General features: G+C 38.8%; 1 protein-coding gene across 6 annotated transcripts; it reads left to right on the top strand.

Moving 5' to 3' along the window:
• Positions 1 to 445: 445 nt before the first annotated feature.
• Positions 446 to 84,256, top strand: LOC139473088 (serine/threonine-protein kinase N2-like). 6 transcript variants are annotated; one of them, XM_071255604.1, is made up of 22 exons: positions 676 to 693; positions 45,286 to 45,359; positions 56,761 to 57,070; positions 57,908 to 58,005; positions 64,468 to 64,630; positions 65,398 to 65,546; positions 68,815 to 69,044; positions 69,204 to 69,349; positions 70,121 to 70,230; positions 70,571 to 70,714; positions 71,762 to 71,837; positions 72,498 to 72,626; positions 73,100 to 73,236; positions 73,974 to 74,191; positions 74,880 to 74,952; positions 75,827 to 76,006; positions 77,181 to 77,332; positions 77,669 to 77,888; positions 79,619 to 79,726; positions 81,086 to 81,166; positions 82,101 to 82,160; positions 82,724 to 84,256. In XM_071255604.1, exons 2-22 carry the CDS (start codon positions 45,315 to 45,317, stop codon positions 82,865 to 82,867), a joined length of 2,973 nt encoding a protein of 990 aa, XP_071111705.1. In that variant the 5' UTR covers positions 676 to 693; positions 45,286 to 45,314; the 3' UTR covers positions 82,868 to 84,256. The 6 variants fall into 6 exon arrangements, with proteins under 6 accessions (XP_071111707.1, XP_071111705.1, XP_071111708.1 ...); XM_071255602.1 differs by lacking the exon at positions 676 to 693 and adding an exon at positions 43,363 to 44,999; XM_071255606.1 differs by lacking the exon at positions 45,286 to 45,359 and having other exon boundaries at positions 446 to 693.
• Positions 84,257 to 121,896: the final 37,640 nt, after the last annotated feature.

The following is a 121,896-nucleotide window of genomic DNA, read 5'->3' as shown; positions in this document are numbered from 1 at the left end:
ATTCCTCATATATTTATATACTTTTAATTCTGATGATATTAGCACATCTTACATGCTCTGCCAGATAACATTAGTTTACCTATATTGATATCATTAGACTTAGTGTTAAATACATATAAACACATTTTTATGCTGGAATATTTCTGAGTGCGGCGTTAAACAACAAATAAACAATACCACAATTTTACTTGCACGAGCACGTCCGCCAATTGCCATTAAGAAGATGACACAAATAACCATTCGTAAAAAAATACTGGAATCTTTTAATGATATTTTTACTTTTCTGTGTGTTTTTTTTGTCTTTCGACGGTATGCATCACTTTTTGTATGTTTCAACTGATGAAGTCTTCGATAGCCAATCAATGATCTGGTAATGCGCTTCAAGCACTTGTGAGAGGCATATGTTACGCTCAGTCTGATTGGATAATATCAAGCACATGACCGTGTTAATGTCAGCTTACTTGAGAAGAAACTGTCGCTTGAAAAGGTGACAAAAAGTTGTCATATCAAGGAAATTTAATCTTAATCGGTAAAAGTAGAATCCCAAGAAGTACCAATATCGGATGTACTAAGTGTCTGTCCTTTGGAATTGGACTGAAATTCAGAATAAATACCTTTTATCCGGCTTTTTGAGAGCGAAGTGCGGCTCTCATATCCAACATGGCGGCTGACAGTGGCACCTCCTACTACATGGTAAATGTCTTTAATATTGTTGTTATTTGTTAATTTTGAAATATTTGTCATAAATATTTTCACTGTGAGACGACAGTGTTTTGCAGAAGTAAAGGGGCCATTGACATGGTTCGATCTCTTCATGGTAGGTACCTATAGCTTTCTAAAGCCGAATGTTTATGAACTTGAAATGTTGACACACGACATATTTAAAATCTCAAATTTAAAAATGTTCAACACTTATATATTTTTTTGTTGTTGAAATGACAAACACACATTCCATTAGTCATGAATGGGTTAAAACCAACTTCATGCTGTGTACAGGGAGACAATGAATATCACCAATTAGTCTAAACATTGTCTCTAGTTAGGCCATAAACCTCTCTTGACACTGCACAGAATAACGTATGTTTTTCTCTGTTGACGTCAGAGAACACTGTGTGTTGTTTATCTTGTCTTTTAAGTCGATGGAACTTTGTTGTATTTTCAATATCAGATCGCATTTTCTGTGCATTAAAAAGAGAATGTCAAGAGCAAACCTGTGTTTCAGGTTGGTTCATTTTCTACGACAAAGTTTATAGATTGTTGTCCAAATGTCCTAATGTTTTTTTTTCAAATTTAGTAAAGATGTAGACGAATGTCCTATCCAAAAATCATGAAATTATCCTCATGTCATTTTTCCCTACAGGATTCACTGCCAAGATGAGGCATAAGTGTCTACCATACATGCACCCTTCAAATATTTTTGGCGCAATATAATATTGTTGTACATGTTTCAAGAAGTAAACATCTAGTTTAGATTAGGTATTTCATATGAATGGGTTCGTTCACAGAATTTATTCTGTAGACAACCCATCAATGCATCATTAGTTGCAAATCAACATTTGAACAGCTCTCATGACTATCTCAATAGCATAATTATGACTTTTATAGTTATACTTACCAGATCTAGATAATTTTCCCTTTCAGCTTTGAGAATTGATATCTATGGCCTTTAACCATGTTAACCCAAAGAGCCAGACACAGAAAAGTCAGGCAACAAATGCTTCTGTGAGATTATGTGACCATTTTCATTAAGTGGACGATTTTTCTAAACACGCTAAATATGAAATGGACACTCTTTTTGTGAAATTATTATATCATATAGGAAAAAGAGAAGTTGTCAGTTGACATTGTTTGCAATCACTTTGTGTTTGTTGTCACAGACAAGAGTGGTGTCTGGCTGCATTGTGAATCTGATACTGTTATTGGTTAATACTGTGCAACACTCAATTTGAGGGTGACATTTTTTATCATAATGATATCAGTAATTGAAACTTTGTTGAGTGGGTTGTCAATCTGAATTTATGGAATCACTAACAACAGCCTTTAAACAAAATATGGTGCTCTTTACTTACTAAGCAAGCCTTGCAAAGATTTCGTTCAACAATGCATGTCACTGTTATGATGTCATATCACTCATTGTGATACAAAAAATATGAAGTCACAGTCGTATATGGAAAAGCACCAAATAGCAAGGTAACTGTTGTCCTCAAAACTTGAAGTACATTCTCTTTGTAGATTCCTATTCTGCATGAAATGTATCGCCACATAGCCTTGATGATTGATGAAATCCGCAACCTTGCATTTTGTACTAGCCTATAATTGTACATATATTCTTAAATATGCCTACCCACAACGATTGTAAAAGAAGTACTATTCTAAAAATATCAGCTTCTGCCAAGTCTGCAGTGATGTTGCCGTCAATTTGGCTGTTTCAATAAGAGGGGGTTTATTGTGATTTGACACTTCTTATTGACAATCAAAATCAAGTATTTTCCAAATTCATGGTAGAATTCTACGATTCTTCCATTTTCTCACCATGCCTGGGTTGTGGGTTTCACCATTTATGTCATGTTACCTGCATCACTAAAAGTGAGCTGACTTCCAGAAATGCTTTTCAGAGCAGCATTAAACTATCTCGCTCTGAAAACCCTTTGCAATCGGTGCTAAAAACCTCTGAGTTTGACATAATTTTCAGTTGACTTAAAAATCAATGTCAAGGCTCCAGGTAAAGGCTGTATCAGTGTATGTACGAACGAAAATATGCACGATACGGGGGTGGGGGTTTAGAAAACGTATCAGATACGCATCACAGCATATACATGTACAGTCTAACATTCGTTTACAGACATGTTTCCCAAAATATATATTCTGATTTCAAGCAGCGTATTTTCTTGAGTATAGTGTGCACTTTTTCCCCAAAACACAGTTGTGATGTTTTTGTCCCCAACGCAAAGAATTACTGTGAGCATGTAACACCAAAAATACCATGTCAACAAATCCATCCTGAAGTACGCAAATTAATCATGTAATAACACAGTCTGGTTGCAAAAAGAGATCACTGTATAACTGGACATATGTTTGTAACCTATTTTAATGTTTTTCTTAGAAATTGCATTCAATACTGTTTACATTTATTGATGTGATAAAACATGTGTACAGCTGATAGCTGCTTCGGGCTCACTTTACGAGAAAATACACATGGTAATCGTAATCTCATCAATATAAAACAATGCCTAGTGGAACTGGAAATACAATTTAAACAGTAGATCATCGTGTTTAGTGATACCCTAGAAGGGGTGCACATTATACAATAGTCTTACATGTACAACGAAAAAAGTATTATTCATTCCTGAACTGTTTGCACGAGAGGAGCAGTGGATATCTAAAATGAAATACAAGATTAATCCATTAAATTCCATTCAGTACTCGGAGTGTACTTTTAACTTTTGCCAGTACTACTATATTGGAATAATACAGTACTGATGCTGAAAAATTATCTGCAGCCCTGAATGTGGACATTTTGGCTGACTGAAGAAGACCAAGCAAACTTTTACGAGATACTAGGGTTTCAAGTTTATTATGAGGCATTGTGACTGCTAGATTTGAGCATTGGAACTCAACAGACTGCCTTTGTCTTTCTAATGTTGTAAGAGGTGACTAATGGGATCGGGTGGTCAGGTTCAGGAATTTGGTTGATGTATGCCATTGTATCCCAATTGCTTAGATTGATGCTCATGATGTCAATCCCTGATTGTTTGGTCCTGACTCGATTATTTACAGACCGCTGCCATTCAGGTGGAATTTTGCGAAGTGCTGCGTAAAACAACAAACAAAATTCTAATGGCAGGCTGTTCTGCATGCAAATGCATACTCAAGTAGTATTTGTTTGACAGATATAGATGGCCACTGGATCATCATAGTGACTATCATGTTGTTGACATGTTTCTTTTTTCACTCTGAGCAGAGCAGGAAAGAGTTTTGCAACTTCCTGTTAAGCTTCACAAAATATATGATTTGTGTCATAGGAAAGTAAAGGAGTAAAACTAGCATTCACGTTTTGGGCACTGAAAATATATCTGATAGCATTATGAAAAATCTAACTGTTGTTTGAGAATGTCTAGGTATTCTATTTTCAGTCTTCATTGGGGAAAAGTTTATATCGTAAAGACCCTTGATTTTGCTAAATTGGTCTAAATTGGAAATATTTGTGGAAATGGTTCCCTGCACTCAAAGCTAGACCCAAGTGCCAACTCTAATGACAATCTGGTGCTACATAAGGTGTGCCACTATTTAACACCAGATTGTCATCATAGTTGGCTCCTGGGTCTAACATAGATGACAATCTGGTGTTACATGGTGTGTGGACCCGTGACAGTGTGGGTTACAATTGATCTTCAGCAACCCATGCTTGTCGTAAGAGGCAACTAACCATGCTAACAGGATCGTCTGGTCATCCTCACTGACTTGGTTGATGCCTGTCATCGTATCCCAATTGTGTAGATCAATGCAGTTCATTATGTCAATCACAGGATTGTCTGGTCCAGACTCGATTATTTACAGACCCCCATCATATTGCTGGAATAATGGTGAGTGTGGTGTTAAACAACAAACAAACATAGCGTGTGACAGGGCAGATAATGCGTCTTCTTGACATAGATTGTTGATTGTGGTATCAGACATTATTTTACAGCCACCATGATATGCAGCTGGAATATGTACTGACTCAGACTACGGCAATGTATGTTGTGAAACAACCTGTACGAGGTTGTCGCTGAACATGCTTGGGGATATTCACTCACCATGGTTACATGTGCCCATGCTCACACATTAAGCATATCAGTTATGATATCAATTATAAGTTACTATTATTGCATGGATAGAAATTAGCAAAACTCATCGTCATGGCCATCACTATCTTCTCAAGGCAAGGTTAACTGCCTATTAAAGTCCAGTTTCCACCCTTGCTGAACTAGGCTGGAATTTCAGTGTTATTTTTTGGCTGAATTAATGACTCTATGCATAGTCAAATAAAAATCTCGTAACGATGTCAACATCCGGTTCGTAAACACCATGTTGACTGGCTTGCAGATTTCAGTCGATCGCAGGATTTGCAAAGCATGTGTACCATCAACTAGGTGGCAACATATTTTGCAAATCTTTTCATGTTTTGAATCAAAGTGCTCAAGTGAATTGACACACTTCGAACAAGGGTACAGTCAGGTGTCCCCAACGCCCATTGCTGGTCATGAGAGGTGTCTAATGGATCAGGTGGTCAGGCTCAATGGTTGATTGGGTGTCACGGCATGGATTATTACTCACTAGATAAAATTGTCTTGATTATTTACAGGCCTTCATACCTGAGTTTCAATCAGTTATCAATAATAATTGGTGAAGTGACTGAGCAATTACGCAAAAAATCCAAACGAAATGAACATATTTGAGTGAGTGGTAAACGTTTATTAATGGATTACTTTGTGAACATTTGAGTTTCCATCTTTAGGTATTGACATGATTGACAATAAGAACTCCATTTCGGTAAATGTATACTTTATTTCATCCCAATAGTTTATGTGAGATATCGATGGCACAATTTTCATATCGATAATCAACCATAATTCTGACTATCAATCTTTTTATCTTAATATCTACGTCTGTTTTTGTGTAGTCTCGATGGCCTAAGCGAGCACTCATCGGTTATTATCTATCATTAAAACATCACTATTTACAAATATACTTGCATCAGTGTAATTCGCTCTAATATTCAAACTATTATTACGCATCATTCATCAACTATTAACACACACGAGAGACAACCTCTTCACAAATATTCAAACAGAAATGTAATTCGCTCTAATCCTCAAACAATTTTCATATTGCTCACTTCACACGCAGAGGCAGAAAAAGTTCCTCCTAAATCTTTGTACATGAACATGATGTAAGTGAAGGTACGGAGCCTGCTTACCAGTTGGTCTTGAGCACTTGCCATGTAGATAAGTTCTCTTTCATCTGATGCAGGGAGTATAAATACATGAGAAGAAAATGATGATTGATTGCAGGGAACTGTGAAGATACAGCGATGTCTGGCGTATTCAGTGTCAGTTTCACTTAAGGCTGGAGAAAAATTTTCCTGGTACATTTGGGCAGTGTGACCTATAGGGGTTGAATTGTGTCTTGATGTGCAGGTTATGCACTATTTGTTGTCCAATATCCTGAATAGGGACAATTAAGAAACATGCATGTCTTTCCATTCTTTTTTAACTGTTCAAGATTACATCTTCCTGAGCCAAGGGAGTTAACTGACCATTAAAGCTTAGTTTCCACCCAATCTTCACGAGGCATAGGTGTTAACTGTCTATAAAAAGTCCAGTAACCACCCTTGCTGATCTAGGCTGGAATTCCGGAGTTATTTTTTGGCTGAATTAGTGACTCTATGCATAGTCAAATCAAAATCGTGAAATGAACTAGATGTCCGGTTCGTAAACAACATAGATTTCTAATGTGCAGATTTCGATTGACTGCAGGTTTTGCAAAGCATGTGAACTGTCTACTGGGCGTTGACAGATAATTTAAAAATCTTTTCATGTTTTTAATCAAGGTGCTGAAGTGATTTGATGCACTTCGCGGGGTAAGACCCATTTTATTACAATATAGATCTTGATTTTCGATCAGATCGTTTTGACAGGGCACCGCCATTTTGTTTGAAGCAAATGCAAGTGATATGATAGATGGTATCTGATTTTGTCAATAGGAAGGACATAGAAGGGACATAACTCGTAATAGCTGCTACAATCAACATGATCAAGCCTGGAAATTCAAGCCTAATTCGGCAATCGTGGAAACTGGACTTTTATGGACAGTTAATGCCTTTGACTTGGGGAATATGCTTCTATTCATGCTAAACTGGGCTGGAAATCCCAGTCCAGTCCAGTTCCCACCCTTTCCGAGCTTGACTGGGATTTCCAGTCTAGTTTAGCAAGGGTGGAAACTGGACCTTTATATTCAGAGTTAACTCCGTTGCCTTTGGCAGATGTAAGACTGTTGATGAGGCGGTACAGAAGCCTTCTGTGACTTTAACTACTATTCTGAAGTCTGTGTCTAGTAAACTTCCGTTAGGTCTAGTAAGCTTAGTTAAGCTATTAAAAGAAAGCTAATAAGAGCCTGGATGAAAACTCTAAAATATACCATGATGCACTATAAATGCTGCGTGCCAAGTTCAGGCGAGTAGACTCAAACATCATTGGTTCAGACTGCAGTTGTAGCACAAGGTTTCTAAGCATGCAAAGAATGTAACCTGGTAAAGTGTAAACATCAGTTAATGAAACAAGTATTCTCTACTTTAATTGTATGAACGTCACAAAGAATATCACAAATAGTATTTCATCAGCCGCTGTGAACAGCAATAGCAATATATATGGCTATATCTGAGCCCACACACCCCACCTACTCAAAATATATTTCCTATTTCCTCCCATTACCAAATAAGGTAGGTTAGTTGTTTTTGTGTGTTTTTGTTCACGTTTGTGTTTCTTCTTTACGCATAGCTCCAGATAGTATTTTTTGCCATTAAATATATACTCACAAGTTACCATTCACATTGGGTATTGATAGATTTCATTGGGTATTCAGTGTGTCTATATTTACTTAAGTCCAGTCTATTTGGTATTTTTACACCATGAATACAGACATATGAACAAGATAAAAATTAATTAATTTTTTTTCTATATTTGTTTGCCGCCCAAAGTGTGGAACATGTCACATAAACTCTACACCAATATACCCGTCTAATTTCCAATAAGCATGATAAGTAAGACGCAATGTCTTTTTCATGCGTTAGTGGGGGCGGTCAGGTAGCCTAGTGGTTAAAGCGTTTGCTTGTTGTGCTGAAGACCCGGGTTCGATTCCCGACATGGGTACAATGTGTGAAGCCCATTTGTGGTGTCCCCCGCCGAGATATTGCTGGAATATTGCTAAAAGCGGCGTAAAACCATACTCACTCACTCTCTCATGCGTTATTGTCTGAGTTCGTGGATGTGTAATGCCTGCCAATAAGGATCTATAAAGAAATACAGGTATCCAAGCTGAAAAGGATACATATAGGTAATAAACAGTGTTGTTATACAAGGGTTTTGAAATAGCTCTTGTCCATCTGTAATAAGGGCTGGGATGATACACCATCTTGCAATCCAATACGGATCACGATACCTTGCTCACAATCCGATACATATCACAATACTTGTAAGGGAGGATAAGAATTTATGGATGAACAACTTCTTTATTACAATAAAGAAATACCGCGATCCACCGATGCATCGGTGTATCGCCCCACCACTACTTGTAATGTTGATTTTATTTGGCACATTTTACACAAATATGCCATACAGCTGGAATATTGCTGAGTGCGGCGTTAAACAACAAACAAACAAACAAATATGAAGCTTTTCTAGACCTCTGTTTAATAAGTACCCAATAGACTGGACCCCGGGGATAAAATAGTACCCCCAAAATATCAATACCCAATGTGTGTGTTAATGTTAGTACATATAGAATACTAGACAAGCTCCCTTGTAATGCCAATTTTATGAAACAAGTGAATAGTTCTGATATCTGAAGAACTGAAGTGAGTCAGATACCAGAACTATTCACAAGATCCATAAACATGGTATCACACGGATCTCGTTTAGTATGTTATTTATTACTTGCTGTTTATAAAATAAGTTAAAAAGTTTTACCATGTTTACTGTCGTGTGTGTATTTGCAGACATCTAGGCAATCCACAGCTTACTGAAGTTGAGTTTAACAAATTAATACTTCAAACTTGTCCAAAGTTGATACTTATTAATTTGATACCATACAACGGCCCACCTTAGAATTAAGGCATCTTTTCCACAAAGCTATCATAGCACTAAAGTCATCGTAAGTCCCATTCTTCAACATAGACTTATGACTGTCATTGCCCTACGATCGCTTTGTGGAACGGGACCCTGCACCCCAAAGTTTACAATCACATCACAATTCCCTGACATAATTTGTGGAATTTGTTTTGCATGAGCCACTGACAAAACAATGCCATATGACGTCAGCCGAGTGTGCATAAACTCCTCATTGATCTATCATTATACATGCAATGCCATTGGAAAAGCCCAGGGATGTTGGGAGTTTTCAATATTTGTTAGTAGAACTTGTTCCTGCAGTACATAATCATACACAATGGTATTACACAATGTGAAATACGGCTGTATGTTATTGAACGGGTGATCTTTTCAAGGGCTAGTAATAATGTACCAGTAAATACTCAACATGCTCAATGCTAGATAAAAATTGTTGAGCACTGATGTATTTTTGACCAGGAAGAAATACTTAGACAGATGCTTATATCATGTATATGGGACTATATCCCCTATTTGCATTATCCTATCAGTCATGTCAGGTGATAAGCTTGTGTATGCTGTGGACATGGTGGAGCGTATTTGTATTCATGCTGATCTGCTTGATAAGGCAATGTTTACTAAGGCAAGTTATGTCAACAAACTCGAAGTCCGTGGGTGTGTTTATACAGTATACGCAACCACTGGACATTGTTTCATAGTGTTTGTTGTTTACTATGTATAAATCCTTTATTCAGAATTTTCCTATACTAATTTAGCCTCTTGTACAGACTCAAGACCATATATTTAATACAACAATCGCCCTATTCCATTCTTATTCTGTTCTCAGGGATAGCAGAGAACATTTTTATTTAATCTAATACAAATTATGGTGTAATACTTTAACAAGAATTGATACAGAGTATTTTTCAGCAGTAATCTGACAGTTCATGTGGTATGATTCAGAGACCTTATATGAAAATGTTATGGCAAGAACTCGTTGACCCCTAGACTTCCCCAATCAGTGTTTGAAATTAAAGAATGAAAGTCAGTTTGAAAAGTTTGCATGTTTTAAGTGTCCGTGGGTTGGTTATTATTTATGTTTATTTTCTAAATATTCATCATGTCAGTTGAGAGAATAATTTTTTGGGCTGTGTTCAGATTGGTGGATAAAATTGCAGACTGCATTTTAACAAATTATTCCAAATAATTGTCATCTTATGATCCTGTTTGTAAGAAAATTAAAGTCTTTATTGTCTCTCCTGAAGTGTTAATACAAATATAGTGGTTGTTAATTATAATGAAAGAATGATTTGTTCAGCTTTTGAGGTTGAAATAGAAAGTTATTTATGTAAAACTTCCATGTTTTTTAACAATCAAAGCTGTAGAGAAAAATCTCAATCCATTTGATGTGTTTAAAACTGAAACAAGGTAATTGACATGATGGATTGTCTTAGTGTCAAAACGTCTCAATTTATGTACATGTACACAGCATTAATTTAACATGTTTAACAAGATCCTCATGATAATTTTCTCTCTATCTGAAACATAGCTAAGACAATTGAAAGGGACCTCCTGATACAGGGAAAGTTTCCTCTGAAAACATGTAGAGTGGATTGCGTTCAGAGGCTTGCTAATAGTGAATATGTCAATAACACAATGTGTCTATGACAATAGCCACTTCCGTTACCTGTTGAACATTGCTGTCACAGCAAGCATAGAATGTCAATTTCATCCTGTGTGACTGTGATGCCTTTTGTGTGGCTGTAACCATGCTCTATGTTGGATTAATGAGCTATAGGCAACACCTGGAAGTGAGTACGTGTCACACACACAGGTCATCGTCTGTAATAGCAATATACATGGGTGATGTGGGTCTACATGTCTTGATCATTCATGGTACATCAGGTTTTTGTCAGAGCCAATGAGAGAAGTTTCCATTGCCTATACAGGCTAAGTGGCACTCTTGTAAATCATAATGTTAAATAAATATAATGGTTTGTGGTAGGGCACGGACAATACACCAACTGTGCCATCCGATATGTATCACGATACCTTACTCACGATCCGATATGTATCAAGATACTTGCATGTGCTCTTAGCATGCTTGTCAGTGGTGCGTAAGCCATCTTTTTCATCGAGAGGATGGCCAAATACCTGGGACACTGATGATTTACAGTTGGCAGGGTGAAGTATGGCACAACAAATGAAAATATGTATGTTTTCCATATAAACTTTCACTACTGATTAGTATTTAGTGGAACAATTATTAAATCAAACATTTAAGGTCAGAATCAATATTTTTTACTGAGCGTGCAACTGTGATTGATACTTGTATCGAGAAGTAAAAAATCGTGATCCACAGATGCATTGGTGTATCGCCCCACCACTAGTTTGTGGTCATGATGATGATGATGATGTTTATTTGTGATGGTTATTGGCTAGTGGTGGGACAATACACTGAGCATCGATGGATTGCCATTTGTTACTTCGATACAAAATTACAAGTATCAATCACAATCACACACAAAGTAAAAAGTATCGATACTTACCTTAAACATGTTAAACATATTCTTAAATAAATATTACACCAAACACTAATTACAAGTGAAAATGAGCAGTGAAAACATAAATATTTTCATCCATTGTGCCATGCTTGACACTGCCAACTGTAGATCGCTAGTGTGCAAGGTATTTGACCTTTCTGTCAATGAAAAAGGTGGCTTATGCACAGATAAATATCATGATGCGTATCGGATCGTGAGCAAGGTATCATGATATGTATCGGATCACACAGTCGGTGCATGATCCCAGCCCTAGTATTGGCTATCAACAGTGATCAACATTGTTGCAATGTACGTGAGTGGTGAGGTTCATTTCTTGACATCAATTCTTGACCTTTTTGGGCACAAGTTTGTACTTATTAAAGGAGGTTGTCAATTTAATGACTGTTCACAGGTCATCGTTTACTGTAATGTCTATGAGTGATGAGGCTTTTCATTTCTTGAGCTGAGTGCTTGACTTTTAAAGCACATATGTTATGTTTATTAAAGGAGGCTTTCAATTTAAGAGACTGTTAATGCTTGTTGTAAATCAACTCTGAAGTGAAACATTTGTATTTATTATGTAACCGTGAGGACTTGGCCTATTTAAAACTTACGCTGTTATTAAACTATTTTATAACATCACATGCAGATGGAACTAGACACACATCTGCTCATTCGACTGGGAAACTGCAATGTATTCCTAAAGGGATAATCTATTCACACTAGACCCTTCTCGTTTTCATAAAAGACCAGAGGTGCATAGACCCACTATGTTTCTCACTGGAATATGTCAAGTCCGTGAGTTTTTGCATTTCCTGTGATCTATGGCAAGCCCTGCACACAAATGTTTGAAATAGAGGATATGGATGCACACTTATGTCCGATGGTAGTGCAAGCATAGTGGAAGTATAAGGTGCTGAGCATCACTAAAAAACAAAATGTTCCTGGCCACAGCTACTTTGACCAAGTGGACAGTAATTATGTCGCCCCGACGTCAAGCGATGCAATCTTGTGTTCATGAATCGTGCTCCAAAGTTGGAATAGATAATGTAGCTTAACAGTAAGTACAGCCACTCTGCTGACTTCTATGAAATCACATTGCCAACATGATATGAGCGGATTGTCTTTATTCACCTATACTGAACTGAGCTTGAAGCTAGCTGTACCAGTGAAACTAGAATGCCAATAATTTGAGCTTGGTGATGTTTGTGTGTACATGTGTCTAATAATGAACCTGAATTTATGGAGTCAGCATCTTATTGTTTCATATTATCCATCTCCAAGAAAGCTACATGCTGAACAGCATTTGAAATTGTGACTATTCCTATAGTCCTTGCCAAACTACCCAACAGTTAAGGTATCATAGGGACTAGAAATTTGGCATTATTAAGGGTTTTGCTATATATATATTATCATTATAAAGACTAGTAGACTAAACTGTTTGTTTCTATTGCTGCTTTATTGCTAGGTTGCTGACCTGTGAGGATCCAGGTTAGAATCTGCCTTCAGCAACCCTTGCTGTTGTAAAAGGCGACTATGCTTGTGGTAAGAGGTGACTGACAAACAGGGTGGTCAGGCTCGCTGACTTGATTGATGCATGTCTTTGTATCCCAATTGGGGTAGGACATTTGTCAATAATAATTGAGCCAAGGCCAGTAAGCCAGTGGACGACAGTATGAGCAAGCATCAGTTACAAGGACTTATTCTACCTCGGAATCCGCATGGATCCTCAAGAATGGCTTACATTTCCAATATAATATGTACAAATGTCACACAGATCTTATCACAGTGGGAGTGAAGTAATTATGTTTTGTTATGTTAGTGTTTCAACTGCACTACTCAAAACGAGTGCTCTGAAATATTTATTGTTAAGAAGTTTCTATATCATGTATATGTTTTGATGTAAATGTGCATATCGTAATATGTATCGTATCCTATTTTACCTCTGTAATACAGGACTCCTGGGCGTGGGACAGCTAAGGCTTGTAGAAGGTTTTGGCATAACCTGATAACCTGGTATGGTCAAACATTTGGTTTCTGTTGTTACTTAATCTATGACTGACTATAAGTGCCTCTCTTTGAGTCACACATGAAACTGGAGCAGTAGGTCTCTGTATATTTATGCATTAGCTTCACACTATTTGACACCTGTAAAGTTACAGTTTCCTCAATAGATTTTGACAGCGCGAAATCTAATGTCACTGTAGCAGGGTCAGTGCACAGCCATGTTAAAATGACAACCTCAGTTATGATGGCTGTTGGAAATATTGTGTGTGTGTGTGTGTGTGTGTGCGTGCGTGTGCGTGCGTGTGTGCGTGCGTGCGTGCGTGTGTCTGTGTCTGTGTCTGTGTGTCTGTGTCTGTGTCTGTGTTTATATGCTACTTAAGCCATGTGATAATTGCTTAGTGATGTTTATAATTGACATGTGGATTAGTCACAGACTGAAATACTGTTGCAATTAGTTCTGAACCTGGAAAAGAAGAGGCTGTTTAGATTTGAAAAGCCATAAACATGATAAAGAAACAGATTGGCAGCAATTTTGTTCAGTTGCTTTACAAAGAGTATTTAATCTTCTTTTCTGACTCGTTGCATGAGAATTTTGTCACGGTGCCATATCGGATGAAGTTTTCATCATCATGTTCATCTCAGCTTGTTATGGTAATTGTTACAAATTGCTTATCTGCTAACTATGTATGGCACGGAAACAGAAAAGGTCCACGCTCCCCTCAAATCCCTCCAGTGGAAGATATCAAGAAGAAAAATGTGTCTGTGTAATCCAAGGTTTCTACTACCATGCCAAAAGCTCTTGCGTCTTGAAATGGTCTCTTTTTCATCATTGTCCATTGATTTTAGTGTTAGTAATCATGAGGGTAATGGGACTTTCTTAGCTGAATATCCTTGACCATGTTGACCAAACAATATTTTCCAGACTCAGGCTGCAAATTGAATATTTTCTTCCAGTTACAGAACTAATTTCTTTGTTAATCATGACAACTATGAACTATTGTTCTTGCTGATGCTTTGGTGCACCTCTCGACATCGACCAGGCACCATATTTCAGTGATGCTCAAATGTGCATACACCAGTAATGAGTAGTGTTGGAAAATAAATTTGTCAAAGCAATAGATCATGAGCTCTCAGTTGGGCAGTGTTCCAAATTCAGATGCTTCCCTGACCAGATAAGACATATGATAGAGTAACTGTTGTTTTATTTGTTTGTTTTCATGTGATGATCAATTGACGTATCATTTTGACTGTTGTTTGGTGGGTTTGGCAAGGATGTCTTTGTGTTCATGCTCCAGATGGGACATTGTCTATGTTGTGTTGCCTGAAAATATGAACAAACATCACATTCTTCCAACAAACTTGCTTAGCTTATATTCTTTCCACATTTTTATGTTTTGTTGCAAATAAGCAGAATGCACTCTAGAAAAGTATCAAGTTTCTTTCAGTTTTTTTACATGTCTTTTAAAAAAAAAGAATCATTTTCAAAAATCAAAGGCCTTGAAAATAAGACTTTTAGTTTTACTGTACCACCAAAACATGGCAAATTGAAATATTTTTTTTTATCATTTTTCATTCATGAATTGTTATCATGGTTATATCTTTCATAAAATGACTATTTTGAAAGGAAAACTTTGACTGTGTGTGATTATCGACACTTTGCAGCTGTCTAAGTTATCTTGCCATTGTATGTGTATTGTTTCCTGCACAATTTGCAGATGGCCTCATTATGAATTTTAGTTTCGACTATGGTCTTTGATGGAACTTCAGTTTCAGTTTCTGACTCTGTAATGCTTGCCCACCATTATCAGAATTTCAAGCAACATTTGCTTTCAGGACCCCCTTAAAAAATGTGTTTCTGGTTTCCACGACAGACCTAACCTGAAGCACTGACCCTTAACTTTTTAAAAAAGAATTTTTTTTAAGTTGCACCCTAACTATACTTGAAACCTGAAATATTCTGTATTTTATGTCACTTACGTAAACTTGTTCCAGTTCGGTAATAAACAAGTCTTTTTCCTCATTTTAAAGCAGACTTTTACTGACATATTAAAATTATCTTTAAAAAATGATAATTAAAAATGCATTTTGGGGAAAAAACTGAAATTGAAAACACATACTTTTTGTTGTTGGCCTTCATTGCAAGTTTTTGTAAAACACGGCTTTTGTCTGTAGCTGATGTCAATGGCCTGTCATTCTGGTCAGGGCAAATGATAAATGGAAGGGAAATATACTTGATACATGTCAAGAGCCAGCTCTTGAAATCAACGAGAGTCGAGAGTCGTACATGACATAGTCATATATCATTGAGTGCAATAGACATGGCATTTCATGATCTGGTCGTTATGACACATGTCAGGTTCACTAATAAAGGATTAAGTTTGACCTTTGTTATATTGGAAATGTGTATGTCTAGATTCTTAGTCATATACAACTTGTTGACATTTGTTTTGTGAGTTCTTGGACTTATCATAGTGTATCATGGTGTATTGCAAGTTGAAATTGTTTTGCAATATTTTTGAAACAGTTGTATCAGTATTAATTTGTGGTGGAAAAATTATGACAGGTTGTGAAGGGGAGGCAACTCTAGTTCTTTTGAAGCACTGATGATCAAAATGTTTGATCAATATACAAGATGTTTAGTGCCATATTTAATGTAGTGGATGTCATGTTTTTATTGACTGTTTCAGGATATTATTGCTATTTTGTTTTTATTACAGTTAATGATAATATAATCAACATAAGAAGGCTGGATATTTCATGCACCGGACTCAAGGACTTGTGACCACTCATAATTAGCTGGTCCTTAAGACAATTCCCTTGCCCCGGAAACTTCAAGATTTTATATGTTTTCATGTGCAAGATTTTCAATTGGATGGTCAAGTGGGGTCATGTGGGTCAACTACAAAATCATTTTCAAAAGAAATCATGCTGATAGCAACATTGGAATGTAGGGTACAATCTTGAGCATCTTATATTGCAGCAAATGTCAATGTATTTTACATTCACCTGCAAACAGTTTCTAATAGTCTCAATGACGAGTAGGGTGCTGCTGATATGGAAAGTGTCTGTTTTCAGTTAGCCCATGACTTCCGTTTGTTGTTAGTTGTTTAACACCACACTCAGCAACATTCCAGCTGTACGACCGCGGACTGTCAATAATCAAGACTGGACCAGACAAAACAGTGATTGACATCATGAACATCGATGTACGCAATTGGGATACGATGTCAATTACTGGATTGTCTGGTCCAGTCTTGATTATTGACAGGCTGCCGTCATATACATATATCTGTAATATTGCCGAGTGTGGTGTTAAGGAAAAATAATTAATAAAATCATGACATTCCAGAGCTGGCATTCTTTGTTTCTGCTTTATAACATCTGGGCACTCCATGTCTCCATGATCTCTCCATGTCTCCATGATCTCTCCATGATCTCTCCATGTCTCCATGATCTCTCCATGATCTCTCCATGATCTCTCCATGTCTCCATGATCTCTCCATGATCTCTCCATGTCTCCATGATCTCTCCATGTCTCCATGTCTCCATGTCTCCATGATCTCTCCATGTCTCCATGATCTCTCCATGTCTCCATGATCTCTCCATGTCTCCATGTCTCCATGATCTCTCCATGTCTCCATGATCTCTCCATGATCTCTCCATGTCTCCATGATCTCTCCATGTCTCCATGTCTCCATGATCTCTCCATGTCTCCATGATCTCTCCATGTCTCCATGATCTCTCCATGTCTCCATGTCTCCATGATCTCTCCATGTCTCCATGATCTCTCCATGATCTCTCCATGTCTCCATGATCTCTCCATGATCTCTCCATGTCTCCATGTCTCCATGATCTCTCCATGTCTCCATGATCTCTCCATGTCTCCATGTCTCCATGATCTCTCCATGTCTCCATGATCTCTCCATGATCTCTCCATGTCTCCATGATCTCTCCATCTCTCCATGATCTCTCCATGATCTCTCCATGTCTCCATGTCTCCATGATCTCTCCATGTCTCCATGATCTCTCCATGTCTACATCTCTCCATGATCTCTCCATGTCTCCATGTCTTGAGTTGATGTTTTTCCAAATTGGCTCATGAGGCAGTTTGTGCAGGAAAATGATCTGTAGTCTAAGTGTGTTTATGTCCCATTTGGATAACCGTTTGATATTCCTGAAGTTTGATCCATGAAATGACTTAATCGTTGATCCGGTGGTCACAATGGCTGCTGATTATGAATAGTGTTATTTGTCACTGGTTAGTCTGGTGCTACAAGCTACAGTGAACAGGCTGTAATATTCCTGACATATACATGACTTTGTGTGATAAGCCAGCCATTTGTAAGAGTTGTCCCCCTTTGTATGGTTAGAAAGAACCATGGGAGTTTACCATGTGAACATTAAATGAAATTATACACGTATATATTTGTTAGAGATTAATGGCGTTATGACGTTTTTGTGATTTTACCAACTTTTGACAGAACATCCTTCTGTATCTCTACTAAATTGGAAAATTATGATCACGACACTTGGACAATTAGTCTGTGACTTTAGCCACTTTTACAAAGCCTGAGTCTAGTAAAATTCTGTTAGGACTAGTAACATCAGATAATAAATTTCTTTCTCTTTAACAGTAAAATCTACTGAGCATGATGCTAAGAGCCATGTTGGGGCTTGTGGACTCGAAAGGTTTTGGCACAGTGTGAGAGACTGTAACTGGACTATGTCCTAGAAAATGAACTAACCCGAAACCGGAATATTTACTTCCCGACCCTCCACCCTATCCTGTGAACATATCTAATGTCCACATGGACATCTGACTCGATGGTAGTTCTGTAACCGATATCAAGTACTAACAGAATCAGATATCTCACAAGTCAGAATCCTCTTTTATCCCAGTTTTGGCTTTGTGTCAAGTTAACTATGGCCAGGCCAAACAATTAAGAGTCACGATCACCTGTAACGAGATAGTCTTATTCACCACAGGTAAAGCTTGGTCATGGCTGGGTGATTGCCAGGTCACTGGAGTACATCGAAGTCACACGATGTGGGCTCTCACTATCAACGGGGGTGGGGTGTGTGGGAAGGGGCGTTGACACTGGTGGTACGAGACTATTTTTGTCAACATGAGCAATTGACAAGACATGAAAAGTACGCAGATGATCAAGCCGAACTAGGACACACAGGAAGTGATTTTTACATGCCTAACACTCACAAAGTTATGGAATAAGCTTTGTTTATGTTGTTGTACAGTGTGTTGGAATATCATTTTCTGACATTTTGTGAGTATTGATTAAGTTTTTCTTTTTGAGTTTGAATTTTGTTCAAGGTGATTGTAATTCTATTCATGAAGGCTGATTTAGCATTTGTACTTGTGTAGGCAATGAACTGCTCTTTGTTTTTGAGTCTATCGGATATTACCATGTTTATTACGATATATTCATGGTCATATACATAATGTGAATGATGTGACACATGCTTAATTTGTATCAGAGACGTTGGGTTTTGTTGTTTTTCATGCATATGTTTTTTTCACAATGTATACAGGGTTTTACCTTGACTTACAAAAGTGGGAGTATTGTATACAGGGTTTTACCTTGACTTCCAAAAGTTGGAGTATTGTATACAGGGTTTTACCTTGACTTCCAAAAGTTGGAGTATTGTATACAGGGTTTTACCTTGACATACAAAAGTTGGAGTATTGTATACAGGGTTTAACCTTGACTTCCAAAAGTTGGAGTATTGTATACAGGGTTTTACCTTGACTTACAAAAGTTGGAGTATTGTATACAGGGTTTTACCTTGACTTACAAAAGTTGGAGTATTGTATACAGGGTTTTACCTTGACTTACAAAAGTGGGAGTATTGTATACAGGGTTTTACCTTGACTTCCAAAAGTTGGAGTATTGTATACAGGGTTTTACCTTGACTTACAAAAGTTGGAGTATTGTATACAGGGTTTTACCTTGACTTACAAAAGTTGGAGTATTGTATACAGGGTTTTACCTTGACTTACAAAAGTGGGAGTATTGTATACAGGGTTTTACCTTGACTTCCAAAAGTTGGAGTATTGTATACAGGGTTTTACCTTGACTTACAAAAGTTGGAGTATTGTATACAGGGTTTTACCTTGACTTCCAAAAGTTGGAGTATTGTATACAGGGTTTTACCTTGACTTACAAAAGTGGGAGTATTGTATACAGGGTTTTACCTTGACTTCCAAAAGTTGGAGTATTGTATACAGGGTTTTACCTTGACATACAAAAGTTGGAGTATTGTATACAGGGTTTTACCTTGACATACAAAAGTTGGAGTATTGTATACAGGGTTTTACCTTGACTTCCAAAAGTTGGAGTATTGTATACAGGGTTTTACCTTGACTTCCAAAAGTTGGAGTATTGTATACAGGGTTTTACCTTGACTTACAAAAGTTGGAGTATTGTATACAGGGTTTTACCTTGACTTACAAAAGTTGGAGTATTGTATACAGGGTTTTACCTTGACTTACAAAAGTGGGAGTATTGTATACAGGGTTTTACCTTGACTTCCAAAAGTTGGAGTATTGTATACAGGGTTTTACCTTGACTTACAAAAGTTGGAGTATTGTATACAGGGTTTTACCTTGACTTACAAAAGTTGGAGTATTGTATACAGGGTTTTACCTTGACTTACAAAAGTGGGAGTATTGTATACAGGGTTTTACCTTGACTTCCAAAAGTTGGAGTATTGTATACAGGGTTTTACCTTGACATACAAAAGTTGGAGTATTGTATACAGGGTTTTACCTTGACATACAAAAGTTGGAGTATTGTATACAGGGTTTTACCTTGACTTCCAAAAGTTGGAGTATTGTATACAGGGTTTTACCTTGACTTCCAAAAGTTGGAGTATTGTATACAGGGTTTTACCTTGACTTACAAAAGTGGGAGTATTGTATACAGGGTTTTACCTTGACTTACAAAAGTTGGAGTATTGTATACAGGGTTTTACCTTGACTTACAAAAGTGGGAGTATTGTATACAGGGTTTTACCTTGACTTCCAAAAGTTGGAGTATTGTATACAGGGTTTTACCTTGACATACAAAAGTTGGAGTATTGTATACAGGGTTTTACCTTGACATACAAAAGTTGGAGTATTGTATACAGGGTTTTACCTTGACTTACAAAAGTGGGAGTATTGTATACAGGGTTTTACCTTGACTTACAAAAGTGGGAGTATTGTATACAGGGTTTTACCTTGACTTCCAAAAGTTGGAGTATTGTATACAGGGTTTTACCTTGACATACAAAAGTTGGAGTATTGTATACAGGGTTTTACCTTGACATACAAAAGTTGGAGTATTGTATACAGGGTTTTACCTTGACTTCCAAAAGTTGGAGTATTGTATACAGGGTTTTACCTTGACTTCCAAAAGTTGGAGTATTGTATACAGGGTTTTATCTTGACTTACAAAAGTGGGAGTATTGTATACAGGGTTTTACCTTGACTTACAAAAGTGGGAGTATTGTATACAGGGTTTTACCTTGACTTACAAAAGTGGGGCCCAGAGGACCCCCAATAATTAATTCTGAAGGGTCCTTGCTGGCAATATGAGGGTCCTGTAAAGTAATGAAATGGTGTAGTGTACTGTACAAGATAATTACTAGGGCTGTTACGATTCACTCGCGTATTTGGTGAATAGAACCGTATCCATTCATGAATTGAATTCGTTATTTGTGGTCACTAGAATCGAATATTCATGAATATGCAGTCATGTGCATTTAAAATATCCATAAGAACATATTATACATGTTATATGCATAGATTTCTTCAGTGACAGTATTTTAGTCACTGGTCATTGTCGCATTTGAGCAGACACTAGTACCTGGATAAGTGAAGTATGTAAATGTATAATAAATTAATAATTAACAAACCATGTCAAATAATTTATTTTGTTGTTGTTTCACTGAATATCATAAATGATACATCAACTGCTGACTTGTTATTATTTGTGAATAAATATTCTTATTCGTTACCCTATATTCATTATACGCATCATATTCGCCTTATAGTGTATTTGTTGCAGCCCAAATAAATACTTTAAAGCCTGGAATGAATCAATGTGGACAGTGGTCATGATTGATGGGTGAAATGACAGACACCCATAACTGCTCTTGATGCGCTGTAGGTACAATGAATATTATTATGCGCTGTATACATGGTATATGCTTTTCCTGCGTCCATTCTCTACATTAGTATGTTCTGTAAAAGCCGTGTATAGAATACTACAGACCAAAAACAGTATATACCGTATTCGACGTAAGAAGCACCCCGCTCTAATAAGTGCCCACGTCGATATTTGCTGATATATTGGCTAGTGAACAATCTCAATTAGCACCTCTTCCGATTGATCAATGTACACAAGACCTATTTATTCATGTATAATACACACTCGTGTGTTATATGCACCCACAATTGTGGGCAATTAAATTCTGGAAAAATATATCTGTCGTATATAAACATTTCAGGCTGTCAGCATAAACCACAAAATTTATCTTTCAACTCTGTTTTTTTTTTCACAAAAATAATATTCTTATAAGAGCCCTTTATTTCTAATTTTGAGAGCGCCCTGGACGCTTATTACGTTGAATATGGTAGTTGTATTTTTTCCCCAATTTTTTTTTCATGTTGATTTGAAAAAAATCCCCTATTTTGCAAGGGCCAGACTAGATTTTTGCAGACCGCCACAATATAGCTGGGGTATTGTTTTCTGTAGTGTTAAATAATATTCACTCGAACATGCCACTGGCCATGACAGCTGTGAAATTTGGTTAGGTTGTAAATTGTTTTAACCCATCACCCAAAATAATATCGATTTTACCAATCATGGCTGGGGTTGGGGAAAGATTTCGTCATATGTCGACATACCGAGATTCGATACAAAACGATGTTACATAGTATGTTGCCATATTCTGACAGTATCAATGCAGTATGACATTATCACCAATACTGCATATCAAATTTACTTGGTTGCTTCATGTTTATCAAATTTTGGAAACATAGAATCTAGAGAACAATACGTTTGTTTAAAGAAACTTTTGTCATCTTTTGCATGTTTTGTCTTTCTTTGTCATGATAATATGCTGGTCCTCTGTGTATGGCCCCAGTTGTAAGGACAGCGATATGAGACCCTGTTAGATCTAACATTTCCTGTCAGTTTATAGGCTGCACTGTATGCATAGGATGTGAAATCAGCTGAACCAGGAAGAGAAAGTATTTTTGAACCCAAAAAATTCTGTTTCATCATGTTAGCTGTATGTTTTTGTCAATCACGTCTCAGACATTAACTTTCACATTCGCATTCTTGGCACATACCTCTCCTTTCTGAACCCGCTTACCTTGAACCGAAAATGGATATTTTGAGACTCGTGGTAAAGGTAAGACTGATTTGAATATTAATTATCATAACTGTTTCATGTGTTCTCAGGGCATTAATTATCCCATTTGTGGCAAGTTTTAGTGTATAAACAGTCGAAAATGCAACTGTTTTATCTTCTGAAAACTGAGAAAGTTGTTTGAGCACCTGCAGGCCAAGATAATCACTTGCAATATTTTATTGGAACTACATGTTGCTTATTGCTGCCAATCAGAAACTTACAAGAGACAACCATTAGGCAGTTGCCATGGTTGCAAATGTAAACAAGATTGTGTAACATACTGAAAGAAATCCGCTGATATCCCTTTTTATGTAATAAATCTGTGGAAAGAATTCTAGCATTTTTGGGATTCTTGATTCTGAAGGGGAGGACTGTTGATGTTAAAAAAGTGCAAGAGTATTTCTAGGGCAAACATGTTCAACATGAAAAGATATTTGTTTGTTTGGATCTCCCAATATGGTATTTTTAAGGGAGAATGGTATTTTTTCATCCACTATGCAACATGTAAACGTGAACTATCCTTTAACTGAAAACATTGGAAATTCCTGTGCACGTGTTGAGTTTTGGATCTTTCATGTAATACAACACGTACATGAGAAGATGATAGGTTTTCTGTTCCAGCATGTAAAAAGTGAACGATTTTGGCAGGGCAGTTTATACATGTTAGCTATAAATGAATGAATTATTGACTATTTGTTAAAGGGGGTCAAGATTTATACGTTATGACACTCATCGTTAATGATTTTAATAGGGAAATGGGAATAGGAAGTGGCACTGGCCTGGTAGCCCAAGTCAGTTTGTGTCATATTAAATTGGTACTTTACTCAAACTAGTTTGATTCAGTACTTACTCATTCAAACACCAAACATTAATCTCATGTTATGCAGAGCTCGAGATTAGCTTCATATTTGCGTAAAATATGCATAAAATATACTGAAATACGCAGACAAGTCAAATATTCAACAAAAAACTATAAATATGCTATTGAAATAAATATATGAATATATTATCATGATTATAACTATTAGATAAAAAAATTGCATCTACTACAACTGTTAGATAAACTGTTAAAAAGTTGTATATCAGCTGTTCGTCAAATTCACTTACCAACAGTTACATTCGGAATAGCTTCTGCGATAAACATACTGATAGATGCCAATTGAAAAACACACCATATCAATATACATGTATCTTTATTAGCCGCTAATTGGTGATTAAAGAAATGAACAAATTATCGAAAAATGGCTTCCAGTTCCCGGATAGGGAGCTGCAAACAGATGCAGATGGGTGTACTACTATTCACATAGTTTTAAATGATTATCAGGGATCGATACAAAACAGGTTTTAAGTTAAATACCCAAATGTGAGGAAACAGCTGGGTAAAAGAAATTTGAAAACCCTCTAAAACTTGTGGATACCCAATCAAAATGAAACCCTTAGGTAAGATACAGTTATTTGGTTAATACCCAAATAACCAAAACTTTATAAGCTCTGTTATGTATAGCCATCTCAAGGTTAACGATTATACTAATTAACTAAAGACAATGTCTTAATTTCACGAATGGCACTTGTCTTGACCTATATCAGACATGGTCCAGCTAAGGATTCCTCAGAGATTCTAGGTATTAAGCCTCCATATAGATATATTACTGTTTGGTCTAGTAAACTTTCAAAGGTAATTTCTGCTGCTGGGTAACCTTCCAATTTTTTAAATTTTTAGTGTTTATTTTTTCTTGTGTTTTATGGACATCAAACTGTTCCAGTTCCAACTTAAACTACCAAAGATTTTATTTTTTACTCTACATGCAGTAAAAAAACAAACTAAACATGCTAAAGTAACACAATTAGAATATGGTATTCTTCATACAATAATTGTTTTAGGTTTAATTTCCTTCAATCCTCAAGATCATTGCATTTAATTCATTTGTGTCATTACAGCAAAAGAAACTAACTGTTTTAGTCCATGAGTCCTTATAATGATAACATATAACAAAACCCTTAAAAAGGGCAAATTTCTACTCGTCCTTGTGATACCTTAACTATTGGGTAGTTTGGCAAGTACTATAGGACCAGTGCCAATTTCTAATACTGAATTATGGTTGGTAATTCAGAGCTCCAGATAAGCTTTTGGTGTTGTGGGTATTTTACCCATGCATTTTAAAATCATTGGGTATCAGTAATTCTATCTGGGTATTCAAATTTCTGTTACCCACTAGTTTTTACACATGTGGGTATTTAAGTTAAATATTTAAAAACACCATTCATCTAGTCCCTGCATATTGGTGTCGTGTGGGTTCGAGAGCTTTATAGGACTCAAAAATACCACGATACTACCACAAGAAAGTGTGATGGCAAATGATCGTTATGTAACTGTCATCGTGGAGTTTGGCAAGGTTGACGGAATGCCCGTTTATTATTTCAAAATATGTTGCTGATTTGCTAATCGAATACACAGGGCTACTTCACAATATTTTGATGATACGCACAAGCTTTATTTTTGTAGCGTATCTGTAATGTTCGGATTTTATTTTACTGCATATTTCTGCATTTCTGATGCGTATTTTACTGAGATACGCAGCTTATCTGGAGCTCTGGTAATTTGTAACTGATTCACTGGTAGGTCATCTGTACAGCTTAGGTAGGTGGAGTTATTTGCTGTTTCCGGGTTGTCTTATAAGACAGTTGCACTCGTATTGATCTTGCATATAAACATATAATTACCATAGTAGGAAGTAAGGTAATTAAGTCAAATATTCTGTTATCACAAAATATAGATTTACATTCATCAGGTTTGTAATCTTTTGTTTGTTTTCCTGAGGCGATACAATGTAGTTTTTGCATGTTATATACAAGAAAGCAATATACCTTAAAACTTTTACCAAAGTATGGCGTGTGTTAGGGCTGAGTATCATTTGGTATCTTACGATATGATGTATCATGACACGGATGGACGATACTACTGGTATCACGTTATATCGCGTCAAATAGTAAGAAATGATGAAATCACTGAAATACAGCTCTAAAACCTCTTTCTTCATACATTTATTTATTGTTGTCTCAAACACTTAAACAATGAAAACCACAGGAAAATAATGAAAGGATGGACAAACCCAGAATTCCCATGAGACCCATGAAGATTCGGGTTTAAATAGTTCTTCAGGTACTAGGGCAGGGACGAGTCCAAATTTATTTCCCGGGTACCCCACCCACTGTAGGTCTCAAGAGTTGGGAACAAAATGTCGGATTGGGAATTGTTTTACCGCAGCCCTGACAAAAACTATCTAGTTATGTGTCAGATGATCTGATCATGTGTACACTGAAGTTGACTAAAGTTTTATCTTTTCTCAAACATATACAAGTTAAACGGAATGTGTGCATCGTTGGAAAGAAATGTGAACATTAGCGACTTGTAGTGAAACTGCTGAGCTAAAGTGAGTTTTTGGGATTAAACAATATATCACGTGACGGGTCCTATCCGGGTTGTGCTGACCCACCCGACCCAAGTACCCGAGTTACCCATCCCACCCCCATCAGCAACCCATGCTTGCCGTGAAAGGCGACTATGCTTGTCGTAAGAAGCAACTAACGGGATCGGGTGGTCAGGCTCGCTGACTTGGTTGATGCATGTCATCGCGTTTTGAAATAGGAAGGTAATTTGAACAAGTGAAGTTTTTCAAATATGAGAGTACGAAACAAGTCATAATGATGGTGTTGTTGACTTGGCAACTCACAGAATGTTGTTTTTCAATAGATGTTGTTTTTATTCTATCCCTGATGCAAATATTTTTATTGCAATTGTAAATAAGGGATAAATATATGGATGAATTGATAAAATTGACATAATTTGGTGCACCTGTCACACATATAGTGAATGAATTGTTGTTGCAAACCTAGGCCATGCTTATGTGTTGTGTAAGCGACTTGTCGCAGCTGTCTAGCATTTCAATGTGTGGTTGGAAAGTCTACCTTCCACCCAAACAGTTTCAAGGTTACTGTTAGCCATGGTTAGACTCTCTGTATTTTCTTGAGTGATTCTCATCTCCTACCAGTCCTAGCTTACCATTCTGCTTAAAAATATTTATTTTATATTTTACCCATCTATTTATTTGCCTGAAAATATAAGTGTTTATTCTTTTATTGGAAAGGTATTAAAGAAGGGAAGGATCTCTGCCTGTTTTATTTCTACAGATACAGCACCCATTGCATTGATCAATGTTGATAGAGCAAATATAAGACATCAGCGCCACGGAACAAGCAGTCTCAGATCCGTGAAGACACGGGGTAGAATAGGTCTTCGGCAACCCATGCTTGCTGTGTTTGTCGTAAGAGGCGACTAACGGGATCGGGGGGTCAGACTCACTGATTTGGTTGATGCATGTCATCCATCTCAATTGCGTGGATCAATGCTCATGATATTAATCACTGGATTGTCTGGTCCATTAATAACAGACCGCCGTCATATAGCTGGAATATTGCTGAGTGCAGCGTTAACAACAAATCAACCAACCAACAAGCAGTCTCTTTTATCCCCCAAAACAGTTTCCTTTCATCAGAAAGGTAAAACACTGTGAACATTATATGCAAGAGTCCGGGAAGATCAGTGATGACACCAGGTGTTCGTGAGAAAAATGTTCAAATTTAAAAACCATGATATCTCAAATTGTGAAAGAGTTTTGCAAATATCAAATACATCAGATAGCTTATATCATGAAAAATTATTACTATATTGAAAAATTATTTTATTATTTTATTTTCGCTGTATTCCTGCTTCCTGACATACCTGAAGCTGAGAATGGAGATGAAAAACTGGCAGTAATCTGGCTCCAGGCTTTAGTTGTTCATGTTTGTTTGGTCATCCTACGTAGTTTCTCTGCTTAATGTGAGTTGTTCAACCAGCTGGCCATGCTGCTTAATATACAGACATTTGGGTGCAGTTAACATCTCCGAAAATTATTTCATCTCAGTTCCTTTTTAGAGATTTTATGAGGATATTTCTTTGATAAATGGGCAATATTGCATATTCTGTGCAAGCTGAAGGAATCAAATCAAATGTAATGGTTTGCTGCGAAAAAGCCATTTGCCCCAATGCCTTAACCATTAGCGAAATTGGCAGGTTGGAAATTAACATTAATTTTTTTGTAGCCTTTTCTTCTTGATCTGATTTTGAAATCCATCACAACGTGGCAGGTCACTTTGCATGATCAATAACGGCAATACAGTCATCAGAGTGAAATTAACATTCAGAAGCTGACGCTCTCCGTGGTAATGCTGGTCCATTGACATTAATTGTCTCTTCCACGAACATCAAGGGTTAATGTTTAGCAGCAGTATTAAAACTGTCTGTTGCCACTGAGTGCTACCTAGTGTCAGAAGGAAGATAAGGATGCCGCGGCTTTAATTGATGTGTTAATCTCCCAGCTATCGCCACAAGAAAAACACAGATGATCTATTTCACCTTGTAATCGGCATGCAATCGGCACCACCGTCAGCTGGGTCCATCAGCAATGAGAGACCCCTCCCTCCCGCCCTCTCTAGCCATGGAGGATGATGACTCAGTCCACATCTTGTGGATTTCTGACCCAGATTCTGCCAGATATCTCCTGCAGATGTAGTCACAGGAGCTGTGGAATTGTACATTTCATTGTCCATTTCACATTTTATCGTCAATTTCGCTTCACGCTGAAAGTGATTGACAGTTTCTGCCATTTTGATGGTGTGGGTCTGTGTCATTGATTGTCCTCTTATGATCAGGAATTTGGACGAAGATGTGGATTACCTTAAATCAATACTAATTGGATAAATGCTATATCATACAGTCGTGTGTAGAAAGTATGTCTTTATCAAATGACATTTGGGAATTCAACGCGTTGAGTGCATGGATTCTTGAACCATAATGCATTCTTTCTTTCTGTTGACATTTAATATATATCTGAAGAAAATCTAAATCCACACTGTTGAATGAGTGTTAATCACATTTGAATACTATTTAACACTGATTGACTGATCAGTTGCATTCAATACCTTTTCAAAATTGGTCATCTATGGATGTAGATGGCAGATGGCAGTGATATAGACATCATCATTGCTGATATGACATTTCTCCGTGATTGATTGACAAGGAAGTACGTCTTCATATCAGAATGATGTTCGACTGTATGCAGGGCACCAGTCAGTTTGACTATGAGCTGTTTGACGAGGTAAGGTGATAGGGCTATTGTTTATTCATGAACTTAGGCTTTTTGTGAGTTCCTGAAATATTCTTTGTTTGTGGCAACTTAGTCCTTGGTTGCTACGGTTACGCAGGAACGAACAATCATGTTAAATCACATGCAGGAAAATGGGAGGGTTTTTTCAGTTTTAATGCCAAGAGCTAGCAGAGTGTGTTTCAGCAGCGAGTCAGGTTTAGCGACAACCAACACTGCAACCAGGGAGCATGTATATATGTAGGTGTAGAAATAACTACTCCCTTCACGTAAGTACCACTTTGTATCACCACAATTTGTATCTAGGATCACAAAAATATCTTGTCTCATCATGAAGTAAGGCATGTAACATCTCAAATGATGACTGCTTTCTTGAGCAATAATACTCAGTACAAATAAATAAAGAGACTAGTGAACAGCCTCTTGAGAGCTTTATTCATGGCAGTTGCAAATAATTATACCCCCGACCTTTTAGGTCGGGGGTATATAGTTATACCAAGGTTCTGTCTGTCCGTTCGAAAACTTTGTCCGCGTGATTTCTCTTAAACTTTTCAGTGGATTCATCTCAAACTTAGTACATATAATCTGTGTCATATGGAGGGGTGCAGTCAAAAGAAAAAAATTGTTTTTATGAATTTTCCATTTTTTTATGAATTTTTCAAACCCTAACCCTATCCTAGCTATTTAATTTGAAACTACTGACACACTAGGCGGGTCGGGGATATTAATGAGCCACGCTCACTTTTGCTCTTGTTTTGTTTTTATCGTAAGTGTATAGTTTCTGATGTGATGTTCTGAACTATTCGCTCCCACTTGAGGTTGTGTGACACTTAGACCTGTGTGATACTTTGCAGTGTGACACTTTAACCTGTATGGACCCGTGATGACCCGGGCTAGAATAGGTCTTCAACAGCCCATGCTTGCTGAACTGGCGACTATACTTGTTGTAAGTGGCGACTAACGGTATCGTGTGGTCAGGCTTTGTTGATACATGTCATCGTATCCCAATTGCGTAGATTGATGCTCATGATATCAATCCATGGATTGTCTGGTCCAGACTTGATTATTTACAGACCACCATCATATGGCTGTAATATTGCCGAGTGTGGCGTTAACATGGTTTTACAATAAGCAAACAAACTTTAACCTGTGTGATACTTTAACCAGTGGAAGATATAAATATTAATTGGGGATATTTTAGATATCTGGGTTTATCAAGTATTGAAGTTAGTTCAGCTAAGAACTGTCCATATGTTCAGACATAAATGTACTGACAGTGATGCTGGGAGATTGTTAGGTTGAGTGGGAGTTTCTGGCAGACTCCATAAGACATGTAAGAGTATGTTTTTGATTTGAGCCCTGGATTTGATTAGTGTAGCCATATGGCCAAGTCCAGACTCATATATTTACACATCACGCTGATATAACTGGGTTACTGCAGAAAACAACATTCAATCACCATGTTCACTGTTGAATACAAAGTATAAATGGGTAGGTATTTCACATGTCTACACAAGCATATGTTATCAAAGTGGTGCTTGAAATTATTACTAATTCCATGAGTTTGTTATGTGAATAGTACTATTATGATCAAATTTAGTGATGTTAATGACTGAAAAGCAAGGCTAGAAATATACATATGTCCACTAGCCCGAGACTAGTAGGAAGGGCTGGTATCATTTCCTTGTGGACTACGACATTTACTCTGTAGCGAATCATTTTGTGGATGAGGATAAATAAACATGATTTTCTAACCCTGTGAAAATACCAAGACATGCCCTGTGAATTCCCCAAACTTATCAGGCTAATTATTAAGTTGATCAAGTTTATTTATCATTATTTATGTAACTTTTGCGCTTTGTAGTTTTTTATTCATTCACCAAATTTGTTCTTTGATTAAAAGCAGCTCCTAATATCTGTATTTCCATCCACTTGCTGATTACCGTGTGAAAATCGACTTCTTTTTCCAAGCTAAGACTGGGATATAAAGAGCTGTTTGATTCAAGGTTAAGATACTATATCGGTGGTGTATGTTCGGAGATATCTAGGGCAGAGGGTCGTTGTTATCAAACAACATCACCTTGTTTCCTGGGTACTGGAAGGTAATGCTATTGCGGAAGTGAGGTCTTTCAGAGTGATAAAATCAATCTTGAACAACTGATGGCAACTGAACATGCTGAATGTGATCATTGTTTGTAGTAAGGTGGTCAATTTGTAAACAGTATGATGGAGCTGAGACACAAAGCTTCTCTTAAAACCCAGTTCTCAGATGAAGTATTCCAGTTATTTTCTAGCCAAGTGGTCAATTTCAGCACCATTACTGATGAAAGTGTGTTTGTGTGTGCATGCGTTGTATGCCATAACATTTATAAAAGATGCAATATATGATATTCATAGAATTAGTTTGTCGTTTAACGCCGCTCTCAGCAATATTCCAGCTACCGGGTACATGATGACGGTCTGTGACTTATCCAGTGATTGACATCAGGAGCATCGGTCCATACAATTGGGATAAGATGACATGCATCAACCAAGTCAGCAAGCCTGACCACTAGATCCCGTTAGTCACCTCTTACAACAAGCATAGTTGACTTTTACAGCAAGCATGGGTTGCTGAAGACCTTTTCTACCCCGGATCTTCATGGGTTGATATTCATAGAAATAAAATCAAACCGTGCCATGGTTATTAAATCATTTATTATTCAGGCTTGACCACAAGTTTTTTATCACAGTGTGTCATGATCAACATGATCAATATACTAATATGGCTTGAGGCAAAATAGAAAAGAATATGTATTAGTTAATTTGAGGTTAACTTCTGAAAATAACTATAATAGATAAGATTTTTAACAAAAAGATGTTAAAATGATATTTTCACTATTCAGTGCATTAGGGCTGTGTATTGGCCAAACATTTGATTGCAATAGGAGATACAGGTATCTGTTGAGCTATACGTATTGTGATATTATGGGAGTTGAAGTGCATGACTGCGATCAACACTGAATATACGTGCAGATCCAATTTTCTTCACACTAAAGGCAATATTACAATGTAAAAAAAAGTATATATGTGGTCAGAATGGTCAGTCGCCGCCATTTTGTAGTCATGGATACAGGGGAGATAACCATGTGAGAGAAAAGTCACTTACCATATTTGACGTAATAAGCGCCCACGGTGATATTTGCTAATATATTGGCTGGTGAACAATCGCAATTAGCACCCCTTCCAATTGATCGATGCACACAAGATTTATTTATTCGGGTATAATACGTACTTGTGTGTTATATGCACCCTTAATTATGGGCAATTAAATTCTGGAAAAAAATATCTGTCGTATATAACCATTTCAGGCTGTCAGCATAAACATTTATCTTTCAACCAAAATAATATTCTCATAAGAGCCCCCTATTTCTAATTTTGAGAGTGTCCTGAGCGCTTATTACATTGAATACGGTATGCTTTTTCTCCACTTTGTCAATCAATTTTGACAATTTTGATCTGGGGTAGAATAGGTCTTCAGCAACCCATGCTTTCTGTAATTGGCAACTATGCTTGTCGAAAGAGGCAACTAACGGTTCAGGTGGTCAATTTTATTTCATATTTGACAATTTTGTTTCGATTTTAGGTTAAACGATCAAAAGAAAAGAGACATTGTTGTATATTTTTAACCAATATACTGAAACACAGGAAAAGTATTGCGAAATGTATCATTTGAAAATCGTATTGCAGTAGACCAGTAATATGATGCAGTCCTTCCCTGGATTATGTTTTTTCTTTTTTATCTTAATAAATTCATATTTTTACATTTGTATGACAGAGCGTAGGCTTCTCTCCCAACAAACAGAAACCGTCAGTCTGAAATTAGTTTATTCATATTAAGTTTGCTCTTCTGTGAAACACAAGTAAATAGGTTTTTCATTGCTTGGTATGTGGCTGTGTAGGCGATCATGGTACACCTGCCTGGAGTGAGAACGGCCCAAGTATGTAGTTTGGTGTGCAGGGGGTAGCAGAGCTCGTACTCACATATGTTCAACACAACACCTGGTGGAGCTCTCTCTCCCTGCACTCTCCCTGCAACCACCCAAGCCCACATCTATTGTTGTGTTCACATAACCTTCACATTAATCAGGGACATTAGGTTATTTGCTGACTAGAATGTGTCTCAATTGGCTGGGCAGAACATGTGTTATTTACATGACCAGAACTTGTGTCATATTGCTGACCAAACTTTGTGTTATCTAGATGTGTTAATTAGCTGACCAGAATTTAGAATTTGTGTTAATTGGATGTCCAGAACTTCTGTTTTCTGGATGATCAGAACTTGAGTTACAGATTTTGTTTTTTAGATTACTTGGTCTGATATCATTTAGCTGAGCAGACTTGTTACACCATGTACACAGCTGAATTTATTTAGCTGACCTGAACTTTTCAATGAAAATGCAGTGTGTAGCTTTCCAGTGCGAACAAAATGCAGTGTCAAACAGTGACAGTAATTGTGAGAACACAGGGTATATCATTGATAATCAGGAAGTTTCAAGAATATCATTGATAGTCAGGTTAAGTTTCAACTATATCATTGATAATTATGCAGCTTCAAGTACATCATTGATAATCATGCAGTTTCAAGAATATCATTGAAAGTCAGGTTAAGTTTCAAGTATATCATTGATAATTATGCATCTTCAAGTATATCATTGATAATCATGCAGTTTCAAGTATATGATTTATATATCATGCAGTTTCAGGTATATCATTGACAGTCAGGTGGTTTCAAGTATATCACTGATAATTATGATGCTTCAAGTATATCATTAATAATTGTGCAGCTTCAAGTATATCATTGATAATCATGCAGTTTCAAGTATATCATTGATAATTATGCAGCTTCAAGTATATCATGGATAATCATGCAGTTTCAGGTATACCATTGACAGTCAGGTAGTTTCAAGTATATCATTGATAATTATGAAGCTTCAAGTATACATCATTGATAATCATGCAGTTTCAGGTATATCCGTCATACTTATGCATTTTCAAGTGAAGAAGTATATGTAGACACGGTAGTGTCAAGTTTATAAGTAATAGAAGTACATTTGAATGATTGTGATGCAGTGTCTAGTTCAGACATGTGTGGCTCCCAAGAAGTCTGTTGGTGACCTTCAACAATGGGGAGATAACTGGCAGACTGATGGCTCCATGGACTGCTCCGATGTCACGAAAGAGGTGCGGGTCTGTCCTCAATGGGACAAATAATTGAAAGTTCAGAATATATTTAAACAGTAGCTTTGTACTTTTTGTAACTTCAGGAAAGTTGCAGACACCATCAACTTTCATATTCCTCGAACTTAATAAAACAAGATTCCGGTTTTTATATGCTCCTCAATTTTTGGGGTTACCTCCATCAACATGTTGCAGAAAAACACATGGGAAGTGATTTGGTGAACATCTCTGGCCTGTTACATATATGAGTCGACTCGTGAAGATCCGGGGTAGAATCGGTCGACAGCAACCCATGCTTGCTGTAAAAAGCAACTAGCTTGTCGTAAGAGGCAACTAACAGGATTAGGTGGTCAGGCTTGCCTACTTGGTTTGATGCATGTCATCATTTCCCAAATGCTACTGATGTCGATCACTAAATTGTCTGGTCCAGACTCCATTATTTACAGACCGCCGTCATATAGCTGGAATATTTCTGAGTGAGGCGTTAAACAACAAAGTTTTTGGCCTCTATTTTTCGGCTAATATAAAGTCACAGACTGATATAGCATGTGTGTGTGTGTGTGTGTGTGTGTGTGGTGTGTGGTGTGTGGTGTGTGTAATTGTTCATGTTGCCTGGTCCAGACCTAATCACTTTAGGGAGCGTGTGATACAGAATATTGTTGACTGTCCCATAAAGCAATTTCCACCCACTTCTTCTTTATGCATTTTTTCTATGACCGAGTATTGGAATTCAATTACTTCATGCCGGTTAACATGGTCAAGCTGAACGGACATGATAATGATGATCAAATCGAAATGCCCTCTAAACATTTGAAAGATACACATATCAATATGTACCTGTCGGTGAAGCTGTTGTCCAAAATAAGGTACAAACAGTGTTTGTTATAAGTGCCTGCCTGTAGGCCCGTGGCGGGTAGATCTTGTGTGGGCCTGTAGTTTCAAATTTGTATGGGTCATTATGGCCTGCTGTAAATTTTTATGTTGATTTATTTGTCACAATGAGCTTCCATCTTTTAACTGAGGGCCTGAAGAATTTAGTTTGGCCTGCTTCTTCTAAAGTCTGTAGGTCCTGATGGCAGCATGGCAATTTATTTGATTTCAAACACTGTTTGCAGTGCCAAATTCTATTTTGAACCCCTTTTATGATGTGTAGATCTTTCCTTTAAATGGAATTACTGCAGTATGTTATTTCTTCAGGGTCTTAAGTCTAGGATTAACCCCCTAATAGCTGCAGCTTCACGGAATTATGCTGTGATAACTGCCCTGAAGAATGCTGTTGCTCCAGCACTCTACAAACACCTATGTGTCACCCCATGAAGTGTGTTCCTTCCAAGGTTCTTCTGGTTATCTAGTGCCTCATTTACGACTTAAAAGATCCCCACCGATAATACTTCAACTCAACTGTCGTAGGGACCTTACTTCATGTTCATAAAAAAGATTGAGAGAAACCTAATATAAAACACTAAGCACTTTAAAGACTGAAAAAAATAATTTTTGAACACAGTGAAGACCTCTATGTTTTTTGTGCCATACTAAATCATTAATCCTGGTAACTGTTATCATGGTTATGTGTCATTCTTTCATGGGCTTGACGTCATCACACTGCGGGTACATCAAGGTTATGTGCTTGTACTTTTACATTTTACAGCAAAATGTATGTAAAACCTTGACCCAGTCATCAGAGATCTGAGATGTATTTATGCAGTTTATGCTTCAATCCTTCATCTGTGATAAATTTATGGGACAAGAATGCAATTTATTTTGTCTGGTGCAACGAGGTTTTCATGTCAACATGCTCCTGGTGCATATTAAATGAAGTTCCTTAAATTGAGCACTGGTGTTGACTTAGCCCTGTGGTTAAAATGGTTGCTCACAATGCTGAAGACCTGGGTTCGATTCCCCACATGGGTAAGATGTGTGAAGCCTATATCTGGTGTCCAATGTAGTGATTTGCTAAAAATGGCATAAAACTTCACTCATCCACATACTCGCTTACTCATAGCTGTAGGGGCCAAGATTTGTTTCTATTTCCGTGTGCCACTCGTAATAGGTTCAAAATCCCAGATGCACTGCTATGATCTTTGGTCTGTCGGCACCATACCCCTGCTTATGAGTTTACGGAAATAGTTTTCAAAGCAGAAGATGCCCAAATCCCTCCCATGTTTTATCTTTGCTTTCCTTCTTCGCTATATATCTTATATATGACATGTTCAACAGTAAAATGGAAAATAATATACAGTTTTACTATGACTGTTTCCATTTGTATAGTGTTGGGATGTTAAATTATCTGTTCTGATTGATTTTCTTTAAGCCGTTTGTTTGTTTGTTGTTTAACATCACACTCAGCAATATTCCAGCTATATGACAGCAGCCTGTAAGTAATCGAGTCTGGCCAAGACAATCCAGTGAATGACATCATGAGCACTGATCTATGTTATTGGGATACGATGACATGCATTAGCGAGCCCGACCACCTGATCTTGTTATTCGCCTCCAACCCAGATCTTCATGGGTCCTTTAAGCAGTAATAAATCTGACAACATTCAACACTATGAAACCATTGACCTTTGATCTGCTGGGTCCATGATTGTGTTGGCCGTGTTGACAGATCAGTTATTCTGTGCAGTAGCTTGGCTAACCCTTGTAACCAGGCTGTGTATATAACCATGATTACCTCTGCAATTCATGGGACTTCTGAATGTGAAATTTAGCCTTCGTTAGGCTGCAATAGATACCTCGTATTATTAAATTTTCATGGCTGTTTTTTTAAGGTGTAAGGCAGGATTCTCTAGACATTTATCTCTTTATTAAAGAAACTGTTCAAGAGATCTGTGGACATTAATCATGTTAACCGTCGACGGATATGATGGTGGGTGGAGATGAAAATGTTATTAATTTTACAGCTTTCTTGCAGACTGTGTTAGAAAGTTGATAAACATCATAAACCGTGATAAAGTGTAATATAAATCTTTGTCATGATACTTTATTTATGATTTGTTGACATATTAAAACCACCGCCAACAAAGAAAGTCATCTACTGAGTGTTTTCATGATTTTGACATGATGAAGTTTGCTTTTGGCTCTATGTTTTTAAGGGAATGCAGCTAAAACTTAACAGCCCACTAGTCCTTATAATGATAACATATTGCAAAACCCATAAAAAGGGCCAATTTCTACTAGTCCTTAGGTTACCTTAAGTATTGGGCAGTTTGGCAAGGACAACAGGACTAGTGTCAGCTGTCCATGCAGCTCCCTGTCACCATCTGAGAGTCTTCAGGATTCACTGCAGCTTGTTTTGAAAGTAGCTCATCAGAGATCGGTCATGACTTTTTAATTGAAACCTACGAAATCTAAAACATTTCAGTTTTGTTTGATGCGATTGACAAACTTACATCAGTGATAAATCACAATGAATTGCACCTTGAGGACCTGGTACTTTCAAATCAGGGGACACGGATGGCCCAGTTGTCTAAGGCGCTGCGATTCGCTGTGCAGTGTTGTGTCCCTTGGGCAGGCCAGAAGCCTATGATTGTGGGTTGGAATCCCGGTTCGCCCCGAATATGTTTCTAGGGTTGTCAGCACCATATCCGTGCTCATGGGTTTTACCAAAGTGGTAAACGTCTAAGACCTGCTCCATTTCAAGCTTTCCTCCCACATAAGCTGACACGCCGCGATTTAACTGGAATACTGTTAAAAGCGGCGTTAAACCCAACTCACTCACTCATTTTATTAATAAACTTTCATTTTCGTTTTCATTTTTAAAGCTTGATTTGAACCTCTTTCTACTGACAGTAGGGTGCGATTTCATTTTTGTGTTCTCCACTGCATGCCTAGTGCAGGCTGCAGTTAATAACTGACTGCACAACAGTTTAAACTGGCTGCACCACATACTTTATGGGAGAATTACAGCAAAATGACACAATCTCAGAGAATGTTAGTTCACTCACTGTTTTCATGGATTATTTTACTTGCAAACGAAAAGATGGCATGGATCGTAGCTCATTATATTTATCACTGGATTACCTTGCCCAGAATAGATGCGTCAAAGATAACTTGTTCTCTTTATTAGATGTTTGCAGTGGCCGTAGAATGTTAAATCATTTTGTTATTTTTTGGAAACACCTTTTTGTTTTTTGACGCCATGAAGGATAGAGGCGGGCAAATAAAAATTAATTTAGACAAATGATATTTCATTTAGGGATTGTGCTTCTTCCTCTAGTCTGTTGAATCTTTAAGTCGATAAATTCTTTATTGAAAGTGACACTTAACTATGTAGTTACTTTATCACTGTATGAGTCAAGTGCCAAGCCTCTGTCGAGATAGAGTACCTTGGCCTACACCCAGTACTACACAAACTAGTAGGTAAACCGTATGTTTCTGTTTAATTAAGTAGGTGGCATGTTACCTTGACTTTTTAAACATTGAATGCTATGACACCTACCACACACGCTGCTGTAAACCGACCACGGCGGACTTATTGCGCCTCTTTCCATGTGTCAGTGTCAGACAAAGGTTTAGGAGTTTTTGCTGACTGCCTTCATATGTATACCTTCATGCCAGCATTCTCTATCCTGGAAGGGGCTTTGAGTGCTGGGTGCCTTCCAACCATATTCTCCTTCTTTTTGAGTGGGGATTTAGTAGCCGTGAGACTTCAAACAGTATTATCTTGCATTTTGAGAAGAGCTTTAGTAGCCTTGGGCCTTCATGCAGTATTCAAAGATGTTAAGCCATGGTACTTGTTGTTACCCTGCCTGGTGCTTGGCATTAAAGGGATAAAACAAGGACTGGTCGGCTCGGAGTCAGTATGCTGTGATTGAGTAGGATGGTCATGTTAAACAGCAGCATGGTATCTCAGTGGGCTAGCACTTTCACCTCACCTCACCTCACCTCACCTCACCTCACCTCACCTCACCTCACCTCACCTCACCTCACCTCACCTCACCTCACCTCACCTCACGCTCCCTATGAAGATCCAGGTTAGGTCTTGAGCAACCCATGCTTGCTGTAAGAGGAAACTATGCATGTTGTAAGAGGCGACTAACAAGATCGGGTGGTCAGGTTCATATCCAAATCGCATAGATCTATGCTCCTGATGTCAATCATGTTAAACAGCAGCATGGTATCTCAGTGGGCTAGCACTCTCACCTCACCTCACCTCACCTCACCTCACCTCACCTCACCTCACCTCACCTCACCTCACCTCACCTCACCTCACCTCACCTCACCTCACCTCACCTCACCCCACCCCACCCCACCCCACCCCACCCCACCCCACCCCACCCCACCTCACCTCACCTCACCTCACCTCACGCTCCCTATGAAGATCCAGGTTAGGTCTTGAGCAACCCATGCTTGCTGTAAGAGGAAACTATGCATGTTGTAAGAGGCGACTAACAAGATCGGGTGGTCAGGTTCATATCCAAATCGCGTAGATCTATGCTCCTGATGTCAATCACTGGATTGTCTGGTCCAGACTTGATTATTTACAGACAGCCATCCTGAATGTTTGAATTTTGGTATTGGTATTTGGCTCCACTTCTTCAGTCTGTGCCAAATTTTTTACTCTTCTAGCCGAACATGGCTCTTACGTGTTCAGTAGATTTTTAGATGTTATTGTTTGGACTATAGCTGAGCTTACTGGACTGAACAGAATTTCAAAGATCGCAGATTGTGACTTATCTTGTTGGATAAAGCAGGTTACTTGTTGACTGTGACAGACTGACAAGTGTTCCACATCCCCTACACCCATGCCCGGCACCCCATACCAGTCTCACTGGGCACTCAAGGAGTGCTGGACGATGTCAGGGTCTTGTCTCATTATCAGCACAAGTGAAAGTTTCATTGGTTCAGATTTGTTATGACAACGAAGGATGGCTACATGTTGACGAGTATCAGGCCGTGTGATTCTGATAAACACAATTATAAGTGTTTGCTTGGTATTCATGATTGAATACAAATAGAAGTTACTTTTGGGACCTAAATATTGATTTACGCTTGTCAATATTTGTTTGAAACTAATCAGTTTTGGGGGTGGGATGGGGGTGGGGGTGGGGGTTGCCCCGATTTTGTCTCGAGGCTTGTCAGCACCATACCTGTGCTCATTGGCTTCACCACATTGGTAAACGTCTGAGAACTTCATTTGCATCATCTTCATTTTTTTGACAGAAGTCTTCTTTACTGTCAACTATCCATGACCAGCATTAGAAACTAACAGTTTTAGCCTACTAGTCCTTATTATGAATATTCATACAGAACTAAGACAATGAATGCATACATAATCGAAGGAAACATACATGAGGTGTAAATTCCAGATGAAGATCATGACACCCTATTACTAGTATTAGCATGATTAGAGATATTGGTTTTCAGTGTTTCAAGATTGATTGCCGGGGGAAGTAATGTTTGTGTCAGGGCTGACAGTTCTTACACTTACACTTACTCTTACACTTCACTCGAGATGTCTGTGTTAATGATGCAGTAATCAAGTTTACCTAGGTCCTGTGCAAATGTGTCATAGTCCCAATATAGCCTGTCTTCCAGTCCCTAGAGAATTAATTAAGAAGGAGTCCAACTCAAGTCTAGATTGCCTCAGCTCTTGCCCTGAAATTAAGCATTGTTCTGGGCTCCATTTGAATTTTTTTTTCTGTTTTGTCGATATATATTTTTAAATAAGATAAATAAGATAACTTTATAACTGGGACTAAATGTCAGTCTAGTCCCAATAATGTGCAACCACATTCCTGGAAGGTTAAAGTCTGTAAATCAAAGTTAAACTTTTTAACTTGTGCACCAATCATTTATCGGAATAATTATCCCCACCAAAGTTTTCTATCCATCTGTCGCTTTCCGTTTCTGGAGCTCCTAAACCTTTCAATATTTTCATGACATATCAGGCATGCACTGAACTTGTTTTTAGCTTGAAAGGTATTTTGAAAAAGAAATTGTTTCCATGGTAATAAGTTGGATTTATGTTCAAATGAGGTTTGGGTTTGTTTCCAGAGCAAAACTTATAAACTGTTCAATATTTCTTCATGAAATTTTGTTTACTCATCAGGCAATTGCTGAACTGGTGCCTTTTTTTTCAATCAGGATTTTTTATTTTTTCTGTTTCCATGGCAACAAGTTGGACATGTTCAAATGAGTATAAGGATCGGTTAGGGATCATTCCTGGAAATCTTTATCTTCTTATCCTGCCCTTCCCTGGACATGAGAGTGGTGTATTAATAATATGGTTATAATTGTGATCTGAGAACTAAAAGATATGGTCTGAAAACACAGCTCTGTTGTACCCTACCCACCAAGTAATATAGAATCAGTTGTTGATGGGCTGAAGAAGGAAGCACACACATTTCTTTTTGGCCTATTAGTTACTATATGCAAGGTATGCATATTGAAGATGTAAAAGCAGTTCTCTGTCAGATCACATCACATGTCTGAATAAACCTGTGAAGATCTGGTTTAAAATAGGTCTTCATCAACCCATGCTTGTCATAAGAGGCGACTAACAGGATCAGGTGGTCAGGCTCACAGACTTGGTTGATGCATGTCATCGTATACCAATTGTGTGGATCGATGCTCATGGTATCGATCACTGGATTGTCTGGTCTAGACTTGATTATTTACAGACCGTTGTCATATAGCTGGAATATTGCTGAGTGATGTGTTAAACAACAAACAAAAAACACAAAACACTGCTGAATATTGTTGACCAAAAGCAGCAAGAGAGTCGGTGACCTTGATGATATGAATATTTAACGCCAGGGCCTCCATGTGGAACACCTTCATCAGGACAATGATTACTGATGCCCCATGGTACTGCATGACCCTTGACAATAAACAACCTCCTGACCATGTCAAGATGTACTGGGGACTCACAAGAATTAATGACTGTTTGTTCACTTTCAGGCCATGATCATGAACTGTGTCAAGTAAGTGGAGTGAGATAGGTATTTATATTTGTGAGGTTTAAACAATGCCTTGTGTGATTGTACACATCATAAAATTTGTAATAGATAATGCCCTATCTATGTTCTGGAGGAAAGTGCTGTACACACTGAGAACAGTAGGAGTGTAGGTAGGACTAAAATAGATCTCTGGTCCTTATATTGCCTGTTTATTTTGCTGGGAGCTGTAGCTGAAACTAATGTAGAAACTGGTATATTTTTGTGTGCCTCTGTTTACCAGCGTAGGAACTTCTGATTGGGCTGGTATCAATTAACCTAGATCAGTAATCATGTTGAACCATCAGGGCTGGACAGACTCGGGGCTAGTAGTGTTTGGAAAGAAGAATTTATGTCTATGATTTATTTCATTCTCATGTTGGTGTTTTGGTGACTTACAGTGATTGAAATTATATTAAGTATTCCTTGTCTCCTATATGTGTTTGGAAAGAAACTTTTAAGTCTACTTATTTGCGTGATATCTGGCTTTAGAGTCCAAAATAGATTTACAAGATTCAGGCTTTGGACCAGCAGATGTGTCAGAAATTTGATATTGGACACTTTTCTCAATGATGTCTTATTGAAACTTCGATCAAAATTGAATTTGTTTCAGTGGGATATTTATTTATTTTTTGAGAATATGAATTATGTCAATCTATACTTTCTTGAGAAGGAGAGAAATTCCATTAACTTGTAGATGAACTGATTTAACCAATGTTTGATGTTTAAGCGTAGGAGAATTTTCTGATTGTACCTATGACTAGGATGAATTCTTGCATCCTATTTATGGTTCCAGTTTGTTGGCATAGGTTCCACCAGACCATACAAGGCAGTATTAGGCGTCACCGTTTGTTGGCATCTTTTGGACTTTGAACTAGATCTTTTGCCATATGTGTATTATTTGCTGTATTATTTCCAAAATTTGTTTGTGTTCTCGTGATTATTACCATAAGCTATAAGCACCTTGGAGAGCTCTGCCTACATAGTTTTGAGAACCAGTGTTAAGATTTAACTCAAGTGGAATAAATATAGGTCACTGACCTGGTTGCCAACATTGGGTCTGAATCACGGGAAGTACGTAAATCTGTGCAGTTGGGAGCATATTGTGGGAGATTGATTTTGCAGATACGTGGTAGAAAACACTTTCAGGTAGCTGCCATGACACTTGTCCCGCGAGGTCTGCTTCCCAGAATGTGTTCATGTCCCTCAGAGACTGGTTGCTGTTACTGCAGGGTGCTGGCATAGATGTACAGTTTTCTCAATGTTGACTTCAACTTTCACATGGAGTGAAAAACCAAGTCCAGTGAACAGGCTTAAACACTGATTTGACTTCCCGTGGCAGATAAGCCGCTGTGCCTAGACTTTCATAATGGGAGCACTGTGGAGTGAAAGAGACGCCTTGATGTTTTCATGCTTAATACTGTGTTAATAGAGTTTTAGATATACGTTGCTATTTATGAGCCTGTATCGTGCCTGCTTGTATACAGAATAGGCTGACTGGACAAATGTGGTGCCCCGTGTTATGTACCGTTAGATAATGGCTAAGACTGTGTACTGTTATAACACTGCCTTTTGATGTGCATGTGTGAGAGCTACGTGTATGCTGGAGGATGCTTCCTTCAGCAGCCGTGAATGTGAGCAAATTTACACCTGTATTTGTACAGCTCGGCCTGACCCAACCTTTGTCAGTCAGTCAAGAGAGGAGGGGGCAGACGGTTACAAGCAGACGGCAGGGAAAAAAGCAGACGGCACCCGAAAAAACTGCTGCATTTTGACAACATTTGGATGTTTTGATTGTTGTGTTCTGTGACGATGTCTTGGAAGTGATTTGGGAACCATATAGATAACTCCCGGTGTGTTTTGGGTCTTTATTTACTTGGTTATTGGGATATCCGTGTGCATATTTGCCAAGAGAAGTGACACTTGGCTTACAGATACTGTGACCGTTTTCTTCAGTAGGATATATTTTTTCCCAATGAACATTCAACATATTGTGGAGACTTTTTTGTCGCTGAGTGTTTGGGGATTATATTTCAACGATGTTCAAGATTTTGACATGACTGACAATTTAGACATTGTTTACATGCTTATTCATGAGCTGTGTTTTACCAGATGAGCGTTTGTTCAAAAAGTCTGGTTCATGATGAGAAAAATACTTACAAACTGCAGTTCGTTGTGTTAGTTAATGTATTGACGTCTGCTGATATATGTGCGCCTATTGTGTCAGAGCCGATCTGTTGACAAAGTGAATCCGGGTATTCATCCATGTTTACCAAAGGGGATAGTGTCATCAGTTTCATTGAATGTTGTAGGGTGTCCAGACATTTTGTTTCCCTTTTTAGACCACGTGTAACAATCATATTTTATCTACACTGGTTGTAAAGATTACGGAACAAAGACACAAAAACTGTGGCCACTGTGGTATCAGCAGTCCTTTATCTGAAATGTGGCGTATTCGGCTGAATGTGAAAACTCTCCAAGATTCATGTGATTGCGAAATGAATATTATTCATTTTTGATGGATCTATACAGTACTCCCTGTGCTGGTGAATTTTCTGCATTCCCACATTGCTATGTTTTCATTGTTTGCCTTTGGTGGATTCCTAACTGATGAAATGGATGTTACTGCCCTTAATAATGGATATACGTCAGAGGTTGCTCACTGATGATGCGTGATGATTCGGTGATGCCTACACGGGTTTAACATGGATTTGAGTGGTACAACTATAGTCAGGAGAAAGTAGCAGGATAAATATATCATGATGGATAGCGATCCAATACCCGTTACCTTAATTAGCATGAAACGTGAGTATGATTAATATGAACACTCCTGTTCAGACATTCATCCTTCAAGTCAAGGAGGACAGAATGGGTTCTAGCTAAGCTTGTTGTAATTGTGCTTATGTGCTCTTAAAATCTTGTTATAATTTGTTGATGACTGTCTGAAATGTGAAATAGCGACGTGATTAACAGATTATTCTTAAACATTCGTAATTAAAAAATATGAAAATTTCATTCTTGATAATAAGCCAAATAGGTTGATTGTGCAATAGAAGTAAATCTTGTTATAAAAGCCATTGTTTTCCATCAGCTCTCAGCGACAAGCCTGTCGAGAAAGACATGACAAGAGAGAAAGAAATTGTCAATACAAACGTTACAAAGAAGGTAAGATATGGGAGATTTATGAAACTATTCAAGTCATATGTCAAAATGCTGTTGATACTCAAGGTTGATGAATTTATGTTTTTAGATTTGATATAAAGAATATTATCCAGTGCGAGGTAGATTTATACTTATTTGTCTTCTGTAATGGGTGATATATATATGGCACCAGATCAAACAAACGAGGATATTCTGTGTGAAAGTTTTCGGCCATGCAAAGAAAACTGAAAGAATATTTTGAATTATGAATTAATTTATTAAATTATTGATTTAGTTTTGTGCATACATTGAAGAAAATGTTGTTTTTACTCAGATGTTGCATAGATCCATTAATCATACTTGACAAAATGTAGAGAGTTCACGCTTCCTTTGGAGACTGATCTGTTTTGAATTGACTCTTGTTAAATGTTAACTTGTCAGGAAGTATTGACTTGGGGAATGTTTATACTCCGTTGCTGGAATGAATCAATGGTGAATCTTACTGGCTTTGTCTATGGTGTTGGGATTCCAAGGATTGCTGTCTGATGAGCAATGGCAGAAATAAGACACATGGTTGTCATTGTAGTAGGTACTAAGATGGTTTATGGCCAATTACTGGGGCCAGAGCTGGTCTACACTGGTTACTGAGTCATGTTTGGAAGAGCTGACTTACTTGCATCTTGTCATGGTGTCCTTGTAAGAATGGTGGTGTGTGAAACCCAAACACTCCCCGTCTCAGGACAGGGTTTCAGTGATTTCATTGTTAGAATGGTGGTATGTGAAACCCAAACACTCCCAGTCTCAGGACAGGGTTTCAGTGATTTCATTGTAAGAATACTGGTGTGTGAAACCTAAACACTCCCCGTCTCAGACAGGGTTTCAGTGATTTCATTGTTAGAATGGTGGTATGTGAAACCCGAACACTCCCTGTCTCAGGACAGGGTTTCAGTGATTTCATTGTTAGAATGCTGTGTGTGATAACATAACGGTAACACTCCTTGTCTCCGGACAGGGTTTCAGTGATTTCATTCTAAGAATGCTGTGTGTGATAACATAACGGTAACACTCCTTGTCTCCGGACAGGGTTTCAGTGATTTCATTCTAAGAATGCTGTGTGTGATAACATAACGGTAACACTCCTTGTCTCCGGACAGGGTTTGAGTGATTTCATTCTAAGAATGCTGTGTGTGATAACATAACGGTAACACTCCTTGTCTCCGGACAGGGTTTCAGTGATTACATTGTAAGAATGTGGGAAACCCATGTGCACCGTGTATCAGCGATTTCATTTGGATGATCCAGTGATCATATGAGCTATATTACCTCATGGGACCCTATCCCAGACTTGCTGCGGTGTGTGCCCCTTGGTGTGTCAGCAACACTGCCATCCTGTCTTTCTCCTTGTAAACAACCAGGACACGTGTCTGTGGCTCTCTCTCTCTCCCATCACAAGCTGTCAGACCACGATGAATCAAATACTGTAAAAAACAGTAAAACAACCAAACTCTCTGACTTGTGACTGCCTACAAGACAAAAATATATATTGGTACTACTAATAATATCTGCTGGAAAGAAAGCTCTCATTGGCCGGTATTTGAGAAGATTTATTTGGGTTGACTATGCCTAGCTTCAGAACAATCCCCATGTAAATGGCATTGTGCTTTCCTTGATGGTTATGAAAACACTGATGTTTATTCTGTGTGGTCGTCTGAATGTGGGACTGCATGCCCCTCATACCACCCCTCCAGCCCGACTGGTGGAGCCTCGGTACACAGGGTGGCCTTTACCTATGGCTAGTCCCAAGACTTGCAGAGCCAATCGTGACCAGCTAATCTTATCTTAACAGATAAACTAACCTAAAAAAAACCTTGGTAAACTAACCTGTGTGGCCGAGGTGTTTGGTTAATCTGGCCACAATGGCTGGCTTTATTGGTATTGTTGGTCAATGGGCAGGTTGAAAACGGCTTTTTTTCGATTCTTTCTTCTGTTTGTTGTTTCGGTCAGTCGCTTGGAGTGTTAACATTAGATAAATATCGCCCGTGATGTTGTTGTGTTCGGCATTATTATCTCTACAGTCTGTTGTAACGCTCATATTTTAGTGCAGAATTCCATTGTAAGTGATATGATATTGCAGGGCAGGAAAATGTGCAATTGTTTTATAATTAATTTGTATTCGGTTGAGGAAAGGTTTGCTTGCTCTTCAAATATTTGGAAGTCAAGTTACTGGAGTGTTATTAGCGCAATGCTGTAACTGTGTGCGCTTGGAAAACATTTAGATAGCACAGAATTAGTGTGACCTCCAAGCTGATAAAAGTGCACTGTTGGCACTTTTTTACAGCAGCTAATGATGATGGGTGATAACGTGTTGAAAAAACCAGGGATTTCCTCTGATGGCAACTTTTTCACTATGTATCAAAGATTTGGGAAAAATGGGAAAAACATTTAGGATGGATATATTACCTCGGTATGCTGCATGATATTTTATGGTTTATTATCTTGCAGTGAATGCTCACAAAAATAACAAATCCTTAAACACTGTTAGCAAATTAATCGTTTTCGTGAAGTTATGAAAGGACCAATGATGTGTTTGAATCCTGAGTTTGTTGAAATTTACACCTTTCCAAGTATCAGCACGATCAGAGTACATTTTCTCAATAACTTTGTTGTGCAGAGTTGTGTCCCTTAACCTATGTTCAGGGGTTCGAATCCTTCATTCACATTGAGTATGTTCCCAGCATCTTATTCTCCCAGGCCAGGTTTCACCAACATCTTAGACCTGCATCGCAGTAATTTGGACTTTCCTCCCACATCAGTGTGACAAGCCGTGATATAACTGAAATACTGTTCAAGGCAGTGTTAAACCAACCAAGCTCAATCACTCAATAAAATGTTCTTTGATACAAGCCTTGATATTTGTAAGGAAAACTAGGAGTATTTAAGTGACACTTCCACCTTTGAAACACTTTTCACCTTGTTTTTAATACTAGAAGCGTGAGTGAAGCTAAGCAATCCCATCCCAAGAACTCCAACCATGCTTGAATCCAACAAGTGTAGGCTCCTTGTAAGATAAGGGGCTGGTTGTATTAATACATAAAGGTTCTGTGTGTATCTGGGAGTATGGCGAGATGGGTGTGTCTATGTTTGGCTTCCCAGAATCCATAGGAGTCTTTATCTTGGAGACTTGGCTTACATTAGGAACACAGAGAATGAGAGTCATACAAAAATCTGCTTGTGTCGTTAGTTGGTCGGTAACTTGTCTATAACATGTCTGTAGCTACATTACTGACTTGTTTATGTTGAAAGCTGAGATAGATTAAAGTTCTTCCTTCCTGCGATAATATTTATTTCTGTCTCATAACAAGGATTTGATTGAAAGGTTATTAATGGGTTGGTAAAGACTGCTGTAGGTGAACTAACCTTATCGGTATTACTTGAGGTTAAGAATTTGCATTCATGTATATAATGGTCATGTTTTCTGAATGCAGAGCCAAGTAATTTGAATGTGGGGATTGTAAACTTAGCTAATGGCTGAAGTTGTTTTTTGGTGTAGATTTAAAAAATATATACCAAATTTGTAAGTTGGACTGAAAAACTCAGTTATTGATCAGTTGTTATCTGACCTTTCGAATACTTAGTTAACTTCAAGGGAGAAGAAATTAGAATAAACACATTATTGTGTCTTGGGACAAATGGCTTTTGCACATTTCCATAGTTGTATCAACTTTTCACAGGCCATCCCTCTGAATATACCACATTTGGACAAAACATTCAGGGCATTCAGATCAGTCAGTGTCCAAGAAAATGAACTGATTTGAACCCCTGAACATTTTGTCAGCTTATCTTGTTAGAACAGAAGAGATATGGACTGTGAAGTCCGAAAGACATTTTATCATGTGTCTATGCATACATGTTCAAAACATACGACGACATCCTTTCTGTTTATACATGTAAATATTAGGGCTGCTACGATTCACTCGCGTATTCGGTGAATCAAACCGTATCCATTCATGAATTATATTTGTTATTTGTGGCCACTAGAATCGAATATTTATGTACATGCAATCATGTGCATTTACATATAAATGTCCATAAGAACATATCATATGCACAGATTTCTTCAAAAGACACCACTGTTATACTTTTTAATTTGACAATATTGTGGTCACTGGTCATTGTTGCATTTGAGCAGATACTAGTACCTGGATAAGTGCAGTATAGAAATTTATAATATATTAATAATTAACAAACCATGTCAAATATTTTGTTATTGCTTCATTGAACATAACAAACAATACATCAACTGCTGACTTGTTATTGTATTCGTGAATTAATATTTGTATTCGTTTTCCAATATTCGTGATACGAATTGTATTCGCCTCATAGTGTATTCGTTGCCGCCCTAGTAAATATGTTGTTTGTTTATTTGTTGTTTAATGTCGCACTCAGCAATATTCCAGCTATATGATGGCACTCTGTAAATAATCAAGTCTGGTTCAGACAATCCACTGATTGACATCATGAACATCATCCACGCAATTGGGATACGATGACATGCATCAACCAAGCCAGTGAGTCTGACCACCCGATTCCGTACTAATAATCTGTGCTGGTTGTTAGTGGTCACTGAAGGGAACAGGTGGTCAGACTTGTGACCTTGTTGATTTAATGTCACCTTGCCCAACAGCGAGGGTTGTTGCTCTTCACTAGTTCATCTGGTCCAGTCTTGTTTGTTTACAGGCTGCAGTCACATAGGTTCATATTGCTGAGTGTGGTGTTCAAAAACAAACAAATTTGGTGTGAGAAACAAAGATTTGAATTGTAAGACCTGCTTGGAGGTGGTACTTTTGAATTGTAAGACTTGTTTTACAGTTGATTTGTATAAACAGCCTTTTTTTAATATGCATCTGATATTGATAATTGACTGGTGGAGTCACATTTTTTCCCTGGAAAATTCTGTCACGTGAATTGAACTTGCAACCTCACATCATGTGTAGTATTGTAACCCACTGAGCCACCGGAACAAGTGATGAAAGGGTGTTCAATCTTACATGTCATCACTTCAGTTGTCTGCATGCTACACATGGTCTATCTCTTGCCTGGTGTCATCAAATTTGTTTTTCACAACTACTACACTATTGTCTCACTACAAGGTATCCTGATTTTTTCTTATTCTCTCAGGTATTTCTTGCATTTAGAGGGTTCATAAGTTAGTTTTATAACGTTTCCTCGGTTTTGGTTGAAAATGTAAAACCATGAGGCTATGGGCTTTTCCCTTGCTCGATGTTTTAAGTGTCAAACCAGATCCGAGGAGGAGTGTTTTACGTGTAACTTCTTACATCAGGAAAACCCAGGTATCTGTGTACGTGGTGAAGCTTGCCAGTGTTGACCCAGCCCGATACTTTAAATATACATCTACTTCAGTAGTATCATTGAGTACTAGGGTGAGGCTAGTGAGTGAGATAGACGCTTGTGTTGTAGCACAGTATGTTGTGTCGTGGTTTGTTTGATGACAGTATGTTGTGTCATGTTCGTGATCTCAGCAGGCTGATTAAATGGTCAGGTGAACACGGTCGCGCTCACACCTGGTGATAAGTGTGACAGGTATGTGTGCCTTCTCTGTGTGGGCGGGCGGTTGGTGAGGAGAGGAGATCATATGACTGGCTTATTTGGAGGGATGAGGGACGAAAAGAGTATATTTTTACCATTTCACAGCCCATAATAGAGATGAAAGTCCAATGCTTGTCATATATCGGGGTTTAAAGAAGTGGAAAAAAATAAATGTGTAATGTTTTTGTTCGTTTGTTTGTATGAATGCAAAGTATGATGTTCCCCACTAAATAATTGCAGAATGATTGGTCAAAATCGATGAAATAAGTTTAACTTATATGGCTCACATAGCTACATGTTCATATAACATCTTGGGGACCTAACAATAATATCTGAATGCTTTTGTTTTATTTCTTTTTTTTGCTCACCTAACAACCTTGATCATGTTGATCGTCTTAAAAAATATCTGTAAACCATGAAACAAAAAAGATCTAGCATTGTTTGTGTAGCTCATGTAACAACAGTATGGTATTAGTTCTCTTTCTGAGATAAAAAATAATAGACAGAGAAAGACGCTGTTAAATAAACAGAGAAAGACGCAGATTTTTGCTCAACGCACAAATGTGTGTCCAGTACCACAAATATTGAGCTTGGACGCAGAAAAAGAATATACTGCATCCGAAGGAAGTACAGTTATATTCATTGATATACAGCGCATCAAGAGCAGTTATGGATGTCTGTCATTTCACCCATCAATCATGACCACTGTCCACATTGATTCATTCCAGGCTCTAAAGTATTTATCTAAACGTACAGTACACTACATTTCATTACTTTACAGGACCCTTATATTGCCAGCAAGGACCCTTCAGAATTAATTATTGGGGGTCCTCTGGGCACCACTTTTGTAAGTCAAGGTAAAACCCTGTATACAATACTCCAACTTTTGTAAGTCAAGGTAAAACCCTGTATACAATACTCCAACTTTTGTAAGTCAAGGTAAAACCCTGTATACAATACTCAAACTTTTGTAAGTCAAGGTAAAACCCTGTATACAATACTCCAACTTTTGTAAGTCAAGGTAAAACCCTGTATACAATACTCCAACTTTTGTAAGTCAAGGTAAAACCCTGTATACAATACTCAAACTTTTGTAAGTCAAGGTAAAACCCTGCAGCTGAGATGAAAGGGCAGTCATGTTTTACTGAATGTTATTATCAAAACATGTATAAGAAAAGAGGCTCAAGTAAAAAAACACTTATCTCCAGGCCATTTTTGAAATCACCAGCAATAACAAAATTTTCCCGCCTGTTTATATACAGACCCTGAAACAAATATTCCAATACAGAACATGCAAGTCTATAATAGTTGGCAAGTATTGATTTCTGCAGTTTCAGAAAGTGAAAAAGTCTCAAGCCTTCTTTTTATATATTTTCTTAAGAGAACTTAACAAGTGTTTTTTTTCTGCAAGATATTTTCATTTCAGAGACTAGATGTTAGTCTAGCTATTTTCTTAAGTTTCACTGTCTGTAAAAACCTCCATGTAAACATGGTTCTGAGATCATGCAGATTGCTAATGGAGTTGATCTGCCAATGGAGTAGGCTATGTTTTAACTTCAATGCATTTCTCCCAGGTTAGTTCATTTCCTTTTACATGTTTGATGTTTGTGAGAAGGATGTTTTTTTCAGAATCAAGACGAGCATCATGGTAAATTTTCTACCATGACCTTGACACAATTCTTTGTGTCATGTCTAAGGGCGTAATTACAGCCAAAAAACATTGGAACATGCTCGTGCAGTTAAATTCTGATAAAAAAGTGTCTCAAGAGGGCTATGTTCAAATGTGTTTTGCTTTCTGGTGGAAGAATTAGGAAGGTCTTGAAAAAGTTTCTTTGCCAAGGCTGCAACAAGTTGATTATTTGTTTTTCAGATATTATTTTTCAAATGTGAGATACAGTTTTGATTTTTGAAACAATAAGTTATTGTTTCTTCTTCTGTAAAACAATGTTAAAATATCTTTATTTTGGCACAAGTTTATAAGTTTGTAAATGAAAACTGATTGAAAACAGAAGATGAGATGTTATTGTGCAGAGTTGCGTCCCTTGGGCAGGCCAGAAACCTGATTGTGGGTTGGAATCCCGGTTTGCCCAGATGATGTTTCCAGGTTTGTCAGCACCAAAGTGGTAACTGTCTGAGACCTGCATCACTTCGGCCAATCCTCCTACATTAAGCTGACACGCCACGATATAACTGTAATACTATTAAAAGCGGCGTTAAACACTCACTCACTCACTCACTCACTCACTTCTGCTTTCAAGGACTGTGTTTGTTTGACACGGGGACTAGTTGGATGGAATTCTCTGTGTAGGAATTCTGTGATCATGGGTTCGAATCCCAGATTCGCCCTCATTATAAATGAATTTCTTGGTTTGTCTGTACACGGGTTTCATGCAAGTTGTAAATGTGTAAGGCCTTCATCACATCTGACTTGTACCACATGAAGCTGACTTGCCATGATGTAACTGAAGTACTGGTCATAGATACAGTAAACCTGCTTGTGTTTCACAGACCAGCTTTGACCAGTCACCGTCTCAAAGGTATCAGTGATAAACAATGCAAGGTATAGTGCCTTGGACAAGGAACATGTCTCTCTTCTTGTTCTTTCTCAACAAGCAGTAAGTTGTTATTTTACGCTAAAAAGTATGTCAGGTTTTTTATGTTGAGCTTTCATGATAAGATATTGACCAATTTTACATTTACAATAGTGTTTTATTGCACGAGTCGGTAAAACCCGTCAGGACCCTCATTAAAGCTTTCTTTCATGTGAGCCTTTGTGGAGATTTTATTATGGCCTGAAACTTGTTTTACCCACAAAACTCCGAATGCAGAGACTCATTGGGCTTCTCATGTTTACGTCGGAAGTGTTTTATGTATGCACATATTTGTAAAGAAACAATAAGGAGAGACGTTTGTGACATCTACATGTCTTCCTGGCTGTTTCCCTCCAGTGATTTTGATGAAGGTGTCAAGGTAATGTGGAAATTTGTTCATGGGCGTTATTTCAGCATTTCAAGTAAAATAGTTCCAGAAACACAGATAAATATTTGTTGTGCCTGAATCATCACTCTCTGATTTTGCAATTAGTGGGAACCTCATTTTTGAAGCCTCACTTGTGAGGTATACACAGGTTGTTATTGGGGCTCCATGGGGACGTTGGTTGCTAATTGCGTCAGTGTTTATCTGTTTCCCTCCGATGTGTCTAGCCAATGTCTGGCCTGCTTGTCCTGAGGTCATAGGGGTCGTGTGGCTAGCTGGACCGACAGCCATGGTGTAGATAATTGTACATGTGTTTGTGTGTTGGTGTGTTGGTGGGCGAGGGGTGTTATCACAGTACTGTTGACTCAATGAGTACTACAGCACTTGAAACCTCTATGTACTTTTTATTTCAATCTGACACCTTTGGAAAACTGGAGAGCAGAATGTTGGTGGTTCAATCATCTGGCTGCATCATACCAAAAGACTTTAAAGATGAAACTTGCTCAGTCTGTGCCAAGAACTTTTTGGTCTACAGCCCTCAACTTGGATTTGGGCATTTTTTTCAGTAGATTTTAAGTGAAGCATATAAACTAGCATAAAACACTTATTTCACTTAATCAGAAGACGTTTCAGATTAGTGGCTGAGGTTGCAGACTGCTTGTTACACTGCCTGGCGCTTGGCATAAAAGGTAGAAAACAAGGACTGGCTGGCTTGGAGTCAATATACTCTGAGTGGGGTATTCATGTTGAACTGCCACATGGTATCTCAGTGGGCTAGCACAATAAGACCGGCATAAGTCTGTACAAGCACACACACACACACGCACGCACGCACGCACGCACGCACACACACACACACACACACACACACACACACACACACACGGAATCATTATGAACATGACATTAAACCTCAACCCCAATTTCACATGTGGGGGCACTGGTGGCCCAGTCGTCTAAGGCGCCGCAATTTGCTGTGCAGTTGTGTCCCTTTGGCACGCCAGAAACCTATGATTATGGGTTCGAATTCCGGTTCGCCCCGATTATGTTTCTAGGTTTGTCAGCACCATACCTGTGTTTGTGGGTTTCACCGAAGTGGTAAACATCTGAGACCTGCATCACTTCAGGCTTTCCTCCCACATTAAGCTGACACGCCGTGATATGACTGGAATACTGTTAAAAGCGGCGTTAAACCCAACTCACTCACTCATCTCACTCATTTCACATGTTAGAATCTGTATGAATATGCAGTGTTCAAATTCAGGACATTCCTGGGGTACTAGAGGTTTACTGCTCTAGTATTTGAAGCTAGGGACCCTAAGTCTTCAGTTTTAACACCAGGGTTAAAATGACCCCTTGACTTTCATACCAAGGTAATTATGTTTTGCAGTGTAGTTCAATACAGCACTATACAGATATACCGCTGTCAGGGATGTTGAAATCAAAAACTATTTCACTGTGAAAGTCAGCCATCAAAACCTACTTGTGTGGCTTCTTGAACATTTGAGTTTGTGTATCGCAATTTATGCCAGTTTGTGTTAAATCTGGTTTGGAATGAAGTTACTATTTGCTTTGGTATCATAAAGTCAACAATTATACCCGCCCAAACGATGTTTTGCAAGGGATATATAAAGGGGCTCCACTTGTCTATCACTTTTTGTTTCGGGAAGCATTGGTAATAAACTGTTCCATGTTACATGTATTTTTCATGACACTTTGTACACATCAGGCAAGTGCAGAACTGGTGCCTTTTGTAAATCAGGAAGGCAGCGTTAGAAATTGTCACTAGTCCTGTAGTCCTTGTCAAACTGCACAATTGTTAAGGTATCATAATGACTAGTAGAAATTGGCCATTTTTAAGGATTTGGCTATAAGTCAGCATCTTAAGGACCAGTAGAGTAAAACTGTCAGTTTCCACCGCTGGAAGATGTGTTTTTTCGTTTTTTTGGTTGTTTGTATTTTTGGTGTGATTTAAACATATTTATATTCCATGAATCTGGATTGGTAGACAAGCAAAAAAAAAGGCTTATGTCAATACCTCTCCAGTACAAGTTATATTCATGAAGGCATAATACCAAACAATACCTGAAGATAAACTAAATATGTGGACAACAGTTTGGTGTAAAGAATGGAATAATTAATTCATACCCAGGATTTAGTCTCACGTTGGTTTAAACGGGAAGTTTTAGTTTTCAAGTTTTAGGGGCGAGCAGTATGAGCAGTAAAAGATCTGTGGATTCGGAAACTGAGAAGGCTATTTTGAATTTCAAGGAAAAGGGAGGGGGCAACTTTTGTGAATATTATCTAGGTCATGATGAAAGAACATTCACTGAGTTTGAAGACTGATCAAGTACATTTCTTTTGGGCATACTTGAGTTCCAAAGGGCACACTTATATATATATAATGTGAGAGTGCCTTGTGGCACGACTCTTGAAGTACATGTACTATTAAATTTGATGAACTTCCAGTCTGTTTGATTTCCGCTCGCATAGGCATCTGTACATCTTAGGCGGGCAGTGTTCAAAATTAACGTAGGGCTTGGGGCCTTTGAGGCTTGTTCCTATAGTTTTTGAATCTAGTGACCCCCCTAAATACACACTTTTAACATAAGGGTTTTGATCCTTGCTTAATTTCCACTAGAGAGGATGTTTGTTTCTACTTTGTGGTTCGTATGTCAGTGTAGGTTTAGTTCACTTATTTGTAGTGAGCCTTGGTGAATAGGTTGTGTGGTGACATTTCAAATACTATGGCGTTTTGAAAAGAACATCATTTAAGAAACATTTTGATGCAGTTTGTGACACAAGGAGAGCTTGTTCTTGATGTTGAATGTCTTGTCTACAGGGAGGTGCCATGCGTAACTCACAGGGCGACATTGGGATCCGGTACGGCCTGGAACCCGATGTCTCCAACACCGACATGAAGCAGAAGATGGAGGATGTCCGGGAGAACCTCAAGAAGGAGATCCGCAAGGAAATGAAGATAAAGGAAGGAGCGGAAAAGTTGAAGGAAGTGTCCACAGACAAGCGGAGTCTGTCCAACGTTAACAGTATTGTGAAGAAGGCCAACAGCAAGTTGCAGGTGCTGCAGAAGGAACTGCAAGATGTCAACGCTCATCTGATGATGATCAACACAGGATACGATACTCCTGCAGGTAAGATCTTGTAACTTGTAATTATCAAGAGCATCTGTTCTGTACATGCGCACCAGAGATGGGGGGCGGTCGGGTAGCCTGGTGGTTAAAGCGTTCGCTCATCATGCCGAAGGCCCTTGTTCGATTCCCGACATGGGTACAATCTGTGAAGCTCATTTCTGCTGTACCCCACTGTGATATTGCTGGAATATTGTTAAAAGCGGCGTAAAATCATACTCACTCACTCACTCACTCTCTCACTCTCTCACTCTCTCACTCACTCACTCAGGAGATGAGTATAAAACACAATTTTTTCATAATTTTTGGACACCAACATAAGGTGAATGTGTTATACACGAGAACCAAATGTTATCCTTTTTTCCCCAGCCAAGTGCATGGCCAAACAGTGGAATGGTATGACCGAAAATTACCATAATTAGATCCACTGATGTTTAAGCAAAAATCAAAACACTTACAGTATATGACCGTAAACAAACCCGATTTTGAAGATCGGGAAAAAAAGGTCTGTTGTATTTATGTCTAAGGGGACCCGTGAAGATCCGGGTAGAATAGGTCTTCAGCAACCCATGCTTGCCATAAGAGGTAACTATGCTTTTCGGAAGAGGCGACCAACGTGATCTGGTGGTCAGACTCGCTGACCTGGTTGATGCATGTTATTATATCCCAATTGCGTAGATTGATGCCTGTGATGTCAATCACTGGATTGTCTGGTCAAGACTCGAATTGTTAACAGTTCGCCATCAAATAGCTGGAATATTGCTGAGTACAGTGTTAAACAACAAACAAACAAATCTGCCCTTCTTGGTAATATTGAGTGTATGTATGCTGTGTTTGCAGACTGTATGTCACCAGAGAAGGTGGGGAACTCTGATGACGGAGACACGAAGAACCAGCGTCTCACCTACCTGCAGAAGCAGCTGAACATAGAACTGAAGGTAGGCACCCTACACAAGCATTAGCTGGAAGCCATACACTTGATTCAGTGATGACGTGGGGCAATAAGATATTACTTATTCAATATATAAATACAAGGGGTCCAACTCACTTTCACGACCTGGGCCCATTTGCTCAAAGCAATCTTAGCTCTAAGACTAAATTGTAAATCTATGTTGAAGTGTCTGAGCAAGGTGGACTTAGTGTAAGACTACTTTGTGTAAGTTGGTCAGGGTGCCGTTCCTGTTTAGTCTATGTTAAGGTATGGGAGTTACGATCAAGCTTTTAAGGTGTGTGAGTTACGATCAAGTTATTAACGTGTGGGAGTTACGATCAAGCATTTATGGTGTTGGAGGTACGATCAAGCTTTTAAGTTGTGGGAGTTACGATCAAGCATTTATGGTGTGGGAGTTATGATCAAGCTATTAACGTGTGGGAGTTCGATCAAGCTTTTAAAGTGTGGGAGGTACGATCAAGCTTTTAACGTGTGGGAGTTACCATCACGGCGTGTCAGCCTAACATGCTTAATGTGGGAGGAAAGCCCAAAGTGATGCAGGTTTCAGACGTTTACCACTTCGGTGAATCCCACGAGCATGGGTATGGTGCTGACATACCTAGAAACTTTATCGTGGCGAACCGGGATTCGAAACCCACAATCATAGGTTTCTGGCGTGCCCAAGGGACGCAACTCTGCACAACGAATCGCAGCGCTTTAGCCGACTGGGCCACCCATGCCCCCAGTTTTAAATGAAGAATTGATCATAAAATGTAATAGTTTAATAGCAAGCACATCCCCTATCACTACATCCTCATGTTCCGCCATGCCATGCTAACAAGTTGTGCTGTGCTTCTCCTGCCGTTCAGGTTCTGTATCTATTTATGGCATATCCTGATCTCACAAACTGACCATTCAAGTATCGTCTGTACCTTAGTATTGATGATATCATAGGTACTGGTGAATCATTACAGTCCTACCTCATTCTTATACTAGACAGGCAAGCATGGGGTAAAGTTACCCTACTGAAATCTAGGAAGTATTACTTTAAATATTCATTTATTTCTAAAATTCTGCGAATCTAAAATGGTGTTTTCATTCACAGTTTTAAGATTTGAGTTGGGGAGATATTTGATGACTGTTGAGAGACCAGCTTGTAATGCCAACACCACCATTGTCTGCCCTTTGACCCGGAATTTGACTCTTGGCATTTTTTGTGTGTAGATTTTATGTTATATGGACCATTATTAGCTGAGGTTACTATACGAACAAAGTTTTGCTTGACTCAGGCTTTGGACTCAGACTGTAGTTACAGACTGCATGCAACCACACCATTTCATGAGTGGGCTCAAACTCCTTGCCTGGTCTTTACGTGCCAGATGCCGCGAGGGAGGTCTGTCTGCGCGATCTTTCACATAATAGATACTGCATGTTCATCCAAATGATCCCACGCTCCTCAGCTTACTTGCCTGCAGTTGTATCCCACTTGTTCTGATATTCCAGTGTTTAATGACAGACACTTGATCCTTGGAATCAGTGGAAATAATCAGGCATTGTGAAATTGACGACAGTGATAGTGAAATTGACAACAGTGATAGTGAAATTGACGACAGAGATAGTGAAATTGACGACAGTAACATAAATGACACCTGTTATCCAGAAAATAATGAACTTTTTAGATTCAGAGTACAAGAGAACAATGGCATACCACTATATTTGATATGGATCCCATGGCCAAGATTGTAATGATTGTGTGTTGTATACAGGCAAGTGCTGTCGACTTTCTTCTTGCTGCTTGATAGACTAGAGTTTATTGTCTGGGTTTAATTGGCAGGATGATTTGGAGATGTTCTTCTTTAGCCAAGTGTTTGTTTCCATGGTTACGCGGTAACATAATAGGTAGCTGGTGGTTTACTTTCCAACCTCGGCTGCCTCACTGATTCATTGTTGCTTTCAATGGTAATGAAAATGTTGATGAACATTTTGAATACCTCGAATGCTGATATATTTTGGTTTAGGTGTATTGGAGATATGGTCAACATTCATTTCAGAAATTTGCCCTTCTACTCAGCCAAGTGAAAAAGGCTTAACAGTTAATTAATCAGTTAATGAGGACTAGTGACTGCTGTTGTCTCACAGAGTTCCTTGTTTAGGTGGGAACTTAGAGAGGAAGGGGTCCAACGTTAAGCGTTGTCATTTTTATGACTCATATGAAATGTGAAACTGATGTATGAAATTGGAAGTGACGTTTGTTATGTCATGTCCTACCACACACATGGAAATCTGGTAAGACGTTAACAAGAAGTTGTATTCAACACAGAACACAGAACACATAATCAGGACCGGCTCTTGAGTTTTGGGGGTCCATGATTCTTGTGAAAAACATTATTTCTTCCCAAAAGAAGAAAAGAAATTGTCTCATATCACCAAATTGTTTGTCTCCTTTCAGACAAAACAATGTTTGTCTTGATAAAATTACAGAAATAACAGTCTGCCTCTAAGATGTCTAAGACTATTCTTGTCAAGTCTTGCTTATGTGCAGGCTGCAGTAGATCTCTGTGTAAACTTCTAATGCCTGCATCGCTACAGGCTTTCTCCCACATCAAGCTGGCCTGCCAAGATGTAAACTAAATACATGTGGAGAAACAAGCTTCACTAATAGTGATCACATGGCAACATACTCTCATAACTTTGAAAGAAAGAAACCATTGATTTCAAATGTCTTTTTAAAAATGATATAGAAAAAGATTAATTTTCAAATGTTTTGAAGTTGAGTCTCCTCTCTCCTTCTCTCCCCCCCCCCCCCAATACACAGACACACAACACACACCTGTTGTGTCCAATAATCAAATCAACATTCTCAGAAAGAAGCACGTTTCAAAATTACCCCCATTAACTTTACAGTCACCTGAAGTATTTTCTATTCACAATCAAGTTGTTATCACTGCACTGTAATAAGTCATTGCTTACAAATGCCCCCAAACGTCTCAACAAACCAGCCCTAAAATTCCAACTGCATCTACCACAAGACCCTGCCAAGAAAGCATCATTATAAAACCTGCACATGTCATAAAAGAGAAATTGGGTTTGAGATACGTGGTAGAGCATGGTGCGTGCTTGTTGGCTGTGGCGGCTTGTGTTAGACAGGGGCTTAGTAATCAGGGTAATGGGAACACCTAATTGTATGGGAGAGGCATGTGTTGCTTAGTTTGATAGATAGTAAGCTACAAATCTGGTTGCAGTAATCAGAGGCAAGCGACACAAAAGTGGTTGTTGAGTTGTCTGTTGCAAATGAAGTTGTTGGTATAACCTGAAGATTATCCAAAAGGGGATAAGGGAGGCTCCACATGGGAGAGATCCCAGAATTTGAAATTTTGGTTTTGAATTTTTGAATATGTCTTATTGGTTTGTTTGTTGATCCTTGTAGGGTTGGGGGATTAGAATTTGAAAGGTGAAAGTGGTTGTCAGTGATCTTTTGATCCTTTTGGGCATTTGATGCTGATTGTAGTCAGGTTAATTTGGCAGTTGGTTCTCAGCATCCCATGTTGATCCCAGTCACATGATTGGGGAATCGGTTGTCAGCATCCTGTCTTGATCCCAGTCACATGATTGGGGAAATGGTTGTCAGCATCCTGTCTTGATCCCAGTCACAACGGAGAACTGGTTGTCAGCATCCTGTCTTGATCCCAGTCACATGATTGGGGAATTGGTTGTCAGCATCCTGTCTTGATCCCAGTCACAAGGGATAACTGGTTGTCAGCATCCTGTCTTGAACCCAGTCACATGATTGGGGAATTGGTTGTCAGCATCCTGTCTTGATCCCAGTCACAACAGATAACTGGTTGTCAGCATCCTGTCTTGATCCCAGTCACAACAGAGAACTGGTTGTCAGCATCCTGTCTTGATCCCAGTCACAACAGAGAACTGGTTGTCAGCATCCTGTCTTGATCCCAGTCACAACGGATAACTGGTTGTCAGAATCCTGTCTTGATCCCAGTCACAACAGAGAACTGGTTGTCAGCATCCTGTCTTGATCCCAGTCACAACAGAGAACTGGTTGTCAGCATCCTGTCTTGATCCCAGTCACAACAGAGAACTGGTTGTCAGCATTCTGTCTTGATCCCAGTCACAACAGAGAACTGGTTGTCAGCATCCTGTCTTGATCCCAGTCACAACGGAGAATCTGTTGTCAGCATCCTGTCTTGATCCCAGTCACAACGGAGAATCGGTTGTCAGCATCCTGTCTTGATCCCAGTCACAACGGAGAACTGGTTGTCAGCATCCTGTCCACAACGGAGAACTGGTTGTCAGCATCCTGTCTTGATCCCAGTCACAACAGAGAATCGGTTGTCAGCATCCTGTCTTGATCCCAGTCACAACGGAGAATCGGTTGTCAGCATCCTGTCTTGATCCCAGTCAGAACGGAGAACTGGTTGTCAGCATCCTGTCTTGATCCCAGTCAGAACGGAGAATTGGTTGTTTGCAGACTGTGGAGGCCCATGTGGACCCTCTCTTTCCCTTGATAGTAACCACCTGTTATCGGTACAGATACATGCCTTTTTTGAAACATACCTGCATGTTTGTAAACCCTACTTTTTGAGAAGTTTGAAGTATATAAGCTGGAATTAGAATTAAATGTTTACGTTTTACGAACAGGTTCTGTATGAGAGAGATGTTCTCTGTCATTACTTATGTCATCTGATCACACAGTGTTTATGGGAGAGACGGAGAACAACGCCAGGATAGTTGCCTCCATGTCTGTTGCTGCAGTCAATGTAAACACACCTGATTTCCAGTCAGTTTGGTTATCTTCCAGTGAGAAATACATTACACCCAGTGTTTTCCTGAAGGCTACAACCTTGTTTTTAATTTGAATTTCTAGTCTTGTGTGCTTCTTGTTATTTCCTGTGGAGATGAACTGTAGCTTTGTTGGAAGGAATGGTGTTGACTTGATGGTCCTTTCATCAAAGTTAAAGTTAAAACCATCTACTTGGTGTACTTCTGAACGCGAAGATTGTAAGCTGACAAGGTGTTTGGTAACAGAAATACTTGACTATAGGATGGAATAGCTCTCAGAACACACATGTGATACTTGTAACAAGAAACCTATCTGCAAACCCTACAAAAAAGTTGTGTGTTGATCTTATTGTTTAAGAACTGACTTCCACTTTGTGTGAGTTCATTTAAGAACTGACTTCCACTTTGTGTGAGTTCATTTAAGAACTGACTTTCACTTTGTGTGAGTTCATTTAAGAACTGACTTTCACTTTGTGTGAGTTCATTTAAGAACTGACTTCCACTTTGTGTGTGTTCATTTAAGAACTGACCCCCACTTTGTGTGAGTTCATTTAAAAACTGACTTTCACTTTGTGTGAGTTCATTTAAGAACTGACTTTCACTTTGTGTGAGTTCATTTAAGAACTGACTTCCACTTTGTGTGAGTTCATTTAAGAACTGACTTTCACTTTGTGTGAGTTCATTTAAGAACTGACTTTCACTTTGTGTGAGTTCATTTAAGAACTGACTTCCACTTTGTGTGTGTTCATTTAAGAACTGACCCCCACTTTGTGTGAGTTCATTTAAAAACTGACTTTCACTTTGTGTGAGTTCATTTAAGAACTGACTTTCACTTTGGGTGAGTTCATTTAAGAACTGACTTCCACTTTGTGTGAGTTCATTTAAGAACTGACTTTCACTTTGTGTGAGTTCATTTAAGAACTGACTTTCACTTTGTGTGAGTTCATTTAAGAACTGACTTTCACTTTGTGTGAGTTGATTGGAGTATGAACCTTCATAGAGTGAGGGCCAAACTGTATGAACATCGTAGTTTGCGACCTCAGAAAGTCAGTCGCAATGACAGCTCTTTGTAATACATGTACATCAAGTACAAGACGTCAAAATATCCGACACGATAAACGTGACGAGAGAGATTTTCTAAGCTGTTAATAAAGCTGTGTGGTTACATGTTACATCAATTGGCTGATCATTGAAAGGTGATGATCAAGATGAGTCAAATAGATACTATGATAAATTCATAAACTGCTATAGACTGTTACTGTCATTCTTGACACGGATTGTGTCAATACTACGATAGTTTGGATGTGCATTTCTTCGTTTTGTTCGCTAGGATGGTCATAGCAAGAATATTTGTAAACGATCATGCAGTCAAACTCAGCTTAAGTGCTGATTTCAAGATTAAAGGGCCTAGTTGATCAGAAACAATGCTTCTGTGTGTATTTGTGCCTGGGGAAGTCCCAGGGATTCCCTCAGGAATGTGGAAGTAGTTTGTCAGTGTTCGTCATTTCAAGAGTATAGTCTTGCGAATAACGTATGAATGTCAAATTGTGTCTTTCATACACTTAGGAACGTCAGTTTCTCGGTAATGTGACCGACCTTTCGTCCAATGGAAAAGCTGTACAATGTGTAAATTTCAAATTGTGTGTTGACCTGTGTATTGTTGTGTGTTCAGGTGAAGCAGGGAGCAGAGAACATGCTGACGATGTACAGCCAGGGGTCGCGGGACAAGAAGCTCCTGGCGGAGGCTCAGCAGATGCTGGAGGATGCCAAAGTGAAGACGGAGTTCATCAGGATGCAGATTCTTAAACTGTCACAAGACCAGGACCAGTCAGATGGTGAGTAGTACCCGATGGACGACACGCACTGGCAGCAGGCACTGTGTGTGGGTGGACAGACATGAACGACAGGTACTAGCAGCAGACACTGGCAGCAGGCACTGTGTGTGGGTGGACAGACATGAACGACAGGTACTAGCAGCAGACACTGGCAGCAGGCACTGTGTGTGGGTGGACAGACATGAACGACAGGCACTAGCAGCAGACACTGGCAGCAGGCACTGTGTGTGGGTGGACAGACATGAACGACAGGCACTAGCAGCAGGCACTGGCAGCAGGCACTGGCAGCAGGCACTGGCAGCAGGCACTGTGTGTGGGTGGACAGACATGAACGACAGGCACTAGCAGCAGACACTGGCAGCAGGCACTGTGTGTGGGTGGACAGACATGAACGACAGGCACTAGCAGCAGGCACTGGCAGCAGGCACTGCGGGTGGATGGACAGACAGACAGACAGACAAACACCCAGACAGGTGAACAGACAGGTACACAGACACCCAGACAGGTGGACAGACACAGACAGGAGGACAGACAGGCAGACAAACAGGCAGACAAACACCCATACACGAAACATGGAGCTGTCTTCAGATCTTGACGTATCAGACGTAGAGAGGTGTTGTATTTGAGTAAAAGATCTGAATTTATTGAGATTGCTGTTCAAGTCAACCTGGGCATGCAAGTCGCAGTGGGCCAAACTCATCAGGGAAACCAAGACAAGTACTCAGCCAGGGAAGGAATTTGGGCTAATGCTTCAGTAACTGTTTCAGGCCAGTGTCAGACGCTGTCTCCACTTGAAATGAGAATCGAAGAATTGCGGCATCATCTACGAATTGAGTCAGCTGTCACAGAAGGAGCCAAAAATGTGATGAGAATTTTACAGAACTCAAAGTCAGAGGACAAGAAAGCCTTGAAAGAAGTGAGTACTTCACAAACAAGTCATTTGACTGCTTAACCCTCATTGGAAAAGGAACACTTTTATTTAAGATGTCCACAGAAAAAGTTGCTTGAAAGCTGAATTTTTAATGCCATTTGTATATGTCAGTAGTCTACAGACGTTAAGCCCACATGTGGACCTGGGTTAGAATAGGTCCCCAGCACTCTATTGCTTGGCCACAGAAGACTAAGTGGGATCAATCAATCTTGGTGATAACATGTAATCATGCACTGATAGAGTGCTCATTATATCAACCACTGGTTTGTTTTGTCCAGACTTATTTCCCCGCGCTCGTGATATGGGTGGTATATTTCTGAGTGACGTTAACTCTTTCAACACCACAGGCATTTTCACCGTCCGAGTCGTAGACACGTCAAAATAGTATACGATTTTTTTAACCTACCTGTCATATCATTCGTTTATTAAATCTATCACTTTTCACAATGTCTGAAATACGTATTTCATTTCAAATTCAATTTATCATATTTTAGTGAATTCACTATTTCCCGCAATGTTATTAAAAAGGAATATTCTGGGACACAAGCTTCAACAACAGGTCTATATAAAAAATGTCAAGGAGCTAAATAAAGACCTTTCAAGCAAATATTTAAATACATTACATGGAGTAATAAATTAAATAAAAAAAAAAATATATCTAAAAATTGTCAAACTTACATTCAGGTTATTATATCTATCTTTTCATGTGATTGCGTTTAATGTATGTCAAACATCATCTCGCCTTTCGTCGCCTTGATTTCTAGGCTGTGACAAGATGAGAAATCTTGTAGCTCGTAAAGTAGCATGATACATCCACGAAGTTCCATATGTTTAATATAGGTTGTGATTTTTCTGTTCAAATTATCCAGAATAAGCCGATTTAACCAAAACCTTTCGTCTAAATCAGAAATTTATTGTTCAAGTATGGTATCCATTGCTGTAATTTGATTGGCTGCCTTAGATCACGTGCTTGAATTTGACCAATCATGATTCATGTTGCAAATTTTGGCAAGAAAGCATCATTTGAAACCAATTTCTATCTAATAAAATTGCATGCTACAGCTAACGAAATACACCAGGGGAGGTTACTGTCTTATTGAAGTCATACGCTTTCTTATGATACCCAAGATTGGACTATTTGTCGCACATGTTATTCAAACAAAGCCTCAAAAACAGAGATATTTCCCGGTATGTCCTCTTGTTACTGAGCGGAGGGTCATTGTTATCGGGAAATGGGTGATGCCAGATAATCTTTTAAAATTAAAAATAAATAATTTTCTGATTGCATAAACAATGAAAACAAAAAAGAAATAGGCAAGTGGATATTATGAAAATTAAGACTGCTGAAAATTATCAAATTTTCGCTTACTGGGTGCTTAATCAGGACTTTGTAAATGCGTCAGCTTACATTTTATGTTTAAAAAAAATTGATTAAACTGTTTATTATCTAATAATGTGGTAAACATTTACTGTCATATTTATAAACATTTGGATTAAACCTTTCAAATAGTGCATAACATGGAGAAGCAAAGATGTTTTACAAGCAGATAATTTTCTTGATAAATGTAGGCTTTGTCTATCACCCCAGAGTTTCTCTTAAAAGTAAAAGCTTCTGGTTGACTGGTGTTGAAAGTGTGAATCAACAGTCTCTCTCCTCAGGAGTTAGTTACAGAAGGAGTGTGTATTTTATGACTGCTTCTTTGAGTTCTTTGAGTTCTTGTGTTTGGACCAGGTATAAGAACTTATTGTCAAGTTTGTTTGTTGTTTAACACCGCTCTCAGCAATATTCCAGCTGTATGACACCAGTCTTTAAATAATCAAGTCTGGACCAGACAGTCCAGTGATTGATATTATGAGCATTGATGTACACAAATGGGATACCATGACATGCATCAACCAAGTCAGGAAGCCTGACCACCCGATGCCGTTAGTTACAGACTGCCATCATATGGCTGGAATATTGCAGAGTACAGTGTTAAACAACAAAATAAACAAAGTGTCTGTGGCAGGCAAACTGGGATAAGCTCATCAAATCCTTATTTTCTTGAATTCACAGACATTTCAAAATTGCATTCCATGCAATAATATATAACTACGGATGAAAGTCTTTTTCTCTTTATTGCTCCTGGAACTTGGAAAATTATATAATTTTAGTAGTTTTGATTATCATGATTATATTATGTTTTGCATAGAATATCTATATCTGAGCCTGAATATTGGTCAGTTAAATAAACTGTTAGATAATCCTTTGAAGGTCATCCTTGGTCTCTCTGAATTTTGTAAGATACTGTAAATCTTGAAATTAACGTGAGCATGAATTAAATGCGAAAAATGCGAGTGGTCGCATTATTGAACATCGCATTTATATCAACAATAAGACATTTTGGATAGCAGAAATATCAACTTAGACATACACTGAAAACAAACAACTATGTATTCCACACCACTGTTTATTGAGCAGCACTTGTAACAAGTATGTAAACAATGTCATTCAAACACTAATTACATCCTGTGAATTGTCACTGCTGGGGTCGGGGGCACGGGTGGCCCAGTCGTCTAAGGCGCCGCGATTCGCTGTGCAGAGTTGCGTCCCTTGGGCACGCCAGAAACCTACGATTGTGGGTTCGAATCTCGGTTCGCCCCGATTATGTTTCTAGATTTGTCAGCACCATACCCGTGCTCGTGGGTTTCACCGAAGTGGTAAACGTCTGAAACCTGCATCACTTCGGGCTTTCCTCCCACATTAAGCTGACACGCCGTGATATAACTGGAATACTGTTAAAAGCGGCGTTAAACCAAACTCACTCACTCACTCACTGCTGGGGTCAAGACAAGAATTCTACTCACTTATGTCATCACTGATCACACCAGACAGACGCCACCCACGCAACATGGTGTCTTTGTTCTTTGCGACTGCGTCAAAGGCCGACATGAGCCAGCATGCATATATTGTTTTGGAGGAAGTACTCTACTCAGCGCTAATAAGGGGTTCTATTTGGTGTGTGGTTGGATCAATGTAAGGTTGGATTAAGGTGAGGATTCCCCTGTAAACTTGACAGAGGAACATTACTACATATATAAATCCACTGATGCTTGAGAGGAGGGGGATGTCGCTTATATATTGAGTCGCATTTGTGGCTAGGGGCCAGTGGTTGCATTCTTTTGGAGACACATTAATTTCACGATTTACAGTATTAAAAATATGAGTTTAGGACATTCTCACTGATTCACTCACACTCTCATGGCTCTTTAGGCCCAGTCCAACCTAAATGAGTCAAGTCAGAAGATTGACTTGATGCGGATCTCCCTGGAGAAGCGCCTGTTGGAGATGGAGCCATCCCCGAAGGTGCAGATGTTGAGGGAGGAGATCGACCAGCTGCTGCATCCCACCTACCCCGGGGTGCGCACCTCCGTCAACAACAAGCAGCACAACTCCTCCTCCCTGGCCAAGGCTGCTGCCGTCACGGGCAAGCTGGAAGTCAGGTGGGTGGAACACTCTCATACAGACAGGGTTGCCAGGGGTGACTATTGGGTGCATTGCCAGTTAGTTTGGAGAAGGGCCAGTAAATTTTAAAAGGATCAAGCCCTGCTCGCTACAGTCCAATTTGGTGTTAAATCTCCCTCTGTGTTACTTGTGTGCAGGTTGGTGGGCGTCCAGCAGCTGTTGGAGGACATCCCCACAAGAAGGAAGGACAGCATCCAGCTGATGATGTCCAGTCCGGGGGAGAGCCGCAGCCTGCTCCGCCGTGGCAGCAGCAAGACCTACAACATCAAGGATGACCTCACAAGTGAGTCCACATGTAACTCAGCAACTGATATTGAACATAACACTGTAATATTATAAGCATTAACACAATCTTTTCTGGCAGCACACACCCCAATGCAGGCCTCAAAGATGTGACTAAAACAGTCGCCAATGCGACCTAAATTTCAGTTTGACTACTGTCTAAAATTCAGAGGTAGCCAAATGACTACCTTGAAAAATATCTTGTGGCGACTAAATTCGACACAAAAATAAATAACAGCTGATCTTGGAAAACATGTCTGCTAATAATTGTACTCGCAAATAATTCCTCTTAAAGTTGACAATGAACCGAAATACATAAATATGAATGTAATTAGTACGTTATTGTAGTGGACAGTGCTCATTGGATAAGCAAGGACATACCTATATAATCTAGTAGCATAAATTGTATCATTGTTCGAGTCACAAGTAACAAAAATCAGGTACAGTTTTCACTAATATACAATTCCAAGACTAGTGCTATATGTACATATTATAATAGATATTTGATAAAAAATATTTTCAAATGCTTTGGGCTACCTACAATACTGGCTTGACTTCTTGATTTTACCACTGGCTACCTGGAAAAAAAATACTTGTAGCCATATGGCTACTTGGTTAAAAATTTAAACTCTGAGGCCTGCTATGTTGTACAATTGTATCTGTTCTTATGGGAAATATAGGGAAAATACTATGAAGTATGAAAACATTGTGAAGCATGAAAATACTGTGAAATATAAACATCCTTTGACTATCAGTAACCGATTTGTTGTAGACGAGGTCATGGCGGTGTTGAAGCTAGACAACGTTTCTGTGGGGCAGACATCGTGGAAGACGTGCAGCCAGCAGTGCTGGGACAACAGATACACCATTGACCTTGACAGGGTATGCAGTACTGCTGGTGTTGAAGTACCTGTGTTAGGTTATTGAGTACTTGAGTCATTCTCCTCCGGACCAAGTACCCATTGCTTGTTCTACCTGGGAATGGGAAGACCACTTGGCTGATGGCTGTTAATAGATGACTGTTATTGGAATCATGGCCGTGTCATCACATGATGGGCATGTTCTGATGCTCACAATATTAACCACTGTTTGTTTATCACTTTACTGGCTACATGGACTAGAGAGTACAGTGTTATGGGATGTCCATCATGGTAGATAGTTTATAATCATCATCATCATCATCACTCAGCATCAGTATCATTTTGTGTTGTTGTTGTTTCAGTCCAGGGAGCTGGAAATTGCAATATTCTGGCGAGACTGGCGGCAGATGAGTGCATTAAAATTTTTGAGATTAGAAGACTTCTTAGACAACCAACGCCATGGTATTACAATACACCTGGAACCGCAGGGCATTCTCTTTGCTGAGGTAGGTCACTTGGCTTCAGTCTTGTCGCACATCTAATCCAGGTCAGAATAGGTCTTCAGCAACCCATGCTTGTAAGAGGAGCTGACTTGGTTGATGCATGTGATCATATCCCAATTGCGTAGATTGATGCTCATGTCAATCACTGGATTGTCTGGTCCAGGCTCGATTATTTACAGACTGCACTCATATAGCTGGAATATTGCCGAGTGCGGCTTAAACAACAAACAAACAAATCAGTCTCGACGTGTTCAAATTCTGTTCCAGTGATTAAGGTTTTATTTGCCAAAAAAGAATTCATTTTTTTAAGTCACAAAGCAACAAATATTTTGAAAGTAAAGAATACTTGGTCTAATTTGGAAACTATGTATGATCCGGCTGAATATTTACAGTGGGTCTGATGTAGGAAATGATTGCTTTAGACCATTTCAAGAGTATATTGAATCACTTGCAGAACTCACAAATGACTAGTGACATTTCTTTCTGACCCGTGAAGACCCGGGGTAGAATGGGTCTTCAGCAACCCATGCTTGCCATAAAAGGCGACTATGTGCTTGTCCTAAAAGGTGACTACGAGGAACGGGTGGTCAGGCTCGGTAACTTGGTTGATGCATGTCATCATTTCCCAATTGCTTGGATTGATACACATGATGTTAATCACTGGATTGTCTGGTCTAGACTCGATTATTTTTCAGACCACCATCATATAGCTGGAATATTGCTGAGTGTGGTGTTAAACAACAAACAAACAAAATATTTCTTTCTGGACTACTATTTTTACTGTTAGGTAGATAGCATCTATGAAGCTGATTATTTTGTGGACGAGAGAAAATATAATAAATGTCTGTCACTGTCATTGAAGTGTTGTACATTACAAAGAGTCCAATATCATTTCAGAGAGTAAACTACACCCTCTTTGCCGTCGTATCAGGGAATAAATAGGTGGTTAGTTTTGGCAGTCCAGATAGACCTCTCCTGCAAGTGATTCCAAATTGTCTCAACTTGAAGTTGGGGAATTTCTGTCATTATAAATGTCACTGTTTATTTCAGATTAAGTTTGTTAACCCCACATTATCGAGGAAACCCAAACTGCAGAGACAGAGGAGAATATTCCCCAAGCATAAAGGTCAGTTTCTCGTGATGGAGGGAAGGGTGGTGGGCTATAAACAGCAGTGGCTTGTCAGCACCTGGGTTATATTCCCCCACATGGTACACTATGTGATGTCCACCCTGTCGTGATGTGCTATTGCTGCAATATAACTAATACTGAGTGTAAAACCATACTCACTTAATGTAGGGGTACAGTCGAGATTGTTAGATGCAGAGGGTACACATCATTGAAGCCAGTGTCTGATGGACACAGTGTGTGAAGCCAGTGTCTGATGGACACAATGTGTGAAGCCAGTCTCTGATGGACACAATGTATGAAGCCAGTGTCTTTTGGACACAATGTGTGAAGCCAGTGTCTGATGGACACAATGTGTGAAGCCAGTATCTGATGGACACAATGTGTGAAGCCAGTCTCTGATGTGCCCCTGTTATGGCTGGACTATTACAAACACTACTTACACACCGACTGGAGGGGTATAGTACAGATTGTTAGATGTAGGGAGTACAAGCCATATTTGTTTCACTCTGATTCGACATGAAGTCAACTCTAGTTGTGGGAAAGATAGTCTTATGATGGAACTTTGGAGTATTAATGTTACTGTTTGACATTGGTTTGTGTGGACCAACTGTAGCTACGCTGTAGACATAACGTTGACCTGCTGAACGTGTATTCCAGGCAAGAACTTCCTTCGGCCTGGACAGATGAACATTAATGTTGCAACTTGGGGCCGACTAATGAAGAGGTCACTTCCATCAGGAGGGGAAGCCAACAGCCATGAAACACCTACACAGATCACATCACCAGGTGAGCTAAGACATTGTCACCAGGTGAGCTAAAACAGTCACCAGGTGAGTTAAAACATTGTCACCAGGTGAGTTAAAACATTGTCACCAGGTGAGCTAAGACATTGTCACCAGGTGAGTTAAAACATTGTCACCAGGTGAGTTAAAACATTGTCACCAGGTGAGCTAAGACATTGTCGCCAGGTGAGTTAAAACATCACCAGGTGAGCTAAAACATTGTCACCAGGTGAGCTCAAATTGTCACCAGGTGAGCTAAGATCTGGTGATCATGCAGGTAAGCTATGGTTTTTACACCTGTTAATTGTATAACAATTTATCAGACATTACTTCCATAAGATATCATCCAATGTGATTGTTTGAAGCTAACCTGTTGATATATAATGTATATATACTATATCCACACAGTGCAGTAACAACCCTATGTGTGTGTGCAGCTGTGTAACCAATCTCATCTTCCATATGTGTCTCCTACAGGTATCACATCAGCTGACCGGGGTCCACCTGTTCAACAGATGAACTTCTCACCCCCCATGCCGGAGAAGCAGCCAGTGGTCATAGAAGATTCTCATCCGAAGTCACCAAAAGATGTTCAAAAAGAGACAGATATCGAGGTGGGGATGTCAAAGCTTTTGATCATGTCACAGCAGACATAATTCTCAATGTTATTACAAATACATGGTCAGATTTGTTCATGTTTAATATCCCCAGCCATATCATACCAAAACATGTGAATAGATGGTACTTGTTGTTACCCTGCCTGACGCTCGGCTTGTTAAAGGGCTAAAACAAGGACTGGTTGGCTCGTAGTCAATATACAGTGTCTGACTGTATTTATGTTAATCTCATGGTATCTCAGTGAGCAAGCTCTATATAATCAGCATCAGTCCGGACTTGTACAAGCAGCCACACACACGTGCATGCACGTCACTATATAAGTGCAATAATCTTGAACTCGACCAATGTTAACCTCATTTCACCTCACTACCTTATGTTTAATAGTTGAAAAGACATTACCCTGCTCTGTGCAAATATACTGACGATTTAGAATACGAAATCATGTACTAGTATCAGGCGACTTTCATTCCAACCTAGCTTTGAAAAATATCTTGACAAAGTTCTCCTTTCAGAACTTAAAAACTAAACAAAAGAAAATTCTGGAATGTCTAATAGATAGTCGAATTTGTTCTCGTCTGTTTCAGATGTTTATCACTTTGAAGTGAGAGTTCGTAATGCCTCATTTTGACCTTTTTAGAGGTTGCATGATTGGAGAACACATTTGAATTTTCACTTTTCGCACCAAGATCTGATTTTAGGGAGATTGCATCACTCACTCACTCTGTGGTTCCAGAATGCGCTGTCCACCTTCAACTTCCTCCCGGAGGACCCACTCTCCCCCAACACTTCAGGCACAGTGGTGGACCTGGACAATGTACCTGAACGCCGGGCTTCACGGGGGTCAACGAAGAGTTACCGAGCACCCTCACCCCCCACCCAACCTCCCCCACTCCCTGCTCACACAGAAGAGAGGGTCAAACCACCTCCTCCACCTCGGAAGAAAGAGCCCGAGTGAGTGGATCCTGTTAGACAACAGTTTTTTGTATTTCTTCTTTTTTGTGTTTAAAATCCTAGTCGGTACCACCCTTGATCACTGTTGATTAGCCAGCATATTATATCTCCATTGTATAATGATTATTCCTTGGCATGTCTTCGTATCCTAATTGCGTAGAGTGATGCTCATGATGTCCATCACTGGATTGTCTTGTCCAGATTAGATTATTTACAGACAGTCATCATATGGCTGGACTATTGCTGAGTGCGATGTTAAACAGCAAACAAACATTCACTGCTGCAGCTTCATTTTGAGTCTGATACGAATAGTATGTGGCTAAAAGTGAGGGAGTGAGTTGGGTGTAACACTGCTTTTAACAGTATTCCAGTTATATCACGGCGTGTCAGCTTAATGTGGGAGGAAAGCCTGAAGTGATGCAGGGTTAAGACGTTTACCACTTCGGTGAAACCCATGGGCATGGTGCAGACAAACCTAGGAGCGTAATACGGGTGGACCCGGATTCGAACCCATAATCATGGGTTTCTGGAGTGCCCAAATACCCTCCTCTCACATCAAGCTGACACGCCGTGATATAACCAGAATGTAGTTCAAAGCGGCATTAACCCAACCCGCGCACTCACTATGAGAGAGGTTCTGTCAATAGTTCCATTAGAAGCGTTTTGTCAACTCTTTTTCTTGTTTCAGTTTTGCCAATCAAACATGTAGAATGTCCGAGTTCAGATGTATCAGTGTTTTGGGGAGAGGTCACTTTGGAAAGGTTTGTAGTTCAGATTTAGAAAAAGCATTTATTGATTTGTTTTGAAGGAATTACCAATATGTCTTCATAGATGAGCCGAAGATTTTAGCCCCTGGATCACCCTTCAATGTCCAGTAAGTTTTAGAAACTGGTACCTGAGAAGAAATTGTTTCCTTGCACAAGGTTTGTCAGGCTTGAAAAGGCCTTGAACGTTAAGGTCTCTCTTGAAGAGCCTTGATGTCAACCTTCAAAAGACTTAAAAATCACCAAGATAGCTTGAAAAGCTTGTTTATGAAAGTATTACTATTAAGATTAATAAGCCTTGAAAATGACAGTTGAAAAGCCTGGACTTTTGGTGTTCCATATCTGCATGATGCTTGTAGTTTAACCTAACCATTTATTGGCACCGTGAAGATCCGGGTAGAGAATGGGTCTTCAGCAACCCATTTCGCCATAAAAGGCTACTATGCTTGTCGGAAGAGACAACTAACGGGATCAGGTGGTCAGACTTGCTGACTTGGTTGATACATGTCATTGTATCCCAATTGCGTGGATCGATCCTCATGATGTCAATCACTTGATTGTCTGGCCCAGACTGAATTTCTTTACAGACCGCCGTCATATAGCTGGAATATTGCTTAGTGTGATGTTAAACAACAAACAAACAAAAAACTTTATTGGCAGTTATTATATACAGTAACTTAAAACTGTTTCAGGCCTAATTCCGTGCTAAACATTAAGTTAGGCCCAGGGAGCTTTAAGTGTTTATTGGTAGTAGCAACCCCCTAAGTCTTGAAGTTAGGGTTATGACAAGGATACCTTTTCTTCAAAGCTTTATTTCTATCTCTGTAAATGTAACCTCATTTGTTGTAACTTGTCACCATCTCCCTTTTAGGTGCTGTTAACAGAATACAAGAAAACTGGTGAATATTTTGCAATAAAAGCATTGAAGAAGGGTGATATTATAGCACGAGACGAGGTAGAGAGTTTAATGTCAGAGAAGCGGATCTTCGAAGTGATCAACGCCACACGGCATCCCTTCCTCGTCAACTTATTTGCATGTTTCCAAACAGAGGTGAGTAGTGTAGCTGATGTCTTGGACTGATGGTTGTCAGGGTTACGTTTCACATCATTGCTAATACTTCACGGGTTACCATGCTACATTCCTGTCGGCCTTGAATACATAGGGACAGTGCTATGTTTAGCCAGTCAGTTTTAGCAAAGGTCTGGTTCCGGCATGACGGAAACTAGTGGCCAGGTCAATGGCCACTGTAATTACAACCCACTATCGCTGTTGTTTCTCGCTTGTAATCTTGTGCCTTGGTCTTGCGGTACCGGTTCCACACATTGCTTCAATGTCTGGCAGTAGCTGGGTTCACACAGCCTACATCAAGATTTCTATATGAGCATGTGTGTGATACTGATTTTATGAAACAATTGTCAGAATTTTTGTATTTCCTGAGCGAGAGCGAGGATAATAATGAATTCATACATGAGTTTCGTAAAGTCAGTGGGACAAAAATGTTTGGGTAATAATTTTGTTATTGGCCATTATTGTTTTATCCTTTTGATCCCCCCTTTAGAAAAGTGCAATGAGCACGATCACCATATAAGAAGACCGAATGACGTCAACAATGCCTTCCAGAGGGCGAAAACCATACACTATTGCTCGTGAAGTGATATTTGCACTGGTGCATATACGATTTTTATGATTGGTTAGTTATGTCGTCACAGATGATGGAGGAACGTTGTGTATACGAACCTTGAAGTATTTACAATGATTTCACATTTGATTGGTTTTACTTCACTAAATATTATTTCTAAATTTTTCTAAGAATGACATCATTTTACATGAAAACAGTTGACAATTTACGGGCTGCCATGATAAAGCTGGATATTATTGACTGCGTTTTTATCCCCCCGACATATAATGACGGGGGGATATAGCCATCAGTATGTCCATCTGTCCATCCGTCTGTAATCATTGTCCAGATCATATTTCCTAAACCGTACAACCTAGCTTCACAAAACTTGGTACACTTACCAGTCAGGCTCAGTAGTAGTGCCTTTTGCTATTTAGAGATTTTTAGAATTTTATATTTTTGTCGTTTCCATGGAAATATTATGAACTTAAGACATTTGAGGGTAGTGCTCTTGTCCGGAGCATATTTCCTAAACCGTACAATCTAGCTTCCCCAAACTTATGGATAATGATGACAAGACCTGATTTGTGTGTGTACTGGTTGCAGGAGCATGTGTGTTTTGTGATGGAGTACGCATGTGGCGGGGACCTTATGATGCACATACACAACGATGTGTTCTCCGAGAACAGGACAGTGTTCTATGCAGGCTGTGTGGTGTTGGGCCTGCAATATCTTCATGAGCATAATATTGTATATAGGTAAGTCATATTTACATCAGCAGGGTTTGAAATTTTATTTCAATTTAAGATTTTAAAAGAAATAAAATATCTGTATGGGCCCTTATGGCCTGCAGTAAATTTATGTGTCAATTTATTTGTCACAATAAGCTGCAGTTTTTTTAAATAAGGGCCTGAAGAGTTTAGTCAGGGCCTGCAGCTTCTAGAGTCTGTGGTCCTGATGGCAGCCTCGTAGTTTATTTTATTTCAAACACTGTTCTCTTTATAACAAAATGGTTAATCATTACTTGGTGAAAGTGTGCATATTTTGACAATGAAGCAGTTCTACTTGATCTAATAATGTCTTGTCTGTTTCAGGGATTTAAAACTTGATAACTTACTGCTAGATACTGAAGGCTACTTAAAGATAGCTGACTTCGGCCTGTGTAAGGAGTCCATGGGTTTCGGTGACAGGACAAGCACCTTCTGTGGCACCCCGGAGTTCCTGGCCCCCGAGGTGCTGACGGACACCTCGTACACCCGGGCGGTGGACTGGTGGGGTCTGGGAGTGCTCATTTATGAAATGTTGGTCGGAGAGGTGGGTGGCCTGCATGGCAGAATTATGACTCATTTAGGAATGACAATGTCGTCTTGAGAAACTGAACCTGGAAATTATTTTGCTATATTGACTGGGAATTAGCAAATCATTCAGAACAGTTTCCCTGAATTCTATCAGTAATAGGATCATTTTATTGTCTGGTGACTGGATTTCTCCTGTAACACATTTGTTGGGGCAAGGGTCATTGTGGTCTGTTGTCTGCTGTTCACTGTGGAGAGTTGTGTCCCTTAAGTGTGTCAGGATTATATGATCATGTTTTTGCTCTCATAATAATTCTTGGTTTATCGGCACCATCTCCTGTGTGTGTTGATTTCACTAAAGTTGGGTAAATGTCTAAAACTATATCATTTGCTGTGATATACCTGAAGGGGCGGTCGGATAGCCTAGTGGTTAAAACGTTCGCTCGTCACGCCGAAGACCCGGGTTCGATTCCCGACATGGGTACAATGTGTGAAGCCCATTTCTGGTGTCCCCCGCCGTGATATTGCTGGAATATTGCTAAAAGCGGCGTAAAAACAAACTCACTCACTCACTGATATACCTGAAAAACTGTTCAAAGCTGCATTGAAACCAAACTCTTTCACATAGTGGTGGAAAAGTAAGAGAGGAGATTGGAAGCCCTTCCCATAAGATTTTTGTTTTGTATGAACCAATAATTAGGGAATAAACATAATGTAGAGCTAGGTTATCTGTAGATTTTAACCACGCTAAATTTAATACGGAACGATTGTGCAGCATGTTTATCTCCATTCTGCCATGACAAAATAAAACATGAACTCTTTGGTGTTAGCAAATATATTGAGTGAAGCGGCCTGGGTTGAGTCCAGTGTTTTGATTGGGTTGTTGATCTGAATTACGGAATCACCGATAACAGCCTGTAAACGAAATATGGCATTGTATGTGCTCAAGCAGTTTGTTTACACCATAATATGTCACTTGAACATGTGACAGGCATTGAAAACATGTAAGCACAGCAACTTTGTAGGCTAACATGAGGTGGGCACCCCTAAAGAAAACCTATGCAAACCTTGCAAAGCTTTCGCTCTACACCGAACATCACCTTTCTATATACAACTGTGACGTCATATCTTTTGCATCACAATAAGCGATATGACTTCACAGTTGTATAAACAAAAGTGCCAAATTCCAAGCTATCTGTTCTCCTCAAAACTTAAAATACATTCTCTTTGAAGAATTCGCATTTTCTGCATGAAACGTATTGCCACACATCCTTTGAATATTGTACTATTAAACCACCAACTTTGCATTTTCTAACCTATAATTGTAGATATTATTATTTATATATGCTTACCGACTATGACTGAAGAAAGTGCTATTCTATAAATATTTGTTTCCTCGGTGATGCGGCCATCAAACCAGCTGTTTCAATCAGAGGGGCGTTATTGTGATTTGACAACCTCCGATTGACCAATCAGAATTGATTAATTTCCAAAGTCATAGTAGGATAAAACTTGAATGGCAATGTCAGGCAATTCATCAAATAAACCTGTCAAAAGGGGCTAGACTTTTCTAAAGATTTTTAATAATAAGACCAATATGTATAGTGACAGTGAATAAAAATTATTTGAGAAAGCAACTTCTGGTAACTTCATTACCAGATTCATATATCAAACCTTATACAACGGCAGGTTTCAGTGTACTTGCTGACAGTGGACTGGCTGACAATGTAATGTATTCACATGTTGTAGTCTCCCTTCCCCGGTGATGATGAGGAGGAGGTATTCGACAGCATAGTCAACGAGGAGGTCCGCTACCCCCGCTTCCTCTCCACAGAAGCCATCGCTATCATGAGGAGGGTGAGTTACCATGGCAACTGTTTACTGTAACTATGCAAGGTGGCAGTCTTGTAAAGGCCTTGAATGTTTTGGTCTGTCTTGAAAAGGCCTTGAATTTAGATTCTGCTATAAAAGGGCTTCATCATGGATGATTAATTGCTTTATTAACTAAACTATCCAAAATGCTTATTTCTTTTCATACTGTTGAACTCAAATTGCATCTAATTAAAGTCAGTAACCATAGAGTTGTCTCCCTTATAATAATCACCTGTGTCTGTTGAGGTGGCTTAATTCACAGACCAAACTAAAGTTTGCCAAACTTTGTTTACAAACACAAGTTTTTTTGTGCGTGAACATTGCAAAAACAGTTTGCTAACAAGTTTGTGAAGTGTGATGATTGGTGAGACAAGGAATCAGTCTCCATTCTCAACAATATTTAACCCACAAACTCGAGTTTGATATGTGAATGTTTTTCAGGCATATGTTGGCGACTCACAACCAATTAGATCCTGCATATATATCACATTACTTTTACTTACGTCTTACAAAATGGCACTGGCTTTTGAGAAAAGTGCAGCAAAAAACTAAGTAATGACAACACATATTTCTCGAATTAAAACACAACTTAGTAACCTTTTGAGTGTTTGCCAATCTGTGATGAAAACTTATTTTGCCCATGTGAAGCCACCTTTAGTGTTGAAAATGGCCAACAGATTTGTAACAATTTGACCAGAAGGGCCAGAAGTAGACAATGTTATTGCTAGGGCTGTGTATTAGCAATATTTTGTACTGCAATAGAGTGAGATACTTCGGAAACGTGAAAGATTTCTGTGTAGATTTTAGGTTAAGAGATACAAATAGTAACAAAACTTGTTACATTTTTTTACTCAATATGCCGGAACACAGAAAAAAATATTGTAGTATGTATTGTTTGAAAAGCTTATTGCAGTATACCAGAAATACTGTACAATCCTTGTGATTATATACAAATAGTGGGATGATGTTTGTAGGGTCAAATGCATGACTTTGAAGGTATTTTGTGACTGAAATGAAAGGACACCTGCTTTGGAAGTCATATTTTGAATAAATATGTTCTTAGCTGAAGGTGCAACATGGGTACAATGTGTGAAGCCCATTTCTGGTGTCCTCCGCCGTGATATTGCTGGAATATTGCTAAAAGCGGCGTAAAATCAAACTTACTCACTTTCTCTTAGCGGAAGATATGTTAGGTCAGTGACAGAGATATTTTAGATTTTTTTGATGAAGGTCATTATCAAGGATTAAGGTCAAGCACAACTACATCAATGGCCGCTTTCCCTCTTGGCTTGTCTGCCATTGCTCTGACTATTTCTATCTCTCTATGTTCCCTTTCTTGTTCAGTTATTACGAAGGAATCCCGACCGTCGTCTTGGTTCCAGTGAACGAGATGCAGAAGACGTAAAGAAACAAGCTTTCTTCAGGGTAAGGTCTTCTGGACAACAAATCTAAAAAACCCTTCTATTGAATGTGTTAGTCAGAGTTTCAGGTGCTATGCCTCGTCCTCTTAAATAATGAAATATGACGTTAATTCAAGGATCCTGTTTGTTAAATAAATGAAATATTTTGTCATAAATGTAGCTGATAGGGAAACAAAATCAAAACTTAATTGATAAAGATTTTGTGATGTATTCATTTGATTTCAAAATGTGTTTGTTTTTCACATTTATGAAATGGAATTAGAACCTTTGCTGGTCACAGGCAAAATCTAAATGGATTTGGTAGTTAGGTAGGACTTGTGAAGATCCGGGTAAGAAATGGTCCTCGGCAACGCATGCTTGCTGTGGGAGGCGACTATGCTTGTCGTAAGTGGCGGCTAGCGGGATCGGGTGGTCAGGCTCGCTGACCTGGTTGATGCATGGTGATACAGGGTTAATTGTGGATAGCCAAACATAGTATCAGTTACAGGGTTGCCTGGTCCAGACTCAAATATTTAAAGGCTGTCTTGATACAATGAAGTATTGTTAACTGTGTCATTTTCATTCACTCACTCACTCACTAGATGACTGTATAGGTATTCAGCAACCCATACTTGCTGTAAGGGTGACTATGCTTGTCGTAAAAGCCGACTAACGGGATCGGGTGGTCAGGCTCGCTGACTTGGTTGATGCATGTCATCGATCCCAATTGCGTGGATCGATGCTCATGATGCCAATCACTGGATTGTCTGGTCCAGACTTGATTATTTTACAGACTGCCGTCATATAGCTGGAATATTGCTGAGTGCGACGTTAAACAACAAACAAACAAACAAACTCACTCATCCTTCCCCTTCCCCTTCCTCCCACCTCATCTCCTGTCAGCCTCACGGCCATTTAAAAACTGCTTGAACTGAAAATATTGTGTTTCTCTTCAACAGAACGTGGCCTGGAGTGACCTGTTGATGCGAAAAGTCAAGCCGCCATTCATCCCTACTGTGGTGAGTTACCTTCAGTGCAGGTGGATTGGATTAGGAGACCTATGTCGTGCCTTTTGTGAAACTGATACATTGTGTCATTAGGGTCATTATGTGTACCTTACTCATGCATTAGGTGGAAAAACCTCCTTCCTTCCTGTGTGTGTGGGGCGGTCCGGTAGCCTAGTGGTTAAAACGTTTGCTTGTCACGCCAAAGACCCGGGTTCGATTCCCAACAGGATGTGTGAAGCCCATTTCTGGTGTCCCCTATTGCTGAAATGTTGCTAAAAGTGGCGTCAATCCATACTCACTCACTCCTTCCTGTGTGTGTGGCAACAACAAAACAATTTATGAGCTGACATAGCACATAAGGTATAAGGTACGGGAAGCAAGATACTATTACTTGCACAACTGATTATGGATAGTTGACAGTGAAGAGGACTAATGTTGAAAATCTGAAGAACTTATGGTGTTATGACGGCAGAAATACAGGATTTGTTGCAATGGGGTAATAGAAGTGGTATTCTTTGAAATATTAACAATGATATCTTTTGTTTGATATCCTGAACCCTTGTTTTTGTTTACAGAAAGGAATGGAGGATGTCAGCAACTTCGACGAGGAATTCACGCAGGAACAAGCTGTGCTAACCCCAGCTAAGGAAAGACGCCCTTTGATCACGAACGAACAGGACCTTTTCCGCGATTTCACATATATAGCGGACTGGTGCTGAGTTACCTCCCCTGCTTATTGTTGCCGCTTACCGACACCATTATTAATAAAGTCATCATAATCGCCATGGTAACCGCATATCATCATCATTCTCATGGATACTAAATGTGCTTGTTTGGGAGTGGCCGACGTATTTGTTGACCCAGCTGAGTGTGTTGACAGCTGTGCCACCTTCGACCCTTCATCAGGAACGCTGTTCACGTGGAACGCATGCTTCAGACGGAGTTTGAAGCATTCTACATATAATGTGTGACAAACCCTATTGCAGTGTTCTTGTAATTTGTATAATATAGAAGACGAGATATTCTTTTGAAGTATATTGACAATTGGTGACAAACTGTGTTTGCAGTTCATTGAAGCCCAGTTGCATGGGTTTAAACTCAACATTGGCCTTGCTTTGCTCAAAGTGTAAAGTGTGTCAGTTGTACAAGAACTCTCTGGAAGGGATAAGTTAGATGTCTGTTCCGTTCTGCTTAAATTTGAAGTGTTCAAACCATCATCCAAGGACCTGTGAAGAAACAAGGCCCTTCATCTTTGGTTGAATATAGTCATTTGAAGCTTGTAGTTTTTGTAGCTTATTCTTTGTGATGCTCGTCTATCGGTTCGGTTTGAGAGTGTCAGGGTCACAAATATTGTGTGATACGTTTCCTAGGTAACTGTAACTGTGTTGATTGTGAGATGACATTAATGCCACATTCTGTACGGTGTTTGCTAGCAACAATCGGTTGATGAAGATGCACCAGATCATGCAGCCGATTATGCGAGACTGGCTTATTGGGGTGTCATGATTCACAATGTATTGATAACTGGCAAACTGAAATCTGACAATACGATACCACATACACCTACCAATCATTTGATTCATATTTCATTTCCGTATCAATTTACAAAACTAATTTTGTCTTAGTTTTGCAATAACCCGGCCTCTAAACAACTAAGACTACCGTTACATAACTGCCTGTTACAAAATGCTATATCAGATTGCATAATACCGTCAGAACACGCTTAACTTATCCTGTCATGTTTGTCAACAAAAAACGATTGATAGCAACAACCTCTTGTTAGCCAGACCACATGGAAAATTGAAAATCTTGCGAAACAGAAGTTCAAATTTATTTTGTTTGCTTCTTGTTTAACGCCACACTCAGCAATATTTCAGCTATATGACGGTGGTCTGTAAATATTCAAGTCTGGACCAGGAAATCCAGTGATTGACATCATGAGAATTGATATACGTAATTGGGATACGATGACAAGCATGAACCAAGTCAGAGAGCCCGACACCCAATCCCGTTAGTCGCCTCTAACGACATGCATGGGTTGCTGAAGACCAATTCTAACCCAAATCTTAATGTGTTGACACACTGAGGATCGAACTAAATATTGAGATAATGATTCTAGTATAACTGTGTGTATCGATACATGAGGTAGGGGTATTGTGGCTGAAGTATCTCAATATGTTTTAATGCCTGAGGTAGGCAAGTATGATATGCATCAATGTGAGGTAGGTGTTTTGTGCCCCTGTAATGACTGACCTGTACTTACTTCCATGACTTCCATGACATATGGTGAAGTGTTCTGGTAGATTCCTGGAGAACAATGGAAACCAAAGACAAAAAAGCAGCCAAAACTATACGAATGCAGCCACAGATGTTCTTTTTGGAAAAAATTGGTAACAAAAGTGTCTAGTCTGAAAGGAAATTACAGATTCACTTTTTCTAAGAAGCAAAAGTAAGGAATATGTCTTCATTGTACATCATCCAGAATGTTCTGTTTAGTTGAGCTATGCTCAGGAGTTAATCTCCACATTTGTTTATTTCTTGACCGATTAATTCGCTCCAACAACAATCATCTATTAGTCTGAATGATATCAATACATTGTTTACAGACTGTTTTTCCCAGTCCAAGGTTTGGTGGTCATTTAGTATAGAAAAAAACATGCTAAAAACAGACATTTGGAAGTGAGCTGTATAATGTGTTGATGGTAGGTGAAATAAGAAAAAAACTGGTGGTCCGAGGGTTAAGACCACCCCTTTTCCTCTTCCCGTTTAGACACCGTTTGGGGGAGGCCACAGTTACACTGATCTGAAACAGTTCAGTTCACGGTATAGAGTTGTGTCCCTTACCTGTACCAGGATCCTATGTTTGGAGTTCAAATCCCAGATATTTCCTGATCTATGGTTTGTGTGCACCATACACAAGGGTTTCAGCAAAATGGTAAATGTTGCTGAAATATTGCTGAAATACAGTTTATGGCTCCATTCAACCCAACGGACACTCATTAAGCAATGAGGAGGGCGGTCGGTCGGCATGTTGCCTAAAGGGTTTGTTCATCACGCCGAATACCCCGGTTCGATTCCCGACATGGATACAATGTGTGAAGCCCATTAATTGTGTCCCCCGCCGTGATATTGGTGGAATATTGCTAAAAGGGGCGTAAAACACTCTTGATGGGGGAACTTCATGTACTTAATTTGGAAATGATGTATGTATGATAACGCAAACTTCTCTTATTGTAAAGAATGTATTCAATTGAGAGCAATGTTAGTGTAACTATTAAAAAGAAATAGTAATTAAATTAATATTAAATAGATATGGTAATTTACTCATGCGGCAAGTGGTCAGTTCCAGTGTAGATTTCAACTGCAGGAGACACGTGCACTGACTGACCTCTCTCTCTCTCTCTCTGTCTGTTCCTGGGTCATTGGATTTACTAGATTGCTCAACACAGACAATATCTTTTCCATACATTACTCCAACACAACCACTTCATTATGGAAAAGTATTGAACATAGATACAGAAATGGGTTCCTACCTCAGTCTGAGGTATTTATTGAAACATTTGATACCTGTAAAGTGGCAGCACTCACATGAACTCGATTGCTGTGTTTGACCTGATTGATAACCTGTAAATAATTCAATGAGAATTAAATATGTTTACGTTTGAATTAAGAATCTATTTTCACAGATTTTTAAATATTAAGGTAGGAAAAGCAAATAGGTTAATGGTGAGGAATGGATTATTTTGATTTGGTTTGCTTATATGAAATTTGAAGACTTTGGATAAAGCATAATATTAAGGAAACATGTAATTACTATCAAGCTATTCTTTTGCCATGGGTCTACAGTGCACCATAAGAAAAATCTTAATTTTAAAATATTATTTAAAAAATAAGGATGTAAATGTAATTTTAAAATTGAAATATTACCTTGATATAAATAATTTATATTCATTGATAATGTTAAGGGTTATAGGTTAAAATGGGACAAGATGATGAAATTGGCATTTTGATTTAGGTCGTTGAAACTTTGTTCATAAGTCACAGTTTATGATGGATATCATTTTAACAGTTTACATGATTAATTAACTACATAAACAATTTCTCCATTTCACACAGGCACAAATTAAAACACCTAAACCTGGATTGTCAGGGCCAACAGACCCTATATACGCCGACAATGCCTATTATTGGCTTCTGGTTGCAATATATCACTGATGAGATCCCTGTACTGAACCGTGAATCGTCATATGCAAGTATTGTATGTATATTTGCCTTCCAGTCAATCTGGACTTATATTTTTATACGTAGCTTTTGGTTTTGGAAACATATTTTGTCCAAGTGCTATTAAGTTTAGTGCAACTCGGCAGTGAATTGTATTCATCTCATATGCTTCCTCTTCAGGGATATTTGATGCAAATAAACCAAGTGCTATTGTTTATATTACATGCTCGTGCTTGTGATCTTCTTTACATTGCATTCCGCACTTACTTTTATTTTTGCATCCTCGTGAAGGCATCACTTGTAACATATCTATGTCTTGAAATCTGAATGTCATGTTTGGGGAGATGCGTGTGATGAGCCATTTTGATAGGTACTTATGTCTTTCTTCTGTTGGCTTGCTTCAACAGTCATGGTCTGTGAGCATAACAAGCTAGCCTTATTTGTAAGGTTTACTTGAATAAGTAGGAAATATAAGTTCATTACAATATTTGCATCCATTCTGTATGATTATGGACCCAAGTTGGTCATAACATGCCCATCTAAAATCTGAACATGATATTCAGACAAATTAATTCAAGGGAGTTTTATTTTATTTAGTTGTACATTACAATTTTATGTTATTGTCCTATCATTTGAACATTGTATATAATCCATGCACACATAACACTCAAAGTATTATGTCATCCAAGTTTCACCCCTCATGGAGAATGCAATAATGGGAGGTAACTCTTTTAAGATGTTATTTTGAAGACCATTAAAAATGCCAAATTTATTATTTTTCTGCCCAGCAGATAATTTGAGGATGTGTTGTTTTCAGTTTAAGAATTATATGGGTAAATGTTTACTCAACAGTTAAATCGAATTCATCCAGTTAATTTTCTTTGAAATTTTGGTTTGAAAAACTTGTCAAAACATTGATAAATATTCATGAGATGCCTCTCCTTATTGAACAGGTGAAGATTATCATCTGTGATTCTATGTATGCATTTACTTGTAAATATGTATTTTGTATATTTGTCATTGGTATGATTTAGTGCTATGGAGTTTCAAATTTATTTTCATGGTGAGCTCTCAGTTTTTGCAGTTGTGCTTATGATTAATAATCCCAACCTTATCTTAAGCAAAACAATAATTAATTTGATTATTAACTTTACAAACTTCACTGTCCATCATTATGAATATTCTATTTGATGAAGTAGAAGAAAACATAAGATGAATTATTTAGGTGAATATTGTTTGTCATGACATACACTAGCTTATGTATTTTCTTTTCATTCAAAAATTGAAAGATTTGTGAATCACTTTCTTGTCCATCCATAAACATGTGTTCATGCAAGTCTCATGTTTTTTTTAAAAAAACCCTATGTGATCAATTGTGTTGAAGCTAAATTTTGTTGCTAAAATTCAGAAGCACAACTTAATTTTGCTTTTGACTGTAATCTTCTAATATCGTTCACTGTGCCACTTTAAACTGAAAAACAATTATGCAAGATCTAGTTCATATTTAATAAAGTATTACAACCGTATGCAATTCTAAGAATGGAAATTATTTTTCTAAATAAAAAAACAAGCATATTAATGCAACAGAAGGGCTTCGTATTTGTACAGCAACTTTAATTTATTGCATTCCCAGTAACAATTGTGCATGAACCTGCTCAATGATAGACACACTTGCACATGGTAACTATTACCACAAAAGGAATCTCTTGGGTTTCTACTGTTCATGGATTGATAATGTGAAACAGTAGGTCAGTTTTGTATTCTAAATCACCACAAAGATCTGAATGATTGCACGTTTCTAATCAGACATCAGCAAATATTTCAACTGTAGTCTTTTCTGATTGAATTTTAAGTCAGCACTAGCTTGTTGGTCAGCATTCATTCAAACAGTTGGCTGCTCTGAAGAGCCTAATTTTTCGGCAGTTAATTATTAAGGTGTTTCATCCTGGAGATGTACCTTTTTCTGAAGATCCTAAGCTAGAAACAGATGTGATATATCCATTTTCCTGCTGTTGAAGGTTCACAAGTGGAACCTTTCAGTCCTCTATGGGTTGTGACTTTGTGTTAGAGCAAGGGAAAATAATCGGGAAGCTAACCCCAGCATTTGTGAAGCTGAGTCAGAGAGTCAAGTTACTAACTTTTGTGATCTTCTGGTCACCTCCTGCCAGACCTAAGACAAGGTGTATCAATGCATGAAGAAAGCAGGATGTTCCAAGTGACCCTGTGTCAGCTAGCACACCATCAAGCAGAATTTGTTCTGAACTTTAGATTTTCAATTGTTACCAGGGCGTCGTTGTACAAAGCGATATTAGCACTAAAGTCATCATAACTCCCATGCATTAACATGGACAGTCTTAGGGCTTAGGTTGTTTTGTAAAACGGCAGCCAGGTGTCCCAACTGCCTGGGTGATTCTTAACCAGCAGTCTGAGCCTTATCCTAGTACTGTATTTGAATGTAGATGGTCATTGGATCAAGTCACCAAGGGTTCTGAATGACCTGTGCTCCTTTTCTCTGGTTAATGCTATGCAAGGAACTCATGTTGGATTCTCTGGCTTGCTGTTGGGGGCCTGGTCCAAGCAGGCTGGATTTCTTTATTGTGTAATATCCCAATTCGATCAGGTTGTGGAAGGTCCATAGGTACAGTGAGCCTTTGACGAGCTTGCTGATCAGCCTCAGCCTCAGCCCCATGGTATTCTTGGATTGGTATTGTATCAAGAGTTTAGCAATCACAACGTAGGCCCCATCTTAGACTATATAGGCTACAATGTACATAACAGCTTGATTTTATGATGAACATTTGCCAGAACCTGGCATGCTTGTTATTGTCAAAGGATGCTGATTTGAGTTGAGTGATGGCTGTGTCATGCAAATGTGGAAAATTCAATAAAATCATAAATCTTTTATGGTGTATCTTTGTATTTTCTTTGTTGAAGGTAGCACAGGTAGCCAGTCGTCTAAGGCACTGCAATTCTCTGAACAGAGTTGCTTCTCTTTGGCCTGATGGAAACCTATGATTATGGATTCAAATCCCAGTTCGCCCTAATTCTGTATATAGGTTTGTCAGCACCACAATATATTGCTTGTGGGTTTCACCAAGGTGGTAAACGTCCGACACCTGCATCACTTTGGGCTTTCCTCCCTCATCAAGTTGACATGTAGAACATACTATATGCATTTGTCTCTGCATTCGGATAACAAGGATTACCACACTATGGCTGTAAGAGTTCATCTCGGGGATTTCCATAGTGATATCTGATGAGTATCCAAGACCCTTAGGAGGTTCTGAGGGCCATAGGGTCTTGAAAGTGCTGAAAGGGACAGGACGTTGACTGTTCTGAAGTTTTGTTTGTAAACAATAGCAGACAACCCCTGAGCTTACTCTGCTCATGAATCACGCAACAGTCTTGCCCTAACTTGATCCCTGACAATTCCACAAACAATGCGATCTTTAATCAAAGATTCATTCAAATTGCCATATTCGCATATTTCTTTATTTCAATCTGTCAAAATATTTCTGTAATTCACTTCCTTCTCACGAAATGTTCCCCTTCTTTCTGACCTTGAAGGGATGATTCCATTTCACAAGAATAGGATCAGGTAATCCATGACTGCATGGATCCTGTGTCTATAGAATGCTAAAATATTCAAGCATGATTTAATTGGGACTTATATGAATTAAATAGAAAGATTTTGTGGAACGAAAACCATTGATAATGATTATATTTCTATGATTAAAGATATATTACTGCTGGAGCGGTTTCCAATATTACGCTCGAGTAATTTGCAATATTAATAGGTAGGCATATTGCGATTTTTGTGATTTTGAAACTAAAATCGAATTTAAAAATATGTAACAAAATAAATAATATCTGAGCTAGAGGAATACAATTTCCACCAGAGTGTACATCAATGTAATTAATGGTAGATTTCGTTCTGCACTAACAGAAATCATATCACTGTCATTTGTTTACAGTCTCGCGTGTCACATTTCAGCAATATGACCTGCTAACTCAATGCCCGATGTTGCCAAAATACATAATTGAAAAATGATTTTGTAGTTACAAGCTTTATCCTTCAAGTTGTTTATAACATGCGTAAAATCTCAACTTGCTACGTGTTAACATTTACTCGTATTGAATATGCATATGTGCAAAAGTGCGGAAATTCGTGCAAATTCTCAGCTTCGAGCAGGGCCTACCTTTGAAATACAGAGCTTAGATTTTCGAAACGATCGTAGCCCTAAAATTAGCGTTAAGTTATCGTAAGGAAATCGTAGGCTATCGTAGCCTATTTTGGAGACTGTCGTAGCCCCGAGACATCTTAAGTTTGTCGTAATATGAGATAGTCCCATACCTGTCCTAAAAGTTTATTTTATCTTCATCCACGATGGCGGCATACTTTGCCATGGATATGTTGCCCAACAATTAATCTGCTTTACGTTCAAACATTGACATTTCATTTTGTTAAACTGTATGATTCAAATTGACACTTCGAAAACACGAAGAACGCATAAATGATTTCATGTCAGAAATGTTCTTGATCGCGACAGCGATCCACATAACTATGGAGTCGATATCTTACAATATATTTCTATCCAAGTCCATTCTGAAGAAGTGTGAAACAACGAACCTTTTCGATAATTTGGGAAGGATAAAAATGGAAGGTGTCGGCAGGCTACAGTAATGACCCTGACCTTATTGATAACTCAGAGGCAGCTAATCTTAGTTCATTTCAGGATTTAAGTTGTATTTGTTGACGTTCATCAGCTGATGAAGACAGTGCCTCACGTGAGCAAATTCCATGATGCGCGAGCGAATTTGCCACCATCTTGTCAAAATGCCCTATTCCCAAATTTCACACAGATTTTACTGATCAATGATGACGTTTAACATATTATGTTTTCTCTGTTACCTTCAGATAATATTTGGCTTCATTTTGGACAAATTGTTCTGAATCATTGAAGACAGAGACGTACCTAGAGCTATGGTCGTCGAGTTTATGACATACAGTACTCGCACAGTGTAGCCTCCCCTGAGAGTCCTGAATCACTGAAGACAGAGACGTACCTAGAGCTATGGTCGTCGAGTTTATGACATACAGTACTCGCACAGTGTAGCCTCCCCCGAGAGTCCTGAATCACTGAAGACAGAGACATATCTAGAGCTATGGTCGTCGAGTTTATGACATACAGTACTCGCACAGTGTAGTCTGCCATCAAAGTCCTGAATCACTGAAGACAGAGACGTACCTAGAGCTATGGTCGTCGAGTTTATGACATACAGTACTCGCACAGTGTAGTCTGCCATCAAAGTCTTGAATCACTGAAGACAGAGACGTACCTAGAGCTATGGTCGTCGAGTTTATGACATACAGTACTCGCACAATGTAGTCTGCCATCAAAGTCCTGAATCACTGAAGACAGAGACATACCTAGAGCTATGGTCGTCGAGTTTATGACATACAGTACTCGCACAGTGTAGTCTGCCATCAAAGTCCTGAATCACTGAAGACAGAGACGTACCTAGAGCTATGGTCGTCGAGTTTATGACATACAGTACTCGCACAGTGTAGTCTGCCATCAAAGTCATGTATCATTGAAGACAGAGACGTACCTAGAGCTATGGTCGTCGAGTTTATGACATACAGTACTCGCACAGTGTAGTCTGCCATCAAAGTCCTGAATCACTGAAGACAGAGACGTACCTAGAGCTATGGTCGTCGAGTTTATGACATACAGTACTCGCACAATGTAGTCTGCCATCAAAGTCCTGAATCACTGAAGACAGAGACATACCTAGAGCTATGGTCGTCGAGTTTATGACATACAGTACTCGCACAGTGTAGTCTGCCATCAAAGTCCTGAATCACTGAAGACAGAGACGTACCTAGAGCTATGGTCGTCGAGTTTATGACATACAGTACTCGCACACTGTAGTCTCCCCTCAGAGTCAAACCTAATACATCGGTAGTGTCAACAATGGAATAACCATATGAACAGTTAGTGACACAAGTGAAAACAGATATATGACACTACCATACATACACTACATAATGGATTTTGTGGAACCAAGTTTCTTCAAAACATCTTATAAATGAATGGTCGCTTGAAATATATATAAGTTTAAACTCGGAGACATTATTCAACAAAAACTCTTTCCATAATCAGTAGTCGATTGCACGATTCCGACTGTATCATCAGCATGTGTTTATAAATCACTATCAAACCGTAATGATACCAGGTGTCGCGTGAGAAAGTAAATTACATCGAATTAGATAGGAAATTACATCGACATTAAGAACGTGATTGGTGCTTTGTCTTGCGCCTGTTGTGAAGACTAATAAGAGTGAGTGAGCAGTTTTTTACGCCGCTTTTAGCAATATTCCAGCAATATCACGGCAGGGGACACCAGAAATGGGCTTCACACATTGTACCCATGTCGGGAATAGAACCCGGTACTTCAGCGTGACGAGCGAACCCTTTAGGCTACCCGACCGACCGCCCTCCTCATTGCTTAATGAGTGTCCGTTGGGTTGAATGGAGCCATAAACTGTATTTCAGCAATATTTCAGCAATATTTCAGCACTAGGCTACCCGACCTCCCCGCCAATAATAAGTACAATGGTAAGTAAGTTCAATCTCCTCTTTTATACAGCTCTAGTAGTCTTTGTATAAAACAGACAGAAAGTGTAACATTCAGAACGTTTTATTCAGTGCTCGATAAAACGAGGCTTCAAGGCGCACAAATATTATTATGATTGTAGTATTTACATCCTTACATCACCGTCCAAATCTACAAAAGTACAAACAACCAAAAGTATTCTCAGATCAGGAATATTAATAGTATATCAGTACATCGGTATTATGGAAATGAATTAAGGTATATAGGCATAAATATTGTCATATTTTTACAGTTTTTTTACATATTTTTTTAAAAACAAAATCTAGCATGAATTTGGAAATTACTCGATACTGTTTGGTCAATCAGAGGCTATTAAATCACAATAAACCCCCTATGATTGAAACAGCTGGTTTGACGACTGCATCACCGCGGAAGCTAATATTCATAACATAGTACTTTTTTCAGTCATTGTCGGTAGGCATATTTAAATTATTATATATACAATTACAGGTCCCAAAATGCAAAGTTGTGGTTATTTCAATACTCAAAGGATATGTGGCAACACACTTCGTGCAGAAAACACGATATAAATCTACAAAGAGAATTTATTATATACTTCAGGTTTTCTGAAGTTGAGAAAAGTGATATTTTCTTTGCAGTGAACATGACACTTGATATTTTACAGCAGCGAACATAACACTGGCGGAACTGTTGTCATGCAAGAGCTATTTGACTCACTTTATCGTAAGGAGGGGAGGGGTGTGTGTGTGTGTGTGTGTGTGTGTATATATTCCAGCTATTTGACGACGGTCTGTAGATAATCGAGTCAGGATCAGACAATCCAGTGATTGACATCATGAACATCGATAACATGCAATTGGGATCGATGACATGCATCAACCAAGTCAGCGGGCCTGACCACCTGATCCCGTTAGTCGCCTTTTATGACAAGCATAGTCGCCTTTTACGGCAAACATGGGTTGCTGAAGGTCTATTCTACCCCGGATTTTCACGGGTCCCTAGTTCTGCAAGGGCAGAAACTGGACTTTTACAGTCAGTAAACTCCCTTGCCTCGGGAATATGCAGGTAACGTAGCTCTACATTGAAAACACAGTATGTTTATCTCAAAATTATACCATTTATAACAAATCATGTTAATTCTTTTTCAGCTACTCATAATTGCTTGCCGAAATGGTGGCCATGTCTTCAACTTCAGTAAATTTGTCCAAGGCAAATGGTATAGTTATGATGGACTAAGCGAACTGCACTAAAAAAGCCTGTGTCACGTCCCATGCAATCATAAAGTCAAAATGTTTTGGATGTAAGGAAAATATGAAAGTTCGAAAAAATACATTGTTGCAAGATACTATAGAAACATCAAATTGTCGGCCCATAAAGCTGGCATGTTCTGACTCTGATCGATATGACGCTCATTGAAATTGTCTTTGTATGTACAATTGTAGATTATCGTCATACCCGAGCTACTTGTCTAAATTCCCGTCTTTTGATTTCGCATATCCAATCCGAGCAGAAATTCCGATTCACATGCATTTAGAAATAGATCAGCCAGGAGGGGACCACACATGGTGCCTGTGGACACCCGGGGCGTGTATTCGTCATCATCCATACGGGCTACATTCCACATAGTAGTGTATGTTTAAAGCGCTACATCGTTAATTATCTGACTAGTTTGTCAGTGTGCTCTCTCGGGAGTATACAGCCCAAGTTGCGTATAAGGCGCTAGGTGAACAGTCACATGACCATCTCATCCTACCGGGTACCCATTCGCTGCTGGCTGAACAGAGGCGTGTTTCAAACCATGTCACTTGCCTGGGGAGACACCATGCGGAACATATGTTTCAGTGTGGTTAGGACCGAAGCCCTAAAAACTTTCAGGAGTCAAACTTGAACGCAGGTTCCAACAAAATCAATAATAGCCCTAAGTTTTCAATATGATTATATCCAAACATCATTTTGCGTAACATTGTTTGTTTTTTCTTTGACAAAGATACACAAAGTGAACAAGGGCACATTCTGGTGGATAAACAACTTGCTTGACAATAATGTCAGAGTCTACACCGAAATGTCGCCTCTGTTGTAATAAGGAATTCGTTTGTCCCTGAGAACCTTTCCTTGTTCTTCACAACTTTTAAATGCCGCTCAAAGAAACATCTAACAAAGGTTACAGTTACAGTTTTAAAACATTTTTTCACAACTTATCTTGTATTTTGACCCAGCAGAGCTTGAGTGTCCTTCCACCCTATTAACTGTATGGCCGTGGTCCTCCCAGGTAATGTGTGTGTTTGTTTCACAATATTCAAGCTATATGACCGAGGCCTGTAAATAATCGAATCTGGCCCAGACAATCCTGTGGTTGATATTATGAGCAACTACCCACGCCATCCGTTTCTCATACCCAAGAGGCTGTGCCATGTGTATCACCCCACGTTGTAATCACTCAACCGTAAAATGGTGATAGATAAATAGGACTGTTAAATTGTTTCAAAGTTCTGACATGCTTCTCACACATCTTTGAACTTTAAAACAAATGTTTGGTAGATATCTGTTATAATAATACATTTGTCAGTTTCCTGACGGTCAGAATAAATATGCATTGCTGAATGGATCAGGTCCATTAGTTTCTCCCTGGAGGACACTTAAGTGTGTACTCCAAGTGAGACAAGTTTGTTTGCAAGTCAGCCACACACATGTCATCTAAATGTGACTGAGTTCCGGGGGCAACGCTGCTGATGTCATTTTGTATATTGGCCCTCTGCGCTTCTTGTCTCTTGCAGCTCAGATTCCCAGTACTCAAGCTTACGTTTTGTGTCGGGTCATTTTGTCCTAGCCAAGTGTGACTGACTTTCGACACGCTTTCTGACCGCCATAGTCTCAATGGCACGTCCCACTTCTGTGTTTTCTGTTGATGAATCCTATTGAGATCATCATTTATTCTTTCAAGAGCCTGTCCACTAAATGGGCCAATATTCCCGTGCCTCGACATAAAAACGTGAACATGGTACGCTTAGCAGTGAGAGTCCACAAGCTTTTGGAGCTTATTCTTTCAATCCAATTAAAAATAACGTAAACATTATTTCAGTGCTTTCTTTGTCCCCTTTGTCACGAGGATAACAGTACAAATAATCTTGTCACAGAAATTAGAGACGGACAGATGTAACTCTAATGGACCAAGTCATGTTTTCATATCAATTAAGGATCACTTTAAGTACACATAATCGGGTATGGACAAATTCGAAGATTATCAACATTTCCTGGCTAAATAAACATTGTTTGTAATGTTAAAAACGACAGCAGTGGATATTAATCGTTATGATACTTTGTATGAAGGTCTTATAGACTGGTTTTAGAATGGCTCTGATGACCAATAGATACAGGTGCTGTACCTTTGTAAATATAATCTGTATTAACATTCCATGCAAGTTTGTGATCAGGCTTATTTCATTTAGCTCATAATCTTTCCTGTACATTCAATAGCAAGTAGGTTTCTTGACACCAGTTTGTAAATTATGTTCATCAATTCAGACATTCTCTAACAGTTTAGCGAGCGCTGCGACATCTGAACAGTTCACTGAGGCAATTATAGACATAACTACGACAGTAAGAGGAAGCCATTAATAGAACAATATTGTAGCTGATGATATCTAACCTCAGGAGCCTCACCACCCGATCCATTACGTCGACTCCTACTTCAAGCAGAGGCTGCTGGAGATTAAGTCTTATCCAGAATCCCCGCGGCCGGCTCTTTCTAGGACTCAATTGCTTGTAGCAAGACAGAGAACACAGAGAACAGTTTCGCAAAATGTCTGATTTTGAGGTAGTGTAAATCAGATAACTAAGCACGTGTGTTCTTCCTGGGATCTCAGAGCCATGTTAACTGAACTCCGTCTCTCCATATCCAAACATAAGTTGAAGACACAGGGACATCAGGGAACCAGCTGCATGTTAAAGTGCATCTTCTGTCTTGTAGTGGTAGCCCCTAGGAAGAAACACATAACTCAGTTCAATAAGATAGGTTCTGTGATGACGCCTCCCGGGTTCCCTATGTACTCTATGTTCCATCGGTAGACAATAGTGAATGTTCATTTTGTGAAATCGAAAATGAATCGCTAATACATGTATTTATGGAATGTCATCATGTTAGAGAATCATGGACAGAATAAGAACACAATCATGTAGAATATTTCACCACATACTATTCAATTTGATAATAACTTAATTCTGTTTTGCTAACTTAATTCAGTTTTGCTATACACTAAGATTCAATAAGGTAATAAGTCATATTACCATTGCCTGTAAATGCGACGTGAAACACATTTTGATAATAACTTAATTCTGTTTTGCTGTACACCAAGATTCAATAAGGTAATAAGTCATATTACCATTGCCTGTAAATGCGACGTGAAACACATTTTGATAATAACTTAATTCTGTTTTGCTGTACACCAAGATTCAATAAGGTAATGTCATATTACCATTCAAGTTGAAGGAGATATGTTCTTTGATGACGCCTCCCGGGTTGTATATGTACTCAATACTTCCCTCCGACGATTCCATCGGTAGAAGGAGTGGCAGAAGATAGAGGTCAGAGCTTCGCGAAAAGGCCGGTAGGAAACAGTGTAAATTAGCACATTCCATAAACTGTTGGAAAATAGAGCAACCACACCAAATTTCAGCCAGCAACTGATATCTTCTTCCTTCACGCCAATGATCAGCTGAATAATGCACACAAACACTGGCACATAAGATACGCAGAACACACAAGCAGGCAAAAGTGCCATCAGACAGGTTTTTGGTCCTGGTTGGATAAGGTATGTGCCACGAGGTATCGTTGGATGAACATATACTTTGCTAACGATCTTAAAGAAACAAAATACAATAACTACAAATGTGCTCAAAGGCAGCACCAAAACACCAGCCATTCGGCTCCCTATTCCAGATGTACTGTTGGTAAAAGCGGGAAGAGACATGGCCAAATGTGGATCGTATTCCGTGTCGATACCGGTCGATGTGATCAGTCCGATACGACACACGCCCAAGATGACCGTGAACACAACAGCTGCCATGAACCTTCTGGTTGTTACAATATTCATGTACTTCAACGGCCATCCAATTGCTATGTACCGATCTAACCCAACCAAGGCGATGTTAAATGTCGTCTGCCCCAACAGAAACATGTGTATGCAGAAGGACACATTCTTCATGTCATCGGAGTAGACGAAGCGGCGGGAAAACGCAGACGGCATGTAAAACACTAATATGAGACAACCCATGAAGAAGTCACAAACACCCATGAAGGCTATCACCCACAACGTCGGCATATGAAGTTTACGGGTCCTCACCACGACGAATACAACGACACTGTTTGCCGAGATCACCAGAATACCAACCACGAGGTACGTCCAACCCAAAACCGTTGTGTCTTCTGGACCTCCAATCACGTGGTTTGTAGATACACCCGGGTCTGCCATCGTCTTCCTCTTTTAATTGGATCGCCTCCTCCAAAAAGATATGAACCTCTCTTTGACAATAAACAATAACGATAAAATGTATTCTTTAAAATGGTCTCTGTGTCCTGCACATTACACACCGCTTTCCAGTGTTGCCCTTAGTTGTACAAGTGTATACCCAATGCTTCCGCTTTAAATGAGAGTTCTTCTCTGTCAGCTGGATCTTGACTCATTGCTACTGTCATGTGGATTCACATTAACGTTTTGATGAAAACTGCCAATACCAGCACCAAGGAAGACACTTGGAGACAGTAACAAGAGACGAAGACCAATGACACCGAATGTTGGTAATTATTTCTGTGTATTTCATTTGTAAGACCATCATGATACCAGGTGATACCATGATGTACTAATTATAAATAGGTGGTTTGCAATACAGGGCTAAACAGTATTCACAGCGATGCTATGACCAGCATTTTCTAAAGGAATAAACAAGCTATTGTTCACAGCAATGACGTGTCTCTATCAACGACTCTATATTATCCGAAGAAAATTACTTTCAGTGAATGCACATTGCCAGAGTCATTTGTCGTAATGCCAACCGGGCCTTCCTTAGCAGCGACGAATCATGATTGATTAATAACAATCAACATTTGAGGAAGCCCCGTACCCCTCGACATGTGACTTCAAGAACATTAATTTGGCGACTCTCGTCTCGGACTTATTTTACCTCTTTTTTAACAGTTGATTTGATCACAACGAATACTAATATTCATGGGAAAATAGTTCTTTCCCAATCATTGTCAGTAGCGGGTTAGGATAGGTTCCCAATAACCTTGGTTTGTCGTTCGCGCCGACGAGATGTGGTCAGGTTCCATAACTATGAACCGCTGTGAGTCTTGCAAAAAGTTTACATACTGTTTGTAATATCCGTTTTTACATCAGTTGGACGCAATTTATTTACATCAATCCGTGAAGGATGTATTAAATATATTTTTGACCAATCACAATATAATAGAACAAGAATACACTTAGATTTAGATGTTATGCATCACTTATGTTATTGTATGGCCTTGCCCTTGGCGTCGATTATAGAAGCAGTTACTTCGAGAGTACCCGTGGCTCACAACTGACATTGCTGTGATGGAAGTGAAAATTATTGTGACTTCCCGAAATAATAATTTCATATAGTACTTCGTTTGTTTGTTGTTTAACGCCAGCAATATTCCAGCTACATGACGGCGGTCGGTAAATAATCGAATCTCGAACAGACAATCAAGTGATTGACATCATGAGCATCGATCCACGCAAGTGGGATACGATGACATGCATCAACCAAGTCAGCGAGCTCATATAGTAGTAGTAGTAGTTTGTTATGTATCACTTATGTTATTGTATGGCCTTGCCCTTGGCATCGATTATAGAAGCAGTTACTGTTAGAGTAGTAGTAGTAGTAGCAGTAGTGGTAGTAGTAGTAGTAGTAGTAGTAGTGGTAGTAGTAGTAGTAGTAGTTGTACTAGTAGTAGTAGTAGTAGTGGTAGAAGTAGTAGTAGTAGCAGTAGTAGTAGTAGTGGTAGTAGTAGTAGTCGTAGTAGTAGTAGTAGTAGTAGTAGTAGTAGTAGTAGTAGTAGTAGTAGTAGTAGTAGTTTATTCAGTTCTGTAGTATGGCCAGATGACCTATAGTACAGTTTCACGTGACAATGTAAGTGGTCACGTGAGAGTTGGGAATTGTAAAACATGTTTTTGAAACAGAGCAACAAATTTAATGTACATTTCTCGTGTTTAGCAAATATATTTTTAGATGAAAGTTGGTAAAAGTATAACGGCGTCTTGTGCAATCCATACCTGTGACAATCGCAATAGAATAGAACATAGCGTATTTCTCATACCCAATTTGCCTTCCGATTTCATCAGCATGGTATAACATTGATGTGGACATCTCATCATTCATCCTTAATAAGATAATCACACATCTAACAATTGTCATCGGAGTAGACACATGCAGACAATGACTTCCTGTCTTGCCAATACCTTGGTGCTGGTATCGGCAGTTTTCGTCAAAACGTTAATGTGAATGCCCATTATAGCACTAACGAGTCACGATCTAGCTGACAGAAAAGAACTCTCATTTAAAGCGGGACCATTGGGTATACACTTCGTACAACTAAGACAACACTGGTAAGCGGTGTTTAATGTGCCAGACATTTTTAATGTGAGACCATTTTAAAGAGTACATTTTATCGTTATTGTTTATTGTCAAAGAGAGGTTCATATCTTTTTGGAGGAGGCGTTCCAACAAGCTCCTCACAGCGATAGTCCGTTCGCGGAACTCTCTACACTATCGCTGCCACCAGTCAAAACTCCCCACTGTGATACGAGTAGGTGGCCCCAACCAAGCTTGGAGTTGAACTCGCAACTCAATTACCGTTATGTTTAAAAACAAGTGACGACTATCGTGACGCCGAATACACTTACCGCTGATAAATACTTTCTTTGTTTGTCAATTTGAATTTCTATTTCATTAAAAGTATCATCTTTAATTGATATAGTAAGAATGTATAATCTGATTATTAAAGTAAATTCATCTGGAAAACATGGTCAGTCGTAAACCTTTTCAAAATGAAATATGATGGCATTCCCAAAGACATAAACAAAAGTATAAACGTTACTACATTTGGTGTTAGAGGGCAAATTTCAAGATTCTTGTAATGGCCGCACCCACACTGGTGGCAGCGATGTTACCAAGAGTGTAACGAAGGTGTCACGCGCTATGAAGGAGCTCCAACTAAAAGAGGGAGACGATGGCAGACCCGGTGTAAACTCTACAAACCACGTGATTGGAGGTCCAGAAGATACAACGGTTTTGATTGGACGTACCTCGTGGTTGGTATTCTGGTGATCTCGGCAAACAGTGTCGTTGTAGTCGTCGTGGTGAGGACCCGTGAACTTCATATGCCGACGCTGTGGGTGATAGCCTTCATGGGTGTTTGTGACTTCTTCATGGGTTGTCTCATATTAGTGTTTTACATGCCGTCTGCATTTTCCCGCCGCTTCGTCTATTCCGATGACATGAAGAATGTGTCCTTCTGCATACACATGTTTCTGTTGGGGCAGACGACATTTAACATCGCCTTGGTTGGGTTAGATCGGTACATAGCAATTGGATGGCCGTTGAAGTACATGAATATTGTAACAACCAGAAGGTTCATGGCAGCTGTTGTGTTCACGGTCATCTTGGGCGTGTGTCGTATCGGACTGATCACATCGACCGGTATCGACACGAAATACGATTCACATTTGGCCATGTCTCTTCCCGCTTTTACCAACAGTACATCTGGAATAGGGAGCCGAATGGCTGGTGATTTGGGGCTGCCTTTGAGCACATTTGGAGTTATTGTATTTTGTTTCTTTAAGATCGTTAGCAAAGTATATGTTCATCCAACGATACCTCGCGGCACATACCTTATCCAACCAGGACCAAAAACCTGTCTGATGGCACTTTTGCCTGCTTGTGTGTTCTGCGTATCTTATGTGCCAGTGTTTGTGTGCATTATTCAGCTGATCATTGGCGTGAAGGAAGAAGACATCAGTTGCTGGCTGAAATTTGGTGTGGTTGCCCTATTTTCCAACAGTTTATGGAATGTGCTAATTTACACTGTTTCCTACCGGCCTTTTCGCGAAGCTCTGACCTCTATCTTCTGCCACTCCTTCTACCGATGGAATCGTCGGAGGGACGTATTGAAAATATATACATCTAAGAGTGACGTCATCAGAGAACACTATGACGTCGTTTAGTGAACTGAAGTTATGCTTTTATTCCCACAGGTTATCATTTCAAGACGTACTTTAAAATCCAGCTGGTATCCTGATGTCTCTGTTTTGATATGAAGAGAAGGAGTTCAGCTTACGTGAGGCGAGGCGAGGCGAAATAAGTTTCACGTCTCGTTTAGAGGTAATGGTAATATGACTTATAACCTTATTGAATCTTGGTGTGGAGCAAAACATAATTAGTGAATGAGTTAAAGTTTAACGTCACATCGGCAATATTTCAGCCATATCGTGATGAAACAAAATTTGACATTAACAATATATTTTAAACTGTATAAAATTCTGCCGACGAAGGGCAGAATAATAACTAGAATATCACAGATTTACATAAAACTAGTTAGAGAGCATGTAAAAATATATTATCATTTTGCAACACAATATAAAAACGGGCTATAGATCGCCAACAACTGAAGGTAGATCACCACGCTAGGGTCCATAGGGACTTACAGTACTTTTGCTACCTGCATTGACCCCAGCAGGATTTACACCATCCCTTCAGTGGTTGGCAATTATTGTCAATTTAGCCGAATTAAAAGAACATATATTCTGCGATTTAAAACGTGGTGGTAATAAATATACTGTGAATGACGTGGACTTACGTACCATCTCCGGGGGACAATCCTTTTACACTTCAACCCCCTTCGAGGTACAGCCACTAACAATCTTAGTTATCCAAATTATTCTACCAATATTGAAAGTTCATTTATTAATTACAAAACACATTTACCAAAATTTATGAACAAGGTCTATATCTGTTACAAAACTAAAGATTAAATGAGAGCTTATATTGCTAAAAAGATCCTTTAACGATGAAACTTTGAAATATCAAAACATAATTAAGTTAATATCAAATTGAATAGTACGTGGTGAAATATTCTTTATGAAATGTTCTAATTCCGTCCACAATTCTCTAACATGATGACATTCCATAAATACATGTATTAGCGATTCATTTTCGATTTCACAGAATGAACATGTTTCTTCCTCCGGGCTACCACTTCAAGGTAGTAGATGCACTTTAACATGCAGCTGGTTCCCTGGTGTCCCTGCGTCTTCAACTTATGTTTGGATATGGAGAGACGGAGAGACGCATTGAGTACATAGGGAACCCGGGAGGCGTCATCACAGAGTCTATCATATTGAACTGAGTTATGTGTTTCTTCCTACGGGCTACCACTACAAGACACTTTAACATGCAGCTGGTTCCCTGATGTCCCTGTGTCTTCAACTTATGTTTGGATATGGAGAGACGGAGTTCAGTTAACATGGCTCTGAGATCCCAGGAAGAACACACGTGCTTAGTTATCTGATTTACACTACCTCAAAATCAGACATTTTGCGAAACTGTTCTCTGTGTTCTCTGTGTTGCTACAAGCAATTGAGTCCTAGAAAGAGCCGGCCGCGGGGATTCTGGATAAGACTTAATCTCCAGCAGCCTCTGCTTGAAGTAGGAGTCGACGTAATGGATCGGGTGGTGAGGCTCGTGAGGTTGATGACGTCAACAGAAACCGATGGCGTGGGTAGTTGCTCATATCAACCACAGGATTGTCTGGGCCAGATTCGATTATTTACAGGCCTCGGTCATATAGCTTGAATATTGTGAAACAAACACACACATTACCTGGGAGGAGCACGGTCGTACAGTTAATAGTGTGGAAAGACACTCAAGCTCTGTTGGGTCAAAATATAAGGTAAGTTGAGAAAAAATGTTTTATAACTGTATTTCCTTTGTTAGATTTTCTTAGCTTCTTTGAGCGGCATTTAAAAGTTGTGAAGAACAAGGAAATGTTCTTAGGGATAAACGAATTCCTTATTACAACTGAGGCGACGTTTGGTGATGAATACTAACTGACAGAACCACATCACTTCCCCGGTGGTGCACGATGACGTCACAGGAAACGACCGAATGAGATTGCCAGGTGTGGAGGGAAATCCCGCGCTATAGACACATCAACGGTTACACATTCAAACATGGACTAATAAGTATTAAAATCTGTAGAATAGTATGTATGAAATTCCTTTGAAATAGTGAGGAAGCAATGTTGTCAGTTATTTTATGTTTACATTAGTTGCATAGGAGAATTGTTTTGTTATTGTAAACAGTGATGAACTAGGTCACGTCGCCAGACGGTATACTATGAAGGCAGTCAGCTGTATCCACGGGTTAACATAAAAACACAAGTACGTTTGGCATTGAATGTAGCCCAGGGCCGGCTCTGTAGTTTTGATAGGCTATGTAGTGGATAAACATATAAGCTCTATTTACATCGTGTAGGCTTCATTTCACGTGTAACCATGCCTGCTGACGGATGGAAAGCATATTTGTCCAGTATTCCCAAACACCCAGCCTCCTTTTTTGACCCTGCTAAGTTGTATCACATTGTGAAAAAGCAGGGGAAATTTGATATTAGTTTACAACACATAAAGAAGTGGTTGACATCCCAAGATGCCTATTCGCTTCAGCGACCTTTAAGATACAAGTTCAAGCGGAACAGAGTGGTGGCTTTAGGCCTCAATGCTCGATGGGATATTGACTTGGCTGATGTATCTAATATGGCCTCGGACAATGACGGTGTGAAATACTTACTCAAAGACATAAATGTATTAACACGTTTTCTGTGGGTCGAGCCCCTTAAAAATAAAACACCGGATGCGGTCATTAAGGCCTTGAAGAAGATATTTTCCCACGTTACCCTGCCACAAATTATACAATCGGATAATGGGCGAGAATTTGATAATAAGAAAATGAGGTCTTATTTAAGAAACAAGGGCATCACTTACTATGTCACACAGAATGAAACCAAGGCTTCTTATGCCGAGAGGGTGATACGGACCCCCAAGACCACGATGTACAGATATTTCACCTACAAACAAACGCACCATTACCTGAACAATTTGCAAGATCTCGTCCGGGATTATAACCACAGACCTCAGAGATCATTAAATGAAAGATCACCCTCAGATATTAATCTGACTAATGAAGCTTTAGTGTGGAAGGAACAATACATTGACACTTTGATAAAACCAGTCAAATCGAAAGCTGAAATCAAACAGAAGTCAATGAAGAAACCCTTTAAATTTAAAGTGGGTGATCAAGTGAGACTCTCTCATTTGAGACATACATTTCAAAGAGACTATCAAGAAAAATGGACTGAGGAAATCTTTATTATCAGAAGAAGGTTCTATCATGATGGTATGCCTATCTATCTGTTGAAATATATGGCTGATGATCTAGTTCAAGGTAGTTTCTATGCAAATGAATTACAGAGAGTAGACAAGCCCGCAGACACAGTGTGGAGAGTGGAGAAGGTTTTGAAGAAAAGGAAGCGAACTGGCGTAAAAGAGGTGTTTGTGAAATGGATGGGTTATCCCAAAAAGTTTAACAGTTGGATCCCAGAAACTGATCTTCAGAGTATATAAGGGTCTTCCTCTTGTTCCAGTGTCAGTTGTATTTCTATCGTCATGGAGTCCACATCGTGTCCTGATTGTGGGAGACAGTTCTCTAGAAATGATAATTTGCATAGACATGGGAGACAGATGCATTCATATCCTCCTCCTCCTCCTCCGGGAACCTAACCTCCTCCTCCTCCACCTCCTCCTCTGGGATAGTCATAAGATTAAGTTAAATTGACCACCACCTGGAGTCAATCAATGCTTCTATGATACTACATTTATACAAAAATTCTATTATTTTACAAGTAGGCCAGATTATATACTCTTCTTGGTAATTGATGGTCGTATTTGTTTGGTTTACTGATATAATATATACGTTGTGGTAATTCTTTCAATTTGATAATTTTGTCTATGAACATAAATGTTTTGTGTTCTTCATTTGTTGGTTTGACATTACTGATATAATAATTTTGTCCATGAACATAAATGTTGTAATTCTCCATTATCATATATTTATGTAAGCATTTGTCTAAATGTGATCTAACGATAGTAAGCAATCTATTTTTAATCTCCAACCAGTTCTTTGGTTTTGGCACGGAATAATTGACGCGCTTGTTGCCTCCCCCGTTCTATGAACTTTTTTTTCTCGTCTTCACTAATACCACTGGTCTTATGAGATTTTGATCAAATCTCCTGCTTCATTACGTTGTATTTGGTGAGTTCTGACAACACTAAATGAAACTCCCCCTCGGATATCTTACAATCAGCCATTGCTGTTGAAATTTGATCCTCAATGCTGTTCAACTTTGCTTCGGCGAGTATCCGAATCTTATCGTGTTTTAATGCTTTCTTTTGCAACCTACGAGAAATGAATTTTATCATTATTCCTGCCAGTCCTGAGACTCCAGCCGCTATTTCCATGCCGAGCTACAAGCGCAGTGTCAACTCCGTCCAGAGCATTCACGGCTCTGCAATACTTTTTATACAATCCAAGTCTCAACTCCCTATCCTTCTCTATTTGATGTTTTATGTCGCTTATTTGATGTAATCGAAATCCATCAACAGTATCCATCTTTTCAATTGCCTCATCGAGTGCTGGATATAAACTCATAGTGTATATTACGGTAATACAATAGTCTTTAATTGGTCTTGCTTAAATGTTTTGAGAGTATACATCAACCTTATCAAATTAATATTATACGGCAAGAATATCTTAGTAAGAGAAATACTACCACTTTTAATAATTTGGACCCCCTCGAGGGTTGCAACGGTTGATGCTCCGATATGACGTCGATGCTCGTGTTTCTTGAGCCATTTAATCGATAGACCTGGTAATATTAAGAAGGCATCTTCCGGTGCATCTCCGAATAAGACTTCAATAATAAGCGTAGAAATATTAGGTATTGCACTCAAGTTAACTTTAATATCATCGAATTCAGTAACCAAATTTAAACTAACATTTTGGACTGCCGGACGACTATATAACATATGACCTGGGTCTTCTGGTAGGGGAGAGACTAACACACTTTTTCGTTTTAACAGGATATAAGCCGCGAGAACGATGCCACTATTTATTATCTTAGTTAAATTATGTGCCTTACCCGTCATCACATAAGGTGGGGTAATGACGATATTCAGTAGCCACTCGATGTTTGCTTCGACCATAGTCCATTTATCATCGCCGTTGAGAATAATATTGTACAAAGTGTTTTTATGGAGTCTACTAACGTCGAAGTCGCTTAAATCTTCTAGATTACCCGTGAATGTAACTTCTTTCCACCTGTATACATTATCGTGTAAGTGTAAAGCGTATAACTTATCATCGGTATCGGGTTTAACGAATCCTTCTGTGTCTCCGAGATCGGAAAGCGCAATTGTATTACATTGTCTGAGCATTCCAGGGCCTGATGAATCAACCATTATTTATTATATGGAGTGTGACACTTAAGTATCCTATATGTACAGGTTGGTGTTTTACATTTAATACAGAAATTTTGAGGTCTGAAATAATACCCCGCTTTAATTTTTTATACTGTAATGACGAGAAAGAATTCGTTCTACCGCTATTATATTTTTCATTTTTCACTGGAACAGATCTGAGCAGAGTTGAAGGACTTTCTAGTTGAATATTTTCCGTCGTACTGATTTGATATAGATGGATTCACAACTCTTTATAGGGAACTAAATCGGGTAATGTATCTCCCTCAAATGTTGACCCGATTAATGTCATATCTCTGATTGCAAATCCAAACATAACTGCTAAAGCCTTACTTGATTTTCTCCAGCGTCTAATTTCAACATCCCATTCGACTCATTTTGTGTGAGACTAACTCCATTAGGCTTAAAAATTTCATCATTGAGTGAGCATACGCTGTAATACCCATCAGGCATAATAATGTATTTGTCAACATCTATTTCTCTTAATATTAAAAATCTATTATTTCTTTTTGCATCACTTATATTGGTCCACCTCAGGTAATATGTTACATCGCATAGGGCAATTTCGAGTCGACCATTCAATTTATCGATAGTATGAAGCAGTTGAATAGACTGACCATTTATTATTTCCCGGTCGTATAACATACATATTAAATATACAATGATACTATATCATAACTTCAATATGAAATCGAGATACATTACTAATCAATCGATTATAGTAACTGCCTCTGGTTATGATTTTATCGTTAAATTCCCTGATATCTTAGAAAAATAGAGAGTCACGGCAACTAGCGATAAAATGGTGCACAATTGGTTTCACAATCCGATGCAATTTTGGCAGAATCAGTTAAACTTTGCCATATGGTGTGCCACAACGGGATGTCGCGTATCTCTTCATGATCCAGTATTTGAACTAAATAAGTCTGTTATATCATTTTACGTATACTATCAGACTAGACGTATACTTAAAGAAATTAGTGCTCCATTACCGCAGGATCGAGCGTGGAATTCCACAAATAATCCGTACAATAGGTTCGCGTATGAGCGTATTTGTCAGGAATTTAATATTTCTAAGAGTAAAGATTGTTGTATTAAAGGAGCAAACCATGGCTAGGTGTTCCGTACAGCGGACAAAAAACTGTTAAAGAAGTCAGCGATGATTTAGTTAAAAAAACTCATCAACCATTCGATCCATTTAAGTTGTTACAGAAAAACAATCTTTTTGTAAGAATGCATAATCTTTATCATGGCTGGGAACTTTCGAGTAACGATTGGAGAGGTTTTCTTATGAGTTTTAAGGGTGGTTTGGCTTATATTGTTACAAAATTTATACAACTGAACGATACCGCAAACGCTTGGAATGAATTTCTTAATGATAAAATGGAAAATAATTTTACTAACCCAGGAGTTGTAAGAGTTAATGAATCGATAAGAACTTATGTATGGGCAATTCTCGGTGCACAATCACAAACACGAACGTCCATTTTCGGTTCTGGGACGGCGCTAGATGCGCAAAAAGAGTTTGTCGCAAACGTGGAGGACGCCATTAGTTCACCAGTTGACATACCATCGTCTATAAAGCGTGATCACAATGTATTACAGTACGCTCAATCCAAAGTGGACTACGTTTATGCGCCGGGACGATACATGTCTCCGAGGAATATTGAACTTAAGATCAGTCAAGTGATAGGTTATACTGACGCACAACCACAATTGCACAGCCATATTGCGGCTAAAAATCAACAACATATCGATGAAAAAACAGCTCTTGTAGTAGGTGGCGTCGAGGCTGGTTTACTCATGATTGGGTTAAATATTTCTTAGCGGATACGTACAACAGCCCTGCAATTGCTACAACCAGTGCCCACAAGTTTTGACTAAGCCAAGTGGTGGTCTTAGCTAATAAATTCAAGAGCCAGGAAACAATACTCTCTATTATACCGGGAAGTGCAGCCGAGGCTTTCTCAGCGAGCTTTACCAGTGCTGAACCTAATGCTTTTGAATGCTTTTTTATCCACTCTTTTATACCATCCGTATCAGTAGGCGGTGATCCGCCGCTACCACCTGTGCTGCCACTGGTTAACGTGAGAGTCAAAGTCGATATAATAAATCCCAATGTGGTTTAAATACTGGCAATTGTTATTCCCTGTTCTCTGAACAAAGTTTTAATTTTATCGGCCAGTGTAGTGCCATTGTTGAGGACTTGATCAATAGTTTCTCGAATTCGACTGATTTGTGAATGAAGTGCCTTTCTATTACTGGAAGCCGCTTCGAGGTGGGCCGATCTTTCCTCTTCTAAGTTACGCAATCTTTCTGCAACGTGGCGTCTACTGAATTCATTGCCCGACTGTTCAAGTTTTGTCTTCTCATAAGCTATATGCTTGTCGATTTCAGATAGCTTGGCTATATTATTGATGAGTTCTCCCCCATTGTTCGTATTGCCTTGTCAAGACCTCAAAATTCCCTAATACTGTACTCCGAGGATGGTACCTGTAACGTGGAATTATCGTAATAGGTATCCAAGATTTCTCCGAGTCCGTCCGAGGCCACCTTCGAGGAAGCATCCAAATTATCGAGGTTACCGAGTTCATCACGCACAGTTCGAAGAACCTTAGTAGTCTTTGCGGAAAGTTTTGCTCCTCGTGAGTAGTCTACAAAACCTAATTCATCATGAACAGTGCTAATGCCGTGTTTACCTTCTATCGTAGACAAGGCTAGGGGCTTACGAGTACGATAATGCATAAGATCAATATCCGGAGAGCCACACAGTCACAATATTCCTTTACTATCTATCTCAAACTTTGAATAGTCACGAACAAAAGGACTAACATCTTTAAAGGTATTGTAATAATCATTGACGGTTGACTGTAAAAGTTCATCGTTAAGATTCATAAAGCTGGTCTCATCAGTACCCTCTTCGATTGTACTTGTGTTATCAAAATCATCTAGATTAAAATCATCCATTTTTATATCAAACATATGGTTATATAATTTCAATATAACAATGTCTTCGCAATACGGACGCAAGTTAAACCCACAACGTAGACTTCGAGATCCATTAGGGGTCAAAGCAATTCGTCAGTCTGTAACTATAACTAATAACCCTAGTACCAATGATCAGAATCAACCGCTTCTGGTTCGCTTTCCTAATCTTGGCGCAGACGATGTGTTAGTTGCGGGAACTGTCCGACTAGCATTTACGATTATTTTGACTTCTAACAGGGAGCCTGTTCAGAACATAGGTCGTGCTATCGTTAAGAAAATCGCGATTAAAATTAGTGGTAATGAGGTTTTGAGTAACGACGATAGCGATGTATACTATTGTTACATGGATCTCTTGAGAACGGATAAAGAGCGGGAAAACTTACACTACCAAGGTATTTGTAATCGGAACACATTGAGACTGCACGTAGATGCTTCTAGTGGTGATGGTACCGTCGTAAAAGATCAGGCAGTTGCCGACGCATTGGGTAACCAATTCTATATTCCGCTAGACTTTGAATTACTAGATTCCCACATGCCTTTTTATCAAGCATCCCTAGGCGATAGGTTAGAATACGAACTCACTTTTAATGACTACGGTAGAGTAATCAGAGCTGCTGAAGATGCTAGCTATTCCATTGACAATATCTCGCTGGAGTATGATATGATAACAGATCCTGAATTAGCCAGACAAATTCGTAACCAGTATACAGGAAGTTTAGCCATTTTGTACGATCGCGTGCTTCGACATCGAAAGATCACGAGGGAAAAAAAAGATACGATGTGGAATATCAATCAATCAGTCGTTGAAAGGTATTTTAATGTTGTTCGAGGACCCCTCCGATGCATTTAAAAGAAATACCGAGAAGTTCTACAATCCCAAGATTACAAAAGTAGAATTGACTATCGAGGGCATTCCTAATCAAATATATAGTCAAGGAATGCTAGCGTATCACCAGTGGGATGAAATTAAAAAAACTTCCTCTATAAAACGAAGCCAAGAAGTTAACGTGATCGTGAAAGATCTGTCACTATACAGATAACGAAGCTCCAGTAAACGGCTGGTAAATTAAACATATATTTGTACGTGATTATGGATGCGCAACTTAATATACAGAATGGACGATTCGTGCAAGCAATCTATTAATAATCTTTTACCTAAAGAACCACACTGCGCTATCATATGCGGGCAAACGGGCTGCGGAAAAACAGATAGATATTTTACAAAGTCATTATTGGGACGTTTGCGATCATATTATATTTTTGTGCCCCACTATAAGCGTTAATAAAACATACCTATCGAGAGATTGGGTAATGAATGACGACGGGGTACACAGAGTCGATCGTTTACAAGACTGTTTACGAGTATGTCACGGAAAATACAAAGGAGAATCAACCCTTTTCGTAATAGACAATTGCAGCGCGAGTAAAGAACTTACAAAAAAGAAAGATATGCTCTCGTATTTAGCATTCTCCGGTCGGCATACTCAACATAGCGTTTGGGTACTTACTCAAAAATACAACTCTGTCCTGAAAGATCTGAGAGAGCAGACCAAATGGGTAGCACTGTTTCATTGCAAAGATCGAGATTCATTCGAGAAATGTTTACGCGAAAATGACATCATTTATACCAAGCTCGAACGAGATAAAGTCAGAAAACTGTTAGCGGCAACGAAGCACTGTAAACTCGTATTAAAAACCGATCAACCAGCTGCTTATGCAATTGCTTAGCAAAATGTAGCAAAATGTGGCAAAAATGTAGCAAAATGTAGCACAAATGTGGCAAAAATATAGCAAAATGTAGCAAAAATGTAGCAAATGTAGCAAATATACGATAAATTGAACATTAGCGGTTAATATGACATAATGTGGTTTGAAATCCTCATTCTTTCGCAACAGTTTATTATTACGGGATGTATTGGATATGCCATATTATATTATGTTAGACTTAAATATCTCCTTAGGTATTACATTATGAAATGCGATGAACTTATCGAACAAATGCTCAAAGATGAGCCTGATCAACATGCTGAAGTAGTTACAGATAAATCTTAAGATAAACATAGAGAAAGACTCGCGGCTTTGGTAGCCGGTGGAAAATTTTCCCAATATTTGGGGGGAAATTATACCATCGAGAAAATTGATAACATGACCGACGAAGAAATTAAAAAACTGTACGCACGTTACGAGTCTAGACTGGGAGCTACCACGACTAAAACGATGGGGTCGGCTATATTACAACTATACACAGTCGTAGCTAGTATGTTTCTCCCTATCCCGGCAGAACATCACATGTATTTATGCGAATCTCTCGAGAAAGACCCATTCATCGAACACGCTTTAAGCTCAGTGAGCTGTGAGTTTTATCATAGATACAGAATGTTCTTAGCTCCACTCACCACAGCTTTAATAACGACTAGGTATTGTCAATTTAAACATACGTGCCCCCTTAATAATAATGGAGACTCAACAGGTGACACCACAACAGATTGCGGAAACGCAACAACAAGTGAATGAGGAACCGACAGCACAACATATAGTGAATGAGGAACCACAGATTCTGAATGCACCACAAAAACAACCCAGAGTTACTAGGAAAAGCCCCCCAAAAATCTCCGCAGGCAGGATGGGAGGACTCGTGCGCAAAGCGAAACTAAACAATGATTCAAATATTGATCCGATTAAAACATGGGCACTAGTAGGAGTTGCTGCTATAGCAGCTGTATGGTTGTTTTATAAGACCGGAGAAGAGAAAACGTCACCCCCGATGCCACAACAACAAGTTCAATTAGAGGTTAGCCCCCATATAATGCTATAAGAAGCATGACTACTCCAGTTACAGATAGTAAAATGTTGGTAAACGCAACTAACATTCAGCGGTGGTCACCGGCTTGGCGATTGGCTATGCTCGTATGGCTAAAATGATTACTAAAGCCACACCTCCAAAGCTAGATTTTAATGGTTATGATATTAGTATGTCCGTTCTTCATATAGGATTGACTATGGCAACAAAGGATATGCTCATCAAACAAGGGCTTATCCCGGAAGACATAATGAAGTAATTAAACATTTGAATATTTTATATTCATATAATATGGCAACAATTGCGATGATGGTCGGTGGAGCTATTGTTAATGCTCTAGCTTTTTCGGAGAGTAATTTTTTATTTTCTAGTATGAGAGGTTCGGAGCAGAAAAGACATAATAAAGCTTTAGAACAACTAGAAAAAGCTCAGTCACAATGGGCCAGAAATAGGACATTAAGATTAGCCTTTATTCATGAAGAACTGCGTAAGGAAGGACATTCAATTCAAACGTTTAAGGATGTCGAATCTGCCATGCACGAATACTTCCTGGTTTATGGGAAAAAAACTTGACCCAATACCGTGACCAACAATGAGTCAGTTTTATACACTGTCAGAGGAACAAAAGAACCGCAAGGTCATATTTGTGATAATTGGGTTATCAGTTGTTGCAATTTTCAGTTATACAATAACTACGCATAAACCAGAGTGACAGCTAATCAATAAATAACCAACTATAAATAGCCAAGTGGAGATGTGATTTGATTTGCATTTAGACAAATGATATGATAGATGTATAAACCATGAATCTGTGCAGATTTACACTCATGGGTAAAAAAAATCAATGTAACCGACGCTGTGTTGATATTTACTGTGGAATACACTCTTATTACATCAGGCGCGGAAATATAAACTATACATTTTCTGTATGTGGGATAGGGGTCAAAGGTCGTTATTGTTTATGTAAGAAACACGGTGCTGATAGGGTCAGGAACCAGATTATTTATGCTAGGAAGAGAGATTACATCAATGAGAGGAATAGGTTGGGGAGAATACGTATTTAGATATATGAAAAACAACCAATTAGACAAATGAATCATTTTGCATATGCCATTTAACCACAATGGTTTTTGTCAGAGAGTTGAAGGCTATGGCAAAGCAACGTGGTCTACATGGATATTCTCGAATGAGAAAAACTGAATTGATCGATTTACTCGGTTTGGAATGCAACAAACCCCAGACTGTTAGAGAACTCAAAGCTCAAGCAAAAAACAGTGGGCTGAGAGGTTATTCTCGAATGAGAGGAGCTGAATTGATCTCTTTACTAGATAGGTAAATATCTAAGAGGTTGGAAGATGGATATTAATTCCAACATGGATGTTAACAACATACAGTGATCCCTCGCTATTGTGCTCTTCGATAAAGCGCTACCTCGGTTACTACGCACGGTAACGCATGGCTCCCAAAATTTATGTACACTTTTAATACTGAGAGTTTTACACAGACATAATTGTATTGTTGTTCGTTGTTCATTTGCACATAACGCTTCTCATTGCAAAATCAACCGTTTATCGCTGAATGGAGTTCTAACAATCTGTTTGAAAACATCCGCGGCAAGTCCCGGAAATACAATTGTTCAACTAGTTAACTTTTCACACTATACCATCCTTTGATCTTAGAAGCGCATGCATGCAATAAAAGAGAACCACAAGCGAAATTTATATTCTTAATTAGTGGGCAATCCAATTTGAGGCGACACTGTCACACCCATGTAGTTGCTGTCACAACACGGCGGTCTTTCATTTCGTAATCGTGCTTTCGTAACATCGCCTGTTTTTTTTCCGTAGTTATAACAAGCGATTTCATTGGATTAAAATTTGTTTCTAATGACGCTTTCTTGACGAAATCTGCTACAAGCTTCGTGATTGGTCAATTTTGAGCATGTGACCTCAGGCAGCCAATCAAATTATAGCTGTGATACCAAGTTTGTGTTTGATAAATTTCAAAAGTTGGCGAAATATTTTTTGTTAAATTGTGTTATTCTGAACGTTTTAAGCAGGAAATCACGATATATATTAAAAATATGGAACTTCGTGAATGTATCGTGCTAGGTTACGAGCTGTGACAAAGATTTTTCATGCATATATTTTTGCATTAAACGTTGTGTCCGAGCCGAGAATTCAAGGCGACAAAAGCTGAGATGTCATTTGACTTACATTACACGCGATCGCACGAAACGCTGGAAATAATAACTTAGATGTAAGTTTGATTACTTTTAGATATATTTTTGTTGATTTTATTTATCACTTTGTATAATATATTTAAAGATTTGCTTAAAACGTCTTTATTTTGCTCTTTGACATGTTCGATGCTGACCCGTTGTCGAAATGTGTGTCCGAGAATTTTATTTTCAATAACATCGCGGGAAATAGTGAATAATTTTTTAATTTATAGATAAAAAATGATAAATTGAAATGGAATACGTATTTCAGACATTGTGAAATGTGACAGATTTAATAAATGAATGATATTACAGGTAGATCTAGGTCCATAAAAATATATACTATTTTGACGTGACGTGAGATAAACACATATTGATGATTTGAGATTTGCCGAGCGCGCTCCCCCGCCTCGGCCTCGGTTAAACGGCTCATCGTCTATAACGCCCACCAATTATTTGGACCCCATTGGTAGCGTTGTAGCGAGGGACCACTGTATCGAGTAAAATTAATGAGGAGTTAGATGATTTACATAGTATAAAATACCAACTGACGATTAAAATGTTATTGAGTAAGAGTAGCGCAGACGATAGCACCGAATATACCGAACCATATTTCTGTAGCAATCAAGAAGTTATAACCGAATCCGATACTATAAACACATCATTAGATACATCAATTCAGAGGATACAGGAAACTTTAAAACGTTGGACTAATAGAGGTTCGGGTTGGGGTGTAGATAAAATCGATAGTTTATATTTAGATATAGCAAATTATATGCCCTTCAAAGGTGGATCTTATATAGATTTACCCCTGTATTATAAGAAGAAAAAAGCCATAATTAATGTAAAAAATAAATCCGATGACTGTTTAAGAATGATGATAAAATCTGCATTGTTCCCCGTAGACAAAAATCCAGATAGACCTTCTAGCTATACCCAAAACGATGGATTCAACTTCAATGGTATAGACGAACCTACACCAATATCACAAATTGATAAGGTGGAAAAGCAAAATAATTTAGCTATAAATGTTTTCGGACATTCTAAAGGAATTGTTGTACACAGGATAAGCTCCGCTCCGGAACATATCCCCAGAATCAATTCATTTCTGATAGAAAAAGATGGAAAATATCATTATACATGGATAAAGAGTTTAAACAGGCTAATATAGATCAAACTAAAAATAAAGGAAAGAAATATTTCTGCAAAAGATGCCTACATGGGTACAGCGGACAAGATCTATTAGAAGCGCATAGAGAAGACTGTAGAGGTGTTGGACAGACCGATATCAGGATTGATATGCCTAAAGAGGGAAAAAATATATTAAAATTTGAACATTATTGTAATAAAATGCCAGTACCGTACGTAATTTATGCCGACTTCAAGTGCTTATCAAACCCACAGAAAATACCGAACACAGTACTGAATGTAGTTTTACATACAGAACTCAACTCCTTGTGGGTTTGGATATATAGTTGTAAGGTATGATGGGAAAACAAACCCGCCCGTGATTTACAGAGGTCCCGATGCAGCGGAAAAGTTCCTAGAATATCTACAAAACGAAGAGAAAATAATCAGGGAAAAATTATCGTGTAAGAAACCCATGTGTATGATGAGGGATAATTGGAGGGTCTTTAAGAAGTCAACGAGTTGTCATGTTTGTAACAAACCCCTGAATGGGGATTCCGTAAGAGATCATTGACACGTCACGGGTAATTATCGGGGAGCCGCTCATAACGAGTGTAACTTGAAACTAAAAATGAATTCTCAAACAATACCCATCGCCGTTGTGTTTCATAACCTTAGAGGATACGATTCTCATCTCATTATGCGAGCTATCTCAAAGACCGACGGCGGTTTAACATGCATTCCTAACAATATGGAAAAATACACATCGTTCTCGTTGACTAAAACTATACATTATAGGGACAAGGATGGGAAAGCCAGAATAAAGCAAAGTAATGGGCTTAGATTCATAGACTCCATACAGTTTCTGTTATCTTCCCTGGACAATTTAGCTAATGCGAACAATCCTGATGACTTTGCGATAACAAATCAATATACCGATAAGATAACTCTTCTTTTGTTGCTGAGAAAAGGTGTATATCCTTACGAATATATGGATGATTGGTCTAGATTCGACGAAACTAAATTACCACCCCTTGAATCATTCTATAGTAACTTAACAGAATCTAAAATAACCGACGGTGTGGGATAAATTAGGTTGTAAGAATTTAGGCGAATATCATGATCTGTACATAAAAACCGATGTACTGTTACTCGCCGATATATTCGAGATATTTAGAAAGACATGTTTAAAACAATACTGCTTGGATCCGGCATGGTACTATTCCAGTCCCGGACTATCGTTGGATGCATTGTTGAAGAAGACCGGCGTAGAACTAAAACTACTCACAGATTACGATATGCACTTGTTTATTGAGAAAGGATTAAGAGGTGGTATATCGATGGTAGCAAAAAGGTATTCTAAGGCTAATAATAAATTAGTGGAAGGATACGATCCGAGTAAACCCGACACGAACATATTATATCTCGACGCCAACAATTTGTACGGATGGGCTATGAGTCAACCTTTACCCACGGGTGGGTTTGAGTGGGTTGATGATATCGATATGAATGATGTGAATAAAGGGTACATACTAGAAGTTGACTTGGAATATCCAAGTTCGTTACATAAAGACCATAACAGTTATCCGCTAGATCCTGAAAGATTAATGGTTAATAAAGATTGGATGTCGGAATATCAACACTCCTTGATGGGTAATACAAGGCTAACGTAGAAAAACTCGTACCAAATTTGATGGATAAGACAAAATATATAGTTCAATACAGAAATCTCCAGTTATATCTATCGTTAGGTATGAAACTTACGAAAATACACAAAGTTCTAAAGTTTGATCTAAGTCCTTGGATGGAGCCCTATATAAGGTTGAACACAGATTTAAGAAAGATAGCTACCAGCGATTTTGAAAAGAATCTATATAAGCTCATGAATAACTCAGTATTTGGTAAAACTATGGAGAATCTAAGGAAGCGTGTTGATGTTAAATTAGTCAGATCTAATGAGGAAGAAAGACTCAGGAAACTTTTAGCCAGTCCGGCTTTTAACAGAACCAAGATATTCGATAACGACTTAGCCGCGTGGCATATGCAGAAAAGTAATGTAAAATTCAACAGACCGGTGTACGTCGGTATGAGTATTCTCGACTTGTCAAAACACTTAATGTATGACTTTTATTACAACGAACTTAAGAAGCAATACAGCGATAGATGCGAGGTGTTATATACCGACACAGATTCCTTGTTGATGGAAATACAAACCGAGGATGTGTATAAAGATATGGCAGAAAAAATAGATATTTACGACACGAGCGATTACCCTAAAGATAATCCACTGCACAGCGTAGTAAATAAAAAGGTGTTAGGTAAGATGAAGGATGAACGGCTGGGATCCCCTATAGCGGAGTATGTGGGATTAAGACCTAAGATGTATTCTATAAAGAAGTCCGATAATGGAGAGATAAGTAAAGCCAAGGGTGTTAAGAAGTATGTAGTAAAAAAGCATATCAAACACGAACAGTATAAAGAAGCATTATTCAACGGTAGAACGTTCAAACACGAGATGAACTCTTTAAGAAGTTACGATCATAGGATATATGGATTAAGAATGAACAAGACATCATTTTTCCCCCTTAGATACAAAGAGATGGATTGATAATGATGGTGTAACTACCTATGCTTATGGTTACTTAGGGCGGTAATACCGTATCGTTGGGAACTATGAACAACTGTTCTCGTACAAATGCCCTGCCCGGTCCATCTTTAAGATAATAAAGAATAGGCTCTCCTTCTTTCATAACCAATCGACTAATGTTATATGTCTTAAGAGACCATATGGGATCGGTTGCGCGACGTAGGCCTCCTTCGAGTTCACCGGGCTGATATAAATATCTTTCCCTTACTCTACCCGGAAGTTTTTGTTCTTTGCCTCTCCTCGGTGCTGAAGATTTCGAGGTTAATGGCTCAGCCTCTTTGTATCGACTAGCCACATCCACTACGATAAAGCGTATTTATACGTTTTGCGTCTTACCTTTTCATTGGGAAGAAACAAGAGGTCAGCCTGATGAACTTCATTCGTTGTAAAAATATCAAACTTCTTCCTGGGTATATAACGCGGTGCCGGTAAATATATTTGCCACATCGCTTGTTTCTTTAACCAATCCTTGGCCACATCTTTAGATACCTTAGCCGCGGTGGCTTATTTTTTTATTGCTCCTACACCTTTCCAATATCCTTGTGGGCTATAGTAAATTTCATTCATTATTAATTAATATTGATGTTTCTTTTAATATGACTCATGACTATCGTTGAATCGCATAATCGTTTTGGCATAAAAAATGCCACCTGTAGTTGCAGTATAGGTATATAAATCCGGTTCCAGTGGAAGTGAGCCAGAACCCCTATTACCTATACTACTCCTGACGCCACCACTCTGTTCCGCTTGAACTTGTATCTTAAAGGTCGCTGAAGCGAATAGGCATCTCGGGGTATCAACCACTTCTTTATGTGATGTAAACTAATATCAAATTTCCCCCCCTTTTTCACAATGTGATACAACTTAGCAGGGTCAAAAAAGGAGGCTGGGTGTTTGGGATTCAAATAAATACTAGACAAATATGCTTTCCATCCGTCAGCAGGCATGGTTGCACGTGAAATGAAGCCTACACGATATACTATTTCAGCAAACCAATCACACCGCCATTATCACAGTTTCAATGAGAGGAAAAACAAATAGAAATTGAACTTAACCCTCATAGTGCCTGGACGTCAGTCAGCCTGCAAACCGCTCAGTGCCGCACTATGCTGACGTCGCGGTTACAAAAACGTATACATTGTATCAAAAGTGTTGCAACGTCTTTATTTCTTCACACAATGTAACCAAATTGTATAACATGCAACTCGAGTTGATTGTCTTTCCAACAGTATCTAAAGTCACCAAATCCAAAAGATCTATGCACTGCCAAGCCATCGATAAATGTGCTGGTATTTCAAGTTTCCTACTTTTCCACATTAATCGTATTATGGACGCTCCCGAATATGGCAAGCAAAGTCAAGTAAGCGCCCTTGTTTGAAATCTAAATGACCAATAATTCATAACATTGGCAAGTACATGTCCTAACAGTGATAGACATATGATATTTATGTTGAAGTACACATTCACTGAGAATTTTCCGTGAGTTATATTTACCGATAAAAAACCCGATGAATTTGTGCGTGTTTTTGACGTCAAAACAAAATTGACAAAGTGGTCGTGATTAATTCATACGCAGACTGTTTCAAAGATTATGTCACAAAACGAATGACAGTTTGGAATGTATATATCGTGAAGAAATCCCGGTTACGTCCATGTATGTTTCAATGACCGTGCTCTTTTATTAGTGATAAAAACAACTTCCGGGTAATTGACATCGTACATTTTCAAACGACCAAATGTGAAAGATCGCTAAACAGCCCTGACAATACTCAAATTGACATCGCTCAATATCGGGCATCATTGTTATTTCTTAATAATTAACAAGATTATACTAACGTACGTAATACCACCCAAGAGTAAGTACATGTAGATTCAATCAAAATTGTTGAAACGTTTTCATGGGCAGCAAATCTATTCAACAAACCTATTTTCGATCACTCGCAACTCGGGCGCCATATGTCATTGTTTCACTATGAACACCAGAAAACATACATCCTCGTATCAGCTCGTATTTCGCACTTGGCTGCCTAACTTAGACCTTTGCTCAAAATATACTTGTATGGCCAGTCCATGAAATACCACTTTTTCTTTCATTTATTCATTTGATTTATAAATACGACTTTAGAAGTTTATTTACACCTATAGCTAGGTATGTACATGTACATTAAAGGACATACGTAATAGTTTATTTCCACTAGTTTCCCATTCCATCCCATTCTACTGAAGGAAAAGTTTGAAATAGATAATGATCGTAGGTCAATGAAAGTAATGGAATTATTTGTCATAAAAGGAAAAATATATATTTGGTATTGAACTCCGAAAATTTAACCAGCAAAATCTTACATAAAAGTTTATTATGTCTTTCCTTTTTTTCTTAATTTTGGCCTGGCTAAACAACAGCTTGGAGGGAAGATATACAAATTAAAATGGTGAAGAAAAAAACCACAAGAATGTATTGATTTTGCTCTTAGACAAATATTTATTTAAAAAGAAAA

The sequence above is a fragment of the Haliotis cracherodii genome, unplaced genomic scaffold (assembly GCF_022045235.1).
Source record: "Haliotis cracherodii isolate W230 unplaced genomic scaffold, xgHalCrac1.p SCAF_26, whole genome shotgun sequence".
NCBI classification, from domain to species: domain Eukaryota; kingdom Metazoa; phylum Mollusca; class Gastropoda; order Lepetellida; family Haliotidae; genus Haliotis; species Haliotis cracherodii.
Note: the sequence above shows the minus strand (reverse complement) of the source record. Positions and strands in the feature narration are given on the sequence as shown.

Bases quoted from the DNA above. Each gene is read 5' to 3' on its own strand.
- LOC139473088 (XM_071255602.1), top strand. From the start codon at position 44,954: ATGATGGATAGCGATCCAATACCCGTTACCTTAATTAGCATGAAAC. The intron at 45,000-45,285 runs GTGAGTATGATT...GTTTTCCATCAG, and splicing joins TACCTTAATTAGCATGAAAC to CTCTCAGCGACAAGCCTGTC. The intron at 79,727-81,085 runs GTGAGTTACCAT...TTTCTTGTTCAG, and splicing joins CCATCGCTATCATGAGGAGG to TTATTACGAAGGAATCCCGA.